Source organism: Macaca thibetana, chromosome 1, assembly GCF_024542745.1.
Source record: "Macaca thibetana thibetana isolate TM-01 chromosome 1, ASM2454274v1, whole genome shotgun sequence".
In the NCBI taxonomy this organism is placed as follows: Eukaryota; Metazoa; Chordata; class Mammalia; order Primates; family Cercopithecidae; genus Macaca; species Macaca thibetana.
The window spans coordinates 194,915,000-195,031,016 of record NC_065578.1 but is presented as its reverse complement, the minus strand read 5'-3'; the positions used below and the strand labels follow the sequence as shown (position 1 = coordinate 195,031,016).

Here is a 116,017-nt window from a genome sequence, read left to right as displayed (position 1 = left end):
CAGGAGTTCAAGATCAGCCTGGCCAATATGGCGAAACCCCATCTCTACTAAAAAAAAAAAAAAATACAAAAATTAGCTGGGCATGGTGGCACACACCTGTAGTCCCGGTTACTTGGGAGGCTGAAGTAGGAGAATTGCTTGAACCCAGGAGGCGGAGGTTGCAGTGAACTGAGATTCGTGCCACTGCACTCCAGCCTGGGCAACAGAGTGAGTCTCTGGTTCAAAAAAAAAGATAAATAAAATCAGTTTAGAATATAATATTTTGATGGCACTTTCCTAGTGGGATATGTTCCTAGGACAAAAAGAATCTCAAAAAAAAAAAAAAAAAAAATCTCAATCTCACCCAGTTCTCTTATGTCAGTGGTACTTTGGTATTGTTGTCTGAAACAATTAAAGATATATAGAAAAAGGCCAGGCGCGGTGGCTCACACCTGTAATCCCAGCACTTTGGGAGGCCGAGGTGGGTGGACCACGAGGTCAGGAGATCAAGACCATCCTGACTAACACGGTGAAACCCCGTCTCTACTAAAAATACAAAAAAAATTAGCTGAGCATGGTGGCAGGTGCCTGTAGTCCCAGCTACTCAGGAGGCTGAGGCAGGAGAATGGCGTGAACCTGGGGGGCAGAGCTTGCAGTGAGCCGAGATCGCACCATTGCACTCCAGCCTGGGTGACAGAGCGAGACTCTGTCTCAAAAAGAATAAAAAAGAAAAAGACATATAGAAAAAAGCAAATAAGTAATTACCTTTATGTTGTGGGACCTGTGATTTTTAGCAAGGAAAAAAGTGATCAAATATAAAAGTGAATAGGTAAGTAAAAACCTACCTGCAAAGAATAATTTGCATTTGCCAACCCTAACCACTCAAAGGGCAAGAAGTAATGAGAATACAGAACGAGTGAGCACTCCTGTAGCAATGAACACTGCTAGCAACCAGATGTAGTCTCAAAATACCACTTCTCATTAAGAGGAACTAGGCTCCTTGCAGAAATGGCTTATTCCAGGTCTGGACTTTATAGACTTTTTTTTTTTTTTTTTTTTTTTTTAAGCATATAAAATGAATCTAGAACATCTTTGTGTACCAGAAAAGAGGTTTCAAAGAGCAATGGGGTCATTTTGAAAAGATACAAGAGCTGATCTGAAGGGACAATTTGAACATAAAAAAGAATAATAAGCCAGGCACAGTGGTTCATGCCTATAATCCCAGTACTTTGGAAGGCTGAAGTAGAAGGATTGAGGTCAGGAGTTCGAGAGCAGCCTGGGCATTATAGTGAGACCTCATCTCTAAAAAAAGAATTGCAATGGATTGGAACATACCTGCTAAAGCTTCAATGTTTGAATCCTCCAAAACTCATGTTGAAACTTAATCCCTAATGTAACAGTATTAAGAGGTGAGGCCTTTAAGGGGTGATTGTGCCATAAGGACTCTGCCCACATGAATGGATTAACTCATTCATGGATTTAATGGATTAATAGATTAATAGGTTATCATGGGAGTGAGTTAGTTGTAACAAAAGTGGGTCTGTTTTAGAATCTGGGTCTGGATTGGCTCTCTCTCATGCACCCTCCTCATCATGTGATGCCCTGTGCCACCTCAGGACTCTGCAGAGAGCCCCTGCCAGCAAGAATGCCCTCACCAAGATGCAGCCTCTTGGCCTTGGACTTCCCAGCCTCCATAACTGTAAGAAATCAATTCATTGTCTTTATAAGTTACCCAGGCTCAGGTATTAAGTTATAGTAACAGAAAACTGACTAAGATAATACCCACATGGAAAAATATTTGAGTTTATAGTTTAAAAAATTGGTCACCATTGGTGATTACTAGGCAACCAATTCATTCCTCTGAAAAATTAGTAAATAAAATGAAGGAATCAAACATTTATTCCACTTTTCCAATAGGAATTGCACTCGGTGTGACCAAAGACTACTCTACAAATAAATGCACAAAGAATAGAATTTTAAAATCACTATTTTGCAACCCTTAATGAAATAACTGTTGCAGGCAACAGTGATCAATGTATACTAAAACCATTAAGTGAATAGTTGATGGGGAACCAATCAATCTTAGTATCACACAGGAATGGAATGTAATAGGAAGTACTCAACACCATCTAGGAAGTATTCTTGAATAAATCTTGCAATGGTGGATGAATGTTGAGCAGAAAAGAAAGTCAAAAAATATCTATGTTAAACTCCAAGCAATAATTCCTGACTTGGTTGACCACCAGCTAAGAGAATGACCCAGTGGAATAGGAGACAGAGTGAGAAATGTTACCATCACTTTCCCACCCACCTTATGATTTCACCCTGAGCAGGCTTTCTCTCCATTATTAATTGTCAGTTTGCTACTGTGCTAATTTTGTGTTGTCTTTTAGCCATTGACGTTGGCCAGCAATGGAATCTAAGCCCAGCGTACCTGGAAAGTACACTGTCATGAAAAACAGAGTTTTTTAAAACGGGTACACTGCAAGCTGGGGAAAATCTTTTTTTTTTTTTTTTTTTTTTTTTCCTGTAGAAACTGAACCACCTGAGAAGGCATACGTGTATTTATTTTTCTACACACTTAATTTGTTCAGTTTTAGAACTCAAGATCCTTTATTATTGTTAGTGTATTAAATTCATACCTTTCTATTCTTACTGCCATTGCGTTTTGTTTTGTTTTTTTTTTTTTTTAGTCACCTCATGCATTTGAGGCAGAGATTGTGGTGTAAACATCAGTCCATGGGTTGAGTCCAGAGACCTGGATTTTGATCGTGACTCTGCCCAGGCTTGTTGATGGTCGCGACCCCACAGTGAGATGAGGATTAAGAGTCAGATACTCCAAGGGAAGGGGCTGAAGAGACCAAACTTCCCGTGTGGACGGTCACAGAGCCTCTAAGAGGGCTAAAGAAACCCCCAGGCTGGTACAGGAAGCCTGGGAGATCTTGCCTTTGGACCAGTGGATAGAGTCAGAGATCAAGATGGTTGCAGAGGAAAAGCTCCCCAGGGTGGAGGGGCAGGGGCTGGGAGAATGACCCCAAGGTCATGTCAAGACAGGTGATGCTGCTAAACAACAACGTTTTGAGAGGCAGTGAGGCTCCTTCTAACCCTCGTATCACGATCAATTTAATTTTATCTTTGCTTTGTGCTTCCTCTGATGAGGAAAGAGAGCAACGAAGGCTGTGCCCAGTTAGCTGTGTCAGTCAAGACAACCAGGAGTAGATTTTAGTCACCTTAAGGTCGAAAACTATGTTTGTTATTTGGAGCTTCTTTTCTTTGGTTCGCTTTATTTTCCCCTGGTTTATTTGAGAATTTTCTTTTGGAACTACCCATGAGACTCATTTCTACTAGGAGTGTTAGAGAAGTAAAAAGACATTCTTTTCCTCTCCCCTTAGGCCAGGGAGGCAGAGGGCCCCTAGTGGCCAATAGTGGAACTGCAGCAGCTCCACCACTATACTGGGTGGGCCTGGCTGCTGGTTGGTGAACAAGAAGAGCCTCTCAGAGAGCAAAGGGGCTCCACCTGCTCTGAGAGCCTCCTAGACCGGTGGGAAGGGGCGGGGGGTGGGGAGTTTAGGGGAAAGGAACGGACGGGAAGAAGTGGGAGGAGAAGAGGGAAGTGGGGAGAGAAAAAGACAGGAAAGAGAAGAAAAAAAAGAGAAATGACAATACGGGCTTCTAAAACATTCAATATTTACTTCTAGCAAATAAATTTACTTTACTTTTGGCAAATAAATACTTTTAATAATCTCCCATACCATGCAGTAATTTGTTTCTTTACCCAGGAAAATTAGAATCATTGAAGTATTTTGATATAAACAATAGTATTTTTACAAAAAAAAAAAATACAGGATTACTGAAAAAATTGCTCCAATTTCCGTTTGAAGGGTGGCCGTATGTCACACATAAGGTATAGTTTTAATAGAACTTAAAATGTCCCATCACAGATGGTAATGTTTTTCCATGTAATTGTGCTAACGACAAAAAATTAAGTATTATCAGTGGGGTGGATGGGTAATGAGGCGTACATTTGAGGTTGAATGAGTAATATTTTCTTTCCTCAGTCCTGTCTGGGTATCTCTGTTGCTGATAACGTTGTTTGGAGATAAGGTAAAAAGTTTAAATTTAAGGCTCTTTGGAAAAGGGAATCCACATCAAACAGCTCTCCCGATCCCTGCCCCTTATTCCTCCCTCTTGATAAACCCTACAGTGAAGTGAACCTGTGACTCCCAAACCCTATTACCTATTAGAACTACATGTAGAGGCCGGGTGCGGTGGCTCTCACCCGTAATCCCAGCACTTTGGAAGGCTGAGGCGGGCGGATCACCTGAGGTCAGGAGTTGAAGACCAGCCTGACCAATATGGCGAAACTCCGGCTCTACTAAAAATAAAAAATTAGCCGGGCATGGTGGCGCGGGCCTGTAGTCCCAGTTACTCGGGAGGCTGAAGCAGGAGAATCACTTGAATCCGGGAGGCAGAGGTTGCAGTAAGCCAAGATCCCACCATTGCACGCCAGTCTGGGCAACTACAGAGACTCAAAAAAAAAACCCAAAAAACAAACAAACAAACAAAAAACATGTAGAGACCGGCCGCAGTGGCTCACACCTGTAATCCCAGCACTTTGCAAGGCCAAGGCGGGTGGATCACTTGAGGTCAGGAGTTCGAGACCAACCTGGCCAACATGGTGAAAACCCGTCTCTACTAAAGATACAAAAATTAGCCAGGTGTGATGGTGGGAGCCTGTAATCCCAGCTACTCAGAAGGCTGAGGCAAGAGAATTGCTTGAATCTGGGAGGCTAGAGGTTGCAGTGAGCAGAGATCACACCACTGCGGGTTAGCCTGGGCAACAGAGCGAGACTCCATCTCAAAAAAAAACCATACCAAACAAAACAACTACATGTCGAGCTTTGAAACTATCCATATTCCTGGTTCCCTTTCAACACCTCTAGATGGATGTTTCCGGAGGTGAGTTGTCTTCAGATTAGCATTTGGAACTAGGACCCTGCACTCTCCTACACCGTTAATAAAAGTATGTATTTGCATGAACATGACAATTGGCAGTATCTATTAAATTACAACAAATATATACCCTTCGACCCAGAAATTCTACTCCTGGGACTCTATCTCATAGAAATAAAAGCACCAGGGCCAGGCGTGGTGGCTCACGCCTGTAATCCCAGCACTTTGGGAGGCCGAGGAGGGCCGATCACGAGGTCAGCAGATGGAGACCATCCTTGGCTAACACAGTGAAACCCCGTCTCTACTAAAAATACAAAAAAATTAGCTGGGCGTGGTGGCGGGCGCCCGTAGTCCCAGCTACTCGGGAGGCTGAGGCAGGAGAATGGCGAGAACCCAGGAGGCGGAGCTTGCAGTGAGCCGAAATCAAGCCACTGCACTCCAGCCTGGGCGACAGAGGGAGACTCTGTCTCAAAAAAAAAAAAAAAAAAAGAAAGAAAGAAAGAAAGAAAAGCACCAGTACAGAAAAACATATGAGGCCTGGCACAGTGGCTCACACCTGTAATCCCAGCACTTTGGGAGGCCAAGGCAGGTGGGTCACTTGAGCTCAGGTGTTCGAGACCAGCCTGGGCAACATAGTGAAACGTTATTTCTATCAAAAATACAAAAATTAGCCAGGTGTGGTGGTGCATGCCTGTGGTCCAGCTATTTGGGAGGCTGAGGTGGGAGAATGGTTTAAGCCCGGGAGGTCGAGGCTGCAGTGAACCGTAAATGTCCATCCATAGAGGAAAGATTGAATAAACTGTAGAATAACCACACAGTAGATTGTATTATTAAAGAAGAAAGAGTTGAAGTGATGTCAATTGACCTGGAAGGAATTTTGCAATGTATATTGTTAAGAAAGTACAGCAATAACTTGAGACATGTCTTTTGTAAGAGCATATAAGTGTATCAAACTATGTATTGTAAGGAATATAGGAAACAAATAATGGTCAATTCCTCAATACTTGTGCTATTGTATGGGTGTATGACTATGGAGAAATGCATGGGAAAATACACACTAGACTCTAATTGTTTCTGTTTATGGGGAGGGGTGGGCACAGAGAGAGGGCAAGGATGTTGTAAGGAAAAGAGTACCAAGACTATGGAAACATAATGATGTGTGTATGAAATAAAAATATATAAATATGATATATTTACATACAATATATACAATATATAGAATGTATTAAAATAATGAGACTGTGACATAGTGTAATATAATAGCAATTTTAAATGTGGACTATAAATTCTACCTATTATATTGTGGTAAATATGTAAAAATTAAGTATGCAAATGGAAAGTTCTAGAAGGTGACAAAGACAAGTAAAAATTGATTTCATTTTTTATGATACTAAGAGTAAATTTCTTTTTAGATGTGTTACTTAATACGGAATCTGTAATTATGTAGAGTGTTTTGCTTTTGATTTTTGTCTGAAGAGAAAGGAAAAAAGAAACTGCTGCTCTGGACTCTAGTGGGGAAGCATTGCTTCCCTTATATGGTGTAGTGAAAAGAACTCAGACGTTCCAGCCAGATGCTCTTGAGCTTGAGTTTTGATTCTATTACTTGTAATATTAAGTAAGATATTTGACCCCTCTAAGCTCTGGTTGCTCCGACTCTAAAATAGGGATGGTAATCATACCTACCTCATAGGTGAAGGGCTTGCTACAGCCCCTGCCATGCAGCAGGCTCCTAAGAAAGGTTAACTATTTGTGGTAGATTAATTTACTGTGGTGTTAATTTGTATATTATATATATTTTTACTGCTGTGGAATTATCCAAAAGAAAAAAAAAAGCCATCTGTATTGTGCTCTCAGTATTTTCTCTCCTTTTATCCAAAGGCAAGTAAGGTTTTGTACTCCTAAGTTTTGAGGGAGATTTGTATTGTTTGGTGGGAGAGGGTGAGGAGAGGCGAGGTGGGACACAGGCAAAATCAGAGACACCGAGTTCTTCACAATGAAAAGGGAAAACCACAGCTGGCAGAGACTTTCCTCCTGCGTCTCCTAAATCCTGGAGAGAAGGCAGGACCTCAGAGGAGGAATGGACACTCCCAGGAGGCTGGGCACAGGCCGTGGGGCCTCGTAGGTAGGGGTTGTGGGCATCTCAGAGGTGAACATGTAGGCCAAGAGCAGAAAGGCCTCCTCGAGCATTTTTCTCCCTCAAAATCTAGATTCATCCCTAGAACCTTTGCATTATCCTAAGGGCAGGGGTGGACAGGGATCGGGTGAGGTGTCCATATTCTATTTGTCTGGGATTTGAGTTTGGGTTTAATTTGATTTAAAGAAAATACATTAAAAGGCTGGGTGGGGCTGCTTATGCCTGTAATCCCAGTACTTTGGGAGGCCCAGGTGAAAAGATCACTTGAATCCAGGGGTTCAAGAGAAGCCTGGGCCACATAGGGAGACCTCGTCTCTACAAAAAATGAAAAATTAGCCAGGTATGGTGGTGTATGTCTGGGAGGTGGGAAGATAGCTTGAGCCTGAGAGGTCAAGGCTGCAGTGAGCTGTGATCGCACCACTGCACTACAGCCTAGATGACAGAGTAAGACCCTGTCTCGGAAGGAAGGAAAAAAGGAAGAAAGGAAAGAAGGAAGGAAGGGAGGGAGGGAGGAAGGGAGGGAGGAAGGAAGGAAGGAAGGAAGGAAGGAAATACATAGGAATATTTTATGTGGTTGCAAATACCTGTGACATTTTTATTCTTTTTCTTATTCATTTAATTGCAATGTAATACTGGGGAAACAGGGCTATTTAGCTCTCTCAGCCTCGGCTTCCTCATCTATCAAATGGGTAATAATAACACACAGCACACGGAGCTGTGACATGTGAAGACTGAATGAGTGTGTGTCTGTAACAGTGTCTATGACTGTCTATGGCTGACCACTGTTATCGTCCCTCTTCTCATTCTCTTGGGCAGTCCTAGTTCTTGGCCTCTGCACATGATGCTTCAGCAACTGGAATAGTTTTTTCCATCTCTGCTATTTGAATCCAGCTTCATCCTTGAGGTCTTAACACAAGCACTGTCCATTTCCTTCCTTTCCTGACCACTAGGCAATGTTCCTTTCTTTGAACTCCTGAAGCATTTGCCTTGCTCATTCCTTGTTCACACGCCTGACATTTCTGAAGCACCTTCTGAGTGGCAGACACGGTGAGGGAAGTAGACAAAGTCTTTGCCCTCATGGAGCTCACATAAGCAGATTGTGTCCATGTCTTTTTATTTTATTTTTTATTTATTTATGTATTTTCTTTTTTGGAGACGGAGTCTTATTTTGTCGCCCAGGCTGGAGTGCATTGGCACAATCTTGTCTCACTGCAACCTCTGCCTCCTGGGTTCAAGAGATTCTCTTGCCTCAGCCTCCAGATTAGCTGGGATTACAGGTGGGGGCCACCATGCCTAGCTAATTATTATTAATTTTTTTTGTATTTTTAGTAGAGATAGAGTTTCACCATGTTGCCCAGGCTGGTCTCAAACTCCTGACCTCAGGTGATCTGCTCGCCTCGGCCTCTCAAAGTCCTGAGATTACAGGCGTAATTACAGCCACTGCACCCGGCCCCATGTCTTTTTATACATAAATGTCTCCTTTCCCAAATACACGAGCTGCTTCCTAAGGGGAGAAATGTTGTCTTTTACCTCTGTTATCTAGAGCAGCACCTCGAATACAGAAGATACATAGTAGGTGTTCTCTTGGATAAGATGTGTCTTCAATCAAAATATTCCCCCTTCGGCTTACTTACAGGCCTACAACCCCCCTTATACACTGCGATTCACTCTAACGTGGCTGTTCCTGGATGTTACAATCCATATCTCCTGTCTCCATCCCCAGTGCAGCACAAACCAGGCTCATACATGTTGGAATACACAGACTAATACAATCTTTGCAAGACTGCTGATTGAGGATTCCAGGATGAAGTTCACGTCCTGGTCCCTCATTCTTTACCTACTGTCACCTGAGGTGACCCCAGGGTTACTCTTCTATTTTTAGCACAACAAAGAGCTAAAATCACTAGATATTTCTAGAACTGTGTGTCAGGGGTTTAGTAATGGTGTATCTTTTCCACATCTCCAATAATTGAGTTCCCCACTCAGAAAACAGAGCTGCATGTTTGAATACTTTTAACCATTATAATGACTGATATTTGTACAGCAATTAATGGTTTATACAGGGACTTCACAGGTGTAAGCAAGCTAAGGCAAATAATATGCAAGTAATATCATTACTGTTACTTTTATGTTGCAGAAACAACTTTTTAAAAAATTACCTGAAGTTGAACAGTCAGGATGTAACAAATCAGGAAACTAACAAATCTACTGACTGCAAATCTTGTATTCTTCACATTATACCACACGGTGATTTTTGTTGTTGTCTTTTGTTTGTCTTTTTAATATAACTTCCCCTGAAGTCAGTCTCTGCCAGCCTGCAAAGATTTTATTAGTGTTTAGGGAGGAAAGAGGCTTATACGCTCAGTCACTTCTTGACAAACCCAGTTATGGCCAAACTTAAGTAACCACCCTTGGTTTCAAACAACCTGCCATTTATATTAGGGAGGAACCACGACAATTCCCAGATGGTTTAACACCAGATGTGCTCTTCAGGAGAAAAAGAAAAAAAAAAGATATTTCTTAGGGGAGTAATTAATAGGAAAGAGATTAGGCAAGTTAATGTGATATTGCAATTGAGTTGATTTGCCTTAATTAGGAAATATTACTAAATTATGGTTATGCAGAAATCAATTAGTTCCAGCTCTGTTAGGAAAAGAGAATTGTTTCATGTTGATGTAATAACAAAGTCCAATATAACTTGGAACCCTTTTATTTTTTGTTCTGCAACTTAAGACAGCTAATATATTTCTCTGAAACCCTCTGAATGTTTGCAATGCCTGGCTACTATTTCTCTTTTACTAGTTAGTCTTACTTCCAAATCACGCCACAAGTGAGAACAGGCAACATTTAAGAAAATGAATTTGGATACAATGAACTTCTGCTCTTCTCTCAGCTCCACAAATCCTAAATCATCTATATCCTCTTTCCCTACCTCCTTACCCTGTAGAAATATTCATACGCTCATCCTTATTATGCCTCCCTCTTTTTGATTTCCCCAGAGTCTGAATTATCTCACTCTCTTTCTACTCCTTCCTTCCCTTTCCCCAGGAACCTGGCATCTCCTGATACATTTTATATGAAAATTTGGGGATGAAACAGTAGTGGGAGAGAGATACTCAAGGAGAAGTTAAAAGTAGTTATTTGGGCCGGTCGCGGTGGCTCACGCCTGTAATCCCAGCACTTTGGAAGGCCAAGGAGGGCGGATCACGAGGTCAGGAGATCAAGACCATCCTGGCTAACACGGCGAAACCCCATCTCTACTAAAAATACAAAAAATTAGCCGGGCGTGGTGGCGGCGCCTGTAGTCCCAGGTACTCGGGAGGCTGAGGCAGGAGAACGGCGTGAACCCGGGAGGCGGAACTGGCGGCAAACCGAGATCGCACCACTGCACTCCAGCCTGAGCGACAGAGCAAGACTCCACCTCAAAAAAAAAAAAAAAAAAAAAGTAGTTATTTGTCCCCACTGAGCTCTTTGGTTGTAAGAAACAGAAACTCAGTGAAGTTTTCTCAAGTTCTGAGAGGCTTAATGTAAGAATACACAAAAGAATAAGGCCGGGCACAGTGGGTCATGCCTGTAATCCCAGCACTTTGGGAGGCCGCAGCGGGCGAATCACCTGAGGTCAGGAATTCAAGACCAGCCTGGTCAACATGACGAAACCCCGTCTCCACTAAAAATACAACAATTAGCTGGGCCTGGTGGTGCACACCTGTAATCCCAGCTACTCGGGAGGCTGAGACAGGAGAATCGCTTGAATCCAGGAAGTGGAGGTTGTGGTGAGCCGAGATTGTGACACTGCACTCCAGCATGGGTGACAGAGGAAGACTCTGTCTCAAAAAAAAAAAAAGAAAGTAAGGTAAGAGCAGTCTCAGCTCAGCGTCTAAGCTTCCCTTGTTTCCCCATGGCTGAGTCTCTGTTTTCAGAAATGGAGCCCTCTTTTCTCCCTCTATGTCTGATACGTTGGTGCACAATAATTTTCTATGGATGAGGTTCTGCCTTCCTCCCTTTACTGCTGTTGAACTAGAGCCCTACTCTTGGTCCTCAGATCTGTGACTGCCTTTAGCTGTGGGTAGACCTTTAGCCTGAATTGCCTCTTCATATTGTGCTCCCACTCAGAACAGGAGCCTCCCTGCTTGCCTAGCGTTGGACTTCTCCTGAGGGGGTCTGTCTGTTGCTGTGGGCATCCTCCCACCAAGCACCTCTAGAATCCATCCCAATGCCTGCCCTGACCCTGTGGGTCCATTTAATTTCCAGCCTGGCCTTTCCTACCATTAATCAAACCCTAGATCGTCTGTACAATCCCTTGAATAGTTTATTGATTGGCCATAGTGTCATTTGCAGCTCCAGCCAGGCTCTGGGAACATAGATATGAGTAAAAAAAAGGTGCTTGCTCTTTTAAAATAATTTTTATATATTTATATTTAATTTTTAATTGACAAATGTACGTATTTGTGGGGTACATAGTGATGTTTTGATACATATAATGTATACTGATCAGATCGAGGTTATTAGCATATCCATCATCTCAAACATTTATTCATCATTTCTTCATGTTGGGAACATTCAATATCCTCCTTCTAGTTATCTGAAACTATATAATACATTGTTGTTAACTGTAGTCATCCTACAGTGCTATAGTACACGTATTAGTCCATTCTCAGACTGCTATGAAGAAATACCTAAGACAGGGTAATTTATAAAGGAGCAAGGTTTAATTGGCTCATCGTTTCACAGGCAGTACAGGAAGCATGGCTGGGGAGGCCTCAGGAAACTTTCAATCATGGCAGAAGGCAAAGGGGAAGTAGGCAAGTTGTATGGTGGGAGCAGGAGAAAGAGGGAGAAGTGGGAGGTGCTACACCCTTTTAAACAACCAGATCTCATGAGAACTCACTCACTATCATGAGAACAGCAAGGGGACAGTCCGCCCCCATGATCTAATCACCTCCCACCAGGCCCCTCCTCCAACTTTGGGGATTACAATTTCACATGAGATTTGGGCAGGGACACAAATCCAAACCATATCAGTACACTAGAATTTATTCCTCCTATCTCACTGTAACTTTGTATCCTTCAACAAATCTCTCCCTAACTCCCTCTTGCTCCTAGCCTTTCCAGCCTCTAGTATCCTCTGTTCTATTTTTCTAAAAGTTTCTACGAGATCAAGTTTTTTTAGCTTCCACATATGAATGAAAGCATATGGTGTTTAATTTTCTATTCCTGGCTTATTTCACTTAACATATTGTCCTCCAGTTCCATGTCTGTTACCATGAATGATAGGATTTTATTCTTTTTATGGCGAATAGTATTCCGTTGTGTATAAATACCACATTTTCTTTTTTTTTCTTTTCTTTTTTTTTTTTTTTTTTAGATGGAGTCTTATCTCTGTTGCTCAGGCTGGAGTGCAATGGCACGGTCTCGGCTCACGGCAACCTCCGCCTCCCAGGTTCAAGTGAGCCTCCTGCCTCAGCCTTCTGAGTAGCTGGGATTACAGGCATGTGCCACCATGCCTGGCTAATTTTTTATATTTTTATTAGAGACGAGGTTTCGCCATGTTGGCCAGGCTGGTCTCAAACTCCTGACCTCAGGTGATCCACCCACCTCAGCCTCCCAAAGTGCTGGGATTACAGGCGTAAGCCACTGGGCCCAGCCCCACATTTTCTTTATCCATTTCTCTGCTGTTGGACACCTAGGTTGATCCCATACTTTGGCTATTCTGAATAGCGCTGTAGTAAACAGAGGGTGCAGATGTCTCTTTGATATAATGATTTCCTTTTCTTTGGATAAATAAATGTCCAGTAGTGGGATTGCTGGATCATATGGTAGTTCTATTTGTAGTTTTTTGAGGAAGCTCCATGCCATCCTCCATAGTAGCTGTACTAGCTTACATTCCCACAAACGGTGTGTAAGAGTTCCTTTTTCTCCACATCCTCACCAGCATTTGTTTTTGTTTTGTTTTGTTTGTTTTTTTGATAATAACCAACCTAACTGGGGTGAGATGATACTTCACTGTGCTTTTGATTTGTATTTCCCTGATGATTAGTGATGTTGAACATTTTTCATATAAATGTGGGTCATTTGTATGTCTTCTTTTGAGAAATGTCTGTTCAGATCATTTGCCCATTGTTCAGATCTTTTGCCCATTTTTTAGTGTTTTTTTTTTTTTTTTTTTTTTTTTGCTATTGAAGTATTTGAGTTCTTTGTATATTCTGGATGTTAATCCCCAGTCCAATTAATAGTTTGCAAATATTTTCACTCATTCTGCTGGTTGTTCTTTCACTCAATTTTTTCCTGTGCTGTGCAAAAGCTTTGTAGTTGGATATAATCCTATGTGTTTATTTTTGCTTTTGTTGCCTATGCTTTTGAGATCTTATTCATAAAATCTTTCCCCAGATCAATGTCCTGAAGTGTTGCCCCTATATTTTCTTCTAGTAGTTTTATCATTTTGGATCTTACATTTAGGTTTTTGATCCATTTTGAGTTGATTTTATGTAGGGTAAGAGCTAGTTTCATTCTTCTGCATATGAATATCCAGTTTTCCCAGTACCAAATGGTTTATTTATTAAACAGACTGTCTTTTCCCCAATGTATGTTCTTGGCACCTTTGTCTAAAGTTAGTTGGTTGTAGATACATGGATTAGTTTCTGGGTTCTCTATTCTGCTCCATCAGTCTATTTTTCAGGGTTTCTGGGTTTTTTGTTTGTTCGTTTTGTTTTGTTTTTGCGATGAAGTCTCACTCCTGTCATGCAGGCTGGAGTGCAGTGCTAGGATTACAGACATGAGCCACCGCTCCCGGCCTATGTTTCTGTTTCTGCTTTTTATGCCAGTACTATGTGTTGTTTTGGTTACTACAGCTTTGTAGTGTAGTTTGAAGTTTAGTAGTTTGATGCCTGCAGCATTGTTCTTTTTTGCTTAGGATGGCTTTGGCTACTCAGGGGCTTTTATGGTTCCATATGAATTTTAAGATTCTATTTTCTATTTCTATTTCTGTAAAGAATGCCATTGAAATTTTGATAGGGATTGCATTAAACCGATAGATAGTTTTGTGCAGTGGGGTAGTTTTAACAATATTAATTCTTTTGATCCATGAGCATGGATGTTTTTCCATTTGTTTGTATCCCCTTCAATTTCTTTCATCAGTGTTTTGTAGTTTTCCTTGTGGAGGTCTTTCACCTCCTCTGTTAAATTTATTCCAAGGCGTTTTTTTTTTTTTTGGTTGTTTGTTTGTTTGTTTTTGGTAACTATTGTAAACAAGATTGCCTTCTTGATTTCTTTTTCTATAAAAACACTACTGAATTTTGTTTGTTGATTTTGTATTCTATAATTTTACCGAATTTTTAAATCAGTTATAACAAGTTTTTCTTTAGGATAGTCAAGTAAAGCAGCAATAGTGGAAAAGGAACAAAAAAAGTCTCTAACTGGTCTAATAAGCTGTTTATAGAGTCTTTAGGGTTTTCTATGTATGATGAGATCATGTCATCTGCAAAAAGGGATAATTTGACCTTCCAGTTTCCAATTTGGATACCCTATATTTCTTTTTATTGCCTAATTGCTTTGGCCAGGACTTCAAGTACTGTGTTGGGTAAGAGTGATGAAGAGTGAATATCCTTGTCTTGTTCCACTTCTTAGAGGTAAAAGTTTCAACTTCTCTTCATTCAATATGATGTTAGCTGTGGGTTTGTCATATATGGCCTTTATTGTGTTGAGGTACTTTCTTTCTATACATAATTTATTGAGAATTTTTATCATGAAGGAATGTTGAATTTTATCAAATGCTTTTTCTGCATCTATTGAGATAATCATATGTTTTTCTCCTTCATTCTGTTGATGTTATGTACCACATTTATTGATTTGTGTATGTTTAGTCATCCTTGCATTCCTGGGATAAATCCCATTTGATCATGATATATTATCTTTTTGATGTATTGTTGGATTTGATAGGCTAGTATTTTGTTGAAGATTTTTGCTTCTATGTTTATCAGGGATATTGGTCTGTAGTTTACTTTTTTTGTTGTGTCCTTGTCTGGTTTTGCTGTCAGATTTATGCTGGCCTCATAAAATGAGTTAGGAAGAATTCCCTCTGCTTCGATTTTTTGGAATAGTTTGAGAAGAATTGGCATTAATTCTTCTTTAAGGGTTTGGTAGAATTCATTGGTGAAGTCATCCACTTCTGAACTTTTCTTTGTTGGCAGAACTTTTATTACTGATTCAATCTTGTTATTTACTGTTGGTTTGTTCAGGTTTTCTGTTTCTTCTTGGTTTTATCTTGGTTGGTTGTATGTGTCCAGGAATGTATCCATTTCCTCTAGGTTTTTAAATTTATTGGCATATAGTTATTCATAGTAATCTCTAACGAACCTTTGTAATTCTGTGCTATCCTTTGTGACATCTCCTTTTTCATTTCTGATTTTATTTGTTTTGATTTTCTCTCTCTTTTTCTAGTTAGTCTAGCTAAGGGTTTGTCAGTTTTGTTTATGTTCTTAAAAAATGGGTGTGGTGGGGCCAGGCGCAGTGGCTCACGCCTGGAATCCCAGCACTTTGGGAGGCTGAGGCAGGCAGGACATGAGGTCAGGAGATTGAGACAATCCTGGCTAACACGGTGAAACCCCGTCTCTACTAAAAAATACAAAAAAATTAGCTGGGCATGGTGGCGGGTGCCTGTAGTCCCAGCTACTCAGGAGGCTGAGGCAGGAGAATGGTGTGAACCCGGGAGGTGGAGCTTACAGTGAGCCGAGATCATGCCATTGCACTCCAGCCTGGGTGATAGAGTGAGACTCCATCTCAAAAAAAAAAAAAAAAAAAAAAAAAAATGGCTGTGGTGGTTCACACCTGGTATTCCAGCACTTTGGAAGACCAACGTGGGAGGATTGCTTGAGCCCAGGAGTTCAAGACCAGCCAGTGGAACACAGTGAGACCTCGTCTCTAAAAAAAAAAAAAAAAACCAACATTTTGTTTTGTTCATCTTTTGCAGTTTCTTAGTCTGAATTTTATTTATTTTTGCTCTGATCTTTGTAATTTCTTTCCTCTACTAATTATGGGTTTGGTTTGTTCTTGCTTTTTAGTTCCCTGAAATGCATCATTAGGTTGTTTATTTTCAATCTTTCTAGTTTTTGGATGTAGGAATGTATTGCTAACAAATTGCCTGTTAATGCTGCTTTTGCTGTGTTCTGTAGGTTTTGGTGTTTCTATTTATACCTGTTTCAAGGAATTTTTAAATTTTACTCTTAGTTTCTTCCTTCACTCACTGATCATCCAAGAGTGTGTTGTTTAATTTCCACATAGTCATATAGTTCTGAGTGTTTTTCTTTTATTTATTTCTAGTTTTATTCCACTGTGGTTATAAGATAGTTGGTATGATTTGATTTTTGCAAGTTTTTAGAGACTTGTTTTGTGTCCTAACATATGGCCAAACCTGGAGAATGTTCCATGTGCTGATGAAAAGAATGTGTTTTTGGCAGCTGTTGGGTGAAATGTTCTGTAAAGATCTGTTAGGTCCATTTGGCCTGTGGTACAGTTTAAATCCAGTGTTTGTTGATTATCTGTTTAGCTGATCTGTCAAATTCTGACAATGGAGTACTGAAGTCCCTAGCCTTTATTGTATTGGGCTAATCTTTCCCTTTAGATGTAATAATATTTATTTTATATATCTGGGTGCTTCAGTGTTGGGTGCATATGTTCTCTTGCTGAGTTAGTCCCTTTATTATTATATAGTGTCCTTCTTTGACTATTTTTATAGCTTTTGAATTGAAGTCTGTCTTTTTCTGATATAAGTATAGCTACTTCTGCTTGCTTTTGGTTTCTATTTGTGTGGAATATCTTTTTCCATAAGTTCACTTTCAGCCTATGTGTGTCTCTATAAATAAGGTCAGTTTCTTTTAGGCAACATACAGTTGGGGTCTTATATTTTTTTTTTTTTTTTTTTTTTTTGAGACGGAGTCTGGCTCTGTCACCCAGGCTGGAGTGCAGTGGACGGATCTCAGCTCACTGCAAGCCCCGCCTCCCGGGTTCACGCCATTCTCCTGCCTCAGCCTCCCGAGTAGCTGGGACTACAGGCGCCCGCCACCTCGCCCGGCTAATTTTTTTTTTGCATTTTAGTAGAGACGGGGTTTCACCGTGTTAGCCAGGATGGTCTCGATCTCCTGAACTCGTGATTCGCCCGTCTCGGCCTCCCAAAGTGCTGGGATTACAGGCTTGAGCCACCGCGCCCGGCCGGGGTCTTATATTTTTATCTATTCAGCCAGTCTATATCTTTTAAATGGGGGGATTTAATCTGTTTATATTCAGGGTTATAATTGATAAGTGAGGACTTCCTCCTTAGCCCTCTCATTTTATTGATTGTTTTCTAGTTGTTTGTTTTGTGTATTCTTTCTTCTCTACTTCCTCTCGTTGTTTATTTTTGTGGTTAGCTGGTTTTCTGTAGTGATAAGGTTTGATTCCTTTCTCTTGATCCATGGTACCAGTGAGTGTTATAGTTTCTCATGTTTTTATGATTGTGGTTGTTATCTTTTCACTTGCAGATGTAAGACTCACTTGAGTATTTCATGTAAGGTTGGTCTAATGCTGATGAATTCCCTGCTCCTGAAGAGGAATTTTGAGGAATCTGATGAATTTTGACAATAGCTTCAACTTGAAGAAATTAATGAGGAATTGAAAGTTATTTGAAATTAGAAGAAAGAGAACTGGCGGGGGTGGGTTGGAACAGTAAATGGACCTAAGGAAGTAGAAAGGAGAGTTTGTGGCATCACAGTGACATATATAAAAACAGACCTGACCTGCAGAGCTATGGTTTGGTTCAGTGTAGTTGATTTGGAAGGTGGACTTATACTGGTAGGATGCAAAAGCAATTATTTTATTGCTCATTCTTTATATGATGGTTCAGAAAATAGGACAGAGTAGAGTACTTTCAGATCCAGTCATTTTATTTGTGTTTATATGGATCTAGTCCCATTTCTTCATATGTGTTATAGATGCTCTTTATCTTCATATAGGTTATCCATCATGGGGATTCTGGAAGAAAAGTTGAGTTCTAGGCTGACTTTTCCTGACTTTCAGAAGGTTCCTAGGTCCCATTTAACCCATCAGAGTTTGTGCAGGGAAGGTGAAACCAAATTTATCAAAGCCTTCCAAATTATTTTGTATTATTAGAAATATGATTTCATTACTGAGATTTTAGAATAAGTGAGTTTTCAGAAGATTCTCTTTTGGAATATGTTATAAAATTATTTATTCTAATGATATTAAACTTTCACTAACTGCTTATTTATAGCATGACCAAAAAAAAAAAAAAAAAAAAAAAAAAAAAACTAAACTAAACAAACCCACAAATGAAGCAAATCTACCCCCAGTGTCTATTTTTTTTTTTTTTTTTGGTTTGTTTGTGAGACAGGCTCTTACTCTGTCACCCAGGCTGGAGTGCAGTGGCATGATGTTGGCTCACTGAAACCTCCCCCTCCCAGGTTCAAGAGATTCTCCTGCCTTGGCCTCCCAAGTAGCTGGGACTACAGGTGTGCACCACCAAGCCCAGCTAATTTTTGTATTTTTGGTAGAGATGGGGTTTTACCGTGTTGGCCAGGCTGGTTTCTCACTTCTGGCCTTAGGTGATCCACCTGCCTTGGCCTCCCAAAGTGCTAGGATTACAGGTGTGAACCATGGCGCTAGGCGCCCCCTACCCCCGCCAGTGGTTTTTGAATAAGAATAAGGTATGTTGATATGTTGTAGTCTCTCAAACTACCTCTAGTTCACCTAAGACACTACACTGTTCCTTCTTCATGCCTTTTCCATGAGAAAATCTTGGCGTTGTTTCTTGGCCTTTCACATGAGAATCCTATGACCATTCCAGTCTGGTCACTAGCTCCTTTCTTGGTATTCTCATAGCACTTCATACATGTGTCTATTTGCATTAATGACATATTTATGCATCTGTCTTCTAGGTGTAGAAGTAAATTCCTTAAGAGTAAGCACCTGTAATCCCAGCACCTTAAGAGTAAGCTCACGCCTGTAATCCCAGCACTTTTGGAGGCCGAGACGGGTGGATCACGAGGTCAGGAGATCGAGACCATCCTGGCTAACACAGTGAAACCCCGTCTCTACTAAAAATACAAAAAATTAGCCGGGCGTGGTGGCGGGTGCCTGTAGTCTCAGCTACTCGGGAGACTGAGGCAGGAGAATGGTGTGAACCCGGGAGGCGGAGCTTGCAGTGAGCCAAGATTGCGCCACTGCACTCCAGTCTGGGCCGCAGAGCGAGACTCCGTCTCAAAAAAAAAAAAAAAAAAAAAAAAGAGTAAGCACCTAAGCCAGGCGTGGTGGTGCACACCTGTAATCCCAGCTCCTAGAGAGGCTAAGGCAGGAGTATTGCTTGTGCCCAGGAGTTTGAGATTAGCCTGTGCCAAAACAGTGAAACTCCAACTCAAAAAAAAAAAAAAAAAAGTTAGCCGAGCATAGTGGCACATGCCTATAATCACAGCTACTCAGGAAGCAGAGTGGAAGGATTGCTTAAGCTCAAAGAGGTCGAGGCTGCAGTGAGCTGTGGTTGTGCCACTGTAATTCAGCCCAGGCGATAAAGCAAGACCCTGTCTCAAAAAAAAAAAAGAGTCAGCACCTTACCTTATCTTTGATTAATCAGAGCCTGTATTATGGTTGACTCTAGTCAGAGCCTGTGTTATGGTTGACTCTCAGTAGATGCTTTTTAGTAAATAAAGAAATCTAGTCACAGGTCGCAACTTTTTTAAAAAAATACTTGATCCTTGCAAGAAGGCATTGAAGAGCCCTGTTGGAATATACATTAATGATTAAATTGGAGTGGCATGCAAATCACTAGCATACTTATTTAAATTAGTTTATTAGGTGATCTTGCTAGTTACCTAACAAGTACTGAGATAATGGGGCACAGTGAAGAAGAGAGAGAATAGATCATAGCATTGTATTGAGAAAACAGAGACAGCACACTGTGATGGGAGCTCAGAGGTAAGGAGTGTTGGCTGAGTCTGGAGCAATAAGCAGAGTCCAGAACATCAGATCTTTGGGGCCATATTTAGGAATCTACTTCATCTTTTTTTTTTTTTTTTTTTTTTTTTTTTTTTTTTTGAGACAGGGTCTCAATCTGTTGCCTAGGCTGCAGTGCAGTGTTGCAATCATAGCTCACTGCATCCTTCAACTCTTGGGCTCAAGTGATCCTCCTGCCTAAGCTTCCCAAGTAGCTGGGACTACAGGCACACACCACCATGCCCAGCTAGGAGTCTACTTTACCTTAAGAGTAGCCAAAAAAAAAAAAAAAAAAAAAAGTGATTGTAAACCCCCGCCTCCCCACAAAAATTAAACAACAACAACAACAACAACAAACAACCACATACACAACATACTCACAGGTGCATTTCAGAACAATCACTCTGGTTGCAGGGTGGAGTAAGGACTAGAGGAGGGGAGAATAGGGAGAACAGTTGGGAGGCTGCTGTAGCAACCCCAGAGAGAAGCTGTGAGGCTCTGAAGCACAGTTATGATAGGATGAAGGGAGGGGGACAGATTCCAGAGTTATTAAGCAGATGAATCAACAGATGAGTATGATGGCTTGACCAGTGCCCCCTCCCCCACTGGATCCTAGACTGGGTGACTGAATGGCATGGGGTAGAGGTGCCACTTACTAATATCAGGAATGTAATGCTTATTGACAAAGCCTGTGTCCCACTGGGCCTGTTTCTACAGTAGTTTCAGTGTTCACTGTTGAGTTCTCTACTCTCAAGGGGCCTCTGCCTGAACTGTAGGGCTGCAGCAACTATAGAGTCAGCTCCAGCCACCTAGGTCCTGCTCCCAGGCCCATTGTACCTACAGAGAAAGCCATTAGCTGCTGGTGTCATGGCGCCTTCCACTCTACCTGGGCAACTCCAGTGAGGCAGTGTTATGCCCGAGCACTGCTTGAAAACTTGGTGCCTAAAATCCCACCAGGCCTCTACTCCCCCATGTCATTCATCATTCCTCCCATCCAGGTCCTGCTCTGTGTTTTCTTTTCCTCTTCCCAAATTCCCCATTTTCCTCCCTTCCAAACATCTGCTGGACCCTCCAGAATCCTTATCCTGTGAAAAACAAACCATTAGAGTAATTCTTAAGTTGCCTTATTGCCCCTTTCAAACTCTTACCTTAATGAAATCTGACTCTCCTCTGAGGACTCTGCTTCCCTACAGCCCTCCTGAGCGATACAGCTCGTTCTTTCTCACCCAAATACCTCCAAGATGGTAGTGGGTTTCAGTATCCTCACTCCACCGTGATGCTTCAGGACCACTGCTTTTCTGCCTCCATGTGTAACCCCCCCACCACTAGAGGCCTATATCGCCCAACTCCACCACGCTGCCCCTTTCCTCCTTACTGTTGTCTTCAGCCTGACTGAATGCTTTGGTACCTGGCCTACCATTGCCTTCCTTCCTGCCATCTTCATGGATGACTTCAATGTCCAGCAGAGAATCCATCCATCCAACATCCTAGCAAGACATCCTCAGGAGCTATTTTAATTATTTGAACCCACTTTGCTGCAATTAGGGTAAACTGCTACTAGACTGGCAGGAGTCCTGGGTCGTGTTCTCATGGTAGTAACATCCAGGTGTCTCACCTGCATACGATTAGTGAATCTGAAATCATAACATGTTTTTACGTAAAAGAATAATGAGTTAAATCTTATTCATATTAAGAATTAAACGAACTCAAGTTGTAAAATGCTTATCATGGTGTCTGGCACAGAATAGGTACCCAATAAATCACAGTTATTATTATCATTATGACTATTACTAGTTTCCAGCTCTTCACTCCTCAAAGTGCATGTGTGTTTAAGTGTGCATGCACACACACACACAGCTAACAGAAGAAAAGCACTGTGCCTACCAACTTGTAGGGACATCCTATTTCATCCGAGTGTCTTCTGTCTCTTTCTGATGAATGTACCAGCTTGTAAGTAGCTACTGTGATTGCCTTAGTCCAGAGTCTCCAAGTTGAGTGTATATAAGATTAGTCTGAGGACCTTGTTAAAAACCAAGACCACCCCTTGAATTAGATCCCATGCTTACAGACTCTGAATCAGCAGTTCTGGGTGGAGCAGCAGGAATCTGATTTTTGTCAAACATTCCAGATGATTCTAATGTACGTGCAGCTCCAGCACCATACTTTGAGAAACAGCATCACTGTGAACGCACAAGGCCATTGCTGCTACTCTATAATACTAATGGATAGTGTATTGAGTGAGCACCTTTGAGAGGCACTATGTGAGGGACTTATGTATATCTCATTTAATCTTCCTAACAATACTATGAGGTATGCTATTACTAGAAATAATAATGAGAAAAATGAAAAAAGTGAGGCTTGGCAGAGGTCACATCACAATGAGCAAATGCAGAGCCAAGATTTGAACCTAGGCAGCCTAACTCCATATTCCTGGTGCTTAGCCACTTAAGTTCCTCCCCTATTGTATTAGTCAGGGTTCTTTATAGAGGGACAGAACTAATAGGATATACACACACTTTATAGAAAACTGGTGTTTTAGTATAAATGGGCATTCATTCAGGTACTCAGGAAAATATAAACATACAAAAGAGCTTGATTCAAATGTTACTTTTAAGGTTGTGAGAAAATCACTAGATAATTTCTTGTAAGACATATTAGACCGGGGTGTCCAATCTTTTGACTTCCCTGGGCCACATTGGAAGAAGAATTGTATATCCTATATACAATTGATATCCTATATCATATATACACACACATATATGATATATGTGTGATATATGACCTCATATATCACCTGAGGTCAAGAGTGCAAGACCAGCCTGGCCAACATGATGAAACCCTGTTTCAACTAAAAATACAAAAAAAAAAAAATTAGCTGGGTGTGGTGGCGCATGCCTATAGTCCCAGCTACTTGGGAGGCTGAGGCACAAGAATCCCTTGAACCCTGGAGGCAGATATATATATATATGAGTTTATTACTTGTTAACTCACATGATCACAAGGTCCCACAACAGGCCATCTGCAAGCTGAGAAGCAAGGAGAGCCAGTCTGAGTCCCAAAACTGAAGAACTTGGAGTCTGATGTTTGAGGGCAGGAAGCATCCAGCATGGGAGAAAGATGTAGGCTGGGAGGCTAGGCCAGTGTAGTCTTTTCACGTTTTTCTGCCTGCTTTATATTCTACCCACCCAGATTAAGGGTGGGTCTGCCTTTCCCAGCCCACGGACTCAAATGTTAATCTCCCTTAGCAACACCCTCACAGACACACCCAGGAGCAATACTTTGCATCCTTCAGTCCAATCAAGTTGATACTCAGTATTAACCATCATACATATTTAGACTTTTCCCATTTCTTTTTTTCTTTTTTTCGAGATATTATCTCACTCTGTCACCCAGGCTGGAGTGCAATGGTGCAATCTCAGTTCACTGCAACCTCCACCTCCCAGGTTCAAGTGATTCTCCTGCTTCAGTCTCCCAAGTAGCTTGGATTTTCTCCTGTCTCAGTCTCCTAAGTAGTTGGGATTACAGGCGCACACCACTGTGCCTAGCTAAGTTTTGTGTTTTTAGTAGAGATGCAGTTTTACCATGTTGGCCAGGCTGGTCTCAAACTCCTGACCTCAAGTGATTGGTCTGCCTCGGCATCCCAAAGTGCTGGGGTTACAAGCATAAGCCACAGCCAACTTTTCCCATTTCAGGGTGAATGTTGAAGAATCCACTTGCCAAAGCCTAATTTTTTCTTCTCTGCTCAGCTTGCTTTGATTGATCTCATCCTATGATAGCAATACCCCATTGGGACCTTTTCCTTGGGACCTTTTCTTTTTCCTTTCCTTTCCCTTTCTTCTTCCTCTTTCCCTTCCCCTTCTTTTCCCATCCATTCCTTTCCCTATCAGTTATGGAACTCACACTGCAGTGATGGGGCTCTGCTTCCAGGTCCACAGCTGACTGTGGCAATAACAGCCTCTGCTTTTGCTCACCAGGAGAGAGGCCTGACACCACCTGGGAATCTGCTTAGATCTCAGCCCTCGTCTTCCTTTATCCTCCCTCTACCAGCTCGTTCCTATCACCAGGGGTTGAACTTAAGCTTATGATTTCAGAAAGACTATGTTTGCCCATTCGAATTCCTTGCATGTAAATTGCCTCAGTTTCTTTTACCCTTTTTCTCCTTCCCAAAATAAGCAGGGAAAAGAAAGAAAAATATTTTGACCATACAACATTGCTGGACAGAAAGAGTATGAATTCCTATTATAGTTCTGCTTGGTTTTGTTTTATTCTCTGTTTCCCTGGTAGCTATCTTAGAAATTTCTGGTTCACCTGCTTCATTTCTATCTTCAGAAATTAGGATGAAATAATTCCCATAATGATATTTTGCTCATCTCCTAAAGTTTTATAGCTTGGCATTTTGGTAACCTCAATTAAAGTACACACATACAAAAATCTATCCTGTACTAAAGATTATTGCTATGAAACACATTTTTAAATGTCTAATGCAAGCTCGTCCAACCCACGGCAGTCAGGCCACATGTAGATGTGCCAGGATGGCTCTGAATGCAGCCCAACACAAATTCATAAACTTTCTTAAAACATTACATTATGAGACTTATGCACAGATTTTTTTGTTGTTGTTTGTTTTTTGTTTTGTTTTGTTTTGTTTTTTTTGGCTCATCAGCTGTCGTTAGTGTATTTTATGTGTGGCCCAAGACAATTCTTCTTCCAATGTGGCCCAGGGAAGTCAAAAGATTGGACACCCCTGGTCTAATACGTCTTACAAGAAATTATCTAGTGATTTTCTCACAACCTTAAAAGTAACATTTGAATCAAGCTCTTTTGTATGTTTATATTTTCCTGAGTACCTGAATGAATGCCCATTTATACCAAAACACCAGTTTTCTATAAAGTGGACACAGTTACTTCAATAGTTAACACTAATTACTGTAACAATGAGATAGTGCAGCTGTTTCCCTTTATAAATGATTCTAAAGTAAGCCTATTTACCCATGTTCCATTAGCTGGGGTTTTTTTTTTGTATGAGACAGAGTCTTGCTCTGTTGCCCAGGCTGGAGTGCAGTGGCATGATCCTGGCTCCCTGCAACCTCTGCCTCCAGGGTTCAAGGGATTCTTGTGCCTCAGCCACCTAAGTAGTTGGGACTATAGGCATGCACCACCACACCTGGCTAATTTTTTTTTTTTTTTTGTATTTTTAGTTGAAACAGGGTTTCGTCATGGTGGCCAGGCTGGTATTGAACTCCTGACCTCAGGTGATCTGCCCACGTCGGCCTCTCAAAGTGCTGAGATTACAGGCATAAGCCACCGCACCTGGCCCCATCGGGTCTTTTTGCCACTTTGCATGCCATACACTTAAATCTATCCTGACAATGTGTACATGTATTTTATATATATATGCACATATATATATCAGAGCATTAAAATGTTTATGTGGCCGGGCGCGGTGGCTCAAGCCTGTAATCCCAGCACTTTGGGAGGCCGAGACGGGCGGATCACGAGGTCGGGAGATCGAGACCATCCTGGCTAACATGGTGAAACCCCGTCTCTACTAAAAAATACAAAAAAAAAAAAAAACTAGCCGGGCGAGGTGGCGGGCGCCTGTAGTCCCAGCTACTTGGGAGGCTGAGGCAGGAGAATGGCGTAAACCCGGGAGGCGGAGCTTGCAGTGAGCTGAGATCCGGCCACTGCACTCCAGCCTGGGCGGCAGAGCGAGACTCCGTCTCAAAAAAAAAAAAAAAAAAAAAAAAAAAAGTTTATGTAATGAAAACTTTGCCAAAAAATAACATCAAAGACAAAAATCAATATAAACAATTCTATTGATTTCCAAGCTGATCCACTATAACCCAGCTGAGTGTTCTGAGAGGACTAATTACAGCATAAGCTGGGGACCGCTATGATAATGGCCACATGGTGGGTGCTGATCAGCTCTCCAGACAGCTGAAAATTCACTTTCCTTGTCAATTCAAAGAAATGGTTTAGAAGCTAAAGTAGAAGTGTTAATTCTCCTAATTTCTCATAATCCAAAATCAGTGTATATTGGTTTATGACTATAGATATGAAAGACCTAGAAGCCTGACTTATAAGTAGATATTCCCATTTTGCATATTTGGGGAGCCTACATACAGTAATTTTATCTTTGACTTTTGACTACAGTTTCATGTTACCTGGAAATACCCTAATACTTGCTTTACCTCTTTACCCATGCTTTTGTGGGTCCTCAAACCTTGCCAGAGTGCTGGGTGGACATTAGGTGTGCTTTTGACTACAAAAACTGTAAATGCAGGTTAAATTTTACAACTTTTTCCATTTCTCCTTCCTCTTTTCTTTTTTCTTTTCTTGAGATGGAGTCTCAGTCTGTTGCCCAGGTTGGAGTGCAGTGGTGCAATCCATCAATCACTGCAACCTCTACCTCCTGGGTTCAAGACATTCTCCTGACTCCCAAGCAGCTGGGATTACAGGCATGTGCCACCACACCTGGCTAATTTTTGTATTTTTAGTAGACACGGGGTTTGGCCATGTTGGCTAGGCTGGTCTCGAACCCCTGACCTCAGGTGATACACCTGCCTTGGCCTCCCAAAGTGCTAGGATTATAGGTGTGAGCCACCGCCCTCAGCCACTCCTTCCTCTTTTCATATTCCACTCTGTTACCTTTTTCTGCCAGCCCTATCCCCAACCACTGGGCTTGCCTATACCAGCAGTCCCACATTAAAACTCCTCTTATTCTTCCGCTAATTAGCACAAAGGCCAGTTACAGACATTGAGCATGTGGGAGCATATGCCTCTGAGAACCACCGTCCCCAAGACCCCATAGGCTTATACCAGCATGGCCAAATCTAGTCATGGTTGATTGGGCCATGATAGACACCTGACTCAAGCTGAGCCAATCAGATTCTCTCTTTTGGGAACGTGAAAGGTGAACCAAGAAATGGCTATCAAGATGTCTACTGGGAAGCTGTGTGTTTTGGATGGGTGCGGGGGAAGCACGCACAAAGAGAAGCTGACAGAGCTAGTCTGCAAAAAGAGAGAAGAAAGCAGAGAGCTAAATTGAAGAAGAGAATGAGAGAGATGAGGAGCTGTGAGAGAGTTAGAGAGACTGCGTTCAGCTGACCAGCACCCCAGGTTTTTCAGTTCCTCAGTCCTTCGTTCTTGAGGCCTGATTGTTCGCTTTCTCCTCACACAGCAAGAGGTAACTCCAAATCCTGAAATCATTCTCTTTCAAGAATAGGCTGCTTTGCTAAAGCTGGTTTGCAGAGGGTTTCTCTTACTTTCAACCCAAAGTAACTCAGCTAAGGTACTACACCCTTAGGGAATGTGTTTTTGTGTTTAGGAGTTTCATCATCACTAAACTGAGGGATCCTGAAGCCTTCTTCAGGCCTATAATTCCTGGAGACTGCTTTAGGCCCCAGGCCAACTCCCTGAGAGCTGCTCCCTGTTCCCAGGTCTCCACTAATTATCTCACAGATCTGCTGCTTCCGTCCACTGTTCTTTTTTTTTTCCCCCGAGACAGTCTTGCCCTCTCACCCAGGCTAGAGAGTGCAGTGGCACGATCTCGGCTCACTGCAACCTCCGCATCCTGGTTCAAGCGATTCTCTTGCCTCAGCCTCCAGAGTAGCTGGGATTACAGGCACACGTCACCCTGCCCGGCTAATTTTTGTATTCTTAGTAGAGAAGGGGTTTCACCATGTTGGCCAAGCTGGTCTCGAACTCTTGACCTCGTAATCCACCTGCCTCAGCCTCTCAAAGTGCTGGGATTACAGGTGTGAGCCACTGCACCCAGCCCGTCCACTGTTCTTAGGAAGTTTTCTTCTTCATGGCTACTTTGGAACAGAACAAGGGTTCCTAGCTGCTGCCTCCTCTGTTTTGTTTTGAGATGCGCACAATTCCTTTTGAGGAATTTTTTAAAATTTCATTTAGACAGCTGATTAAAAACAGGGAGTCACCCAGTGGATTTTTTAAGACCTGGGAGGAAAATAACAGAAAGTGAGATTGGTGTTTAGAGTTAAAACACTCTAAGATCCTTATGTTGTTTGACAGGAGGATAGTAACACAGATTAATAGACTTTGTTAAATATGCATGTTAAAAATTTCAGGGCAGGGCTGGGCATGATGGCTTATGCTTGTAATTCCAGTGACTCAAGAGGCCAAGGGAGAAGGATCCTTTCAGGCCAGGAGTTTGGAGATCAGCCTGGACAATATGACAAGACCCCATTTCTACAAACATTTTTTAAAAATTAGCCAAGCATGGTGGCGTGAGCCTGTAGTCCCAGCTACTCAGAATGCTAAGGCAGGAGGATTACTTGAGCCCAGGAGTTCAAGGATGCAGTGAGCCATGACTGTGCCAGTGCATTCCAGCCTGGGTGACAGAGTGAGACCCTGACTTAAAAAAAAAAAAAAGAAAAAAAAGGAGGGGGACCACTAAACAAAATGAAATAGAATATATAATTTAAATATTTGGCTTAGTGCATGTTAAGCCAGAAAACTAGGAAGTCTCTTCAATGATTATAAACATCTCTGGCCTCTTATAGCCATATGGCTGACATAGCAGAAAATGAGCTGCAGTTATGGTCCTACAGCTTGCTGAATTTCACCATAGGTTTGCAGGCTTGTGGATTGCTTGTGTGAATTTAGGACATTTATTTGGCCAAGAGTGGGAAATTTATAGTTGGAGTAGTAAGATTTGGGAGGATTTCAAGCACCCTGATCCTGTAATCCCCAGCTCCTTCTCTCTGATGAAATCGTTTCTGACATGAAGACACTTGGATGACTTCATCTGAGGTAGCTAACTTGCAAGGGGGTGCAAGCTCTCTTTGTGCCCCACACCTACCACTTCTCTTACTCATACATGCTGTTCCATGCTTTCATACCTATGCATCTTCTGTTCCTTGTCCTTGTCCTTAAAGTAGACTGTCTGCTCCTGTTGAAATCTTATTTTTACTTTAAAACCTTGTTCTGGGATCAGTTCCTTTGGGAATTGCTCCTGATCTCCACAGAAGAATTAATTACTCCTTCCACTCTATACCATATCCATGTATACACACCATTTTATTGCTGGATGTCATGCTATTCTTTGCATTTATTTACTTTTAAAATAAAAATGTCACGTGGAAGGGGGAATTTGCTTTTTCCATGGTGCTCCAGAGGGAAAAGCCAGGCCCAAAGAATATAAGTAACAAGGAAGTACATTTTAGCTTAACTTAAGGGAGAACATTCTTATCATTGGAGCTTCACAAATGGCACAAGCTGTTTAGAGGTGGTAAGCTTCTGCTTAATGACATTTTTAAAAATTGTGCATTCATTTGATAAGATTGCTTAGAAAGGATATGGTATGGCTTACAATATGTACATGATCAAGTCTTTGCCTGTTGCTCTGAACTCTTCTCAGTTCCTTCCACTCCAGCCATGCTGGCCTTCTTGCTCTTCCTGAAGTGGGACAAACCCATTGCCTCCACTGGACCTGATGCTACCTCTGCCTAGAATGTTCTTCCTCCAGATTTTCTTGTGGATTTTCCTTCTTACCAGCAGATCTCTGCTTGAGTGTAAACTCCAAAGAAAGGGCTCTTTTGATCACTCTGTCTTTACCAGTCTGTTCCCCACTCCCCATATTCTTGCCCTCTCCACTTAATTTGTTAATGTTCTGCACAAAATCTGTCAATATCTGAAATCGTAAGTTTTGTTTACTTATTACCTATATTCTATATTACAGTGCATATTCCAAGATGAAAGGGATCTTACCTTTTTTATTCATTCCTGTGTCCTTATAAACTGTACCTGAAAACAGTTTCTAGCACCATAGTAGTTGCCAAAAAATGTTTTGTTGAATGTATAAAGTTTTTATAATAACTCATTAATAACCAACTGGTTAGTTGGCTCTTACATCCTTTTCCCAATTTGGCTGAAAATGAATTCCTTCCCTCCATCAAATCCCAGATGTTATTCCATCCCAACAATCAGTTTTATAAAACAGATAGTTGATGCATGATGGTACTTGCATGTCCTCTGAAAATACCCACCAATACCCAAATATCTCTGTAACGTGTGTGTGCTTGAAATTGTACCTTTAGAGATTTACTTCTTTGTATAATCAAAGAATTATAGTCTTAGAGTCCTGTAATAAATTGTTGGAGTGGAGGTCATAAACTGGTTTGTTAGATTTTATATTTAAATAAAAATATGCCTGTTAGAGGACGTGTTCATAATATATTGTCTGGAAAAATTTTGAAAAGAGACAAGTGTTCTGGGAAGGTAGGTAGGAAAGCACTGAGTCCTCAGTTCTGGAAATGGTGGCATGGTACTTCTCTATCAAGGCCAGTTCATAGAAAACTGTATTATAACATGACTTAGAGTGAGATTTAAATGACTGATTATGTAAATTAGTGGTCTGTTACCCTGTCTAGAAGCAGCTGAAATTTTAGATGATAAATTAGTGCATTTACTATGGATAACAGTATGGAGATTCCTTAAAAAACTAAAAATGGGCTGGGTGTGGTCAATCATGTCTGTAACCCCATCACTTTGGAAGACTGAGGCAGGAGGATCACTAGAGCCCAGGAATTTGAGACCAGCCTGGGCAACATAGCGAGATCTCATCTCTACAAAAAATAAAACAAAAATTAGCTGGGCACAGTGGTGCCTGTAGTCCCAGCTACTAGGGAAGCTGAGGTGGGAGGACTGTCTGAACCAAGGGAGTCAAGGCTGCAGACAGCTATTACCATGCCACTGCACTTCAGCCTAAGCAACAGAGCTAGACCCTGTCTGTTAAAAAAATAAATAAATAAAACCCCAAAAAACCTAAAAATAGAAGTACCCTATGATCCAGCAGTCCTATTGCTAGGAATATACTTAAAAGAAAGGAAATCAGTATATTGAAGAGATACCTGTACTCTCATGTTTGCTGCAGCACCATTCACAATAGCCAAGATTTGGAAGCAACTTGAGTGTACACTAACAGACAAATGGATAAAGAAAATGTGGTACAGGCTGGGTGCGGTGGCTCATGCCTATAATCCCAGCACTTTGGGAGGCCGAGGCGGGTGGATCACGAGGTCAGGAGCTTGAGACCAGCCTGGCCAAGATGGTGAAACCTTGTCTCTACTAAAAATACAAAAATTAGCTGGGTGTGGTGGCGGGCACCTGTAATCCCAGCTACTAAGGGAGACTGAGGCAGGAGAATCGCTTGAACCCAGGAAGCGGAGGTTGCAGTGAGCCGAGATTGCGGCACTGTACCACTCCAGCCTGGGCAACAGAGCAAGACTCCATCTCAAAAAAAGAAAAAAGAAAAAAGAAAATGTGGTACATATATGGAATGAAGGACTATTCGGTCACAAAAAAGAATGAGATCCTGTCATTTGCAACAACATGGATGGAACTGGAGGACATTATGTTAAGTGAAATAAGCCAGGCACAGAAAAACTTTGCATGTTCTCTCTCATTTATGGGAGCTAAAAATTAAAACAATTGAACTCATGGAGATAGAGAGTAAAATGATGGTTACCAGAGGCTAGGAAAGGTAGTAGAGAGGGACAGAAGAGGGGCAGAAATGGTTAATGGGTACAAAAATATAGTTAGAATGAATAAAATCTAGTATTTGATAGCACCATAGGGTGACTACAGGCAACAATAACTTATTGTACACATGTAATCCCAGCACTTTGGGAGGTCAAGGCGGGTGGATTACAAGTTCAGGAGTTCGATACCTGCCTGACCAACATGGTGAAACCCCATCTGTACTAAAAATACAAAAATTAGCCAGGCATGGTGGTGCGTGCCTGTAACCCCAGCTATTCAGGAGGCTGAGGCAGGAGAATCGCTTGAACTCAGGAGGCAAAGGTTGCAGTGAGCCAAGATCACACCATGGCACTGCAGCCTGGGCAACAGAGCGAGACTCCATCTCAAAAACAAACAAACAAACAAAAAATACTAATAGAGTATAATTGGAATGTTTGCAACACAAAAATATAATAAATGTCTAAGGTGATGAATATCCCATTCACCCTGATGTGATTGTTACACATTGCTTGCCTGTATCAAAATATCTCATATACCCCATAAGTATGTCTATTATGTACCATAAAAATTAAAAATAAAATTTTTTTTAATAAAAAGAAATTTTAGATAGAAAACAAGACCCAATCTTGGCCAAGGGAACCTCAGAAAAACCTTAAAAACTGAATTCCAGGCCAAGATGGGAAGAGAGGTCAGACACACCTCTATACCTTCTCCCTTTTAGAGTTGAGGCACAACTGACCACCATTAAGGTTAAACTAGAGATCATAAGACTGACAAAACACTCTGTGGCAATATGATACCATACTATAAACAAGACCTAGGCTGGGCGCGGTGGCTTACGCCTGTAATCCCAGCACTGTGGGAAGCTGAGGCAGGTAGATCACGAGGTCAGGAGCTCGAGACCAGCCTGGCCAATATGGTGAAACCCCATCTCTACTAAAAATACAAAAATTAGCTGGGCGAGATGACGCGTGCCTGTAGTCCCAGCTACTTGGGAGGCTGAATTGCTTGAACCAGGGAGACGGAGGTTGCAGTGAGCTGAGATCATGCCACTGCACTCCAGCCTGGGCGACAGAGTGAGACTCCATCTCAAAATAAATAAATAAGTACAAATAAACAAGACCTATGGCCATGCAAGGCAAGGATTAAGTCATGCCCTACAAACCATAAAATCTCATTAAATGGTTTTTTATGTGCAATGGTATAATGTGCCTTACTTTCCAACCTGACTGGTGTAGCATCACATGACAGATAGCAGACTCCCTTTTCTTAAGCATTCCCTTCTACTGACTTCAAGTCTTTAGACAAAGCTTAACACTGTTTTTTGTTTGTTTGTTTGTTTTTGAGACAAGGTCTTACTCTGTCGCCCAGGCTGGAGTGCAGTGGCACCATCTCAGCTCACTGCAACTTCTGCCTCCCGGGTTCAAGTGATTCTCCTGCCTCAGCCTCCCTAGTAGCTGGGATTGCCAGCTGGCATCCACCACCGTGCTCAGCGAAGTTTTGTATTTTCAGTAGAGATGGGGTTTTACCATGTTGGCCAGGCTGGTCTTGAACTCCCGACCTCAGGTGATCCACCCGCCTTCACCTCCCAAAGTGCTTCAGCCATTGCACCTGGCCTGTGTTTTTGTTTTTGTTTTTGAGACAGGGTCTTGCTCATCCAGGCATGAGTGCTGTGGCATGATCATGGCTCAATGCAGCCTCTGGGGCTCAAGATCCTCCCACCTCAGCCTCTCAAGTAGCCTGGGACTACAGGCAGATGCCATCATATACAGTTAATTAAAATGGTTTGTAGAAATGAGGCCTCACTATGTTGCCCATGGTCTCAGATTTCTGGACTCAAGCAATCTTCCCACCTAGGCCTCCCAAGATGCTGGGATTATAGGCAGGAGCCACCTCACCTGACCAAAGCTTAAATCTTTCAACAAATTGCCGATCAGAAAATCTTTCAATCCACTTATGATCTGTAAGCCTCTCCTTCAAGACATCCCACTTCCTTAGCCTGAACCAATGTATATCTTCCATATATTGACTTACTTTACCAGCAATTCCCAACTCCCTAAAATGTATAAAACAAACAGTAACGCCACCGCTTCGGATGCTCTTTCTCAGGACCTCTTGGGACTATTCCGCGAGCCATGGTGACTCATATTGGTTGAGAATAAATCTCTTTAAAACCTTTTACAGAGTTTTTTTTTTCCATTAACAAAATCATCTCATTTTGAGGCAACTGAAGCCTAAAATCGTTAGATAAGCGGTTTGCCCAAGGATTCACACAATAGTGTTGCAAAAGCAGATTTAGCACTAAGTAGGCTGTGTTGTTTCCACTATACTGGGTGCCTACATAGCAAGTAGACCATGGAAAGTCTTGGTATATCTACGAGGATACAGTTTTTGATAGGAGTTGGTCATAGTCAAGAGTGGCGAGATGGCCACTTCTAAATCTTGTTGGTGCTGTATTTCCTAAACTCTGTGGGATCACTTCCTTTTTGACCTCAAAACAAAAATTTCCTCTGTAACACGATTCACTAACACACGAGATAATTACACTGTTTTGAGGTCTGTAAGGATCAAGTGAGAGCCATCCTCCCCTTCCCTGGCAGTCCCTACAATCCTTCGAGATGACGTCACCCAACGAGTTCATGAGGGCGGTGCGATCCTAACCACACCTTCTGCAACCCAAGTGCCTCCCTTCAAACTTTCTCCTTTTTCCTTTTTTCCGGAGCGTCGTAACGCAAGACGTGGGTCACGCAACCACAGCAACTAGTCCCGGAAGCAAAAAGCAAAGGGGCGGAGAAGAAGACGGGAAGCAGAGCCAGCGTCCGGGTCGGCCGGCAGGGGGCGGGGCCGGGCATGGTAACGGCTCGAAAGCCTAGGAGGCTGGGCCGGAGGAAGGCGGAGGAACCGGTGTTCGCCGCTGCTGCTGCTTCAGCCTATTTCTTGCGGCCTCTGCGGGTCCTGCCTCAGCCATGATGATCCACGGCTTCCAGAGCAGCCACCGGGATTTCTGCTTCGGGCCCTGGAAGCTGACGGCGTCCAAGACCCACATCATGAAGTCGGCAGATGTGGAGAAGTGAGGCTTCGGGGCACGGGGTCTGGGCGCTGGCCGGTTGCTGGCCTAGGGAGGGAGGCAGGGCGAACTCCGTGCAGCCCCTCCCCTTTCCCCTGAGGCGGAGGTTCTGTCCCTCCGGACCGGACTTTTGATTGACAACTTCGATAAACAATCCAGCCACTCTTCCGGACCCTTTGGTTGGGGATCGCCAGGAGCTGCTTTCGTGAACTGTCACTCCGCCTGGGTTTGAGTAGAGTGTGGCTGTGCTGGTGGACGTTCCGCTCACCAAACGTCTCCTCCTGCCTCAGCCTGCACCACCTTTCTTTCTGGGTGGTTGTTGCCTGTTTTCTTAGGGGTTAATGACGGGGATGATTTATAAGTTTGGTTTTTGGCACGTCAGGTGCTGTGCCTGGCGCTTGAGATAGGAAATGTAAAAGACAACGTGCGCCTCAATTCACAGTCTCGTGAGACAGACAATTATATTACAGCGTGAATAAATGTAATGAAGATATATACACGGAGTGATTTGAGGTCTTTTAGGGACTCGAACCACCTAGGAAATTGGGATGCCTGAACTGAATCTTGATAAAATCGTTGCTGGGGACTGTGGATAGGTGCATGCCACCAGGTCAGGCAGAGTGAGTTGTAATGCGTTTTTGATGCCTGGGCTGAATCTTGACAAAATTTAGGGGAATCAAGGGACGCCTGTAAAGCCGGAGGCTCCGGGAGAGTGAAAGCTATGATGTGTTTAAAGATCTGTGTCCGTGTGATTGGAGCGTGAGGTACCATAGAGGGTGTTGTGAGAAATGAGAGGTAGGCCCCAGGGGAATCAAGATACTGGGGAATTTTTATGCCAGGCTAAGGAATTTTCAATTTTCTCTAACAACCACTGGGTGTAATTTTATCCGAAGGAGCTGCATTATCAGATGTAGGCTCTGAAAGATTTCTCTGGAGGCCATGTTGAGGCTGGATTGCTGGTCCGCAGGGATGGGAAGGAGACCAGTTAGTAAGAGAGAAGATAGGTTTTAGAAGATGAAGTCCCTGGGATGGCCAGTTGATGGGAGGAGAAATAAAGGAAGAGTCTATGCTAATGACAAGATCTCTGGCTTGGATTGTTGCATGTATAGTATTGCCTTTGAACAAGATGAGAAGCATAGGAGGAGGAGGAGCAGATGGGGGCTGGGTGTTGGATAGAGGATGAGTTTAGTTTACTGAAATGTGAGGTGGGTATAGGTCATAAAGTGGAGATGTTTAGTAGGCATTTAGATATATTTATCTTGGAGCTCAAAAAAGATGACGTTTAAGTTTGGGAATTATCTGCTTATATTTGGTACCTGGAGCTTTGGGAATGAATTAAAGTATCTAGAAGTCATCCAGAGGAAAAGGTCATAAAATAGAACCCTAAGTGAGCACTTGCATTTTAAGATTTGAGCAGAGGGAGTGACCAGGGAAGAGAGGAAAGTCATGAAACGATGCTTGCTTCCTAATTTAAGAAAATAAGTGTTGATATTCTAGTAGACTCACTGAAAAAAATTAGAAAAATACAAAAAATAAAGGAAAAAATTTCCCTTCATCCCACCACAAATTGAATTATTTTTTTGAGGTTTTCCTCTATATAACTGTCTTTTCTTTTTTTATATAACTTTTTTTTTTTCGATTTTTAATAGAGATGGGGATTTTTCCACGTTGGTCAGGCTGGTCTTGAACTCCGGACCTCAGGTGATCCACCTGCCTTGGCCTCCCAAAGTGCCGGGATTACAGGCGTGAGCCACTGTGCCTAGCCTTGTATAACTTTTATTTACTTTTTATTTTGTTTTTATTTTTGAGACAGTCTCACTCTGTGGCCCAGGCTAGAGTGCAGTAGTGCAGTCTCAGCTCACTGCAACCTCCGCCTTCCAGGTTAAAGTGGTTCTCCTGCCTTAACCTCCCTGGTAGCTGGGACTATAGGCGCATGCCAACACACCTGGCTAATTTTTGTATTTTTATTGATTTATTTATTTTTAATTTACTTTTTCTTTCTTTTTTTTTTTGAGAGGAGTTTCGCTCTTGCTGCCCAGGCTGGAGTGCAATGGTGCCATCTCGGCTCACTGCAGCCTCCGCCTCTTGGGTTCAAGCGATTCTCCTGCCCAGCCTCCCAAGTAGCTGGGATTACAGGCATGTATCACCATGCCCGGCTAATTTTGTATTTTTAGTAGAGATGGGGTTTCACCATGTTGGTCAGGGTGGTCTTGAGCTCCCGACCTCAGATGGTCCACCTGCCCTTGGCCTCCCAAAGTGCTGGGATTACAGGCATGAGCCACTGTGCCTGGCCTCCTCCTCGTATAACTTTCTGTGAGAAATTGCTGATCGGTGCAAAAGTAATTGCGGTTTTGCAATTAAAAACCACAATTACTTTTGCACCAACATAATACAATATATAGTTATATATAAAGCAGTCAGCTTCAAACTGGGGCCTGCATGTAATTTACTTACAGATTCTCCAGAGATGGCTGTATGCATGGAGAGTTTTAAGGGAATAAAATTCCGTACCTATAATCTCCTTATGTATTATTTAAAAAATAAATTTGCCTGAGGCTGGGCGCGGCGACTCACGCCTGTAATCCCAGCACTTTGGGAGCCGCGGCGGGCGGATCACCTAAGGTCGGGAGTTCAAGACCTGCCTGGGCAACATGGTGTAACCCTGCCTCTACTAGAAATACGAAAAAAAATTATCTGGGAGTGGTGGTGCAGGCCTGTACTCCCAGCTACTCCAGAGGCTGAGGCAGGAGAATCACTTGAACTTGGGAAGTGGATGTTGCAGTGAGCTGAGATCATGCCACTGCACTCCAGCTTGGATGATAGAGTGAGACTCCGTCCCCTCCACTGAAAAAAAAAAAAAGCTGCCTTTTTTATATGACAAAAGGAAGACTTACCCTCACCAATCCTAAATTTTTCTGTGATGCATTACCATAGATTGTAAAAACCGCTAAGGTGCTAAATAAATTGATTGGGTAAATTATTGGATTAAAGAAACTCCCTTTAATGAATATTTAAGGCACCTTAAAACCAGAGGAGCTTCCTGTCTTCTCTCCTTATAACTGGTTATACCTGTTTTTAAGAGGGAAACTTGATGTTAGAAATAGGGCATTTTCAGTCCTGGCACTGTGGCTCACGCCTGTAATCCCAACATTTTGGGAGGCCAAGGCAGGTGGATCACCTGAGGTCAGGAGTTTGAGACCAGTCTGGCCAACATGATGAAACCCTGTCTCTACTAAAAATACAAAAATTAGCCGGGCGTGGTGACACGTGCCTGTAATCCCAGCTACTAGAGGGACTGAGACAGGAGGATTACTTGAATCTGGGAGGCAGAGGTTGCAGTGAGCCGAGATCATGCCATTGCACTCCAGCCTGGGCAAAAGAGCAAGACTCCATCTCAAAAAAAAAAGAAAAAAGAAATAGGGCATTTTGGCCTGTGTTTAAGAAACTCTATATTTAGAACATTGAAGGACTGTAAATTAGTAACAGTGATTCTTTTACATATATGAGTGGAATATTTTATAGGACTGCCAGATTTTTCCAGATGTATTGGGTAGAACCCACAGACTCACGTATTATTTCACATTTGGTATGCATTATTCAAGTTAAAACTTATTTTATGGAATCTTATGTAATATATATTCCAATTACAGTTTATTGTATCTAATCTTTTAAGTATTTAATACTTTCTATCTCCTAATAACAAAGAATAAATTTTACTTAAAATTATGATGAAAGGTAACATTGTTAGGTATCATCCTGAAGACCTGTACCTCAAAAAGTTAGATCACTGATATGTGCACACAGAAATACACATATAGATGTAAAAAATATACAATGTGTATACAGCACTTTGGGAGGCTGTGGCGGGCGGATCACCTGAGGTCAGGAGTTCAAGATTATCCAAAATAGTCTCTACTAAAAATACAAAACTTAGCTGAGCATGGTGGCGGATGCCTGTAATCCCAGCTACGAGGGAGGCTGAGGCAAGAGAATCACTTGAACCTGGGAGGCGGAGGTTGCAGTGAGCCGAGATCTTGCCACTGCACTCCAACCTGGGGTGACAGAGTAAGACCTTGTCTCAAAAACAAACAAACAAAAAACAGTGTTAAGCTTTGTTTAAAGACTTGAAGTCAGTAGAAAGGAATGCTTAAGAAAAGGGGGCCTACTGTTTGTCTTGTGATGCTATACCAGTCAGGTTGGAAAGTAAGGCACATTATACCATTGCACATAAAAAACCATTTAATGAGATGTTATGGTTTGTCGGGCATGACTTAATCCTTGCCTTGCGTGGCCATAGGTCTTGTTTATCATACGCATTTTGATCATACTATTTTATCATAAGCATTTTTCCATATTATTATATTCTCTCTTTAAACATTTGTAATGGTTCCGTAATATTTCATCATATGGATATACTTTGGTTTCCATAATCATTTATTGCTTTATAATGAAACATTCAGAGTATTTCTTTTTCACGATTATAAGTAAAGCCATTGTAAGTATTAATGTGTATAGTTTTTTTCTGTACTTGGAATTGTTCTTTAGTACAGATATCCTAAAACTGATACTTTGGGTCAAAGTGTGTAGATTTTATTAAATTCCTGTTATTTTTTGCTTGATTGTTGCACCAGGGTGAAATGTAAATTGACACAATCCTTCTGAAAGTCTGTATAGGCAAGTGCTGGGTTCCCTCATCAGTATCAGGTGCTTTTGCTTTTTTCATCACCACTTTTTGAAACTTACAACAATTGAAAATTTTAGTGGAAAAATTATTTTCCTACAAGGGACAGTATCTTTATTTGCTTTGCTATCTTTTCTTCGTACCTTCATGATATATATTATAGTAATATCTGTGTGCTATATATTATAGTAATATAATAAGCTATTATATCTGTGTTTATATATTATCTTATTTAGCCCACTACCTAGTACAGTGCCATAAGATATGATAATGAAAGAATGGATGATGAAAGCATTTTGTAGACCTTGCAAATATATCATATTGATTAAATCATATGCTGTGTAACTCATTCAGCAATGTAGGAAGAATTCTCTGGGTTGGAAAAGAAACAAAAATGCCAACAGCGATATAAAATTATCTCACATGACTTTTGGTTATGTATAGATTAGCCGATGAATTACATATGCCATCTCTCCCTGAAATGATGTTTGGAGACAACGTTTTAAGAATCCAGCATGGCTCTGGCTTTGGAATTGAGTTCAATGCTACAGATGCATTAAGATGTGTAAACAACTACCAAGGAATGCTTAAAGTGGCCTGTGCTGAAGAGTGGCAAGAAAGCAGGTGAGAATCTGGTCAATTAGGTTAAATAAAAAATATAATTAGGTTAAACAAAAGAGAAAGACTTGAAAAAATATTCAGTAATGATACGTGTGTCGTTAGAATGAAGAACTGGTATTATTAAACATGAGAGTTGTATCATTCTAGAATTCATTTTTCTGAGACATAAAAATGGAAGTTAATTACCCCACTACTTGAATTCTTATTAAAGTGAATTACAACTGAGCTGAGCTATGTACTTTTTCAATTCTTCATCATTCCTTATTGAAGAGGCAGTAGGCTATATTTAGTGTTCCTGTTTTTCAAGAAAAATGTTTACTTATGATATGCTTAATAAATATCCTATTTGAGAAGCATTGAAATTAAGACAGCATGTTTTTCTTTGATAGTCAAATCAGCAATTATTTACTTTGTGCCTAATATGTACTAAGTACCTTAGATGATACAAAGAAGTATAAACCTTTAAACCATGTCCTCAGGCAGTGTACAGACTAATTGAAAAGACTACATCAGTACATGACAAGTTAAAGAACAATAAATGTAGAAAAACTGTAAGAAAAACCTTGTACTGGTGAATTATAACAAGTATATATATTTAATAGGATATTTTATGTTATTGTAGAATATAATTGGATGTGATATATAAATACAGATAATCTCTATTCTGCATCACTGAATCTGATCCTTCTCATTTTGGTATTTGAGGACGGAGGGTGAACACTCCAAAGAGGTTATTAAACCATACGATTGGACCTATACAACAGATTATAAGGGAACCTTACTTGGAGAATCTCTTAAGTTAAAGGTAAATCTTACTTTTTTCTTTTATGAGCCATTAATTGTCTTGGACAGTCTGAGCATTAGAACTTTCTAGTCACAGGTTATTTTTTGCAACTACTTTTATTGTCCTTGTTTTCTGTTGTGGCATCCCTCAGAACGTAATGTGAGGGGGTTTTGCTTGTTGACTTATCAGCAGAAAATAAAAGATGGCCTTAATGGAAAAATTTATTTTTAAAACTGTAGTTGGTGGCAATGGCAGACTGCCATATTGTTATCATTATCACTATCAAGAAACACTAAAATGGGTTTCGGGCCTTGGTAATGTATTACGTGATTTAGACAGAACCTGCTAGCTAGTAGCTTACAAGTTTATAGATGAACAAATATATGGGCAAAAAGAACTTCTGGTTAGACAAAGTAGGTTTATGCCCTGCCTGCCCTGAATATGAACCTGAAATGACTTTAGGTAAGTTACTTGAGTCTCACTTTTATCAATAAATTGGGTAAACAGAAATATCTACCTCACAGCAGAGTTTTGATGTGAAATAATTTATGGGAAGCTCTCAATAAATTCTAAAGCTCTGTATTAGTATTAAGTCCTGTCTGTGTAAGCCCTGCTTGCAAAGAGATTCAGGCCAGACACAGTGGCTCACACCTGTAATCCCAGCACTTTGAGAGGCCGAGGAAGGCGGATCATGAGGTCAGGAGTTTGAGACTAGCCTGACCAACATGGTGAAATCCCTTCTCTATTAAAAATACAAAAATTAGCTAGGTGTGGTGGCGCATGCCTGTAGTAACAGCTACTCAGGAAGCTAAAGGAGGAGAATTGCTTGAACCTGGGAGGTGGAGGTTACAGTGAGCTGAGATCGCGCCACTGCACTCCAACCTGGGCGACAGAATGAGACTCTGTCTCAAAAAAAAAAAAAAGAAGAAGAGATTTGGCCAGGTTCTGTGGCTCACACCTGTAATCCCAGCACTTTGGGAGGCCGAGGTGGGTAGATCATGAGGTCAGGAGTTCAACACCAGCCTGGCCAACATGGTGAAACCCTGTCTCTACTAAAAATACAAAAATTAGCCTGGCATGGTGGAGTGCACCTGTAGTCCCAGCTAATCGGGAGGCTGAGGCAGGAGAATTGCTTGAACCCGGGAGGCGGAGGTTGCAGTGAGCCAAGATCGCACCATTGCACTCCAGCCTGGGTGACAGAGTGAGGCTCCCATTTCAAAAAAAAAAAAAAGAGAGAGAGAGAGATTCATGGTAAATAACACTAGGAAGATGGAATTGGTAGGTCTTATATTGTGAAATTAGCTATATTTTGAAATCTTATAGTATGACTAAAATGAAGTAAATTTGGGCCGGGCGCAGTGGCTCATGCCTGTAATCCCAGGACTTTGGGAGGCCAAGACAGGCAGATTACTTGAGGTCAGGAGTTCGAGACCAGCTTGGCCAACATAGTGAGACTCCACCTCTACTAAAAATGGAAAAGTTGGCCGGGCGCGGTGGCTCAAGCCTGTAATCCCAGCACTTTGGGAGGCCGAGACAGGCGGATCACGAGGTCAGGAGATCGAGACCATCCTGGCTAACACGGTGAAACCCCGTCTCTGCTAAAAAATACAAAAAACTAGCCGGGTGCGGTGGCGGGCGCCTGTAGTCCCAACTACTCGGGAGGCTGAGGCAGGAGAATGGCGTGAACCCGGGAGGTGGAGCTTGCAGTGAGCTGAGATCCGGCCACTGCACTCCAGCCTGGGCGGCAGAGCCAGACTCTGTCTCAAAAAAAAAAAAAAAAAAAAAAAAAAAAATGGAAAAGTTCGCCGGGCTTGGTGGTGTGTGCCTGTGATCCCAGCTACTTTGGAGGCTGAGGCAGGAGAATCGCTTGAACCCAGGAGATGGAGGTTGCAGTGATCTGAGATCACACCATTGCACTTCAGCCTGGACAACAGGGAAAGGCTCCGTTTCAAAAAACAATAAATAAAATAAAGCAAATTTGGTTTAGATTGAATGTCTCTAAATATCACAGACTATTACATAGAATGAATTTATTTTAGTGTAACCTGAAATATTTATATTAAAAGTAGCTATTGGAAACCCTGTGTCATCCAGGCGCAGTGGCTCACACCTGTAATCCCAGCACTTTGGGAGGCTGAGGCAGGCAGATCACCTGAGGTCAGGAGTTGGAGACTCGGGAGGCTGAGGCAGGAGAATTGCTTGAACCCAGGAGGCAGAGTTGCAGTGAGCCAAGATCGCGCCACTGCGCTCCAACCTGGACTTCAGAGTGAGACTCCATCTCAAAACAAGGAAACCTGATATCATATGTTGGTTCTTAGGCAGAAATGTTAAGAAGATAGTGTTTGTCTGGGCCCCTTTTCTCTGCAGAAATTTTTAGAGTCTCATGAAGATAAAAGTTCATAGCAGGAACTTAATGATTCTTATCTTCAGTTTCTGCCATTACTACATTCCAAGCTTTAACTATTTTTCTCTGCTTCCAGGAAAAACTCATTCATTCATTTAACAGATATTTCTTGAGCTCTTGCTCTATGCCAGGTACTAATCCTAGGAGCCTTGCATACAGCAGAGCTGACAAAAATTCCTCCTTTACAGTCTAATGGGAGAGCAAGGTTATTTCAGTCCCTTATACTACTTCATAGATTACTGTTCTCCTCCTTCCTCTCTTCTGATTGAAAAACTTTGTTGAGAGCATTTGATATTTCATTGCCAGGAGTGAGGAAATGGGAACTTGTTTTAAACCCATACAATAATGATGATAACTTACTTTGGGGACTGACTTAGGAAAAGTCTCCTGAAGATTATGAAGCAGCATTAGCTGTGAGAACTATAGCTGTAGAAACAGGGAGTGTGAGAGTAGTAGAAGGCAAAAAGCGTTTGTTCAGTACTCTCCTATTGATACTTCAGCCTATAATGTGATTTGTTCTGAAGTGTTGCTGATAAATGTCAATGTGATTACCCACTCCCTGGTGATAATAAGCTCAGGCTGTGGCAGAACACAGATCTGGGTTCAAAATCCCAGCACCATCATTTGCCAGCTTTGAAAAGTAATTTAGTCTTACTAAGCCTTGTTTCAGTCACTTTGTTAAGCTAGGGTAATACTAGTTGTGAAGTAGGAAATAAAATTATGTATGTAGGCTGGGTTTGGTGGCTGATGCCTCTAGTCCCAGCACTTTGGGAGGCTGAGATGGATCACTTGAGCTCAGGAGTTTGAGACCAGCCTGGGCAACATGGTGAAACCCCATCTCTACAAAATATAGAAAAATTAGCCAGGTCTGGTGGCACGTGTCTGTAGTCCCAGCTACTCAGGAGGCTGAGGTGGGAGAATCACTTGAGCCTAGGAAGGCGAGGCTGCAGTGAGCTGTGATTGTGCCACTGCACTCCAACCTGGGTGACAGAGCGACACCCTATCTCGAAACAGTGTGTATTTTACAGTAAGATCTCAATAAATGGCAGCTGTTACTATGATAATATAGTATATCAAGTATTAGGGAACCTAAGCTAATATTGCAATACCAAGAATAAAAGTAGATGTTTTATCTATGGTATATTATTATATTAAATAGCAGCCCAAATGGACTAAGGCCTAATAATTTCAATTATTTCTGGAATCCCTGGTGTCTTTCATTTCAGTTGGTGCTGGGTTATGACATCTAGGCTTCTAATTTGCCTCTTTATTTTTGTTTCAGTTCTAGGATGATGATGTTTTTCTTCAGAGAGGATTTTTGTTTAGTTCTGACAGGTGCTTGAGAATATTCATAGTCAAGGACAGAGCTCTGCAAACTTCTTCTGGAAAGAGTCAGACGTAAATATTTTAGGCGTTGTGGGCCTTAGGGTCTCTGTTGCAGCAACTCAGCTGTGCTATCATAGTCTATATCACTCATAGACAATATATAAATGAATGGGCATGGCTATGCTTTAATAAAACTTTATGGACAGTGAAATTTGAATTTCATATAATTTTTGTGTGTCATGAAATATTTTTCTTTTGATTTTTTTTCTCCAATTATTTAGCCATTATTAGCTTGCAGCCCATAAAAATAGGTAACAGGGCAGATTTGACCTACAGGTGTTAGTTTGCCTGCCTTGGTCTAGAACCAGAGTTTGAGGTGTACTGGGCCTGCAGATAAGAAGCTCTGAGGCTGGGCATGGTGGCTCACACCTGAATCTCAAGACTTTGGGAGGCCGAGGCAGGCGGAACACCTGAGGTCAGGAGTTCAAGACCAGCCTGGCCAACATGGCAAAACCCTGTCTCTACTGAAAACACAAAAAAATTAGCCAAGTGTGATGGCACGTGCCTGTAATCCTCGCTACTTGGGAGGCTGAGGCACAAGAATTGGTTGAACCTAGAAGCCAGAGGTTGCAGTGAACTGAAATGGTGCCACTGCATTCCAGCCTGGGCAACGGAGCGAGACTCTGTCTCAAAAAAAAAAAATGCTCTGGAATTACTATAGCTTTTTAGCGTGTCATCTCCGATTTGGGAGGAAGCAGGAAATTCTCCAGGGTCCTTGCCCTTAGTGAACACTGAGCAGCGATGGCACCAAAAGCTAGCAGAGCCCAGCTTCTTCTCTGGATTAGCCAGTGCTATGCCTCAGGGCAAAAGCCAGCCAAGTACAGACTTACTTTTCTGGGCTCCAGTCTTTTTCCAGATCTCAGCCCAGTAACTCCATACTGCCTTGGCCATTGGATGATTTTAGGAAGTTTTTGTTTTTTTTCAGTCAGCTTTTTAAATTGTCTTCAGCAAGAGGGTTTGTCTAGATTACTTATTCTGCCAATACTGTTGGTTTTTTTTTTTTTTGAGGTAGAGTTTCCCTCTTGTCGCCCAGGCTGGAGTGCAATGGTATAATCTCAGCTCACTGCAACCTCTGCCCCACGGGTTCAAGCGATTCTCCTGCCTCAGCCTCCTGATTAGCTAGGATTACAGGTGTCTGCCACCACGTTCAGCTAATTTTTGTACTTTTAGTAAAGACGAAATTTCACCATATTGGCTAGGCTGGTCTCAAACCCCTGACCTCAAGTGATCCTGCTGCCTTGCCTCCCAAAGTGCTGGGATTACAGGCATGAGCCACCGCGCCCAGCCCATATGTTTTATATTTAGCTGGTTATTATTTTGTTGTTGTTATTTTTTTAGATGCCTGGGTTCAGAGAGGAGATATGTGGAGTTGAGGAAGAGAGAGAGCTGAAAAGTATGAAGTTTTAGACATACTTAGCCTTGCAAATGGAAACATTAGCATAAATAAGTTAAATATGATATCCCTAACTCATGCTTCGTTTTTTGACTTTCTCTTTCAAACATTTTATAAGAACAAGTACATAAATGGAAAAACTGACAGACTCATTTTGATCCATCACTTACTGAAGGCATACGTGAAGCATTAATGAAGCAATATACTAATGAGAAAATTCAGATAATGATTATTTTGGGGGGATTCAGGAGTATCTATAAGGAGGATTTAAAAATGTGTTCCTTTGAACTAAAATCAAATGAAAAGGACGGAATTTACAAGTGTGTGTATTTAACACTAAAGTTGTGTAACCTTAGGCAGTCCTTGTTGGCAGACCAACTTTTGTTTAATGAGATCATAAACTTACACCTGTGATGCAGGGGACTGATTATATGCCCTGTCCCTACACTCCAACTCCCTCCCCCTCCCAATTTTCACCTCAGGAGTGGCCTTATACCTGCTCCGTACACAGTTGGAACTAAAACTGCTTAGGGCTAAGTGTTATCTCTAAGTGACCATGGAAGAATTATGGACATTTTTTTACTTCCTGGAAATCATATACAAACTGCCACTTCCTTTTCATGGCATCTTTTCCCCCTAGATCACTTAATGTTCCCTTAGATTTCCTCCCAAAATCTGTGCAGTGTTGTAAACATCCTTTGTAATTTTCTTCTGATTCTTATCTAGTTATCTCAAATTAGTCTCCATCTGCTAATTTTGTCCATGAGTCAAACAAATGACCTAATCATGACTGTTAAGTAAAGCCGCATTTACTAAATATCTATGGTTTGACAAGCATTGTTGTGGTTGTTTATGGTAAACCTGTGAAAGAATAAAACAGCTGAGCATTTCGTAGTGAAATTAGATGTGGTAGAAAATGGTATCACAATTCATACTTGGGTGCTGTTCAGGAGACACTTGAGTTTAATGAGCTACTGATATTATCTGCCTTAGGATTGTTGATGTTTTTGTTGGATTATGTGTGTGCATGTCTTAGAGCTACAAAGTAATACATTGAAAAATTGCCAACTTCATTCAAAGCATCTTTGCAATGCTAGGAGTTTCCCTCAGAATTTCTCTACAAGTTCTTGTTTACCTCATTATTTAAAGCACTTTATTTTGCTGTAGGTTTTGGGGAGTTAGGCTGAGCAAATATCTAACATTCTAATGAAAAAATATTTTTTAAGTTCCATATGAATGTCCTAAAAGTGGCTTTCACAGCACAAAAGTTCTATGACCTTCTATGATAGTAGTAGTTCATCACACTGACTGATTTTTAGGTGATTAATTTTCTCATAGTCACAACAGAAGTTGATTTTAATATGATTTGCATTAAAAATGATAAATTTTAACTCTTTTTTTTGTGAAGCTATAGTATTGGACATCTGTAATATCTTCAGTTTTTCAGAATCAAGCCATATTCTGATCTTTTATATCTACAGATGACACCTAAATTTAGAACTGTGTGCTCTGGCTATGCAGAAAAGACTGATTGAAAAAACAAAAAACAAAGCAAAAAAGAAAACTACTTTCCTGTGTCTCTGTAGCTACTCAACTTTTTTTTTTAATGTGCTCCTCCTTAAAATTTTTTCTTTCAGGTTGTACCTACAACAGATCATATAGATACAGAAAAATTGAAAGCCAGAGAACAGATTAAGTTTTTTGAAGAAGTTCTCCTTTTTGAGGATGAACTTCATGATCATGGAGTTTCAAGCCTGAGTGTGAAGATTGTGAGTATTATTATTTTTGTTTAAAATTAATATTTTTCTTGCATTCTTAACATCGTACAAAAATATGACTCACTTTGAATAACACTGAGCCTGGCTGGGCACAGTAGCTCACGCCTGTAATCCCAGCACTTTGGGAGGCCGAGGCGGGTGCATCACGAGGTCAGGAGATCAAGACTATCTTGGCTAACACGGTGAAACCCCGTCTCTACTAAAAATATAAAAAATTAGCCGGGCGTGGTGGCGAGCTCCTGTAGTCCCAGCTACTCGGGAGGCTGACGCAGGAGAATAGCGTGAACCCGGGAGGTGGAGCTTGCAGTGAGCTGAGATTGCACCACTGCACTCCAACCTGGGTGACAGAGCGAGACTCCGCCTCAAAAAAAAAAAAAAAAATGACCCTGAGCCTTAACATGATGTCATGTACAATTTCACTTAGATCTAGCATATATCTTACTGAATATCCATTATAAAATTCACAAAATATTAGTGTATTCTTAAGGCTTTATTTTAGCAAAGCATTTTTAATAGACCTGCTTAGTTTATTTATTATTTAACTTAAATGAAGACTGTGGCTTAATTTTCACATTTTGGATTAAAAATGATGTTGATAGGATCTGCAGACAGCAAGGTGGATGTCATTTTTAAAAATGACCCATGTGTTATGATTTCAGTGCATCATTCAGATACCACTTCAATTTTCAGCACGGTGGTGGGCGCATGTAGTCCCAGCTACTGGGGAGGCTGAGGCAGGAGAATGGCTTGAACCCGGGAGGCGGAGCTTACAGTGAGCCAAGATCGTACCACTGCACTCCAGCCTGGGTGACAGAGTAAGACTCCATCTTAAAAAAAAAAAGAAGTAAAAAACAGAAATAATAAGTATGGTTATTCATATTTGTTTACTACTAGATAATAATTGGGTTTCTAATACTTTCCAGAAAAAACTCAACTGAAACTTTTTACTAAATGCCTCCTCCTTTAAGACCCAGCTAAAATATCACCTTTTCTGCAAGGCCCTTCACATCTCCCTTACACAGAGTTAAATATCTCTTTTCTATTCTCCGTTTTAAAAACCTCTCGATTATAGCATTTGTCATGAGATCTGTCAAAGACAGACCCTGACATCAAACATTGTTCTTGGGGCATAATGATTGTGGATGCTGTGATTTAAAGAATGAAAATAATACAAAAGCAGCTTTAAAGTCAAATTTTAGCTACTTGGGAGGCAGAGGCAGGAGGATTGCTTGAGCCCGGGAGGTCAAGGCTGTAGTGAGCTATGATGGTGCCACTGTACCCCAGCTTGGGAGACAAAATAATTTTGTTTTTAGATAAGTAAAAATTTTTATTTTATTTTTACTTATCTGAAAATAAAAGTCAATTTTTTTGGTAGAATCAAAGGATTTTGAAATTGTAATGAATTTTTAGAGAATCATTTTATGTAGCCTCCATATTTTATAGACAAGGCCCAAAAAGATAGCTTAAGGTCATGAAACTAATTGCAAAGTTTTCTTTGTATCATCTAATATATATCATTATTCTAGCATTAGATAGTTGTTTTCATATGCTTTCCTCCTTTGCTCACTTATAACTCTAAATTTACTTTTTTTGGTTTAGATTTATTCTCTCTTCAGCTCATCTAGTCTTGTATCTTTCCACTTGTCTACCCACCTTCTGAACTGACTATGCTAAATGTTCATTATGAGTTGGCATATCTGGGTGTGCATTTGTATTCAAAAGGGTATATATATCATGTCTGTAAGTGGGTCACTATTTGGGAAGCACATGTGGTTTTGTGGATGGAGTTGCTCGAGAGGATATGTGTATACATGTGTGTGTATAAGAATACATAGTAAGTCTGAAACTGAAGAGCATTTTTTTTACCAACTACTTTAAGCTGAAGTATTAGTTTATAGATATTACTACCCTGTAGTGAAATTTGTAGGTTATTTAATCCACCTACTTTGCAGCATTCAACGTATTTTAATTATAAAATTAAAGGAAATTGGTTTAGAATAAAATATATTTTAATACTTAAATGCATAATATGACTGCACCAAAGATATAATGAAGCAGTCAGGTACTTATATTTGCATACCGAGTCACCATAAATATGGCAGCAAAAAATGTAGGCTGACGGAGATGTAAGGTATCAATCAGTGACTCTAATACAATTTTCCAAAATGGTGAACAACTCTTAGAGAAGTTCTAAGTAAAACAAAGTATAATCTTTCCTTGATTTGGAAAATAGTTGCCTTCCTGGATAATTAGGTGATTTTTTTTTATTATCTATGTAAAATGGAATTAGGGTCTAAAGTCAGATCATTATAAGTAGGCTTTTTCACCTCTGTGAATGTCTGCTAAGATATTGCAAGTTTTGTGGAATGCAGGATTGGACTTTGTTGTATAGGATTGTCCTGTGCATCCCAGATCTGTTGTTCTGGTCCTTATTCACTAACGGTCGATATTGGTTGCTTATTGATGTGACAACAAAAAATACCCTCACAAATTCCCAAACGTCCCCTAGGAAAGAACTACTGCCCTAAAATATGCTATTGTATTGGCACTAGAGCTCTGGTCTCCTAATTCCTACTCTCTCCGCTGTGCCATGCTAAAATGATACTTCGGTTTACTGCCTGTGTTGTGTCCAGTGTGACTGTTAGTAACTAATTTTGAAATTTGAAGAAATGTTGCAAGTCAGTCTTTCCATAAATTACACATACCACTGTGTAGTAATGTCAAATAATAATGATGTGCTTCCCAATTTGTTGGGACGTCAAGTTGTCATAAGTCAGGTTATTTCTACAGCTTTCCTTTACTATAAGTCTTGTTTTTAAGTCTGTTGCCGATAACCCCGTCAGAATACAGTTTGGCTCAGAGCCTTTTCTCTAGCAAAGATGTTAATGCCTTCTAGCCTCACTTTTATCCAGAAAATGGTTAATGAGCACCTGCTGTGTGCTAGGTACTTTTCTAAGCAATAGAGATGTGATGATAAACAAAGCAGATATTTCCACCATCATGGAGCCTACAGTCAAGTAGAAACATAAATGAAGATAGTTACAAATCTGTTAATTTGTAGTGGAGTACTATGAGAGAGAATACCAAGATAAATCTACTGTGATATGGAATGGTAAGAAAGGCCCCTCTGTGGAAATGACATGTGTACTGAATTCTGAAGGACAAGTGAACATTAGTCAGGAGAATACTCCAGGTAAGGGAAGAGGGTGTGTAATGGTCCTAAGGCAGAAAAGAATTTGGCCTGTGGATGGTGACTCTGCAGGCAGTTAAGTCACTATCATTACTGGGTTACTGTTATTTTTTCTTTATCATTAATGTAGCCCCATGCCTATATATAAGATTATAGGCAGTTCCCTGAGTATATGTTACTATTTCATGCCTCAGTACTTTTTGTACAGGCAGTTCCCCTTCCTGAAATTCTCCATCCCATCTCCAACTGTTCTTTCTGTGGTCAGTTCAAGCCTTGTCTTATCTGATGTTCTTTAGCACACTTACATACTTCTTTTTCAAATGCTTATCGAGCCTTGTGCATACCTCTATTATAGCAGCTACCACATCTGTTTGACAGTTTCCCTGGCTGATAACCTTTTTGAGCATTGGGATTCTGTTTTTTCATTTATATAAATACACGACTTGCTATAGTAAGAACTTGGTGTTAGTAGATAATAGATATTTATTTAGCAAATGGCCAAGCATATTCACTTTATTTAATTAATTAATTAATTTTGAGACAAGGTCTTCCTCTGTTGCCCAGCCTGGAGTGCAGTGGCACGATCGTGGCTCACTGCAGCCTTGACCTCCCAGGCTCAAGCCATCCTCCCAGCTTAGCCTTCCATGTAGGTAGGACTACAGGCTTGTGCCACTATGCTTTGCTAATTTTTTATATTTTTTGTAGAGATGAGATCTGACTCTGTTGCCCAGGCTGGTCTTGAACTCCTGGGCTCAAGTGATCTTTCCACCTCAACCTTCCAAACTGCTGTGATTATAGGTGTGAGCCACCATGCTGGCTAAACATTTTCATTTTAAAGACCCAAATACCTCACATTCCATTCAACCACTCCCTCCCTGCCACCAGGACCCACCTTCATACTTTCTCCACTGACTCTGCCTATCTTTAGTAGTTATACTTGGAAAGCAGAGGAATTTGTAGATGTGCCACAGATGAAAGATGTTAAGATGCGTTATAGTGTTCTGATAAACCAGGTATTTAGCAATATGAAGTAGTGCCTATTGGTTGAACTGAATTAGAGCATTCTGTGTCAGGTCTGTTGCTTTGTTTTATGTAAAGTGAATAAGTGAGTAGTGACAAAGAACTAGGTTGTTCTTTCATTTTGGTTTTATTGGTGTTGACATTTACTATCAGTACCTGTCATTTTTTAAAATAAACATTATAATGTTTACATTACTTGGGTATGTTTTTAAGTCTTTTAAACCTCAATATCTCCCCCCACCAGAAAAAATATTTTAGGAAACCGAAACCATGATGTTAAATAGTTTGCACAAGGTTTTGAGGCTAGTTGGAGCTGGGACAAAGAGCTTCTAGTTGAGAGATTTTTATAAACTGTGAATTCAGCCTTATTCCAGTGTTTTGGGTTTTTTTTCAAATTTTTTCTTTCAGTAAAGTAATAAAATATTTAATTTTTATTAAAATATTAATGTACCTTTTTTTTTTTTTTCCCCAGAGAGTAATGCCTTCTAGCTTTTTCCTGCTGTTGCGGTTTTTCTTGAGAATTGATGGGGTGCTTATCAGAATGAATGACACGAGACTTTACCATGAGGTATTTATTCTTGTTTAATGAATATACTAATTGATACTGGGCTTGTTTGTGTTGTTTCATTGTCAATCTGAGAATTTGAAATTAAACAATCTGTATTATATGGCAGTCTTTCTAACTGTTAAGTCTGAGTGTTTCACATTCACTGTTCACTGCAGGCTATTATCAAAACATTACATTTTCTTTTACAAAGGTTCTGGTGACTCAAAATGTTTTCTAAAAGACAGTCCCTAGTTGGGGAGGGGTCTTTTGAAAAAATTTTATAAGTACTTAATCCATGTTTAAGAAAACTGTCCTTTAACTCTTACTTTTGTTTACAGTATATGTCGTTTGTATAATGTTCTGATGTACATTAGTATACAGGAAGTACATTAATATTTTAATCAGGCCAAGGCCGGGCACTGTAGCTCATGCCTGTAATCCCAGTACTTTGGGAGGCCGAGATGGGTAGATCACCTGAGATCAGGAGTTTGAGGACAACCTGGCCAACATGGTGAAACCCCATCTCTACTAAAAGTACAAAAAATTAGCCAGGCATGGTGGCGGGTGCCTGTAATCCCAGCTACTCGGGAAGGTGAGGCAGTAGAATCGTTTGAACCTGGGAGGCAGAGATTGTAGTGAGCCAAGATGGCGCCATTGCTCTCCAGCCTGGGCAAGAAGAGTGAAACTTCATCTAAAAAAAATGTGTTTATAGATATATATATATATATTTTAATCAGGCCAATCACATGGCCTCCTGAAATTTGTATTATATAATTATTTTGATAGTTGTTTTAAAGTTTGAAATCCCTATGTTCCATCTGAAAGAGCTGTTAACATGCAGGGTTTTTTTTTTGGTTTTTTTTTTTAAGTGTTTAAAAAAAAAGGAGGAGGGCTTAATTTCTGAATGAATCTTTAACATAAAATTCGCGATTATGTAGAATGAGGAATTAGAGAAGAGACCGCCAGTGTTAGTTACTGTAGTCATAGTAATAGTTAAGTCTAATAACAACCCTATGAAATCAGTATTATCTCTGTTTTATTATATTATCTCTGTTTTATTATCAATAATATTGATATTATCTCTGTTTTATCCTGATGTAACTAAGGCAAAGAAGGATTAAATAGCTTAGGTGAGCCGGGTGTGGTGGCTCATGCCTATAATCCTAACACTTTGGGAGGCTGTGGTGGGAGGATCATTTGAGCCCAGGACTTTGAGACCAGCCTGGGCAACATAGCAAGACCTCCGTCTCTACAAAAAATAAACAATTAGCCATGCATGGTGGCACGGATTTGTAGTCCTAGCTGCTACTTGGGAGGCTGAGGTGGAAGGATCGCTTGAGCTGGTGAGGTTGAGGCTGCAGTGACAGAGCAAGACCCTGTCTCAAAGAACATTAAAAAAAAGAAACATACGTAAGTTTTACAGTTAGTAGGTGGCAGAACTGGAATTTGAACCTAGTAGGATAGGATTGCATTGGTGTTTTCTAAACCCTTCACTTAGGGATTTTTTTTTTCTTGAAATAACATGGTGACAGTGATAGACATTTTTCTTTTTAAAAGTGGTGACAAAGTACTAAACATAGACTATATTTTTGTCCCCCAGAAAGGGAAATCTGTTATTTATTTATTTATTTATTTAAGATAGTCTTGCCCTGTCGCCCAGGCTGGAATGCAGTGGCGCGATCTTGGCTCACTGCAACCTCTGCTTCCTGGGTTCAACTAATTCTCGTGTCTCAGCCTCCCTAGTAGCTGGGATTACGGGCGCCCACCACCACATCCGGCAATTTTTTTTTTATTTATTTTTAGTGGAGCGATGGGGTTTTGCCATGTTGACCAGGCTGATCTTGAACTCTTGACCTCAAGTGATCCACCTGCCTCGGCCTCCCAAAGTGCTGGGATTACAGGCATGAGCCACCGCACCTGGCCTAAATGTTAAAAATGCTCTTTTAATTAAACAACACTGAATTTTAGAAATTTATCCTAAAAGGATTCTTTTATATAATAATCTACAAATATTAATTGGACAATTACTCAGAGTTGTCTGTACATGAATATTCACAGTAATATTGTTTATAATAGCAGAAAGGAAGGAAAGTAGGAACTTAATGCCCATTAAATGGCCATTGATTAAATTGTTTATATCCATATGGTATAAAAATACGTAATTATTAAAATTGGTTGCAGAGATTGATATTTAAGTAATTCTGAAAGATATTCATTTCAGTGTTGAACTTTAAAAAGCAAGTATGAGTTTAGTTACATGAGATTCTCTGTAGAGATTTCTAAGTAGTAAAGGTAGTGCTACCTATATGCTGTGATCACTGATGATTTATACTTTTTCTTTTATATTATTTGATTTTTTTTCCTACAGTGACTATTAATCTGTTTTTATCAATACAAGAGAGTGAAACCTTAAAGGCGTATAGTTTTGTGGTTTTTCTTTTATTGAAAAGTGTTTCAAGAAGTAAATTATAGTAAATTGCTGTTATAAAACCTAACCAAAAATAAATGGGAAAAACTGAAGTACAAAAAAGGTGATTTTAAATAAGCTATTTGATAAGAGCTTTGTGGAATGGGAAAGAAAAAAATTTTAAAGCATGGTTTTGCAACATAAAAGTAGCACAATTATGTAGGTAAATGATAAGATGGCTTAAGGGAAAGATGTTTCAAACTTGAAGTAATTTAAAAATCTCTTGCATATTTCATTTATATACACATTCTTTCAAAGTAAAATCTTTGCTATATTTCTCTTACATGGTAATTATTAAATCTGTTTACATATGTGTATCGTTATTATAATGTATAGAAATTGGAAATAATAATCCAGAGTTCTCGACGTGGATTAAATAGGAGTTATCTCAGTGTAGAACAAGATGTTCTCATTAGACTGCATGCTGTTTTGACAACCTGTTCTAAAATGTAGGCAGTCTATTTGATAGAAAGGATTTTGTAAATCAGTATAATTAAATTTATTGAAACTTATTTTTAAATACAGGCTGACAAGACCTACATGTTACGAGAATATACATCACGAGAAAGCAAAATTTCTAATTTGATGGTAAATACTTAAATATCAGTTTTTAGACGTTGAATTTTAATGTTTCATTTTAATTTAAGTAGTGTATACCCCTAACCCCAACCACCCAAGTTTATATCCCCAAACCCATTCATTCACCTAGGGGGGCTCTATAGGATAAATTCTACTGGACCATAACTTTTCTGACCTTACCTCAAATACAAGAACATTTAGAGCTGCTAGGTACTTAAGCCTCATCTAATCTAATTTTCACATTTTGTTCTGGAGAAATTGAAACCCAGAGGTGTGACTTACTCTGAGTCACATAACTGGCTGGTGATGGATGTTCTTTCCATTTACCACCCTGCCACTTTATTTCTTTCTACACAGTCTCCTTTTCTCTTCCTAAGATGTGGTGATTCTATACCATGATTTGTTTGTTTTGGCATCATTTTTCCTTATTTCTTACTCCCCTGGGACCTGTGAAGCCTTCCTTAGAACTTAGGATTCTATAATGGGTTGCTTAAAAATTGATACCTTCCGATGAACTTGATTTTCTTTTTTTCACCCTTAGTACTTATTTCTGTCTGTGTATAGAATATACTTGGAATAAAAAAGTTACTTAGATTCTATTGTAGACTACATGCTGGGCTCTAACGGAAGACTAGTGTTTTCAAGTTAGAAAAGCAGCAGGTACATAGGGTTGGATTAATATATTAAATTCTTGCTATATTTGTGGGAACATTATAAATTATATAACCCTGTGATCTTTGATGAAATCATTCAGTAACAAAGTTGAATGATTCAGTAACAAGAAATACCTATTATTTTTAGGAGCACATATGCATATATTGCACCTGATTTTAAAATTCCCATGCTTTATGAATGCTTGAATCAAAACATTTTCGAGAAATGTCAGTATAATAACTGAATATGCTAATATGACTTATGTATTTCCTAGCATGTTCCACCTTCCCTCTTCACGGAACCTAATGAAATATCCCAGTATTTACCAATAAAGGAAGCAGTCTGTGAGAAGCTAATATTTCCAGAAAGAATCGATCCTAACCCAGCAGACTCACAGAAAAGTACACAAGTGGAATAGAATGTGATACAACATATACTCCCTGTGGAATCTGACTGGACACCTTGGCTATTTGTAAGGGGTTATTTTTATTATGATAATTAATTGCCTTGTTTATGTACAGATTTTCTGTAGCCTTAAAGGAAAAAAAAAATAAAGATCGTTACAGGCAGGTTTCACTCAACTGCTATTTGTACTGTCTGTCTTCACATTCATATTCCAGATTTACATTTTCTGGAATTAAATTTGGATGATTTCTAAATTATCACAAAGTGGGACCTCAGCAATAGTGTTGTGTGTGTCTCATGAGCAGTGAGCACAGTCTGCATTCATCATTAAACACTACCTTCTACCATGAGGAGGTTAATGTAAATCACCGAATCCCAATGCCTTGTGACTTTCATAGGATTCCTGATCGTGCATGTTGATGGACTGGCTCTCCACTTTGGGCTTTCTGATATTTATTCACACCTCTGGAGTTGCAACTTGCCACATACAAAATTAGTCTCATAGTGTAGTAAACTTCACCCCCAAAATTTTGAAAATGTATTTCCCCCCTGTTTTAAATTGGCTTTGAAATTAAAAAAAAAAAAAATTTAGACTTAGTACCAGAACCAAAAATACCTAGATTTTTGGAGAACTTATTATATACATAGAAACATGAATATGGTTTACCACTAATAGGTAGGAGTTATCTGTCCTCCATCTTTAGGTGCTTTTTCTTAAATGTGGTTCTACTTATACTGATATTTTTAATTTCCATCTTCCATGCAACCTCAGAGTGAATAAACCCCTTAAATTTGGTGCTGGTTCGAAAAAGTCTAAAGGGTTTATTAGGGGTTGTTTTTAGCAAATATTACATCAATCCTTAAAGCAACAAGATTGATTTTCTGCTTAAAACATTTGGGAAGATAGGTGAGGAGGAGGAGGGGGTTTTAAAATATAAAAACCAGTTTTTCTATATTAAGGTGCATATTTGTAACATTACAGGGGATGAAGTAAAATGTAATTAATTAGCACAAGACAGGGAGTACAGAAAGTACACAGAAGTAAATTTCAATTCCATTTGATTATTTTGATAATAACCCCTTAGTCATTTTATATTCTTGTCTGCCTTTCTAGAAAAATGGTCTTCATAAAGTGAAAAGTGATTAAAAAGCACCAAATAAATTATTTGAAGTGGGTTTTTTAAAATAATTTTTTGAAGGGCAAGGGGAAAATTCACCCCTTTTCTGATTTGAAATATGTCGTATGTATTTCCATTTGATGGATGAATCATTAAGTAAGAATATTTGATTTAAAGTATTAGCAAAACTCTTCAGGTATTTGCCTGAAGACAAATTTTAACAAAACATATACACTTAGATATCCGTCATTGCTCAAACTCTGGTGTATTGCTGGAGCCAATAGGCAGGGTATATTTTATTATCTAAATTTGGTATTTGTCTTCTGCCTTCTGTATCGCCTCCAAGCTACAGGAAATCAGGATTTTGTTGGCTTTAAGAAAACACATGGTATGTTCACTGTATATTAAATATACCTGTATTTAATGTTTTCTCTTAGGACAGAAAAGTACACACACACACACACACACACACACACACACACATTGTGCTCAGCTTGCTTTCTGTTTTATATTATTTGTCATTCAGATTTGAACAGAACAGACTATTCATGCAAACTATATCAAATGAAAAACATGTAAGACTCTTCATTAGTTGGAGTTTCTGGGCAACATCGTGTGTGTGTGTGTGTGTGTGTGTGTGTGTGTGTATACAGACACATTTTTTTTTTTAACTTGTTGATTCAGATGTCTTGGTCCCTGAATAGTCCTAGATTACTTATTTTGAGAATTCATTGTTAAAAATTACAGGGAATTAAAATAATTGCTTTTTTTTTTAAGAGGGTAAGAAATGGATAGAACAAGTATGCCTCTGAAAAATTTATTAGTTTATTCTTGTGGAGAATACCAAGAAAATGTGTATTTGCCCGTTGCTAAATATGATATATGCCATTTTATATTTATTTGTCCCAAGTGTCTTTTTGTAAGAGGAGAATAAACAATAAGGAATTATTGATCAATGTTTTACTATTTCATTTATTTGAGTTTTTCTTAGAGCTTAATTAAAGAAGAGTGGTTTGGGGTATACTTTTCTTATTTGTGCGTTATGTTTTGAACTCAGTCAACACTGTAGACAGAGTCTCCAGGCAGGTTATAAATTAAAACCTAACTGATGGTTCACAATACAATTTCCCAGTTTGCCTTTGTGCTCTTGCCTCTCCTCTCCCTCTGTTCCTTAATATTTCCATGGATGTTTTTAATGTATTTTCTGTATGTTGGGTTAATGTTTTCGTTTTTGAAAATATGAATACCTGTCATATGTATTAGTTTTGAGTACTGTATGTACAATTACGGTGCTAGGTATAATGGATTACAACAATAAAGCAATGTAGTATATGTTTTTGTGGGGTTAAAGTCTAATGGAAGAGACAAAGTAAAAAAAATACTAGTTTTAATATGTGCAGTGATGGAAATGATACTGACTTAACAGAGTAACAGAAAATCAACTAACTTTAATAGAGGTGGTCAGAGCTCTGCTTCTGAAGAAGATGTGGAAAACCTCAAGAGACTGTCATTCCCATTTTAACAAGGAGAAAAGCCTGGGTCATCTGTAAAATTAAAGCTTTTTTTCTTGAGCATATCAAAGAACTGAAATTACGAGGCAAACAAACCAAATCCCAAAGAGTGATTAAGTCCTACAAGGAGAGATGGGATATACTGACTGTTTAACCTTAGGAAGAACCCAAGAGAAAGAGATGGCCTTTATATAAACAGGTAAGAAAACATTAGCAAAAATTTTAACAAATTCCTAAAGTGTACGTGTAGGCTAGCATACTAGTTTGGAATAGCCAAGAATCTGAAATAAGGGAACTTCATACACACTAACAAGTTCTTTCCCAAGGGCCTACACCAGGACTCAAGAAAAACTGGAAGCAGGGTGGGGAACCAGAAAGTCTCAGTAGGTGGTTTAAGCAAACAGAAGGTAGTTAGCTGCCTTGAAACCCTGCCTACTTTGAAGCTCTTCTCTTGAATGATGCAAAAGCCTTAGGCTACTGTAGGGAGGAGCAACAATCCATATCAATCCTGGGGCCCAGGCAGAAGTTCATTGCTCTGGGGTAGGAATGTAGACAAAATGCACCTGCTTTTGGGAGAGAGGTAGGAAATGTTCTGCCTTCAGGACACAGGAAAACAATATTACTTCTAGAGGAGTGGAAGCAAAAATTGACCTTGGAGGAGGGGCGGAAAGTCTAGGCCCAAGATGCCACATTGATAACATAAAGAGGTCTGCTCCCAGTGGGGAATGGACATGAAATTGTTGCACAAGACCAACAATAGATTTGAAACAGATTTGACTACTATTGAGAAATGGTGCGGGAATGTTGAGAAAGCCACATCCCTGTAGGCCAGGCCCACAAAGCCTCCCTAAGACTGAGACTAGCCAAAGACAAAAAAACCCATCTCTGCTACAAGCCTAGCACTAATTAACAAGGAATGCCAGTCTGTTGTTGAGGAAGCAGCAAGGGTGTAAATATAGATCCTCTCTGTGGTGTAGGCATACAGGGATCCCTGAAAATTGAGGGTGAGACTCAGAAAAGTCCTCCTGTACTCCAGGTGCGCTATAAGCATAAGGTAATAGCAGTCAAGCACTGGAAGAATTTGAAGCCTGTAGTATACTGAAGATAGTGACAGCATTAATCCAACTCAAACCCCTAAAACTGGTGTTTACACTGACACAATTTCCAAACTAGTGGTCTCTGTGTTAATGCATTTTGCATTGCTATAAAGGAATACCTGAGGCTGGATAATTTATAGACAAGAGGTTTATTTTGGCTCATGGTTCTACAGATTATACAAGAAACATGCCAGCATTTGCTTCTAGTTAGGCCTCAGGAAGCTTTTACTTGTGGCAGAAGGAAAGGGGAGCTGATGTGTCACGTGACAAGAGCAGGAGCAAGAGAGATGCGAAGTTCTTTTTATTTATTTATTTTTTGAGATAGTGTCTTAGTCTGTCACCCAGGCTGGAGTTCTGTGGCACCATCTCAGCTCACTGCAGCCTCCGCCTCCTGGGTTCAAGGGATTCTTATGCCTCAGCCTCCTGAGTAGCTGGGATTACAGGCATGTGCCACCAAGCCTGGCTAATTTTTGTTTTTAGTAGAGATGGGGTTTCACCATGTTGGCCAGGCTGGTCTCGAACTCCTGACCTCAACTGATCCACCCACCTCGGCCTCCCAAAGTGCTGGGATTATAGGCATGAGCCACCACGCCTGGCCCAAGCTCTTTTTAAAAAACCAGCTTTCACTTGAACTAATGGAGAACTCATTACCCCAAAGAGGGCACCAAGCCGCTCATGAGGGATCCCTCGCATGACCCAAACACCTCTTACCAGGCCCTGCTTCCAACATCGAGAATCACATTTCAACATGAGCTTTGGAAGGAACAAACATCCAAACTATATCCATCTGACAGAAGTGTGTGCATTTCCAGGTATAACACAATCTACCTTATTCCTTCTGTTATACACGAGTCTGACATTCAATCAAAAACGAAAAGAATCCAATTCAGGAATGAAACAGAGGTTGGGACTAGCAGACCTTAAGACAATCAATTAATATATTAACCTATCTGATGGAAAAGGTGGGAAATAATGAACAGATAGTGAATTTCAGCAGGGAAGTGCGTAAAAAAGGGTGAAATGGAAACACCAGATATATATACATAAAAAGGTTGGCCAGGGACTGTGGCTTATACCTGTAATCCCAGCACTTTGGGAGGCCGAGGCAGATTAGATCACTTGAGACCAGGAGTTCGAGACCAGCCTGTCTACCATGGGGAAACCCCAGCTCTACTAGAAATACAAAAAATTAGCCAGGCGTGGTAGCACACACCTATAATCCCAGCTACTTGGGAGGCCGAGGCATGAGAATTGCTTGAACTCAGGAGGCAGAGGTTGCAGTGAGCTGAGATGGTGCCACTGCACTCCTGCCCGGGCAACAGAGCGAGACTCTGTGTCAATAAAAAGGCCACAATATCGGAGATAGAGAATTTCTTCAAACTTGATACAGCTGAAGAATTCATGAACTTGAAGAGGTCAATAGCAAGTATTTAAACAGACAAAGCAAAAGAGAGTAGTGGTGGGGAAACAGGACAGAGCATCCAAGAACTGTGGGGTAAGATCAAATAGCCTGATGTACAGGCAAACCTTGAAAATATTACAGTTTGGCTCCAGACCCCTGCCATAAAACATATAATAAAGCAAGTCACATGAATTTTTTTGTTAATTAGTTCATATAAAAGTTATGTTTACACTATACCATAGTCTATTAAGTGTGCAATAGCATTATGTCTAAAGAAAAACAACATACCTACCTTAATTTAAAAATGCTTTATTAAAACAAAATGCTAATAATCATCTGACCCTTCAGCAAGTAGCATTAGAGGATCTTGCTTTGAGTTGATGGCTACTGACTGATGATGGCTGTGGCAATTTCTTAAAAATAAGACATTGACGGCCGGGTGTGATGGCTCATGGCTGCAATCCCAGCATTTTGGGAGGCCGAGGCAGGTGGATCACCTGAGGTTGGGGGTTCAAGACCAGCCTGACTAACAAGGAGAAACCCTGTCTCTACTAAAAATACAAAATTAGCTGGGTATGGTGGCACATGCCTGTAATCCCAGCTACTCAGAAGGCTGAAACTTGAACATGGGAGGTGGAGGTTGCGGTGAGCCGAGATCACATCATTGCACTCTAGTCTGGGCAACAGGAGCAAAACTCCGTCTCAAAAAAAAAGAGACATTCAACCTTCTTAGATCCTGCCACTACTTTATCAACTAAGTAACTAAGAATATGTCATATTCTAATCCTTTGTTGCCATTTCAACAATGCTTACAGTATCTTCAACAGTTGATTCCATCTCAAGAAACCATTTTCATTGTTTATCCATAAGAAGCAACTTCTCATCTGTTAAAGTTTTGTCATGAATTTGCAATAATTCTGTCACACCTTTAGGTTCTGCTTCTAATTGTAGTTCTCTTGCTATTTCCACCACATATGCAGTGACTTCCTCCACTGAAGTCCTGAACCTCTGAAAGTCATCCACAAGGGTTGGAATCAACTTCTTCCCAACTCCTATTAAAATGTTGACATTTTGACCTCCTTCCATGAATCACAAATTGGCATCTGGAATGGTGAATCCTTTCCAGAAAGTTTTTAATTGACTTTGCCTGGATCCATGAGAGGAATCACAATCTATGGCAGCTGTAGCTTTATGAAATGTATTTCTTAAGAAATAAGACTTGAAAGTTGAAATGACTCTTTGATCTGTGGGCTGCAGATTGTATATTGTGTTAGAAGGCATGAAAACACAGCATTCATCTCCTGTACATCTCTATCACAGCTCTTGGTTGACCAGGTACATTGTCAATGAGCAGTAATATTTTGAAAGGAATCTTTTTTCTGAACAATAGGTCTCAATACTGGGCTTAAAATATTTGGTGAACGAGGCTGTAAAGAGATGTGCTGTTATCCAGGCTTTGTTGTGCCATTTATAGAGCACAGGTGGTGGCAATTGATCATAATTCACAGCTCTAGGATTTTCAGAATGGTAAATGAACATTGAACATTGGCTTCTACTTATAGTTACCACTGCATTGGCCCCTAACAAGAGAGCCAGACTGTCCTTTGAAGCTCTGAAGCCAGGCATTGGCTTCTTCTCTCTAGCTATGAAAGTTCTAGATGGCATCTGCTTCTAATAGAAGGCTGTTTCATCTACCTTGAAAACCTATTGTTTAGCCACTTTCATCAATGATCTTAGCTAGATCTCTGGATAACTTGCTGCAGTTTCTACCCCATCAACACTTTGTGCTTCTCCTTGCCCTTTTATGCTGTAGCGACAGCTTCTTTCCTTAAACCTTATGAACCAACCTCTGTTAGCTTCAAACTTTTATTCTGCAGCTTCCTCACCTCTCTCAGCCTTGTAGAATTGAAGAGAGCTAGGACCTTGCTCTGGGTTTGTCTTTGGCTTAAAGGAATGTTGTGGCTAGTTTGATCTTTTATCCAGATCACTAAAACTTTCTCAGTATCAGTGGTAAGGCTGTTTTGCTTTCTTATCATTTAGGTATTCACCGGAGTAGCACTTTTCATTTCCTTCAAGAGCTTTTCCTTTGCATTCACAACTTGGCTAACTCATACAAATGTCTGACTGTCATCCTATCATGCCTTCCTCATTAAGCTTAATCATTTCTAGCCTTTGATTTAAATTGAAAGACACATGACTCTTCCTTTCACTTAAACACTTAGAGGTCATTGTAGGGTTATTAACTGGCCTAATTTCAATATTGTTGTGTCTCAGGGAACAGAGAGGCCTGAGGAGACGGAGAGAGATGGGACAATGCCAGGTCAATGGACCAGTCACAGCACACACAACATTTATCAATTAAGTTCATTGTCTTACATAGGCAGAATTGTTGATATCCCCAAACAATTACAATAGTAACATCAAGGATCACTCATCACAGATCACCATGCAATCAATGCAATATCTGTGAGGCACAATAAACCAAAGTAAAAAAAAATGAGATACACCTGTATGTAATTAAAGTCCAAGAGAAAACAGAAACTGCCTGCGGGATAAGAAATATCAGTAGAGGCTGGGCGCGGTGGCTCATGCCTGTAATCCCAGCACTTTGGGAGGCCGAGGCGGGCGGATCACGAGGTCAAGGGATCAAGACCATCCTGGCCAACACGGTGATACCCCGTCTCTACTAAAACTACAAAAATTAGCCAGGTGTGGTGGCACACACCTGTAGTCCCACCTACTCGGGAGTCTGAGACAGGAGAATTGCTTGAATCCGGGAGGCGGAGGTTGCAGTGAGCCGAGATCACACCACTGTACTCCAGCCTGGCGATAGAGCGAGACACTGTCTCAAAAAAAAAAAAAAAAAAAAAAAAAAGAGAGAGAAATATCAGTAGAGATAATGGCCAAGAATTTTCCAAAGTTAATGAAGAACAGTAACTCACAGGTCCCTGAATTCCAGAAATTCCACATTGTAAGTCAAACTGCTGAAACCAAAGATAAGAGTTAATCTCTCAAAGACAGTTGGAGGAAAAAGAAACATTATATACAGAGAAAGGAACACATAAGAATTATAGCCAACTTCTGGTCAGAGAGTAAATGAGCAAGAAAATAATGGAGCAAAGGTCCATGCAAGGAGCTTGCAAGTCATCATTCCATCCTGACAATAATGAAGATGCTGGACAAAGTGAAGACACAACTCTTCTTGGATCCCTCAGAAAAGTGAGGTTACAGGGCAAAATACTACTCCCAAAATTGAAGAGACAGGAAAATACAGAGAATTGCAACTTGCTGGAGCAGGAACTCAGAAGCAAAAACCTCTGTGGGTACTAGTGTCAGGGTAGGAAAATCTAAATTGTACTTGACAAATAACTGGAGGCTCAGTGTGGACAAGTCTGAGATTAAAAACTGCAGGGGGGCCAGGTGCAGTGGCTCACATCTGTAATCACAGCACTTTGGAGCCCAAGACAGGCAGATCACCTGAATTCAGGAGTTCGAGACCAGCCTGGCCAACATGGCAAAACCCCATCTTTACTAAAAATACAAAAATGGCATGCGCCTGTAATTTCAGCTACTTGGGAGGCTGAGGCAGGAGAATCACTTGAACCCAGGAGGCAGAGGTTGCAATGAGTCGAGATCACACCATTGCACTCCAGCCTGGGCAACAGAGTGAGACTCCATCTCAAAAAATAAAATAAAACAAATAAATAAAAATAAATAAAAACTTCAGGGGGACCCAGTCATAGAGCAATTTCCATACTTCTCTGAGTTTTACCTCCAGGCACTCAATCAGGTTCTCACAGTAAAGACTGGCCAAAATCCCTTTGGGATTTCATCAGGGGAAGGGGACAAGGAACCATTTTGAAATATGCTAGAGCCTTCTGTTCTTAACAAGGCCTGCCCTTGAGAGAAACTGTTTTACCAGAGCCTAATCTAGTAAAGTTTTTTCAGAGTCTTACTGATTTGGGGGAAGAGAAATATCCAACTCCACCCAGCTCTAGTTATCCTGTTCCACCTAATGGTGGTGAGGGAGGTACTGAGAAGCACTTGTGAAGTTCACAGTCCAGAGGCACGGGCTCATTAAAGGACTGAGACTGAATCCTATTTGACCTTTGAACTCACAAAGACTTTCTTCTTCCTCTTTCGCTGATGTTGTTTACAGGCACTCAGAATGGTCCAGCGTTTGATATACCATCGTAGGCTTTCCTACAATATAGCCTCTAACAAAACTAGGCTGTCCCGAACCCCAGATAATAGAATTGTTTACCTTTATACCAAGAAGGTTGGGAAAGCACCAAAATCTGCATGTGGCATGTGCCTAGGCAGACTTCGAGGGGTTCGTGCTGTGAGACCTAAAGTTCTTATGAAATTGTCCAAAACAAACAAACAAAAATGTCAGAGAATATGGTGGTTCCATTTGTGCTAAATGTGTTCGTGACAGGATCAAGCATGCTTTCCTTATCGAGGAACAGAAATTGTTGTGAAAGTGTTGAAGGCACAAGCACAGAGTCAAAAAGCTAAATAAAAAATGAAACTTTTACTGGGCGTGGTGGCTCACACCTGTAATCCCAGCACTTTGGGAGCTGAGGCAGGCAGATCACGAGGTCAGGAGTTCGAGACCAGCCTGACCAACATGGTGAAACCCTGTCTCTACTAAAAATACAAAAATTAGCTGGGCACGGTGGCATGCACCTGTAATCTCTGCTACTTGGGAGGCTGAGACAGGAGAATTGCTTGAACATGGGAGGCGGAGGTTGCAATGAGCCCTGCACTCCAGCCTAGGTGACAGAGCGAGACTCCTTCTCAAAAAAAAAAAAAAAAAGGAAGAAACTTTTTTGAATAATAAAAATGAAAAGACTTAAAAAAAAAAAAAGGCTGAGACTTAATCATAGGACTATAAAATACTTTTCCGTCCCACACATCTTCCCACACATTACTAAAGGCCTTTTAACTATAGCCCCTTTTACATACTACATCATGTTCAGGTATCAAGAAACAAAAACTACAAGGCAGACTAAAAGGCAAAACAGAACAAAAACTCCACAGTTTTAAGAGACAGAGCAATCCTCAGAACCAGATTCATATATGACAGGGATATTGAAATGGTGAGACCATGAACTTAAAACAACTATGATTCATATGCTAAAGACTCTAGTGAATAAAGTAGACAGCCTTCTAGAACAGATGGGCAATGGGTAAGCAGAGAAATGGAAATTCTAAGCATAAACGTAATGCCAGAAATAAAAACGCTGCAGCAGAAATGAAGAATGCTTTCAATGGGTCTATTAATAGCTTGGACATGGCTGAGAAAATAATCTCTGAACTTGAGTGTATCTCAATAGAAACTTCCAAAATGGAAGAGCAAAAAGAAAAAAAAGATTGAAAAAAAAAATCCCAACAGAAAATCCAAGAATGATGGGGCAACTACAAAAGGTATTACATAAGTGGAATGAAAATACCACAAGGGCTAGGCACAGTGGCTCACACTTGTAATTCCAGCACTTTGGGAGGCCGAGGTGGGTGGATCACCTGAGGTCAGGAGTTCGAGACCATCCTGGCCAACATGGTGAAACCCTGTCTCTAATAAAAATACAAAAATTAGCCACGCATGGTGGCGGGTGCCTGTAATCTCAGCTACTCGGGCGGCTGAGGCAGGAGAATTGCTTGAGCCTGGGAGGTGGAGGTTGCAGTGAGCCAAGACCGTGCCACTGCACTCCAGCCTGGGCAACAGAGCGAGACTCCATAACATAATAAAAATAAAAAAGAAAATACCAGAAGGAGGCCAGGCACGGTAGCTCACATCTATAGGCAGAGGTTGCAATGAGCCGAGATTACACCACTGCACTCCAGTCTGGGCAACAGAGCAAGACTTCATCTCAAAAAAGAAAAGAAAAAAAGAAAATACCAGAAGGAGAAGACATAAACAAAAGAACAGAAGAAATACTTGAAGCAATAATGACTGAGAATTTCTGCAAATTAATGTCAGATATCAAATCACAGATTCAGGAAGCTCAGAGAACACCACACAGGATAAATGCCAAGACAATAATAACCACAATCATCACCACAAAAAAACACGACACCTAGGAATACCGTATTTTAAAAGTCTCATATTTTAAAAGTCTTTAAAAAGTCAGAGGAAAAAGATACCTTACCTACAGGGTGAAAAAGATAAAAATTATACCCAACTTCTCCTCAGAAACATGCAAGCAAGGAGGTCAGTGAAATTTAGTGTTGAGAGAAAAAAACTACCAATCTAGAATTCTGTGTCCTGTGAAATGATTCCTCAGAGGTGAAGGAGAAGTACGGACTTTCTCAGATAAACAAAAACTGAAGAAGTTTGTTGCCAGTAGATCTGCCTTACAATAAATGTTAAAAGTTCTTCAGAGAAAAGAAAAATGATATAGGTCAGAAACTTGGAGCCGCATAAAAGAAAGAGCATATCTATCTATCTATCTATCTATCTATCTATCTATCTATCTATCTATCTATCTATCAATCAATCAATCAATCATGTATCTATCTATCTATTCATCTATCTACCTACCTATCACCTATTCTATCTATCTATCTGTCTATCTATCTATCTATCTATCTATCTATCTATCTATCTATCTATCTATCTCTGTCTGCCTGCCTATATAACTACTTACCTACCTTCCTACCTATCTATCCAGCCACCTATCCAGCTATCTAAATAGATTTATTGTAAAGAGTTAGATCATGTAATTATGGATGCTGAGAAGTTCCCAGATGTGCAGCCAGCAAGCTGGAGATTTAGGAGAACCTATGGTATAGTTCCAGTACAAGTCTGAAGGCCTGAGAATCAGGAGAGCCAGTGGTGTCAGTTCCATTTCAAAAGCCAGCAGGCTTGAGACCCAAGAAGAGCCATTGTTTCAGTTCAAGTTCAAAGAAAGCAAGAGACTGATGTCCTTGCTCAAGGCAGTCAGGCAGGAGATGTTCCCTTTACTTGGCCTTTCTGATCTATTCAGGCATTCAGTGGATTGGACAAGACCCACCCACATCAGGGAGGGCAGTCTAATTTGTAGTCTTTACTCAGTTTACCAATGCAAATGTTACTCTCATTCAGAAATCCCCTCACAGATATACCCAGAATAGTGTTCGACCAAATGTCTGGGCACCCTGTGGCCTAGTCAAGTTCACACATAAAATTCACCATCACAATGACATTCTGGAAAGGCAAAACCATTGGCAGAAATCAGATCAATTGTTGCAAGAGGGGGAAGTATTGAATATGAAAGGATATGAGTGAAATTTTAGGTGTGATGGAATATGCTAAATTTTTATTGTGGTGATACATGACCATATAGATTTGTCAGACCTCATTGAATTGTATACCTAAAAAAGGCAAATTTCTTTATATTTAAGTATACTTTAATAAACATGAATTTAAGAACAAAAAAGAATTTGAAGAACAATTGAAAGAAGAAGAAGGAGGCTGGGCACCATGGCTCCTGCCCATAATCCCAGCACTTTGGGAGGCTGAGATGGGAGGATTGCTTGAGCCCAGGAGTTTGAAACCAGCCTGGGAAACACAGGGAGACCTCATCTCTACAAAAAATAAAACGCAGTAGCCAGGAATGGTGGCACATGTCTGTCGTTCTGGATACTTGGGAGGCTGAGGTGGGAGGATTGTTTGAGCCTAAGAGGTTGAGGCTTCAGTGAGCAGTGATCATACCACTGCACTCGAGCCTGGGCAACAGAGTGAATTCCCATCCCAAAATAATAATAATAATAATAATAATAATCATAATAAGAAGAAGAAGAAGAAGAAAGAGGTAGTTTGGGCAGTATACTGAGGGCATATTATTTAAGCTGAATCCTGAAGATAAAAATAATTTAGCGATGGGATATATTTGGGGTGGGAAGAGTTTGTAAGACAGGAAACAATGGAGAAAAGTCAATGAAAAGATTGGCATACTTATGGAAGTGGAGAGAGGTGTGTTACTTGAGCACAAAATGAGACTGAAGAGATTGGCTAAGGTTAGATTATGCAGCATTTTGTACTCCATGTTTAAGAAGGATAGATTTTATTTTGATGCAATAAGAAATAATGAAAAGTTAAGCATAGGGGGCAAGAGGTCGGACATTTTCAATTCATGTTAGCCGCTAGGTGGGGAACGGATTGAAGGTATTTAGAGGAGTAGCAGTCAACTTACGAGGCTGTTTCAGTAGGCAACAGGAGTGATGATGCTGTGTGATCTAGAGCTGTGGTAGTGGATATGAGGAAAAGTGGTCTCAAAGTATATTTTGAAGATTGAATTTATTGGATTTCCTTATGAATTCAACATTAGGAATGAAGGAAATGGAAGGATGAAGGAGGATGTTTAAGTTTTGGTCTTGACCAATTAGGAGGCTATTGGTGCTATGTAATGTGATGAGAACAGAAAGGAGGCAGAAGTTTAGAGGAATTAAAATTTCTCTTGAACATGTTAGGTTTGGAATGCCTAAGACATCCGAATGAAAATGTTTAAAGTGTAGTTTCTTTCCTTTTTTTTTTTTTTTTTTTTTGAGACAGAGTCTCACTCTGTTGCTCAGGTTGGAGTGCAGTGGCACAATCTTGGCTCACTGCAACCTCTGTCTCCCGGGTTCAAGCAATTCTCCTGCTTCAGCCTCCTAAGTAGCTGGGACTACAGGTACACACCATCGTGCCCAGCTAATTTTTGTATTTTCAGTAGAGGCAACGTTTCACCATGTTGGCCAGGCTGGTCTTGAACTTCTGGCTTCACATGATCTGCCCACCTCGGCCTCCCAAAGTGCAGGGATTACAGGCATGAGCCACCGCACCTGGCCTAATGTGTAGTTCAATGGGTAACTGAATCTGTAGCTCAGATACCTGAACTAAAAAAAGAAATTGAGGATTATCATCGATATAGGTAATTTTTAAAGTCGTATAAATGAATGAAATCACTTAAAGAATGTTGACAAAGAAATGAAGAGTCTCTTTCCTTTCAAATGCTGCAAACATGCTCCACCAGATTCTTAGTCAGGCCAAGAAGCATCTGAGCTTGATCCCCTCTTTGTGTTTATTGGAGCTGAAGGTACTGGAGCAGCACTGTGTATCTTGTGTCTGGTATTGTTCAATCCAGATTTTAGTTGATGGAAAGAATAACCCAGAACCCTGAAACAAACTGGGTCCCAATGATCCATACAAGTTCTACTCAGTGAATGTGGATTATAGCATACTGAAGAAAGAAGGTCCAGATTTCTAAATGTTTCTCTATAAAGCCGCTTTAGAATGAAGGTCTTCCAGAAGCCATCTGCACAATTTTCCACTTAATCAGGAAATATTTCTCCTCTAAATGCATGAAATCGTGTTGATATATTGGATTGAAGATTATACAGATCAATTAGTATCTGAAACTTGAGAAAAACTAAAAAGAAAAAGAAATAAAAAAGGCCTTGGAGGGATCCCCGAACAACACTTGGAGATCAAGAGAGGAGAAGGAATAGCCAATGTAGAAACCAGGAAAGTACAGTAACATAGAAGCTAAGGGAAGAGAAGAATGTTTCTAGGAAGGAGTTGGCATCTGAACTGAACGCTGTTAAGGGAACTATTAATAGTAAGATGACAGGAGTTTTTATTGGCAGCATAGAGATATTGCTGATTTTTTTTTTCTTTTTATTGAGACATGGTCTTGCTCTGTTGCTCAGGCTGGAGTATAGTGGCATGATCACAGCTCATGGCAGCCTCAACCTCCCCAGGCTCAGGTGATCCTCCTACCTCAGCCTCTTTGGTAGCTGGAACTACAGGTGCACACCACCACATCCAGTTAATTTTTTTGTATTTTTTGCAGCAACAGGTTTTCGTCATGTTGTCTAGGCTGGTTTTGAACTCCTGGGCTCAAATGATCTGCCCGCATCAGCTTCCCAAAGTGCTGGGATTATGAGCCACCACTCCTAGCCTGATATTGCTAATTTTATACAGTTTTGGGGGAGTGATGACAGCAGAAGCCAGACTGGACTTTGAAAATGAAATATGAATATAGATCTTTCAACAAAATTGCTTTGAAAGAAACAGGCTGGTAGCTAGGGATTTGTGGGGATAGTCATGTCTATGGGAATAGCTCAATAATCAGACTGGTGATTCAGGAGAGGGGATAACCAATGGAGCAATCAGTGTTATGCAAATAAGGCAAATTAAAGCCTCATTTTAAATAATTGTTTATTAGTCATTTCTCACACTAAGATTTAAAGGACTGTTATTAAGACCATCAAAATAAGGTTACAGATAATGCTGCTTCCAGAAAATAGAAATAGTCTAGTTTTTTTCCTTATGTACTTAACCACATAGCTTCCCTCAGTGATTCACAAAATACCAAGATCTTTCCCTAATCTTTCGTATGATCACAAATTTAGCTGTCTGGAGGACTTGATACTCTTTATAAATGTGAGTCATGAGGCCTGTCGTCTTAGGCTTTCCTTCTTTTTTTTTTTTTTTTTTTTTTTTTTTTGAGATGGAGTCTCAGGCTGGAGTACATTAGTGTGATCTCAGCTCAATGCAACCTCCATTTCCTGGGTTCAAGTGATTCTCCTGCCTCAGCCTCCTGAGTAGCTGGGATTACAGGGATATGCTACCATGCCTGGCTAATTTTTGTATTTTTAGTACAGACAGGGTTTCACTGTGTTGGCCAGGCTTGTCCCGGGCTCTTGACCTCAGGCAGTCTGCCTACCTCAGCCTCCTAAAGTGCTGGAATTATAGGCATGAATTGCCATGCCCAACCTTTTTTTTTTTTTTTTTTTGAGACAGGTCTCACTCTGTTGCCCAGAATGGAGTGCAGTGGCGTGACCTCAGCTCACTGCAGCCCCTACCTCCTGGGTTCAAGTGATCCTTCTCGTGCCTCAGCCTCCCGCGTAGCTGAGACTGCAGGCCCGTGCCACCATGTCTGGCTATTTTTATTTTTGTAGAGACAGTGTCTCCCTGTATTTCCCAGGCTGGTCTCAAACACCTGGGCTCAAGCAATCTGCCTGCCTCAGCCTCCTACGGTGCTGGGATTACAGGCATGAGCCACTGTGCCAGGCCAGGGCATTCTTGAGTTGCATTATAAATAAAGGGTCAGGTAGTACTTGTGGAAAACCTGCCTACAGGTGTCCTCTTGTGAAAATAAGTAATTCAAAGTGTAAGCTGTTGGAATGCTAAATTATTTTGAGCCTTAAAGGAATGCGAATTTCAGGGCCTGAGTCATTGACAGGCTGTAAGCTGGGCAGCTATAAGCTGTAAGCTTTTGTCTGTCTAATTAACAAATTAAGCCTTTTCCCTTACATGCATTGTTTCATAAAATGTAAATGGTTGAAGGGTGCCAGGGAGGACCCCCTTCCCTCTAACCACAGACTTTCATTATAGATTGACCCCCCCTCTTACCTTTCTCACACAAAGATTTCTAGGCTATCATATGGCTTAAGATGCAAAGTTAAATACACCCTTTAAAATTGGAAAGGAAATGAAAAACCAGTTATAAGAAAAAGAAAACAAGCTGCATGGAAACAAACTGTAACTAACTAATTTGTTATAATTCATAAATCAGTCATATAGAAAATGTTGTAATCTTGTTAAAGTTGTCTTTTTCCTACGTAAGAAAAAATTTAGCTTTTGCCTTTGAAGCACTAACCCCATTTCTCTGAAGGGGTGCATCCAGGAATGGCTTCAGCTTCTCTTGAATAAGCTCTTTAAAACTGGATCCTGATCCTTTTGATTATTTCAGATTGATACTCTTCAGTAAAAAGTCTTTGGATATAGCTGGATATAATGGCTTATACCTGTAATCCCCACCACTTGGGAAGTTGAGGTGAAAGGGTTGCTTGAGGCCAGGAGTTTGAGACTTGGCTGAGCAACATAGCAAGACCCTGTCTCTAAATAATAATAATAATAATAATAATAATAATAATAATAAAATCTTTAGATATGTGTGTTTTCCTACCTATGTTCTATTTATGGAATGTCATAGTCTGTTTTGTGCTCCTATAACAGAATACCACAGACTAGGTAATTCAAAATGAACAGAAATTTATTGACTCACTGTTCTGGAACTGGGAAGTCTAAGATCAATGGACCAGTGTCTGTCAAGGGCCTTCTAGCTGCATTATTCCATGACAAAAGGCAGAGAGCAAGAGAGAGAAAGGCGGCTGAACTGGTCTTGCTATAAGGAATCCACTCCTGTGATAATAGCATTAATATATTCATGAGGGCAGAGCCCTCATGGCCTAATAATCTGTTAAAGATCCCATCTCTTAATATTGTTGTATGGGGATTGAGTTTCTAACATGTGATTTTTGGGGGATATGACATATTCAAACTATAGCAGGGCACTGGCAGAGAAAATGCCCATGTGGATTTTAAGTCTGGACTAGTGTTAGAATGTATGAACCCACAAAAGTATCTGAGACATGTCTCAATCAATTTAGAAAGTTTATTTTGCCAAGATTAAGGATGCACCTGTGACACAGCCTCAGGAGGTCATGATGGCATGTGCCCAAGGTGCCTGGGGCACAGCTTGCTTTTATACATTTTAGGGAGACATAATACATCAGTCAACACATGTAACATTTACACTGGTTTGATCTGGAAGGGCAAGACAACTCAAATCACAGGAAAATTTAAAAAGTTTCTGATTGGCAATTGGTTGAAAGAGTTATATCAATAGAAAGAAGTGTCTGGTTTCCCTAAAGGGGTTATAGAGACCATGGCTTTATATTGCAGATGAAGCCTCCTAGTAGAAGGCTTCCGAGAGAATACGTTTCAGATGTCTCTTATCAGACTTAAGGTCTGTGTAGATGTTCATGCTGGTCAGCTTTTCCTGAATTCCAAAAGACAGGAGGGTATACTGAAGCATGTTCGATCCCACCATCCTGTTGTGGCCTGAACTAGATTTTCAAGTTAACTTTGGAATGCTCTGGGCTAGGAGGAGTGGCTCATTCAGACGGTTGGAGGGCCTTAGAATTTTATTTTTGGTTTACAAGTGCCAGGTTTTTCTATGAGACCTGAATTTGTCTAAGATAGAAATAAAAGCCCATTACAGCAAATAGTACCCCTGTCTTGGTTTGGGTTTCCTTCAAAATGTACCCTGAGACAAGCATCAGGAGGCAGGCAGGCAGTTTGACAGGCAATCTCAGGAAGAACAGGTGAGAAATTGGGAAAGGGAGACAGGGAGAAAAGGCAAAGAAGGTGTGGTAATGAATGTGGGGATTGCAGCTGTGGTCAAAAGGGGCTTAATCTTGCTGGAGACTTCTGCAGGACCTTGCGGAACGTGCCCCAGATTGTCCCATTTATAGTCTCATCTCGTTGGTTGGGGTTTGGCTCTAGGTCGATGGCTGGATCCCCCTTCCCAGTACTGAGACGGCTCCGATGACTGGAGTGTTCGAACACCAGGGTCCTTAGTCTCACACCAATTTTGATAAAACAACATGGACACACGTGGAGTAGTTTTAAGGAGCAAAAAGTTCAATAGTCAAGAAAGATGGAAGGAAGGAGAAAACAGCTCCCCTGTACAGAGGCAGAGGGAGGGGGAATTTCTCTCTGCAAACCACTTTCTGCTATCCTCCCCTTGCCCCCACACCCCCGCCCCTACACACACACACACACACACACACACACACACACACACACACACAGAGCAGGGGGTGAGGAGAGAAACAACTGTCTGTTTTCACACCGCTATAAACAACCTCCTGAGACTGGGTAATTTTTGAAGAAAAAAGGTTTAATTGTAATTGACTCACAGTTCTGCATAGCTGGGGAGGCCTCAGGAAATTTACAATCATCATGGAAAGTGAATGGGAACCAAGGACCTTCTTCGCATGGTGGCAGGAGAGAAAGAGTGAAGGAGAAACTGCTACACACTTTTAAATCATCAGATCTCATGAGAACTCACTGTCGTGAGAACAGCGTAAGGGAAACCACCCACCTGACACAATCACCTCCTACTAGGCCCCTCCCCTGACACGTGGGGATTATAATTCCAGATGAGATTTGGGTGGGGACACAGAGCCAAAGCATATCAAATTGCATGTCTATTGCTGGTGCACGTGGATTCAGGTGGCAAACAGGTATGAGGTGGGGCATCAGAGCCCTCCTTACAATATTCACGTATTGCAAAGTTACTTCCCTGCAGTGATGACTGGGAGAGTCTTATTATCCCCAATTCTGAACACTCCTGGATTTAAATGGTTTCTTTCATCCCTGTCTATATAACTGTTCCTTTATCAGCCAGCTATATTGTAATTGATAAAGAAGCCATGGGGCCATGAGAATACTGACATCAAACAGTTACTTTTCAGCTTCCTTTCCTACCTTTAAATGGTCATGCCTTTCCCTCAAAGGGACTTTGGAAAAATCATTTAAACTCTTACTACACCACTAAAATCAGGTGAATGCACAAAGCAATCTAGGGCTTGGAGCGATACATAAGGCTGGTGGTGTGTATCTGAATGTTTTTCTCTAAACCTGGGGCTTTCAACCAAGGGCCCATAGTTATGGCGGAACGCCTGGCATATATGACACCCCTGGTAGTATGGGCCACTTTTCTCCCCAGGGGCAGGTGGAGAGATGCCCCATTACAATCATACTCTCAAAAGGGTCTGTGATGCCAAAATAGAACAAGAGGCACTGTCCTGATTGGTTCAGCTAGGGTTTCTACTTCACTTACTTACTTCATGTGGAAGACTGAAGAAAAGGCAAGAATACCCACTGGAAGTAGAGGGGAGGCCTGGCTGCCCCTACAAATATCCACAGAATAGCACAACCCTAAGGGTCCTTCAAAGATCTGTCTCTTGGCTTCATGGCTTCAAGGTCTGAATTGCGACCATTCAGAAGACTGACATCTTCCTGGGAGCAGCAGATTTTATAATGGAGAAGCCTTCTTGGTATGTAAGAAATCAAAATGAAAGAAGAGGCCGGATGCGGTGGCTCACACCTGTAATCCCAACACTTTGGGAGGCTGAGGCGGGCGGATCACCTGAGGTCAGGAGTTCGAGACCAGCTTGGTCAACATATAGTGAAACCCCGTCTCTATTTAAAAAATACAAAAAATAGCTGGGTGTCGTGGTGCACGCCTGTAGTCCCAGCTACTTGGGAAGCTGAGACAGGAGAATCGCTTGAAGCTGGGAGGTGGAGGTTGGAGTGAGCCAAGATCGTGCCACTGCACTCCAGCTTGGGTGACAGAATGAGACTCCTCTCAAAGAAAAAAAAAAAAAAAGGGAAGGAAGTTCAGAATTTGCATGGTGGCCTAGGCTTTTACAATTGTGATAAGGATATACCTGCTTCATGTGGGACTCAGACACTAGAACTATGTCTTACCTGTGCTGTGCTTAAACGGGCTTTGCCAACACTGCCTTAGGAGTCTCCTTTTCCTGGCCCCTAGGATTAACCAGTTTGAGAAATGGCCTTCCCTCCCTTCTCCTTTTCCTATTCTAGATACATTAAGGCATTCAATCATGATTTTTTAAGGGCTTTTTCTTAATAACCAAGTAGGAATATGTCCACCCTGATGATTTCTGTGTTAATTTCATGCATTAATAATGCTCAGAGGACTGCCTTATTTCCTGTTCCTTGGAAACTAACTCCTTAGAGCTTCCTTGCACACACACTTCTAAGAGACTTCGTAAGAACTTTTTTTGTGTTTAGCTTTTGCTGAGACGAGGGTGAAATTTAACAGAGCACACATAAAATTTCATCTAAAGCTGCCTATTTGTTCACCCTGGCAAAACAGAGGTACAGAAAGGCTGTGAGGGAGTACATCATTCAGCCTTGAGGACTTGTTTGCATCTGCATTGCACAGTGGGGAATGAGAATGCCTACCAGTGAGCCATCTGACCAGTGACTAGAGTAGGTTATTTATTTATTTATTTATTTATTTATTTATTTATTTATTTCAGACAGAGTTTGAAATAAATAGGCTGGAGTGCAATGGGGCGATCTCGGCTCACTGCAACTCCACCTCCTAGGTTCAAGCGATTCTCCTGTCTCAGCCTCTGGAGTAGCTGGGATTATAGGCACCCGCCACCATGCCCAGCTAATTTTTTTGTATTTTTAGTAGAGACGGGGTTTCACCATGTTGGACAGGCTGGTCTCGAACTCCTGACCTCCTGATCCACCTGCCTCGGCCTCCCAAATTGCTGGGATTACAGGCATGAGTCACCTCACCTGGCCAATGACTAGAGTAGGTTATTATTTATTTAGCATCTATTATATGTTCCAGGCACTGTGCTGGGGATGGAAAGACAAATAAGATCTATGCCCCATAGGGACCCTAATGTGAACAAATGGAGCATATTGTGCTAAGTGTCATGGTGGAGGTAAGACTAAGATGACTTGAGAGGACTGTGTGTTGGGGGAAGGGAAAGAGACAAGGATGGAAAAGAGTAGGTGTTTTCCAGGACAAGGTAGGGAACACAATGAGTTCAGGAACTACAGTCTCCTATGCCTGGAGCCTGGAGTGTGTGAGAGAAAGGAGCGAGATGAACCCAAAGAGGAAGGTATGTGTTGCTGAGAAGTCAGTAGTAATTTATCTGTAGGTGGTAGGGAACATGGGCATTAGTTTCCTGCAGCTGCTGTTACGTATCACAAATTTGGTGGCAACAGAAATGGATTCTCCCGCAGTTCTGGAGGCCAGAAGTGCTGAAAACAAGCTACTGACAGGACTCTGCTCCCTCTGGAGGCCCTAGGGGAGAATACTTTCCTTGCCTCTTCCAGCTTCTAGTGGCTACTGGCATTCCTTGGCTTGTGGCTGCGTCCCTCCCATCTCTGCCTCTGTGGTCACAGTGCCTTCTCCTCTTCTGCCTGTGTCAAATCTCCCTCTGCCTCCCTCTTATAAGGATATACATGATTGCATTTATGGCTCACCTGGATAAATGTGCATAATCTATTTTAAGATCCTTAATTACCTGCACAAAATACCACCCCACTCCACTTTTTGCTATCTAAGGTAACATGTACACGTTCCAGAGATTAGGACATGGATATCTTTTTTTTTTTTTTTTTTTTTGAGACAATCTTGCTCTGTCACCCAGGCTGGAGTACAGTGGCATGATCTCGGCTCACTGCAAGCTCTGCCTCCCGGGTTCACACCATTCTCCTGTCTCAGCCTCCCAAGTAGCTGGGACTACAGGTGCCTGCCACCATGCCTGGCTAATATTTTTGTATTTTTAGTAGAGACGGGGTTTCACCGTGTTAGCCAGGATGGTCTCGATCTCCTGACCTCGTGATCCACCCGCCTTGGCCTCCCAAAGAGCTGGGATTACAAGTATGAGCCACAGCGCCCGGCTAGGACATGGATATCTTTTGGGGAACATTTTTCAGTTTACCACACTGTGTGAGATGTTAAGCAGGGCAACAAATGAGTCAGACTTATGTTTACAAAGATCCTTCAAGGGATGGTGTGGCACAGTCAGAACAAACCTTCTGATGACATTTATTAAACCTTCCTCATTCTTTTGTGTTTAATGACTACTTAGTATTCTTGTGAATGAATGTACCATAATTTATTCAAGCACTTCCCTCATTCATGAACTTTCAAGTTGTTTCCAAGTTTTTTTTTTTTTTTTTTTTTTTTTTTTTTTACAAACAATGCTACAATGAATCACCTTGTAATGGGCCAATTGCACAATGTGCAAATATACCTGCAGGTAAATCAGGAGCCCATATTCCGGGTTCAGACTCAGATACATTGGGGAAAGATAAGAGTGGATGCTTGTTACATTTTACAATAGATAATATTAATGGATTGCGAAATATATACTGAGCACTGTTCGAAGCATTTGTGAAATGGCTTTATTGCAATAGAATTCATATGCCATACAATTAACTCAAAGCATGCAATTTAATGGTTTTTAGTATGTTCAGAGTTGTGTATGCAACCATTACCACTATCTAATTCCAGAACATTTAAATCACCCCATTAGTCTCTTATTACCATTTCCCCTCCTCCATCCTTAGGCAACCATTAGTCTACTTTCTGTTTCTATGGGTTTGCCTATTCTGGATATTTCCTAGCAATGAAATCATACAGTATATGGTCTATTGTGTCTCGCTTCTGTGAAAGGGAAATATCTTGGGCTCCCCCAAATTACTAAAGGGAAAATTCAAGCTGGGAACTGCTTAGAACAAACCTGCCTCTCATTCTATTCAAAGTTATCCCTGTGTTCATGGAGATAAATGCATATCTGATTGCCTCCTTTGGAAAGGCTAATCAAAAACTCAAAAGAGTGCAACCATTTGTCTCTCACCTATCTGTGACCTGGAAGCTCCCTCCCCACTTGAGTCTTCCTGCCTTTGCTTCGAGTTGTCCCGCCTTTCCAGACAAAACCAATGTACTTCTTACATATGTTGATTGATGCCTCATGTCTCCCTAAAATGTGTAAAACCAAGCTGTGCCCCAACCACCTTGGGCACATGTCATCAGGACTTCCTGAGGCTATGTCACAGGTGCTGGACCTCAACCTTGGCAAAATAAACTTCCTAAATAGTTAACTGAGACCTGTCTCAAATTTTTGGGGTCCACACTTCTTTCACTTAATACAATGTTTTCGAGGTGCATCCACGTTGTAGCATGTGTCAGTACTCTATTCCTTTTTATTGCATGGGTATGTCACATTTTATTTACCATTAATAAGTTGATGGTCATTTGGATTGTTTCCACGCTGTTGCCCAGGCTAGAGTGCAGTAGCTTACTGCACTGACATCGTGGCATACTGCAGCCTTGACCTCCTGAGAACAAGCCATTCTTCCTCCTCAGCCTGGCAAGTAGCTTGGCTTACAGGTGCCCGCCAGCATGCCTGGCTAATTTTAAAAAATCTTTTTGCAGAGATGAGGTATCCCTATGTTGCCCAGGCTGGTCTGGAACTCCTGCGCTCAAGCCATCTTCCCAAAGTGCTGGGAATACAGACATGAGCCACCATGCCCAGTCTATTTTTAGTTTTTTTGAGGTCAGTAAAACAAACTATTGTACAAACACAAAACAATTTAACAATCTATTGTTCCTTTCCACATTCCTTCAGTCACTTTTTTTTTTTTTTTTTTTTTTTTGTGAGACAGAGTCTCGCTCTGTTGCCCAGGCTGGAGTGTAGTATCCTGGTCACAGTTCACTATAGCCTGGAACTCCTTGGCTCAAGTGAGCCTCCTGCCTCAGCTTGCGGAGTAGCTGGGCTTACAGGCATGCCCCACCACACCAGGTTAAGGCCTTGAGTAATTAAAAAAAAAAATCTTTTCCTGTGTAGGCACGATCGCGATATGGATGAAACACAGCCTTTGTTCCCGTCTGCACAAGGCTTCTTCCCCGTCTTTGTTTCTCAGAGCCTTGCACGTGGTAGGTGCTCAGCATTTGTTGACTGGATCAAGTAGGGCGAGGGAGCGCAGCCCGTTCGGGTTTGAAACTGCTCCCGACGCCCAATTAATGTTTGGCAGCGCCTGGTGATTTCAATCCCAGCCCCTCCGGCCCGACCCGCCTCCCGGGACAAAAACACAAGGGCGAAGGCCGGCGCGGGCGCGCGGGGCATGCCGGGCGCCCCCAGGTGGGCAGGTGCCTGGGCGGGGCGCGCCGCGGTTGGCGCCCGGGTGGCGGGGCGGCTGCCTAGTACCCGGAAGAGCCGTCAACTTCGCGAGGCGCAACAGGCTGCTGCAGAGGGGCTGGAGCCGGTGGGTACTGGGCCGCAATGGACAAGCTGAAGAAAGTGCTGAGCGGGCAGGACACGGAGGACCGGAGCGGCCTGTCCGAGGTGAGTGAGCCCGGGGCCCTCGGCCCCCTCTCGCCGCGCTCCCGCGCTACGTCCCCGGCCCGGGCCTGGGAAGCCTGCGGGGACTCCCTGGAGTTTCTGGACTGTAGCTCTGCCCCTTCTCCTCCTCTTCTGTAGGGCTCCGCGAGGAGCCCTGGCACTGCACGGGGCAGTCGGCCGCGGCGTTCTTTTCTGCCCCGCGCCCCTTCAGCCCATTCTCCCTGACAGGGGGCGGCGCAGGAGGAAATCCCTGGCCCGAGCTGCGAGTGGGAGGGCGGGCGACCGGGCTGTCGGCCCCGGCCGGGAAATGCGCTTTACGGCCGGGTAGAGCTGGGGGCCCCGAGGTCCTGGCGGAAGGAGCCCTCGCTGGGTGGGTCGGCGCGCCAGAGCCAGGCTGAGGTGTTGGGGTGGCGGTCCCCACCTCGCGACGGGGCTGGTGGCCGCGCCGCGAGCTCTGCCTTGGTTTTCTGCCCGGTTTAGGTTATAGGGTGTGACACTCCCTATACACTCCCTGTACACATTGCCTTGTGATTGAGGGGGAGAAACTGCCCCCCATCCCATGAGGACAGGGACCACATCTTGTGTCTCTGTGTCCACAGTGCCCACACCTAGACTCTAGACACCCAGCGCCTCAGGAGACTGCCTGCGTGTTGGTTTATTAGAAAAGCTTTTTTTTTTTTTTCCCCCCCTGAGACAGAGCCTCACTCTGTTGTCCAGGCTGGAGTGCAGTGGTGCTATCTCGGCTCACTGCAGCCTCCGCCTCTTGGGTTCAAGCGATTCTTCCACCTCAGCCTCCCAAGTAACTGGGATTACAGACACCCGCCACCAAACCCGGCTTATTTTTGTGTTTTTATTAGATACGGGGTTTCACCATCTGGGCCAGGCTGTTCTCAAACTCCTGACCTCAAGTGATCCGTCCACCTCTGCCTCCCAAAGTGCTGGAATTCCAGGCATGAGCCACCGCGCCCGGCCTATTAGAAAAGTTTTAATCGTGCTGAAACCTGGCTGCTAATGTCCTATGTTGTAGAACCACACAGAATGCTGCATTTCTATTTGGGGTGCTTTTAGCTTTTGTTTTCCTTTTTGGATAACAAAATAACGTTTCTCTTCACTCTTTGGCGTATTTCTTTAGCCTCTGTTCCTCATCTGTGAAATGAGGATGTTAAGATGATATGGCTAACTGGAAACTAATCGGTGTTTCTTCTGGTTTCTCAGCAAGGTCTTCTTTCTCAGCAGGCTGCTTTCACCCACGTTTGTGGTTGCTGATTTTATTCGGTTTTGTTTTGTGTGATACTGGGACTTAAACTTTCTGCATGACATCTCAGAACGTAAAACTTGCCCTCTTAATCTTCACCTTGAGGGAGTAACTATGGGATCGAATGTTGGAGGCACTGAAGTTTAACTTTTTGACATTTCAAAACTAGTTGGTGGGTTCTTTTTAATTTGTTGCCTTTATTAATTGGTCAAGGCTCAGGAGTAATTTCACAGGTTCTTTTTTTTTTTTTATTTCTAGCCTCTATTATGAATCTCAAGTGGAACCTCAGACCAGGCCTAAGAAAGGTCTGACTCGTAGGTAGCTGACCCTCATTATTTAAAGCTTTATTTCCATTGACTGTCAACAAGCCTTTATGAACAGTTGGTGCTTAAGAGGGAGACACTTTATCTCCCTGCAGACTCTTGGGGGGTGGAGTGTTGACAGTGGGACGATGCAGATATTATTGTCTCGAAAATCATCACGAAGCAGTGGGCTGACCCTCAACAGTGGATGACTAGTAAAGTTTGCAAACATAAATGCTGAGCTTGTTTTTAACCTAAAATGGTGAATGTCTGTGTTGGATACTGTGAGAAGGGCTTTAATGTGTTATGCTGAGGCATCTGTTGGACCTAATTTAAAAAGAATAGGTGCTTCGTTCTTGTTCTAAAATACTTTGATCAGTTTCCTCTTTCTGAGTGAGATTCTGTTTATAACATCATTGTATGGCACTTCCCAAGTCTTGAATTCCTGGGAAATGTTTTGTTGCCGACTGACTTCATCTTCCAGGCTGTTTCAGCTTAGTATTTACTGATTAGCTCAGAGCTTCCTTTAAAATATTAGTACTGATTTAATTGTCTCATATTTTTCATGGTTTGGGGGCTGGTAGAACTGGAGGATTCCATGGGGAAATTGCTGTTTTGTGTGGTAAGTTGAATTAGGCACTCTTAAAATCTCTTTAAGAGGTCACTAGAAGAGAGTGCTTTATAAAACTCTTATTCCTTTAATGCAAACCATAAAGGTATGACTAGTTCTATTTCTCCTACCTCTCCTAGGTAGTTATAAAATTTGCATGGCAGTATCTAATTATAGCCCATGATGAATTTTGTGATGGATACCTCATCTTCATAAGTACACCTTAAGTCTGTAGTTTCAATGGGCTTCTTTCTGAAAGTATAGGTTTTATGTTTTTTTAATAAACGATTCTGGGGACAAGAAAGGTATGAGTAGTATCTGATTTTAAAGTGTGGAAATGAAGCAGTATTCCTTTCTCACCTTCTGGCTACCAATCCTGTTTTTCTGAACAATTCTTAGTATTACTTCTTCTTGGCAAGAGCCTCTCTTCTCTCCACATCGCAGAGTGAAAGGGACCTTTGTGAATAGCTGCCAGTCAGTCAGACTGCCCGGGAGCGCATTGCCTACACATTCTATCCAGGTACCATTTTAGCTACTCTAATTTCCAAAAACAATATGCTAGCACAGCTTCCAGCAGTCATGAATTTACAGACATTTTATGAGTTTGTTTTCATAATTTGGCCAAAAGAAGTGTTTTGCTTTCACTGAGTCCAGTTAGAAGAAGTGGAACAACAGCTTCCTCCTTCCCTGACCGAGTGTGCATGTAAAAGAACTTGCAACCACATGTAATGGAAAAATACAGTGGTGAAATATGCCCCCCACCCCTTCCATTTTGGCAAACAGTAACATTTGGATGGATTCAGCTTGAGAGACTTGAATATGGAGTGTTACTTTCCTTTCTGAAGGTAGAAACCAGAAACACATTCTTGGCTGAACTGCTTCCTATTGTCAGTTATTTTGATTTTTATGAGGGCTGGAATCTCACTGTTCTGTTGAGGTTATTTAGCAATCTAGATGTCAAAGCCAATTAGATTTCATTCTTAACCTTATGGTTTATCCTCTTAAAATAGAAAGGTTGAATCTTTTAAAATATCCCTGTTGATGACATGTAGTGCTCAGGGAACCATCCAGTCCAATCTTACTACCACTCTTCTTGCTGCAGACAAGCCAGTCCAGTCCTACTACCATGCTTCTTCCTGTGAACAAGCCAGGACAATCCTACTACCGCTCTTCCTACAGACAAGCCAGGCCAATCCCACTACGCTTTTCTTTCTGTGAACAAGCCAGGCCAATCCCACTATCACTCTTCTTCCTATGAACAAGCCAGGCCAATTTTTCTTCCCACCTGCAGCTAGTTCTTTTCTCGCCTTGGCAAGGTAAGTTCTTTGGTTCTTGCATGAGTAGGAAGAGTGGTACCTTCTCATTTTAGGTACCACTCAAATGAGACTGGTGGGAGGTTAAATGCTTTAGTCAGAAGTAGCCTGACTAGATTGTCTGGGGCCTTGTAAAGCCTGCTACCAGAGCATCATCACATGGCTCATTTTGGAGTCCAGGGGGGGTTTGGGAAACCAGACTCCTCCAGGAGAGGTTTACCTCAGCGTAAAACCAGGTGACTCATTTGTCAGGTCTTAACACTGGGCCCCTGCTACCTGTTATCATCCCTAATTTGTGCCTTCTGTGCAGGGTCATGGGCTCAGTTCCAATATGTATGAATGTATAACCTGACCTAAATACCTTTCTCCTGAGTGGAGATTAAGGTAGTCTTTGGCAATACGTGCCACACCTGAGGGGAGCCTCTCATCGTTCTTTTCAAGCTTCTGATTTGACAGGAACTCTGGAGACATGGTTGAAAACAGATCCCTGAGCTGGGGGTAGTCAAGGCTGAGGGAGTTGCCAGTCTAATGACTCTTGACTCTCTGCCACTATCTACCTTCTTCCATCAGCCGGGTGGAAATATGGTAGGGAACTTTGACTGCATTGCTAGATGGAGACCATGCTGGCCGTACAAGGTGAGCCCTGTGTGAATATACATGGCCTAGCTGCCCTGTGTGGTGTTGGTCTCTCACTGGCAGCTGTCTTTGTCCAGCTTGGAACAGCTGTTCCCACTTGCATCAGGTGGACAGATGAGCAGGGTCACCAGTGCGGAGACTTTGTTGTCATTTTTTTCCGAGACAACAAGAGTTATATTCTTGTTGCCCAGGCTGGAGTACAATGTACAACCTCGGCTCACTGCAACCTCCACCTCCCAGGTTCAAGCAATTCTTCTGCCTCAGCCTCCCAAGTAGCTGGGATTACAGGCATGTACCACCACACCTGGCTAATTTTTTGTATTTTTAGTAGAGACAAAGTTTCACCATGTTGGTCAGGCTGCTCTCAAACTCCTGACCTCAGGTGATGTGCCCACCTTGGCCCCCCAAAGTGCTGGGATTACAGGCATGAGCCACTGTGCCTGGCTGTTGTCATTTTTGACATGGGAAAAGAACCATTGGGAGCTACTCACAGGCTCTCCTATTTCAATAGTGTTTTTGGAACTCCTGGCTTCTCCTGAACTTTGCTCCAGGGAGGGATTAATCATGATGGCAAAGAATCAGGATGAGCAGGACTGTCATTAATTAACCAGGATCTGTCTTGCACTTGGATGAGTTGACTGATGCTGGCACCCTGTAAGTACAACATCTGAACCAAGAGTAAATAATGCGGGTGAGAGTTGATGTAGGAGAGGATGAGCAGTGGAGCAGCTGCTTGAGTGCTGTCCCCTCATCTTTTCCTTATTTCCTGGGACCCTGCCTGGAAATGCCTTTCCAGGTGTGGTCCTCATCCTGTGTGGGTTGTGGGAAGGCTCTGGGCTACTCTAGGATTGGCTGTCTTGCCTTCCTGTTCATGAAATGAGTTGTGCTCAAGGCAAAGAGTTTCTGCCTCTGAAGATGTTCAGCGGGAGGCACAGCTGTTAGCTGCTGGAGAGGAGATTCATATCTGCATCATAACTTTACAGCTCTGATAAAGTCTGGATTCGATGACTCCCATCGCCTGAGTGTGTAGGATTCTGTGCTCCTTGCCTTCCCTAGTACAACTTAACACTTTCTAGATTTAATTTTGTGCTTGCTTTGTTTTTAGTAAATGTGTGTGTATATGTATTTTTTTTTTTTTCAATTTTAGGTTGTTGAGGCATCTTCATTAAGCTGGGGGACCAGGATAAAAGGCTTCATTGCGTGTTTTGCTATAGGAATTCTCTGCTCACTGCTGGTAAGGTTTCCCTCCCTCCCTCTGTCTTTTCCTCCTACCCGTCTTTGCTATATATTCCCCTTTTTGTCCACCTCCTTTCCCCTTTTGCCCTTCACTAAAATGCATGGATGAGAGGAGAGGGGAATCAGGGAGGTGGGGCGGGAAACGGCCTCCTCAGGGCTTCCTCAGTGAGCTCTGCTTGTGTGGCCAGGTGGGAGGGGTTGCTCATGTGCAAACACTGTGCTTTAAATTCTAGGGTACTCTTCTGCTGTGGGTGCCCAGGAAGGGATTACACCTCTTCGCAGTGTTTTATACCTTTGGTAATATCGCATCAATTGGGAGGTAACTTTTTTAAAAATCCAATCTTAGCTAATCATTAATGGGAAAATGGATTTTGGTTGCCCTTGAGGGAGGTGAAAGAGGAGGCTCCAGTAGTTGTAAGGGATTTGGAGAGAAATGGTTAGATTATCTCACATTCATATCTTATTATTTGAAAACATTTTATCTCTTAGTTTGAAACACCTGGGAGAAAGCAGCAACTGTGTTGCCATTGTGATTTTACATGTTCAGGAACTGCAGCACAGAGCAGTTCAGTGATTTCTCCAGGGTTTACAACCCAGTCCTCCTGCTTGCTGTATTCTTATTGCTGTCAGAGATTGAGTTGATGGTTTTCAAAGGGCTCATCACTCCAGTGGCCATAAGGGAAACTCGTTTGTATTAAGTGTCAGACCTTCCCAGACCTGAGTAGCAGCTCATGTGGGCAGGGCATCTGAGCGCTTCCTGGAGGTGGGCAGCCCATTCTGCATGTTGTGAATGCACAGACTTTCCAGGTCGAGCTTTCACACTGATGCTTCAATCACACTGGTGCTAACAACTCCACCCTCTCCAACTGGGAGCCCTGGCCTAGCCTCTACCTGAATGACCTGCAGGAACCTGAACTCAGGCATCTTTTTTCCCCCTTTTCCCTTCCCTTGTGTCTCTGTAAATGGCTTCAGAGTCCTGGGGGTCCAAGTCTCCCCGCCATGATTGCTCACCAGGGCTTGATGTATCCCTGTCTTCCTGGCTCCTTCCTCTGTGTCCCCATGGCTGTTTGTGCTTCACTGACTGACTTGTATGCTCAGTGGGTAAGCATTGATCACACTCTGTGCTGGGCTCAGAGGATACAAAGACAAGTCCAGTTTGGTCCCTGCCAGGCAGACATAGAACTCATGATATAACAAGATATGGAAAGAGATGCTCAAGGAGGGGCAGCTGACACGACCTGAGTCACGGAGGGCTTCCTAGAGAGGGTGATATCTGAGCTTGTCTTAGCTTTGGCCTGTATCACCCTTACCTGAACAAGATGCCTCTGCGGGGTCTCTCTGTCTCCTCCATTGCCCCTCTCCAGGCCATTTTCCACTGAGCTGTAGAGCCATTCACTTATAACCCTACTTAGCCCCCGCGAGTGGCTCCCTGTTTTGTCTCTACAGATGAAGTCCAAATTCCTCAACATGCATACAGTTAAGCCTCTTTGAGATCTGGCTTCACCGCTGTCCCGTTCCCTACCCAGTGTGCTTCCCAGCCAGGCTGAACTTCTTGCATTTCCCAAAATGTCGTTGTGCCCTTGTTAGGTTGTTTTCTCCTTCTGGAATGCTGCCCTATCTGTAGCTGCCCTGGTTTGGTAGATACTTGCTCATTTGTTAAGACCTGGCCCAAAAGCCACCTCTTCTATGAAGCTTTTCCTGATTACCTCCTCCTCTCCAGAATTGATGACCTTTTCCTTTGGGCTCTCAGTATTCCATCTATATTTATGTGCCAGTGCAGGTAGCATTTTACTACACTGACTTGTTAGGTCTGTAAGCCACTTGATAAGGGCTGCACATGTATCTTATTTGTCCCCAGTTGTACCCAAACTTAGCTCTGAGTCTGCCTGGAAATGGGAGATGTTAATTAAATGATTGAGTGCATGATTCTGGCCACCTGCTTAAAGCTTAATTTATTGGTGCTTATGACAGTAAAATGCTGACCCTTAGAGATGTCTTTTGTTGCCTCTAAAGCTTTCTCCAATACTAACTTTTGGTGGGGGGTTGTTTTGGGCAGACAGTGTAAGTTACAATGTATAGTCTAGACTGAGCATAAATATATGGGTGTGTTGCTTAGTCCAGAAGAGCTCTTTAGCAAATTGCTATGGGCTGAATTCTTCATAGCACTGTGTAGGGAAATAATAAAGGGAGCAAATTGTTATTTTCAGGGCATTTGGGAGTTTGTGTCTTTGCCTGTAGTCTGTTATAGTTTTGTGTATATGCTGTGTTTAATTTTTAGGACCAGCCTTGACTGTTGCTTCTTATTCGGTGTAGGTTAAAGAAGTGTTCTTTTAGTTGGGGCACTTGAGAGTGAAGCCTTGCAACTTAATGGCACTTCAAAGAGAGGAAGACTTATTGGCCAAGTGTGGTGGCTCACGCCAAGTTGATGTGTTAGACATGACAGTCTGCTTCATTTGTGATTACTCTTGCTAGCAATCTCTCATTCATACAGAAAGCATCCTGGGGACCAGGCGCAGTGGCTCACCCCTATAATCCCAGCACTTTGGGAGGCTGAGGTGGGTGGATCACGAGGTCAAGAGATCGAGACCATCCTGGCCAACATGATGAAACCTTGTCTCTACTAAAAATACAAAAATTAGCTGGATGTGGTGATGTGTGCCTGTAGTCCCAGCTACTCTGGAGGCTGAGGCAGGAGAATCACTTGAACCCGGGAGGCAGAGGTTGCAGTGAGCCGAGATCACATCACTGCACTCCAGCCTGGCGACAGAGCAAGACTCCATCTCAAAACAAACAAACAAACAGACAAAAAACCCAAGCATGCTGGGACTGTCTTTTTAGAGCTTTGGAATCTAATAGCTATAGAGTCAAATACCAGCTCTTTGGTAGCTGTGTGATTTTCTCATCTCTAAAATAAGTGTAATACGTAACTCACAAAATTGTTGAGAAGAAATGAGGTAATACATGTAATATCTGGCATTTAGCAAACATTCAACAAATAACCCATGATGATATCATCATCATTAGAATTATTCCCTGAAGATTATGAAAGAAAATGAAATGCTCTGCTTTTTAACATAACCTACCTAAGCCTGTAAGGTATGGTTTTTCGTTAAACTTCCTGAGCCTTGTTTGTTTCCATGAGTAGGTATTGTCAGGGAGGCAAGGTAGCACCTCTCAAGGAGAAGGCTTATCTAACCTAGTGGTATGATATGAATCTACAGTCAAACCCACATGCGTTTACAGCCTGGGTCTATCATTCCCTAGTTGGGTGGCCTTGGATAAAGTAACTCTGTGGGCTCTGTGTGGTAATTGTTCCTACTTTATGGATTGGTTGGTGATGGATTAAATGAGAATAATGTACAAAAGGCCCTTCAGCACAGTGCCTTCTACAGAATAAGAGCTTTTCAAATGTTAGCTACTGTTGCCACAGGAAATCTTGGGGAGGCGACTCAGTGTGCCTAGTGCAGTTCTGTTCTGAACAGCTTGTGTGGGTGTGTTTGCCTTTTAGTACCATCTTCCTCATGGGACCAGTGAAACAGCTGAAGCGAATGTTTGAACCTACACGTTTGATTGCAACTATCATGGTGCTGGTAAGGTCTGCTTTTTAGCTGGACTTCTCAAATGGGAGTTTTTATTTCTGTTGTATAAGATTTTTTTCCTTTTAAACCTAAGGACCTCTTCTCTTTTTCCATTCAGCTTGACTTATTACCTTATTCCTATAACCATGTGGCAGAAGGGAACACTCTACCTAATGCCGCAGTCCCCTCCTCCCCTACTTTGTGTTTCAGTGGGTGTCAAGGTGCTACCAGTTCTGAAAAGCACCTCTAGAGGGCATTGCTTGTCAGATTAGCCAGAGTGGTATGGTGGTAGTAAGGGAGCTCAGACACCTTCCTGGTGACTGTTGAAGCCACACACAGGCAGGGCTTAGAGGGAATAACTCAAACACAGGACTCATTCTCTAGGGTGGGTGTCCTGCCTTATAGAATGGCCTCTTTATTCCTCATTATCTGACTTGGAGACTTATTACTGTTTTTCGTCAGTCTCCCCAAAGTGGGAATGGCCTCCGTATGGCCTGTCATCCTTGTACCCTGCTCTGACAACATTGTCTTCAGCTTTGTTATAGCTTCCTGTCCCATTGACCCCAAATGCCTCTCATTTTTGGCCTATTTTCTTCCCTGTGGTTGTCAAAATCATCCCAGACCTGCACTCTCTGGACTTTTATAACTATTACTACATTTGGAACTTGATGAACATACTTTTATTTTTAGTTTCATTTGTGTAATCTCATTTGTTCAAATAGGTGAGTTCTCAAAAGCTGTGACCACATTTACTATTTATTTAGTGTCCTTTTAGAGTATTGGGCACGATGCTGGACACAGAGAATGTTTAGGACATATTTGAGTAGTTACTGTTATAGAAGGATGGCGAGGAAAGGCATGGCTAACTGCTCTAGCACCAGTTGTCCTTGGCCAGCCTCAGATGTCCACGGCCTGGACAAGTCTCCTGTAGGAAGAGCTTTCTAAGAATGGCCTTAGGGAAAGTGTTAGGTGATAGGTAAACAAATAACTGGCATGCTGACTGTGAGATTGATATCTCATGTTAACCTTTGTCCTTGCATGTGCTTTCTGCTGCAGAGACTAGCATTCGGTAGGAGTTAAAATAGATTTGTGTTAAGCTTTCTTTAGTGCATTCGAATGAAAAGATGGATGGACAGATGAATGGGTGGGCCTGAAATGTGATTTGTTTGCTGGGCAGAGGTTCTGGGAAAACTTGAAAGTAAAAGAACGTCTTTCTCTTTTTAAGCTATGTGAATCTTTATTGGCTAGTTTGATTTCGTGGAGATTTTTAACTGTTCTGCCAAACATGGGTGCTCAGGTGGGTTAACTGCTTTGAGATGAAGGGTGCATAAGTGTTGTGCATTTGTCAAGAATAACAAATTTTGAGGTTTTTTTTTTTTTTTCTGCCATGTTATTGTCATTAATTAATGTTTCCTTTCTCCCTTTAGTTGTGTTTTGCACTTACCCTGTGTTCTGCCTTTTGGGTAAATGTATATTTTAATTTTTCTTAACCATTTTGGCTTTTGCCCCTTGTCTCACACTCTCCTATAACCATATTATTATTTTTCCAGTGGCATAACAAGGGACTTGCACTTATCTTCTGCATTTTGCAGTCTTTGGCACTGACGTGGTAAGTAACCTTTTAAACAATCCCCTCCCACATAGCCCACTGACTAATGTAGCCGAAGGAGATAAAACTCACATATTGTGGGTGGGATAATTAAGAAAACACAGAAACTCTTTAATTTAAGGATTCTCATTGATGAAAGTGAAGTCAGGCTCCAGAGCAAATGCCCATCAACCCAGCCCACTGCCAATAGATGGCATTAGTGGTCTTGAGTGGTCACAGGAGGCTGCTTGCCTGCTGTGGCATTTTTGCTGAACTAATGGTTGATTTTTGAGATGTTACAAATATTATTAAACCACTCATGTCCGGTAAGTGCAAGGACAATAAAAGTATTATAAGGGATGTTAAAAAGGCTTGTGAGTCCAATAGAGGTTAACAAAAAAGGAAAGCGGTAAGAAAAATAATGAGTGTTACATTTGTAATAGAATGAATCATTTAACAGAAGGACAAAGAGTGAATTGTCAGCAGGAGATGAGGAACAGTCACTGACGAAATGGAAAAACGTGTGTCTGTGGGCTGTAAGATCTGCGTATGTGCTTAGAGGCCTGTTGACTTTTGGTAATTCAGCTGAAGAGCAGGAAATAGTAACTCCAGAGCCAAGCATAGTAAAAGGGACGCTGGAGACATTTTGTGAAACCATGAATGGGGCTGTAGGTTCTTGGTCCTTTCAAGCCTATACGACATCAGAGTGAGGGGGTGGTGACACACGTGGAATCTGTAGGTTCCAAGACATTCCTGTAGTTCTTTCAAAGTATATCAAGGGGTGGTATCTGCCAGAACAGTTTGAATATAGATGTGACTCACCTATTTTTGAAAAAAATGTTTGCTACAATGTAAAGAAAACAGGATTCTGGACATTTTAAAGTTCCCAAGAATTGGTTTAACTCCTATTTGGTAGAAATGAATCTTGAGACTGTAAGCTTAACTCCCATCCCTCCCTTTAGCAATTTTGGACTTTTGAATAAATATAGTTTCAAATTGCCTTTTGGAATTTACTGTGTTGATAAGTAATTGAGCTTCTGTACATGGGAAGTATAAGATATGGAGAAGGATGGTGGTGTTTGTGTGTGTGTGTGTGTGTGTGTGTTTAAATGCACATTTGAGTGGTAGACTGTTTATATTTTGATTTTCTTCTAGGGCAGAAATTGGTACCCATATACACACACCTTGCTTTGCTTGTAGACTGATTTTGAATCCAGTTTCAAAGGTTCAGCATTCACATGGGTTCAGCTGAACGGGGATATTCCCTTCAACACTGACACGTTCTGACTGTGTTTGCTTTTCTAAGGGCTGACCAGCTTACAGCCTGCCTGACACACAGTGCCTGGTTCTATAGAGTTCTGGAGCCTCTTCCTTGTATATGGTTCCCTTCTAAGCAAAAGGGCTGAGCTAACTGGGATTTACCAAGATACCTTTGGACATACTACATTTTCACCCACAGAGTAGTTGGTAGCATTTTTTTTTTCTTCTTCTTTTTAATTCTCTTTTCTCTTCTTTTAAAATTATCCCAATTGGGTAGAAGTTAAATTCTGTTTAGAATTTATAAAATGTTAGGAGTTCAACTGTGCCAGGTATGGGTGGCTCACACTGTAATGCCAAGACTTTGGGAGGCTGAGGTGGGAGGATTGCTTGAAGCCAGGAGTTTGAGACTAGCCTGGACAGTGTAGCAAGACCTGGTCTTTGCAAAAAAAAAAAAAAAAAAAAAAATTAAAAAATTAGCCGGGCATGGTGGCACATACTTAGTCCCAGCGATTCTGGAGGCTGAGGCAGGGGGATTGCTTGAGCCTCCTAAGCTTGAGCCTAGGAATTCAAGGCTGCAGTGAGGTATGATTGAGCCACTATATTCCAGCAGCCTAGGTGACAGAGCACGACCCTGTCTCAAAAAAAAGGGGGCGGTTCAACTATTCTGAGTTTCATTTGATACTTTTTCAGAATAGAGTTTCTGTGCCATCCGGGTATCTGAAATCTGACTTTTAGGCGATTGCTGCTAGCTCAGGGTTCTAGCAGTACTGCAGTGAGGCTGAGGTCATAGGGGTTATCGCCACATGAACCTTTTGCCCTTCTTCTGTGGCTACCTGTCTGTACATAGCCATAGTGTGTGTGTTTGGGTACACATACATGTATATGCGTGAGCCTTTGTGTGCACATGCTCACCCCCCAGGCTGAGGATGGGAGAGGGTCTGGATAAATCGATGCAGGTACTCTTAAAGCTCAAAAGCCCATTCCGCTGGATAATCTGCTACTCCCTTCATCTCATTTGACCCTTTGTTTTGTTTTTCATTATAGGTATAGCCTTTCCTTCATACCATTTGCAAGGTAAGACTGTGTATTTGGAAATACGATTTCTGTCATTCATTTTAATTTAGAGTCTGCTTTCAGAGAGTACATCTTATTTTATTTATCTTAACTGACGTCTTTTGAGCCAAGTAGACAAATACTATACATCTCATTTAAGTAAGTTTAAGGTCACTACACCACCCACTCTAATTATACAATTAATGATGGATATTACCCAGGTACATCAATTTCCGATGCTGTGAACATTCTACTCATATATAGTGCATATATGCACATTGTTACTCTTTTAACCTGTAGCTTTGAGTAGGGTTTTTTTTTTTTTTTTAAATAAAGGTGAATGTCATTTAATATCACTGAGTAAGATATGGAGGGATCTCAATTCGTGCTTCTTGCAATATCCCACTGCTGGAAAAGTTTCACAAGAGTTTATAAATGGAGAGTAAGCAGTACCAGGGCTTCCTAACTAGCAGTGTGACCTCGAGCAACTCTCTTGACCCCTCTGGCCTCAAAGCATTGATAAGTAGACTGAGTTGGTCTAGATCATCTCCAGAGCCCTCTTTTAGCTCTGAAATTCTAATACTCCAAAGCTCTTTAAGCACTTTCAGTTATGACCCTCTCAAAATTAGCCGCGTGATCTTTGCCTCTGACTTTGGTGCAGTGGCTCACGCCTGTAATCCCAGCACTTTGGGAGGCCAAGACGGGCAGATCACGCGGTCAGGAGATCGAGACCATGCTGGCTAACACGGTGAAACCTCGTCTCTACTGAAAATATAAAAAATTAGCAGGGCGTGGTGGCGGGCGCCTGTAGTCCCAGCTACTCGGGAGGCTGAGGCTGGAGAATGGTGTGAACCTGGGAGGTGGAGCTTGCAGTGAGCCGAGATCATGCCACTGCACTCCAGCCTGGGTGACAGAGCAAGACTCTGTCTCAAAAAAAAAAAAAAAACAAACTGTACTGAGGAAATGAAAAATTATGCATGACTTGGGAAGGAGGAAGAGCAATCTTATGTCTTAACAAATTCCAAGACTGTTGCTGACAGTGATTTGAAAGTGCTGAGGAGTGATTGATTGGATGCGAAGTTAAGCCTTTCAAGTGAAAGGTAGCTGAGTGGCTTCACTGATAAATTCTAGGAGGGTAGCAGTTATGAAATACTCCATGCAGACCTGGCTGGTTTTGGGGCCTGGTGGCTTTTCTGAGAAGAATATGGGCAGGGATGTCCCGGGAAGCTAGATTTTTATGTGAAGTAAGCCAGAGTCCATCATAACTGAGGATCCAATGAGATACTGATCAGCCTGCCAACATTTGAATATTTCTTGGTCCCTGAACCAGCTACATAATTTTCAGGGTCCAGTGCAAAATAAAAATGTGAGCTTCTTGTTCAAAAATCATAGGCCGAGCGCGGTGGCTCACTCTTGTAATCCCAGCACTTTGGGAGGCTGAGGCGGGTGAATCACCTGAGGTCAGGACTTCAAGACCAGCTTGACCAACATGGTGAAATCCTGTCTCTACTAAAAATACCAAAATTAGCCGGGCGTGGTGGCCCGCATCTGTAATCCCAGCTACTCAGGAGGCTGAGGCAGGAGAATCTCTTGAACCTGGGAGGTGGAGGTTGTAGTGAGCTGAGATTACACCATAGCACTCCAGCCTGGGCAACTGAGCGAGACTCTGTCTCACAAAAAAAAAAAAAAAAAAAAAAGATTATGAATTTCAGGATGGCAACATCATCAAATCAAGGCATGAAACCCAATGTGAACCCTTCTAAGTATGGGGCCAATGCAGTTGCACAGGTCTCATTCGTGAAACTTGCTTGGAGTCATTCATCAGAGCTTCAGGCTTGATCTGGATTGGCATGTATAAAATTTATGTACAAGTGATTGATAGAATGATGGAATTTTATTTGAGATAGTGAGTTTCATGTGCTGAGCAAATGAATTACTCCTCTAGTAGGGAGGGAATCACAGAGCTAGATCCCACCCTTCTATTTTTTTTTTTTTTTTTGAGATGGAGTCCTACTCTATGGCCCAGGTTGGAGTGCAGTGACCTGACCTCAGCTCACCTCAGTCTCCAACCTCCCGGGTTCAAGCTATTCTCCTGCCTCAGCCTCCATGCGCACACCACCACTCCAGGCTCATTTTTTGTATTTTTAGTAGAGACGGGGTTTCACCATGTTGACCAGGCTGGTCTCGAACTCCTGACCTCAAGTCATCAGTCCGCCTCGGCCTCCCAAAATGCTGGGTTTACAGGTGTGAACCACCATGCCTGGCCCCACCCTTCTATTTGTAAGTTCCCCTAGAATAGCTTTTCCCATGGTGTTCCACAGAAATAGTGTTTCTGTGGAAGAAAAGAGTTCTATGATCAAGTAATCTGAGAAACAGGTTAAGCAAAATTAGGTAAGTTCCTCTTTGCCTGGCTTGCTAGATCCTTCCATATGCTATGTGTATTGTGAGCTGCCATGAGGGGGACTTATGTGGCCATAAAACCCTTCTTGTGCAGAGACTCTTCTGGGACTACAGTGCAGAGTGTATCTCAAGAAATGCTGCCCTGGAATCATCTTGATATTAAATGCAGTGTCTACTCATGGAAATGCATCCATTCCCCTCTCCCTCCCTTATGTGACTCCCAGTGTCCTTAGTGCAGCACAGTTGAGAACGTGGAACAGAACTGGGGTATGAGAAGCCTAGTGCCACATTGCACAGTGTGGTGTAGTGGTGGAAATGGAGGTGCTTGCTTGGGTAGAATAGTAATTTCTTGAAGACCAACTCTTCCTTGCACCCTCTACACTGAATTCCAAGCAGTATATATCTGTGATAAGGCTAATATAGCATATTAATAAGTGCTCAGAACCCATAGTGGGCTCCCTTCTGCTGCCTGCTTAGAATGAAGAACGGTCCCAGTTAATATTTAATGCTCTCAGTGCATTCTGTGATTTTGGCCGATATTGAAGTGCAGCAGTCCTGACTGACTTCTTAGTTTCTGATAGTCTATATTATCTTTTTCTCTGATTATGATGACTATTCCCATAATCAGACTGGGGGGTAAGTGGGGACATCCCCTCTTACAGATGAGGAATTTGGAACTCAAACAGGACAAGGAACTTTCCCAGGATAGTACTACTAATAAATGTTGAAGCTGCAGTTTGATGCTGTGTAGGTCTGATCTTTCAATCTAGGTGCTTTCTACTCTGCAGCTTCCACTTTGGGTGCCCTCTAAAGTGCCTTTGGGGTGACGACGTCCCACTCATCTTTGTGTCTTTTCTTTCCTAGGGATGCTGTGAAGAAATGTTTTGCTGTGTGTCTTGCATAATTCATGGCCAGTTTTGCGAAGCTTTGGAAGGCACTATGGACAGAAGCTGGTGGACAGTTTTGTAACTATCTTCGAAACCTCTGTCTTACAGACATGTGCCTTTTATCTTGCAGCAATGTGTTGCTTGTGATTCGAACATCTGAGTGTTACTTTTGGAAGCAACAATACATTCTCGAACCTGAATGTCAGTAGCACAGGATGAGAAGTGGGTTCTATATCTTGCGGAATGGAATCTTCCTCACGTACCTGTTTCCTCTCTGGATGTTGTCCCACTGAATTCCCATGAATACAAACCTGTTCAGCAGCAGCAGGTAACCCTTGGGTGCAAGTGATTCCCAGGTGGCAAAAGGCAGCCCCATCAGAGATCACAGGGGAGCAACAGTAAGGGACAGAGTTTTGGGGTCCAGTTGTCCCTCTGTGGAAACCATCACCACTGTCCTGCATAGAGTGAGTCTGCTTCTCCTCTGGCATCTAAGAACAAGTGACTTTGCTTTACACAAGCCCCTGAAGAGCCTGGCTGTGGAGTGAGGTAGAAAAGAAGCACTTTTTGGTGGTGTATGCTGTTTCGGAATTTGAATCTAAGCATTCTTGGTGTTCTGATTCTATGCCTGACTGTGGAATGTATTTTCTGACATTAGGTGAAGGCTCTTTTCTCTTGGGTTTTATTTGCCATCCCTCCCTCCCTCTCCCTACATATCTTTCTTTATGACCTCCTGGCACTAGATGGGGAAAGAACAGAGCAGCAGCAGAAAACACTGCTATTTCTTTTTGGACAAGAGCCCATAAGAGGTGAAAAATCCTGCTGTTCTCAGCTATATTTTTTTTCTTCATTATTTATAAATGTTTGCTTTTAAACTGATTTTATTTTCTGTTCTCCCCTGGCGTTGGGCCAGGGGAGAGTGGGGTGGGAAGACAGATCCCTGCTGTGCGGCCAACAGGAAGTAGGCACGCCTGCCCAGTGACCTTTAAATAGTCCTGGTGTTTGCACTCAGCCTGTGCTGGGGACACTGGGGAGGATTCCATAAACTGCAGGTGGTCTCTTATCAGCCTGATGTCTAACCTACAAAGTGCTTTTGTGTCCATGATCTTACCTGGTTCTTATGGACAGCCTTGTAAGGAAGCAGGGATTGTTATCCCACTGTTCAGTCAAGGGAATCAAGGCCCACATTGGTTTTTGGGTCCACCCAAAGCCACAGCTTCAGCCTCCTTCATGACCCAGAGTTTTCTGGCCTGTTTCTGGTTGTGCCTCCTGTAACTGCCTATGACTGTTTTCCCCATTTTCATCAGCCAAGCCATCTCCTACCTGGCTGTCCCTGCCCATCTCTTTTGGAAGCTTCTTCCTGGATCTGTAGGATGTTCACTGTCCCTTGTGTTCCCTGTCAGCTCCTCCTTGTTGCCTGACCACCATTAGTACCCTGTCTTGTCAGCCAGTGTTCCTGGCCCTCCAGGACCTCCAGAGTCATCCTACAAATTACATTTATCTGGATTGCCTTTCTGCTCTTTGCACAGGGCCAACTGGTCCACTAGGGCTCCTCCTCTGTCACCACTAAACTGAAGGAAGTGACCTGATGGTTGTCTCCTTGCTTGTGGCTAATTGCTGAACCTTTCTTTGTCCTACTGTGGCTAAGAACTCAGACTGACTGGTCTTTTTTTATCTTTTCTTTTTGAGATGGAGTCTCGCTCTGTCACCCAGGCTTGAGTGCAGTGGCGTGATCTCGGCTCACTGCAACCTCCGCCTCCTGGGTTCAAGCAATTCTCCTGCCTTAGCCTCCCAAGTAGCTGGGATTACAGGTGCCTGCCACCATGCCTGTGCTAATATTTGTGTTTTTAGTGGAGACAGGGTTTCACCATGTTGGCCAAGCTGGTCTGAAATGCCTGACCTCAGGTGATCCACCCGCCTCGACCTCCCAAAGTGCTGGGATTACAAGTGTGAGCCACTGTGCCCTGCCAGTCTTGTCTTCTGAGGCTGGGGAGCTGACGGGGCCAGAGAGAGGAGCTAGTCTTCCCAGGTTCTTTCTAGGCTATTGACAGCATCCAGTCATCTGCTCAGATCCCTAACCTGTCCTCAGCCAGGAAGGGAAATTTTATGCTACCCCTTTGGCTTCTGTGGGATTCTTTCACATCCCAGGTGCCTCTTGGAGACAGATCTCAGAAGGGCTGTGGTGTCAGAAGGGGCATGGAGGAGGTCAGGAGTGCTCATGGTTCCTTTTCTTTAGAACTGATACGAGGCTTGGCTAATCACTGTGAGCTCCAGCAGCTCCAGCAACCTGGAATAAGACACCTAGAAGGTTCACCCCTCCATCTCCATGTCCTTTTTTTTTTTTTTTTTTTTTTTTTAGATTGAACAACCATTCTTTATTTAAAAAATAATCTCAGCAAACTAGGGATACAAGAGAATTTCCTTAACCTATTGAAGGGCATCTTTAAAATATCTTCTGCTAACATCCTTTGTAATGATGAAAGGCTGAATGTTTTCCCCTAAGATTGAGAATAAGAGAGGTCAACTCTTACCACTTATATTCAACATTGTACTGGAAATTCTAGCCACTGCAATCATGTTTTAATTGGGAGTTGGGGGAAAGAGGGAGGGAAGGAGAAAAATGAAAGGCCTTTAGATTGAAAATAAATAAGTAAAACTGTCTATTCACAGATATTATCATCTATGTAGAAAACCAAATAAAATCCATTACCAGGTTACTGAAACCAGCAAGTGAGTTTTGCGACACTGCAGGATATATAATCGATACACAAAAATCAATTATGTTTCTCTGTTAGAAGAATTAGGAATTGAAAATTTAAAAATAATACTATTTACAATAGCATTAAAATATAAAATTCTTGGGAATAAACCTGACAAACTATATGGAATATCTGTACACTGATAACTAAAAAGCATTGCTAAGAAAAATTAAAGAAGACTTAAGTAAGTATCTTGTTCATAGGTTGAGAGACTCAACATTGTTGATGTTAATTCTTTCCCATATTAATCTATAGGTATAGTGCAGTCCCCATCCAAAGCCAAGCAGGCGTTTTTGTTTGTTTGTTTGTTTTGTTTTTTGTGGAAATTAAAAACTGGTTATAAGAGTCACGTGGCATGCAGATAATCTAGAAGATCCACAGTAACTCTCCTGCTGTGTAGCTGGTTCCTGACAGGTCATGGACCTGTCCGTGGCCTGCAGGTTGGGGACCTCTGCTGTAGAGGATCCAGATTTAAATTCAGAATAAGCTTCATCTGTTTCTGTAGTTTCATTTTCTTTCAACAACTGCTGCATTGAACTTCGCAGGATTTTCTGAAGCTGCTCAATTTGGCCATCTTGCTTTTTAATTGTATTTCTTAACATGAAATTTTCTGTTTGGATCTTTTGTATGTGGCCTTGCGTCTCCTTAGTACATCTCATAGTTGCTGTAAGTTGATACTGTTTTTCTTGAAATTGAATTCTCGTCTGGCCTAATTTCTTCCTTGAATCTTGCATCTCACTTCCTCAACGGATGCAGTGTCTCAATGAAGCATCCAGAGAAGCTTTTGTTGATTGTTTAGGACATCACCCTGTTTTTGTTGAAGTTGTCTCACAACTACTTCTCTTTCTGCTTTCTCTCTTTCATATTGACATTGTTTTTCTTTCAAATGATTAACTTTATTGATCATCCTCTTACTCTTCTAGCAAAAGACTGTGCTTTATGCACTCAGCCTGAAGATTTTGTACTGTAGCATCACATTTGGCTTGAATATCAATTACTGTTTTTTCTTGATTGTCAGCTTTGTTGTGAACATCATCCAGTTGCTGTTGAAGCAACATAGTTTGTCTTTGTAGTTGACATAATCTTACTTGCTTTTCTGTGCATTTTTCTACTTTATCTTGGCCATTTGTGTACATTTTTTCAATGTCCTTCATTTGACACTGTTTGGTTTAGCTCTCTTTGTATGTGTTCAAAAACCAAAGCCTTTTCTTTCAGAGCCTCTCGTGTAATGGAGCTCAGTTTTGAGGCCCCTGAACTTACTCTTAGCTTTAGAAAGTTGTTGAGAATCAGAACATGAGAATTCAAATTTTCCTGTAAATGACACAATTTCTCTACCGTGCCCTGGAAATCAAGCTCTTGGTCTCTTTCTGTTGAGTGACTTTGATCATGATCACGTAGAGCAGCATTCAGTCTACGATGGTATGATTCCATTTCGTCAGTCTTTGCCTGCTTTGTTTTTCCTTCTCCAGTTTGGAACAGAGCATTGTGTTCTCATCTGTCAGAGCAGTAAGCTGTCCACTATAATGGGCTATCGCTTTTGTTGATGTTTCCCCATTCTGTTTTAGAGCCTTTTGAGGTCTTCATGCTTTCTTTTTATAATTTCAATGTCTTTTAGGTATTTCTTTTCCAGGATTTGATTTTTTATTGTGTCTATTTCCAGCCTGAGCCTGGCAATTTCATTTTACATCAAGTGGTTTTTATGCAACAGGTCTTCTTTTTCATGACTATCAGAAATCTCAAACTGCAGAGTTCTTGTTCCCATTCAAGTTTTTGATACTCTGTGATATTTCTTTTTTTTCAGATAGTCTTGTAGTATACTAGTCTTTTTCATTTTTTGAATTTTTGCTGTAAGTCACTCACAGTGATTATCTTTAAGTTCTGTTGATCTTTTACATAAACTGCATTTTAAATTTTAGTCTTTTTTTATACGAGATTCTGGAAATTATTTTTTATTATACTTTAAGTTCTGGGGTACATGTGCAGGACATGCGGGTTTGTTACATAGATATACATGTAATGCTATCCCTCCCCTAGCCCCCCATCCCCCAACAGGCCCCGGTGTGTGATGTTCCCCTCCTTTTTCCATGTGTTCTCGTTGTTCAACTCCCACTTATGAGTGAGAACGTGCAGTGTTTGGTTTTCTGTTCTTGCGATAGTTTGCTGAGAATGATGGTTTCCAGCTTCATCCATGTCCCTACAAAGGACATGAACTCGTCCTTTTTTATGGCTGCATACTATTCCATGGTGTATATATGCCACATTTTCTTTATCCAATCTATCATTAATGGACATTTGGGTTGGTTCCAAGTCTTTGCTGTTGTGAACAGTGCTGCAGTTTGCATGTGTCATAGTAGAATGATTTATAACCCTTTGGGTATATACCCAGTAATGGGATCTCTGGGTCAAATGGTATTTCTAGTTCTAGATCCTTGAGGACTCACCACGCTGTCTTCCACAATGGTTGAACTAATTTACACTCCCACTAACAGTGTAAAAGCATTCCTATTTCTTCACATCCTCTCCAGCATCTGTTGTTTCCTGACTTTTTAATGATTGCCCTTCTAACTGGCATGAGATGGTATCTCATTGTGGTTTTGATTTGCATTTCCCTAATGACCAGTGATGATCATTTTTTCATGTGTTTGTTGGTCACATAAACGTCTTCTTTTGAGAAGTGTCTTTCATATCCTTCGCCCACTTTTCGATGGGGTTATTTGTTTTTTTCTTATAAATTTGTTTAAGTTCTATGTAGATTCTAGAGATTAGCCGTTTGTCAGATGGATAGATTGCAAAATTTTCTCCCATTCTGTAGGTTGCCTGTTCATTCTGATGATAGTTTCATTTGTTGTGCAGAAGCTCTTTAGTTTAATGAGATCCCATTTGTCTATTTTGGCTTTTGTTGCCATTGCTTTTGGTGTTTTAGTCATGAAGTCTTTGCTCATGCCTATGTCCTGAATGATATTGCCTAGGTTTTCTTCTAGGGTTTTTTTGGGTCTTACATTTAAGATTTCCTCTTTTCCTAATTGAATACCCTTTATTTCGTTCTCTTGCCTGATTGCCCTGGCCAGAACTTATAATACTATGTTGAATAGGAGTGATGAGAGAGGGCATCCTTGTCTTGTGCTGGTTTTCAAAGGGAATGCTTCCAGTTTTTGCCCATTCAGTATGACATTGGCTGTGGGTTTGTCATAAACAGCTCTTATTATTTTGAGATATGTTCCATCAATACCTAGTTTATTAAGAGTTTTTAGCATGAAGGGCTGTTGAATTTTGTTGAATGCTTTTCTGCATCTATTGAGTTAGGGAGGATTCCCTGTTTTTCTATCGTTTGGAATAGTTTCAGAAGGAATGCTACTAGCTCCTCTTTGTACCTCTGGTAGAATTCGGCTGTGAATCCGTCTGGTCTTGGACTTTTTTTTGGTTGGTAGGCTATTACTGCCTCAATTTCAGAACTTGTTATTGGCCTATTCGGGGATTTGACTTCTTCCTGGTTTAGTGTTGGGAGGGTGTATGTGTCCAGGAATTTATCCATTTCTTCTAGATTTTCTACTTTATTTGCATAGAGGTGTTTATAGTATTCTCTGATGGTTTGTATTTCTGTGGGATAGGTGGTGATATTCCCTTTACCATTTTTTATTGTGCCTATTTTATTCTTCTCTCTTTTCTTCTTTATTAGTCTGACTAGCGGTCTATCTATTTTGTTGATCTTTTAAAAAACCAGCTCCTGGGTTCATTGGTTTTTTGAATGGGTTTTCGTGGTCTCTATCTCCTTCAGTTCTGCTGTGATCTTAGTTATTTCTTCTCTTCTGCTAGCTTTTGAATTTGTTTGCTCTTGCTTCTCTAGTTCTTTTAATTGTGATGTTAGGGTGTCAATTTTAGATCTTTCCTGCTTTCTCTTGTGGGCATTTAGTGCTGTAAATTTCCCTCTACACACTGCTTTAATTTTGAAACGGAGTCTCCCTCAGTTTTCCAGGCTGGAGTGCGGTGGCGTGATCTCAGCTCACTGCAACCTCTGCCTTCCGGGTTCAAGCGATTCTCGTGCCTCAGCCTCCCAAGTAGCTGGGACTACAGGCATGTGCCACCACACCCAGCTAATTTTTGTATTTTTAGTAGAAATGGGGTTTCACCATGTTGTCCAGACTGGTCTCGAACTCCTGGTCTCAAGTGATCTGCCTGCCTTGGCTTCCCAAAGTGCTGGGATTACAGGCGTGAGCCACCACGCCCAGCCCCATGTCTTTTTTAATCCCTGGATTGACTTTGTGGGACATGAGGCCAGGGTACTAAGATGTCACCAGGGCTTTATAGGCTTTATAACATAATAGTAGTGAATGTAGTCTTTGAAGTCAGTTGCATCTGGGTGTGAGCTAGGACTAATCATATACTAGTTGTGTCATATTGAACAAGTTACCTAACCTCTGGTTCCTCAGTTTGTTCATCTGTTTAAAAATTGTGGGAATAACAATTCCTGCTGGGTCATTGCAAGATGTCAGTAAGACACGTCAAGTGCTTAGAATAGGGCAGAGCCTCAGTAGGGTAGGTGTTACTTAATCCCAGAAATAACTGGCAACTTTGGAAGGTGAGAGTGAATGTCTCTAATCATTAGTTTATCTAACAAATACTTATCTAGTACGATGTGCCTGGCCCTGTGGACACTGCCATGTTTTTCTCATTCAGTATTCACAGCGACTGCCCAGTGAATGGTATTGCCTCCATCCTCTGAGAGGGTAAAGAGCCTATCCCAGACCCCACCAGTGGAGGCGTCAGGGAGGGGTTCTTGGCAGGAGATGGGCCTTGTAGAAAGGCTTCTGCTTTGCTTTCACTCACTGCCTGTGGCCAGTTTGCTCAGACAGCTCCTGTCAGGACACCATAAGCAGCTTTTGCATGACCCTGCCTCCCAGGGTTTTCCTTAAGTTGCCTTGTTCTTTAGTTGTTTCCCTACTTGTTTTTGTTAGACTGTGGGAGGAAGAAATCCATTTCAAATCTGCTGAAACCTGTTACCAAGCAACAGCAGTGGTTAAAAGCAACCTGATGAGTGAGTAAAGAATTAGGGTTTCAGACCTGTGGTTAATAATGGTCTCTATCTCCCTGCTGACCTGCATTCCCTTCTCTTCTGTTCACTGCTGGGTGAAGGAGGGCTCGCTGCATTTTGGAAGTTAAGGGAACCAATAAGGTGACTCTTTTGCAGATGGGAATGTGGTACTCAGCCAGCCATGTGGAAGCACTGTCCTGGTGTGATCTGCCCTGGGCTGTTGGCTCTCTGAATGCTGTCTTGGGAGGAGCACTGCCCTTCAGACCAGAAGAGATGGCTTCCAGTCCCCTCTCCCTCTTGTCCCAGTCTCTCTGAGGCTGCTTGTTGGGTATTGGACGTGCTGTGTACTAACTCAATGCCATCTCTTGTCTCATTATCTGAAATGCATCCCCGTTTGCAGAATGGGCTCAAAGGGAGCCTTCAATTCTGCTCCTCTAATAGCCGACCCCAGCTCAAGATATCTTGTCTCTGGAAAGGGCAAAACGTTGTCCCCAGTGTAGCATTTTCACTGGGTTGATTATCTCGGTGCTGGATCATCTGTCTATCACCCTTGTGTGGTGACTTTGTGAATTATCTGCCTGAGTGCCACCTCCCATCCACCCTAATCACTGCATGCTCAGGGAGCAAGAAATAAAATCATGAAATGCATTCCAAATAAAATCACTTTTTGGCTGGGTGCAGTGGCTCACACTCCCAAAGTAATCCCAGCACTTTGGGAGGCTGAGGTGGGTGGATCGCTTGAGGCTGGGAGTTCAAGAGCAGCCTGGCCAACATGGTGAAACTACATTTCTACAAAAAATACAACAGCAAAAAAATCAGCCAGGGTAACTGGTGTGTGCCTATAATCCCACCTACTTGGGAGGGAGGCTGAGGCACAAGAATTGCTTGAACCCAGGAGGTGGAAGTTCAGTGAGCCGAGATCATGCCCCTGCACTGCAGCCTGAGCAACACAGCGAGACTCTGTCTCAAAAATAAATAAATTTTAAAAAAATCGCTTTTTGATACTTCTGTTAAAATAGATAATAAGGGACCATATCTTAAAGTGTGGAGGATCTGGCTTGGCTTCTGTTTTCCCTATGAAAGTGACAGATGTTGCATCATGAGACTTAGTGGAATGAATTGGGAAATTGAAGGGCAGCCCCATGGCTGTGGATTCTATTTTCTATGGGACTGTTTACGCCAGGCTTTGTTTATTTTCTCTTTGCTCAGATAACTTCTGACTAGAATCGACTGTAGGATTATAAATAGTTTAAAATACCTATTCTCAAACCTCATTTTCAGCATATAATTTTTTTTTTTTTGTTTTTTGTTTTTTTGTTTTTTGTTTTTTTTGAGACGGAGTCTGGCTCTGTCGCCCAGCCTGGAGTGCAGTGGCCGGATCTCAGCTCACTGCAAGCTCCGCCTCCCGGGTTCACGCCATTCTCCTGCCTCAGCCTCCCGAGTAGCTGGGACTACAGGCGCCGCCACCTCGCCCGGCTAATTTTTTGTATTTTTTTAGTAGAGACGGGGTTTCACCGGGTTAGCCAGGATGGTCTCGATCTCTTGACCTCGTGATCCGCCCGTCTCGGCCTCCCAAAGTGCTGAGATTACAGGCTTGAGCCACCGCGCCCGGTCAGCATATAAATTTTTAAGAATCAGTGTTTAAAGATACATGAAGCTATTTGCTAGATTTTTATTCTAGTTTTTGTTTTTTTTTAATTTAAAAATCTTAAGTTTTTTTTAGTAAGCTTAAGATGTCCAGTAGTTTATTTGCAGACAGCGTTTTTAAAAAGTGAATAGGTGTTTAGCTGAAGTGAAATATAGATTTACGACTGTGTAACTCTTGGTAAGATATAACAAAACCTAGACATCTAAAGTTTTTGGAAATTTTTATTTTAAAAGTTTGTTGGGAGGTAAAATTGTGTGACTTTACCTTGGGTTAATAGTTTTATAGTTAAGAAGAAAGTCTGGCGAAGTTTACTTGATCTCAGTTCATTCAAGAATAGGGTATTTAGTTCCACTTTGGTTATTTTCACTTCTACCCTAAATTCATAGTCCCTGTTACTTAAGCTTTACCCTTGACTTACCAGTTTTTGTAGCAGCGAGATAAATGGGGAGTAGCAGTGCCTTTGTTAATGTAAATTGACAAAAAATTGTGTCATTTTCTAGCAGGAGTAGATAAGCTGATAATGGGCTTAGAAATGTACAAAATGATTTTCTGTAGACAGGATGATCTGTAACCATGAGTCCACTAGACAGGAGAAACTTTGCTGTTTAAAATGAAAGGTTATTCAGGATTTGGAATAATTTGCTAAAAAAAGTAAAATTAAAGGTCAGTTCATAGCATTGTAGCAAATGATGGTACATATTCACAACAAAGTAATGCGACTACATTTAATAAATAGCCACAAACAACAAAAGGACAGCTGGTCCCTGATATGTACTGGCTACCTGGACATAATATCCTTGTGAAGCATCCTTAAAGAACAAATTGCAGCTGGTATTTGGGTGAATGTTGCTCTGTGCCTGTCGAATGTCCATGCTCCAAGAAGTTATGAGCCTTGTTCTAGGTACAAATGAACCTTGTATTTGTTTAATCTCCTAAGGGAGAGCTATAGTTTACATTCAATTTTTTGGTCTTTCTGCTATGAAAGGTGTTTATTTTGCCTTTGTCAATGTGTTTGCAACCTTAAATAAGGAAAGGGAAAAAAATAGCCCTCTGAACTCTGATCTTTTGCTGCTTCTGTAAATTTTGATTATGAAGTTGGGAGTGAGGACATTCAAAAGCCCATGGTGAATTTATATGCCTTTAGAATATTGTGCCTGTTTTAAAATGTTTGAGCTTTTAAAACACTTTGTTGAAACATGAATCCTTTTTTGTAAATGTATAAATACTCATAACTAATTTTGAATGCTACTGATTGTGTAACTGAATTTTTGTATCCAAAAATCTTTTCCTACCTTGAAAATCTATTTCATTTAATAAATACTGTTTTCTTGATGCTAACTTAACTTTAAAAGGAATGTTGCCAAGCTGTCTCTCCTCCCCCATCACAATTTTGCTTTTTTTCTTCAATAAATGATAGCATTATGATCTTTAATAAATCTAGTTTATTTTTTAATAACTTCATGAAGCCACATGAAGCCACATGAAGATTGTACAACTGTAAGAAAAAACCGTATCTTTAATTTGAATTCTCAGTGTGTAGCACACGTTATAGGCACTTAAAGATGTTTTTGGGGGCCTAACTTGACGTGTAGTCCTCTCTTTTAAATGACTTAGGGTTTCACATGAGTCTAGGAACAGTTTGGAAGGTTTTTAAAAGGTAAGAAATTTCCTTAAGTATTTATTTTGGGGAAAAAAAAAATATATATACATACATACAAATACTTATTATTTTTTCTTTTTTTTAGATGAAGTCTCACTCTGTTGCCCAGGCTGGAATGCAGTGGTGTGATCTTGGCTCACTGCAACCTCAGCCTCCCAAGTTCAAGTGATTCTCATGCCTCAGACTCTGAAGTAGCTGGGATTACAGTCGTGTACGACCACACCCAGCTACTTTTTGTATTTTTGGTAGAGACAGGGTTTTACTATGTTGGCCAGGCTGGTCTTGAACTCCCGACCTCAGGTGATCCACCCGCCTCAGCCTCCCAAAGTGCTGGGATTACAGGTGTGAGCCACTGTGCCCGGCCTATTTTGGCATATTCCTATACACCTAGCTGGTTTAGTTATTTTGTGTAAAGTAGGTTGTCTAATTAACATAAAGTTGTTCATGATGTTTTCCTATTTTAATATCTGTAAGATTTCTACTTATGTCCTTCCTTTTATTGCTAATGTTGGTAATTTGAGACTTCTCTTGCCTTGCTTAGCATAGGTAGAAAGTTGTCAGCTTTTCTTGCTCATCTTTTCAAAGGCAGCTTGGTTAAGATTTGAACACACAAAGGCAGATATGTGAATGGCCAACAAACATATCTAGTACATATTGAATTATATGAAGTTTAAAAAAATAGGTAAAGTAACTCTGGACTTTCAAGTTCTTAGGTGCCTTCATTGGTGGTAATGAAAAGCAAGGAAGTTATTTGCATGAGTTAGGATAGTCATTACTTCGGGAAAGACAGAATTGGGAGGGGACATGATGGGAGGATGCCTCTGGGTGCTGGTCATGGTCTTTCTTCAAAGACCATGTGGTAGTTTCATAGTATTTGATAAATCATTGTGCTGTATATGTATTTTTTTGTTTGTGTACTTTTCTATTGTGTTATGTTTTACAGTAAAATAACCAGTATTTGGTTTCACTGATTTTCAGTGTTCATTGTCTGTTATTTGATTTTTTTCCTCTTTATTATTTTCTTTCTTTTCTTTTCTTTTTTTTTTTTTGAGATGGAGTTTCACACTTGCTGCCCAGGCTGGAGTGCAGTGGCACGATCTCGGCTCAACCACAACCTCCGCCTCCGACGTTCAAGCGATTCTTCTGCTTCAGCCTCCTGAGCAGCTGGGATTACAGGCATGTGCCACCATGCCCAGCTAATTTTGTATTTTTTTAGTAGAGATGGGGTTTCTCCATATTGGTCGGGCTGGTCTTGAACTCCTGCCCTCAGGTGATCGGTCTGCCTCGGCCTCCCAAAGTGCGTGAGCCACGACACCCAGCCTATTTTCTTTCTTATACATACTTTGGGTTTAATTTGTTCTGTAGCTATTTACAGTAGAAGCCTAAACCATTGATTTTTATACCTTTTTTCTAATACAATTTAAGCTATACATTTCCTTTTCAGCACTGCAGTAGCTCCATCTTACAAATTTTGATATACTGTGTTTTCATTTTAATTCAGTTCAAAATATTTTCTTGTCTTCCTGTGATTTCTTTTTTGACTCATTGATTACTTACAAGCACGTTTACTTACAAGCATGTTTAACTTCTAAACATGTGGGGATTTTGCAGATCTCTTGATTTCTAATTTCATTATAGTCAGAATTTGTCTCAATCATTTTAATCCTTTTCAATCTATTGTGACTTATTTTATGGCCTACCATCTTAGTCTAAATAAATAAATAAACAAACTTGATGTGGTGGTGTGCTCCTGTAGTCCAGCTACTCAAGAGGCTGAGGTGGGAGACTCCCTTGAGCACAGGACTTTGAGGCTGTGGTGAGCTATGGTCATGCCATTGCACTTCAGCCTAGACAACAGAGCGAGACCTGTCTCTAGACAAGACAAATCCCTAGATCATCTAGGTTTTCTCCTATGTTATTATCCTGTAGGAGTTTTATAGTTTTTTACTTTACATTTAGCCCCTGTGATTCATTTTTTTTTTTTTCATGTCCGGGTCTAGCCTTGTTTGTTAAAAAGATGATCTTTGTTCCATTGTATTTCCTTTGCTTCTTTGTCAAAGATCAGTTGATTATGTTTATGCGGGTCTGTTTCTGGGTTCTGAATTCTGTTCCTTTGATATGTTGGTCTGTTATTTCATCAGTAGCACACTACCTTAATTACTGGAGCTTCGTAGTCTTGAAGTAAGGTAGTGTCAGTTCTCCAACTTAGTTTTTTTCCTTTAATATTGTGTTGCCTATTCTAGGCCTTTTTGCCTCTCCATATAAACTTTAGAATTAGTTTTTAAAAATATTTATGCAAAATAACTTGCCAGGTTCTTGACTGGGATTGCAATGAATCTATAACTCATGTTGGGAAGAATTGATATGAAAATATTGAGGGTTTTTGTTTTGTTTTTTTCTGAGACTGGGTTTTACTCTGTTTCCCAGGCTGGAGTGCAGTGGTGTGATCATGGCTCACTGCAGCCTTAATCCTGGACTCAAGTGATTCTCTGCCCCAGCTTACTGAGTAGCTGGGACAACAGGAGCACACCACTATGCCTGGTGAATTTTTAAAATTTTTGGAGAGACAGAGTCTCACTATGTTTCCCAGGCTGGTCTTGAACTCTTGGGCTCAAGTGATTCTCCTGCCTTGGCCTCCTAACGTTCTGGGATTACGGGTGTGAGCCTCCATGACTGGCCAAATATTAACTCTTCCTATTCATGAACATGGTATATCTCTCCATTTAGTTCTTTAATTTCTGTCATCAGAGCTTTTAAGGTTTCCTCATACAGATTTTGTACATATTTTGTTTGATTTATACCTAAGTATTTTATGTTTTGGGAGGCTAATATAAGTGGTATTGTGTTTTTAAATTCAAATTCCACTTTTTTATTGCTGGTATATAGGAAAACAATTGATTTTGTATATTAACCTTGTGTCCTGTAACCTTACTTTAATTGCTTACTGGTTCCAGGATTTTTTTGTTGATTCTTTTGGATTTTTGACATAGACTACCCTGTCATTTATGAACAGAGTTTTATTTCTTCCTTCCCAGTCTGTATCCCTTTTATTTCCTTTTCTTGTCTTAGTGCATTAGCTAGGACTTCCAGTATGATGACAAAAAGGAGTGGTGAGAGGGGACATCCTTGCCATTATGGTCTTAACCTTAAGTTTCTTAACCTTAAGTTTCTCACCATGAAGTATAATGTTAGCTATAGGTTTTTAATGGATATTCTTGATCAAATTGAGCAAGTGCCCCTCTATTCCTAGTTTCCTGAGAGTTTTTATCATGGGTGGGTATTGGACTTTGTCAAAGGCATTTTCTGCATCTATTGATAGGCTGGGTGCAGTGGCTCACATCTGTAATCTCAGCATTTTGGGAGGCCGAGGTGGGTGGATCACATGAGGCCAGGAGTTCAAGGCCAGCCTGGTCAACATGGCAAAACCCTGTCTCTACTAAAAATACAAAAAAAGTTAACTGGGTGTGGTGTCCCACACCTGTAATCCAGCAATCTGGGAGGCTGAGGCACAATAATCACTTGAAACCGGGAGGCAGAGTTTGCAGTGAGCCAAGATTGTTTCAGTGCACTCCAGCCTGGTACAGAGTGAGACTGTCTAAAAAAACAAAAAACAAACAACAACAACAAAAAAGATATAGTGTTATTTTTCTTCTTTAACCTGTTCATGTGATAGATTATGTTAATTGATTTCTGAATGTTGAACCAGCCTTGCATACTTGGGATAAATCTTGTGGTTGTGATATATAATTCTTTTTTACATTCTTGGACTTAGTATGTTAATATTTTGCAAAGGATTTTTGTATCTATGTTCATGAGAGATATTGGTCTGTAGTTTTCTTTTCTTGCAGTGTCTTTGTTTGATTTTGGTATTAGGTAATGCTGGCCTCATAGGATAAATCAGGGCTCACAGAATAAATCCTGATTGTTTATTTTTACTTCTATCTTCTGAAAGAGAATTTAGAGAATTGGTATAATTTCTTCCTTAAATGGCTCACAGAATTCAACAGTGAACCCATTTAGGCCTGGAATTTTCTGTATTTTTAAGTTTATTAATTATTGTTTCAACTTCTTTAATAAATATAGATCTATTTAGATTGTCATTTCTTGTGTGAGTTTTGGCAGATTTTATCTTTCAAGGAATTGATCAATTTCATTTAGGTTATCAGATTTGTGATCATAGAGTTGTTCATAGAATTCTTTTATTATCCTTTTAATGTCTGTGACATCTGTAGTGATGTCTCCTCTGTCATTTCTGATATTAGTAATTTGCCCTTCCCACCACCACCCTGGCTTTTTAGTTAGCCTGGCTAGAGGCTCATTGATTTTATTGATTTTTTTCAAAGAACCAGCTTTTGGTTTTGTTGATTTTCTTTATTGATTTCCTGTTTTCAGTTTCATTGATTTCTACTCTAATTGTTATTTCTTGTCTTCTGCTTACGTCGGTTTAATTGCTTTTCTTTTTCTTGTTTTCCAAGGTGGAAGATTATTGATTTTGGAGCTTTCCTCTTTACTAATATGTGCATACAATGCTCTAAATTTCCCCAGGCACTACTTTTGCTGCATCCCACAAAATTTGATGAGCTGTATTTTCATTTTCATTTAATTCAAAATATTTTTAAATTTCTCTTGATTTTTTTGACCCATGTGTAATTTAGAAGTGTGTTGATTAATCTCCAAGTAATTTGAGATTTTCCAGCTATCTTTCTGTTATTGTTCAGGCCAAAATAATGGAGCTTTCCCCTTGTGTTTTCTTCTTTCAGTTGTACATTTCAGGTTTTATATTTAAGTCCTTTATCCATTCTGAGTTGATTTTTATATATGGTATAAGATAAGGATCCAATTTCATGATTTCTATTTTTAAAAAATTTGTTAAGGTGTTTTAAGAGCCCAGAATATGGTCTATGTTGGTGAGTATTTCACATGAACTTGAGAATAATGTGTATCCTGCTGTTGCTGGATGAATTAGTCTATAAATATCCATTATATTTAGTTGATTGATGGTGTTGTTGAATTCAAGTGTGTTCTTACTGAATTTCTGCCCGCTGGATCTGTCAATTTCTGATAGAAGGGCTTTGAAGTGTCTACTATAATAGTGGATTCTTCTATTTCTCTTTGCATTTCTATTAATTTTTGCCTCACACATTTTGATATTCTGTTGTTAGGCACATATACATTAAAGATTGTTATGCCTTTTTGGAGATTGACCCCCTTAGCATTATGCTGTGTCCCATCTTTATCTGTGATACCTTTCCTTTCCCTGAAGCTTGCTCTGCCTGAAATTAATATAGCTTCTCTTGCTATCTTTTGATTAATGGTGGCATGGTATATCCTTCTTCAACTATTTTTTTTTTAAGTTTTATTTTTAGGCTGGGCACAGTGTCTCACACCTGTAATCCCAGCACTTTGGGAGGCAGAGGTGGGTGGATCACATGAGGTCAGGAGTTTGAGACCAGCCTGGCCAATGTGGTGAAACCCTGTTTTTACTAAAAAATTAGGTGGGCACAGTGGCACACACCTGTAGTCCCAGCTATTCTGGAGGCTGAGGTGGGAGGATCGCTTGAACCTGGGAGGCAGAGGTTGCGGTGAGTTGAGATTGCACCACCGCACTTCAGCCTGGGTGACAGAGTGAGAATCTGTCTCAAAAAAAAAAAAGTTTTACTTTTAATTGACAATTATGTATGTTAATGGAGTATGGGGCACAATGTACTGTTTTGATATGTGTATTTACTGTGGAATGATTAGATCAAGCTAATTAACATATGTATCACATACTTTATGTTTTTTATACTGAGAACATTTAAAATCTATTCTTTTAGCAGTTTTGAAATATATAATACATTATTATTAACTATGGTCACCATACTGTGCAATAGATCTCAATTTGTTCTCCTATCTAACTGCAACTTTGTATTCTTTGGTCAGCATCTGTCATCCACTCTCCTGGTAACTATCTTTCTATTTTTTACTTCTGTAACTTTGACTATTTTAAATTGCACATATAAGTGAGATTGTGTAGTATTTGTCTTTCTGTGCATAGATTATTTCACACAGTCCAATATTTCACAATATTGTCCCAGTGACAGAATTTCCTTCTTTTTAAAGGCTGACTAGTATTCCATTGTGTATATATACCACATTTTCTCTGTTGATGGGCACCTAGCATGATACCATATCTTGGCTATGTGAACAGTGCTGCAGTGAGCATGGGAGTACAGATATCTCTTCAGTGTACTGATTTCAATTCTTTCTAATATATACCCAGAAGTGGGGTTACTGGATCATATGGTATTCTAATTTTAGTTTTTTGAGGAACCTCCATACTGTTTTCCATAATGGCTGTACTAATTTACATTACAACAGTATACAAGTGGTCCTTTTTCTCCACATTCTTGCCAACACTTGTTATCTTTTGTCTTTTTGATGGCAGTCATTCTAACACGTGTAAGATAATCTCTCATTGTGATTTTAATTTGCATTTCCTTGATTATTAGTGATGTTGAGCATTTTTAAATAAATCTGTTGGCTATTTGTATGTCTCCTTTTAAAAAATATCTATTCAAGTCCTTTGTCCATTTAAACATCAGGTTATTTGTTTTCTTGCTATTAAGTTGAGTTTCTTATATATTTGGGATATTAACCCCTTATCAGATGTGTGGTATACAGATATTTTCTCCTACTCCGTGAATTCTCTTCACTCTGTAAATGGTTTTCTTTGTTATGCAGAAGCTTGAGCTCTCTACATTTGTTCTTTTCCCACGTTTGTTCCTTCTCATCATTATTAGAGACTACATTGGGGATTTAGAGTGACATCTAATATACACTAGAAAATCAGTGCAGAATCATTTTGGGGTGTTGTTTCTGGTTAAAAAATCACATATTTGGGGGTCTGGCAAATAGTAGGCTGCCAGTGGCTTCCAAAAACCTAACCTTTCAGTCATGGAAAGGGATGAACTGTTGGCATGGAAGGGCATCTTAAAGGGCTCTCATGTCAGTGTATTGGAACTGACCCTGGAAACTAATGAAAGAGTAATCCTCCCTAAACCAACCCAAAGCTGGTAATCCCCAAGGCTGCATGTTGGTGATTAAAAAAGAAAGGTAGGAGCAGCTGTCTTTTTGTTCAGTTTAATTATGACCCAGTACCCGGGTGAGTGCTAATTTCCTGGTGGCACTGGAAGTGGGTGGGAAAAGGTGTTAGGTTTCTGCAGGCTGCAGGGACTAAATGTACAGACGTGGATTCTGCCTGGTGTATGTCTAGGGATCCAGCCACAGTTCAGGGGAGCTCAAGCTTGTGAGGTCAGGTTGCATGGCTTTTAATTTCTGCCCTTTAAATTGGAGACATGGGCTGCTGTGTGCCAGAGGACACAGCAGTACTATCAGGTGTCAGCTAGACTGCACACCTTAATTAATAGCTGTCTTGCCCCCCTCAACAACTAG

At 41.2% G+C, this 116,017-nt stretch overlaps 2 protein-coding genes and 3 pseudogenes across 4 annotated transcripts; 4 read left to right on the top strand and 1 right to left on the bottom strand.

The window, feature by feature from the left end:
• The first annotated feature begins 34,284 nt into the window (after positions 1-34,284).
• TIPRL (TOR signaling pathway regulator) lies at positions 34,285-58,592 on the top strand. Of its 2 annotated transcripts, XM_050784823.1 has the most exons (7): positions 34,285-34,616; positions 39,739-39,918; positions 40,621-40,720; positions 47,520-47,651; positions 52,343-52,438; positions 55,410-55,472; positions 56,392-58,592. In XM_050784823.1, the coding sequence occupies exons 1-7, from the start codon at positions 34,513-34,515 to the stop codon at positions 56,533-56,535; spliced, it is 819 nt and encodes a 272-aa protein (XP_050640780.1). In that variant the 5' UTR covers positions 34,285-34,512; the 3' UTR covers positions 56,536-58,592. The 2 variants fall into 2 exon arrangements, with proteins under 2 accessions (XP_050640780.1, XP_050640782.1); XM_050784825.1 differs by lacking the exon at positions 52,343-52,438.
• Positions 58,593-65,780: 7,188 nt separating this feature from the next.
• On the top strand, positions 65,781-66,245 carry LOC126950907 (60S ribosomal protein L34-like; annotated as a pseudogene).
• A 4,389-nt stretch (positions 66,246-70,634) lies between these two features.
• LOC126950947 (cytochrome c oxidase subunit NDUFA4-like) lies at positions 70,635-70,880 on the top strand (annotated as a pseudogene).
• A 10,267-nt stretch (positions 70,881-81,147) lies between these two features.
• Positions 81,148-108,355, top strand: SFT2D2 (SFT2 domain containing 2). Of its 2 annotated transcripts, none has more exons than XM_050784835.1 (8): positions 81,148-81,375; positions 86,636-86,722; positions 86,958-87,043; positions 90,233-90,314; positions 91,730-91,765; positions 91,853-91,911; positions 94,195-94,224; positions 97,468-108,355. In XM_050784835.1, the coding sequence occupies exons 1-8, from the start codon at positions 81,313-81,315 to the stop codon at positions 97,505-97,507; spliced, it is 483 nt and encodes a 160-aa protein (XP_050640792.1). In that variant the 5' UTR covers positions 81,148-81,312; the 3' UTR covers positions 97,508-108,355. The 2 variants fall into 2 exon arrangements, with proteins under 2 accessions (XP_050640792.1, XP_050640790.1); XM_050784833.1 differs by lacking the exon at positions 81,148-81,375 and adding an exon at positions 81,833-86,284.
• Positions 100,573-102,294, bottom strand: LOC126957603 (ankyrin repeat domain-containing protein 36B-like; annotated as a pseudogene).
• Positions 108,356-116,017: the final 7,662 nt, after the last annotated feature.

Coding starts and splice junctions, on each gene's coding strand:
- TIPRL (XM_050784823.1), top strand. CDS start 34,513: ATGATGATCCACGGCTTCCAGAGCAGCCACCGGGATTTCTGCTTCGGG. Junction 40,721..47,519: donor GAGAATCTCTTAAGTTAAAG/GTAAATCTTACT, acceptor TTTTTCTTTCAG/GTTGTACCTACAACAGATCA. Junction 52,439..55,409: donor ACACGAGACTTTACCATGAG/GTATTTATTCTT, acceptor TTTTAAATACAG/GCTGACAAGACCTACATGTT.
- SFT2D2 (XM_050784833.1), top strand. CDS start 86,174: ATGCGGGTGAGAGTTGATGTAGGAGAGGATGAGCAGTGGAGCAGCTGC. Junction 91,766..91,852: donor CCCTGTGTTCTGCCTTTTGG/GTAAATGTATAT, acceptor TTATTTTTCCAG/TGGCATAACAAGGGACTTGC. Junction 94,225..97,467: donor TCCTTCATACCATTTGCAAG/GTAAGACTGTGT, acceptor TTTCTTTCCTAG/GGATGCTGTGAAGAAATGTT.